Source organism: Durio zibethinus, chromosome 27 (genome assembly GCF_047325235.1).
Source record: "Durio zibethinus cultivar Kanyao isolate XHJ-2024 chromosome 27, ASM4732523v1, whole genome shotgun sequence".
Classification (NCBI taxonomy): Eukaryota; Viridiplantae; Streptophyta; class Magnoliopsida; order Malvales; family Malvaceae; genus Durio; species Durio zibethinus.
In genome coordinates, this window is record NC_143188.1 from 14,273,511 (window position 1) to 14,417,689 (window position 144,179).

Below are 144,179 nucleotides of genomic sequence, written 5' to 3' on the forward strand. Positions count from 1 at the left end.
TGAAATATTCTCAACCCAAACAAACACAAACCCAAACCCTTGTGCACCCTTTCAACATAACCAAACACATACCCATATGCTCCCATACACCATACCTATGTGGACCCTCTCAATCTCTTCTAGTCCACTCACAAACAAACATACACACCCATAAGACGTAGAGTCTCAATATTCCTATGGGGTGTCTATCCCACAAAACCCTACAACTCTCTTACATCTTTTTCTCATACCTAACCCTGTAGAGATTTCACATATTTATAACTATACAAACTTGCCTATTAAGAATCACTCTCCTCTTAGAATTCTTCTCCTATAAGTCAAACTTGCCTATTAAGAATCCCTTTCCTTTTAGAATTCTTCTCTTGCAAGTCAAACTTACCTATTAAGAATCCTTTTTCTCTTGGAATTCTTCTTTTGCAAGTTTTCTTGTCCATCAAGCAATATCTGACAAATCCCAAATAAATCTCTAACAAATCCCAAACAAATCTCTTATGGGATTTGAGTCATTATTCCCAACAGCAGTTTTCTCCTATTACTTGAAAATAAAATGTTTAAGCTTGAATAAAATATAAACAACAGCAAACTAATCTGATCTTTTTTCTTTTTTCTTATCATTATAATTATATTATAAGTTGTTTTTGCAATTAAATTGTATTGAATTAATTAAAGAAAGTTAGAAAAATCAATGAAAACACGTTGAAGAATACTTCTATTTAGATGAGGAATAATCATGTAAAGTGAGTTTCCACATCAACTTTGAGAGAAGAGCAAACATTTACTTCGAAAGTCACATTTCTTTATTATAAAAACTTGTCACATTTCTCTTCCAACAATTTGTTTATCTCTGTTAAAAAATTTTAAAAAAAAGTAACGAAGACCTTGTTACGTCTAAGTTGGGGGGAAGCCAAAATGTAAGAAAAATTAAGTGTAAAGGCATTGGCCAATTTTAGAGCATCAATTACTCAAGGATATTGCATTTGAAAAAGAAAAAAAAATGACAACCAAGTTTCGGTAAGCCAAATTATAGTAATGTTATAGGATCTTGATATTTGATATTCGTGGAGGTAATAATATTTATTAAAATTTAATTTACTAAAATATTTAAAATAATTTATAACAAAATTTAAAAAATTAGATCAAAATATGTCAAGCTAAGATATTATATAAACATTATGTACAAGACAAAAAGAAGTAACAAATTAAAACAAATAAAGAGAAGTGAATTTGTGTATTCATGTTGTATTTATTTTATGTTAAATTTATATAAAAATATAAAAATTATAGTATCAGAATCGTGTTGATACGTAAAATATAAAACATGTATTTTTTTATTTTTTTAAATCCATATATATTTTTTTCAATTTTAAACCATACTATTTTTATATTTTTTCATTATTTTCATATCATATCATTTCAAATATAAAATTATTAGATTTGATGTGTTAATAGCCAATAACATACCTTTAAGCTTATTATTTTTTTATATTTAAAGTTGTTCAATAAAATTAAAAATCTAGGTGTCTTTTTCATTAGAGTCTACTAGGGCCATACTTTCTCCCAACTTTTGAAAACTTTTTTGACATATTATTTTTCAATAATTTTGAGATTTCTTTACAAATAAATTAATTAGGCTTTTTCAAACTTAAATTTATTGTGTTCAAATATATTATTCTTTAATTTAGATTTACTTATTATAAATAATTTTTAATTTAAAATAAATAAGTTAATTATTATTATATTTTCAGAAAGATGTAGATGTAAGTTTAACATATATATATATATATATATATATATATGAGTCTTATAATTATTAAACCAATTAAAAAATATTCAACTGACATCCTTTTCTCTTTTTTTAAATAAAACTTCTTTTTACTATACATTGCATGCTCATTTTTTTGTGAATATGAGCTAAAATAATTAAAATTATTAGTTTAAGTATCTTTTCATTTTTATTAATTTTAAAATTATCATGTAAAAAATTAGATGATTTTATTCACTCGTATCAAAGTCTCTACTCTATTGTTCTAAAATCTATTTTTATTTAAAACTATTTTTCTAACCTTTTTTACTTTAATACTTAAGCATGCTTATTTCCTTTGAAAATTGCTACGAACCAAAATAATTAATATGACTATAACTTAAGTACCTTTTCATAATTTAAAGGTACCATTTAAAAAATTATAAGGTTTCAATTTATTATATTAAAATCTTTACTCTATTGTTTTAAAATCTATCTTTTATTCAAAAAATATAATTTTTTATGATTTTTTATTTTAATATTTAAAATATTAAATATGATAAGATAATATATTAATAATGTAAAAGATATAATTTTTTTTTAATAAAAAATGTTGTTAGTGATTTATATATATATATTTATATATCTTTTTGATACAATGATGAGATTCAAATTCTCACTTTACATTTTTTTAAAGTCTTTTTAATTACTTGATTAAGAAGTGGAAGACATATTTTATATATTAACATATTTATAATTATAAATTTTGTTTTTATATTTACATTAAAATTTTTTTTATTATTAACAAATTTAATATTTTAAAAAATAAAAAATTATTATCGTAAAATATTATTTCAATTCCTCAAAGTTAAACATTAAGATTCATTACTGTTAAACGTTAATATCATGGCCGACATCATCATTTGGAAATTCAAAAAGGAGAAGAAGAAAGAGCAATTCTACGAAACTTACAACGATTAATTGTTCAAAAAAAAGACTTGGAATGAACGAGTGGGCAGCTTTATATAATGGAGCATGAGCCCAAATTGAGTACCAAATCCTCTTTCTACTTCAAGATAATTAGAATCCCAATCGAATCAAGCTGCCATTGGCTTCATCCAAAACTCAGTTTCTCAGCAAACATGCCCTGTAAGATGTCCCTTATCCTTTCTATACTTGTCCTACTATTTTCACTTTCACTACTCTTTCCTCCAACTTCAACCGGAAACACACGCTTGGGTAAGTTATAACTATATATATGAAACATTCTTCTTAATTAATTCCCTTTCTCTATTCTGAGTTTGTCAGGTTTTTTTTGCTAAAATTATTAAAAAAATCTTTAAATAAAAATTCAATAGTCATTTATTTTATTACAATCAATTAGATTTTGAATTTTTTACTTTACATCAATTAAATTTTTAAATATCTATTTTTATCTAAATAAATCTTTAAACATTTTTTTCATCAAATTAACCCATCGATTGGATGAAGATAGTTAATAAATTTTCCTCTAATAACGACTCAATTGATGAAATTACATATTTGAGGAGTTAATTAATTAAAAAAATAATAAAATTTTGAATGATTATTGAATTTTAGTTTAAAATTTTTTTATTTTTTATTTTTTATTGGATTTATTGTAGGAAAGAAGGTAAATGAAGAGATTCAGAGAAATCTAATAGAAGCAAAACCACCACCCAGATTTCAACATGCAGCAAGTGGTTTCCTCTGTCCTCATCGTATAGATGATAGTGACAAGACAGCTGATTGTTGGGCAACCGAGACACGGCCATAATTAATGGTTACAAAAGGCTTACTATATATGTGCCATTGTTCTTCATGTATGCCTTTCTGATTAAGTCTGTACCCTTCATCTTATATACACCAAAGAATGAAGTTGGAAAAATTATCCAAATTTAATATTTTTCGACAAGTAATTAGTTTTAGAATTCGTATTTGATATACTATTTTTAATTCTATAAACATATTAAGAGGCTAACATATATTTTACTTTTTTTAATTAACTTTTTAATATAACTTATAAGGTTCATGTACCTTACCACTATATTACCTCCAACTTCAACAAAAAACACACACTTGTTTGTTACTAATAACTATATATGAAAAATCAACGGAAGGTTGGCTTAAATGATAAAAAAATGTACTTTTTTTCTTGTTGCTTAAGTTCAAATCCATTGAGAGATCATGGGAAAGTAATATCCCATAAATTCGTCTGAGTCGACATAAAAAATCTTGTTTGGACTGGTTGAGAGAAAAGATGTACTGGGTAAAGCCCTGAAATCCTCTACTACTTCGGCAACCAAGGGCTATAACTAATTGCTACAAAACAAACCCTTCCTATATGAGTAAGAATTCTCCGAAATTAAGTAGCAGATATATAAGAAATAAAGAGATAAGTGAGAAGATGCTTTAAGGTGTTGCTTGGTATGAGGTTATTACACTAAAAATTATGATGATTTACACATAATAATTAGATCATTATGTTTAATAAACACTGATAATTCTATGTGGCAGTGATTTTGGATTATTAAAAGTAATTAAATCACTGTCTTGAAGAGTGAACTTTAAAAGAATAAGAAATTTTTATCATTGGAATAAAGTAATATATAAAATTAATAATAATTGATATTATCTATTTAATATGTGGATTCAAAAATTTTTTTCTTTTAAAAGTGTAATTATTTTATGTTATAAATTCTTATATTTTCAAACTAACATTCATTATAACAAGTTCAAAAATAATTTTTATGCCTTTTTCTACTTTTTTAATATTTTATATATAATATATATTTTTTATGATTTTAATAGATTAATTTTATTTTTTAATTTAAATGCTTTTAACATAATTTATATTATAAAACCTATCAATAAATATATTTATTAATTTAAGAACTTAATTATTTTTATCATGAAATAGATAAAATATTATTAATATTTTACACATTATTATCTTTAAATAATTTTAAAATCATTAACTTGTATAAATATTACCATATGTAAGTTATTTTTTTATTTTTAAACAAAATAATATTTGATTTTTAGTAATACCAAATATAGTGATTTTTAATTCTTAAAATAAAATAAAGTGATTCCAATTCAAGAGTGATAATATCTTGGTAATAAGATCAACGCAATGATTAAATTGACATGATGATCTTGAAAATGATACCAAATGTTATCCAAATAATTTCGAGCCAATAATATATTTATGATTATCATCGATATCATAATCATAAATTTTTTTAATTATAAATATAAATAATAGCAATTTCAAACTATTAATCAATTGAATAATATGATAAATAAGTTGAATATTTGGCAAAAGAATGAAAGAAAAAAAGAATTAAATTAAAATAAAAAAGGAAATGAAATGAAATCATAGCAAAAAGACAAGGTACTGGGTCATTTGTCTTACATGCACAAATCAAAATCGGATAGATCTTTACTCGAAGTAGAACATAAACCTAAAAAAAATTAAATAAAAAATGACAAACCCCATTCAAAAACAAAAAAAAAATGATATCCTGATTTGGATTGAATCCCAATAAAGATATATATATTTTATTTGAGACAGTTAGGATTTGAACCTTGATTAATAAAACTAAGAATTTAATACTACATCTACGTAGCACATAACTGTTGGCCTATATGTTATTGTTACCCTTTTAGTGATTCGAAAAAGTGTCAGTTTTGATGTTTTTTCAATGATAGGAGGTTAGATGATTTTTGAATCTGAGTTCAGGTGCCTTTTTTCACCTTTTTGCCGTTCCCTTTTGTTTTTTGCTTTTAACAGGCTAACTGAAGATCATATAGATTCTATCACAAGAATTTTACACGCAGTTTGTGAAGCTGTCTTGGCACATGTTACAGATTTTATAAGGGGTATATGATATATATGTACTAGCGAATGACATCACTAACCTACTGGCCTTGAACATCGATTTAAGGATGATCCTCCGTAACTTGAGAATTTTTTACTTCAACTTAAAGGCCATCAGTGAATGCTTGCTCCTGTCAACTTTCTTTGTCCAAAAGTACGAAGCAACTCATAATCCTGCATATTTCAATACATTAGAAGTTCTGATACAAGCACAACAGATAATTTCCATTTTCAACCTCCTATTGTAATTTGTAAGTATGGACTCATTGCCACCTTTACAAATTAGTAAAAATTCATAACGCTACTAAGTGGCAGGCAGATAATAAACATGAAAGCTGTATAAATAGCAAAGAAGGGGAAAAAGAGAGGGCTGATAGATGAGGTAGGAAGACCTGCTGAAGAGTAGATGATCATAGGAGTTCTTCAATTTCCTATCAAACCTGCAAATGGGGATAATCTACATCACTTAACCAGGGGCAATCATTTAAACTTTTGGTGGGAAAGGTATAAATATATAGACATTGCATTTTAGAAAACCAAAAAAGAACTATCATAGCACTGTAGAAAATAAAGCATCTGCTTATAGGGGAATAGCATACATGTATCACTAAATTCATTTCATCGGTTGAGTGCAGTGAATTTTTTTACTAGCATTTTTTTACATCTAGTTTTGCAAAATAATATATTTTTATTTTATTAAATTCTTATATAATTTTTATTAACATTTTAAACCATATTATTTTTTATATTTTTATATCATATAATTATATTGTGTTTAAAATTATCAAATTTAATTCACTTGCACGACAACATTACTTTGTCAAGTTTAGTGGAGTACGTGAATTATATTTTATCACGAATATTCCTGAGCATGTTTTATATATCTATCCAGCTCCCACTATTAAAAACTGAAAAGAGTTATCTTTAAAAAAAAAGAAAAAGAAAAAATGGATAATCTTTTTAAATGGATTTTTTAAAAAGAAATAAAGAGATAAATGCATCCTTGATTTTAAATATTTTATAATAATTTTATTTGATATTTTATTCAATTTATCTAGTTAAATTAATGTCTTTGACTTATGAAATCAACAATTTTTTATTATAAAAAATAATAAAATAATTTTTTAAAAAATAATATATATTTTTTGAAGAGTAGAGATTTTCATTGATGAGAAACTGAAATACAAAACAATAACAATAATTGCAAACAACTAGTTGCATATCCTGTCAAAAGAAAATTACAACTGAAGAGACTAAACCAACATCTAATTATACCATTCTATAAGGTGTTGGGATCTATTCACTCTTAATTTGACAATGCTATCAGCAACATCATTTGCCTCCCTTGGTATGTGATGGATTTGCCAACTTCTTAGTTGTTTCTTCAAGGTTTCCAAATATAATGTGTGCTTTCTGAACCTCCAAGGAGTAGATTGAGGTGATTTGATCCAAGTGACTGCATGTGAGAAATCACTTTTAATTGCCAATATATGCGTATTTGCCCAAAGGAAAATTATGTAAAGAATAAATGCCTCCTTTATCGCCATCAACTCAGCCTCCTTTGTATTCGCTATTCCTACGGATTTAGAAAATTTCTCTTTCACAGCCCCAAATTCATCCCTAAGTACTCCACCTATGCCCGCATCTCCGTCGATCCATCCACATTAAATTTCAGAGATCCAGACATAGGTTTCAATCATATAATTTTGTTTTTGTTTAACTTGCATGGGAATAGAGTTTCTAGGGGTTTAACAAAATTATAATTTTATTTTTTATTTTTTTTCTTTGTAATTCAAAAAAATATTGATGTAACGAATCAAGTAATATTAATTCAGTAAAATAAATTGGCTAAATTATCAAATAAAATTATCATAGAATATTTAAAATTATGGACTTTTTTTCTCCTTTTTTTTTCTACACAACCTCAGTCATTAAGATCAAGAGGAGTAAAAATAACTTTTTTTTTATAATTTAAAACTTGTCATTTCCTTTAATGTAATAATTTATTCCTATAGCACCAATTAATAAAAATTTGTAATAGACCGGAGCTTTTTCTAATTCTCCCTAAAATATAATTCAGCTACCCCACCAAACTTTAAAAAGTAATGTCACCGAAGCATGAATTACACTGCTAGTATTGCAATCAGTCTCATCAAACTTTGTGAACAAGTAGAAATGCATTTACCAATTTCAGAGCAGCCAATTACAAATGATTTGCAACCAAACCTATAAAAGGAAATTAATATCATACTTATCTTTTTTTTTTCTTTTTTCGAGTGAACATATTAATCTCTCAACTGTTAAGCTGACTAGCTAGCAACCAATTAGGCTTATAAATTTTAAAATAAAAAATAAATTTTTAAATTAGAAATATTCAATAATTTAATAAAGTTAATTGTGACAACTATTTATAAATAGTTTATTTTGTTTAAGTAGATATTAAGTAGATATCAAAGATAATAACTTAAAATGCAGCCGAAGAAGAACAAGATTAAAGATTCTTTCTTCATTTCAATTAAAAAAGTTACCATTACAAATTGTTTAAATTTCATAAATAAACTTTAACTTTTAATGAAAAAAAAGCCTTAATTCAATATTATTTACATAGCTTTTCTTTTTTCACTTCTCAATGAAATTCTAATTATAACATACAAGAAATTAATTAACAACACTTCTAACCTTTAAAGTTATGGTTGACCTTGCAAATCTTAACCATAATTATGGTGAATTACTAATAATTAATGAAATGAAAAGAAAAAGTAAATATCAATCAATCAAAATTATAAATAATATTTTTGAGAGAAAATTTTTAATTTCTTATAAAAATAATTCTAAATTAATAAATGACTTTTAATTAACTTGTTTTTTTCCGTGTGATTTAGTGATTTTTTTGTAAATTTTATGTGATGCAAAAATTCAAATTAAACCCAAAATGAACCGAATGCTAAAAGAAAAGTCTCGAGTTCATGGTTTATGTGTCAAAAACAAGACAATGACAAAGAAAAGTCTCAATTTCAACTCAAGGAGTAATTGTCATAAACCAAGTTTCTCGTTTACATAATCATCAAGTGAGAGAAAATTTAAAAACATAAACATTGTATCATGGATTGTTGACAGTGGATTTGTTTTTGGTTTTATCCCTTTTTTGTTATATTGGATGATTTTCACGTATATTTTGTCTTTTTTATTTTTTTCATGATTTTTTTTACATAGATATCTGCTCGAGAGTCAAAAAATTTTGTAAATACTAAGATTCGAATTTTAAATCTGTTGAATGTCAACTCTTGAGATAATTACATGAATCAATTGAATTAAATTTTGATTTTTTTTATTCCTTGCAGCAGTATCTATTGATTTGCATTTTGTTTAATTGATTGGTTTGGATTTATTATATTATTATTGTTGGTGTTATTGTTATTGTTGTTGTTGTTGTTGAATGGTTTTTGCGTATATCTTTTGGTCTTTATTTATGTTTTTTATGACTAATGTGAGAATTCGTATTTAGAATTGGGTTTGTAAGTGAGAGATGTATGGTTTCACATTTAATTGTTTGATTGGTGGTGATCCGTAAACTCATATTTAAATAATATTTTATAACATACATTTAATAATCTTTTGTTCATATCTTATGTGTAGAAAAAAAAACACGAATTAGAAAAAGGAAGAAAATTGTCATTGACCAAGTTTCTCTATAAATGTGTATAATAGAAATAATACTTCATTTGCCTTAAATTATTACACTTTTCTTAATGTAGTATCTAAATAAAAGAATTTCTAATAAGATACCTAAACAAAAAATATTGTTATTAAATTAAGATATTAAATAATAATTTGATTAATATGATACATAGATATAAATATAAATATAAAATAAATAAACAATTAAAAATATAATTTAATATATATTAAAAGTAAGACAGAATATTATAAATCTGTCTTTGACTCGAGTTTGATTTTTAAAGAAAAACCTCGATTAGATCTCAAATAAAAAACATGTCCATCAAATTCAGAAGAATCGAAACTCATTTAAATAAATATTTGAAAAAATATATTTATATATATGTACACCCGGTACAAGATAGAACATTCTAAATTCACCTTTAATCAGATTTCGATTAAAAAAAAAAAGAAAAACCTTGAATTTATCTAGAATTTCTCAAAATATGGACATATTAGATAGGGGACAATCAAAATCTATGAAAAATGAATTGTTTTGTCATCTTTACTTTTATTAAATTTTTTTCTTGCAAAATATATCTAAAAAAAATCAAAAACATAAAAAAAGGAAATACTAAGAAAAAGAAAAAAGAAAGAAAGGAAAATCGAATAGGAATGACTTGCAGATTTATTAAATAAAGGTATTAACTAATAATTTTATTAATATAATACATATATATAATAATAAAATAAATATTTATATTTATATTTATACATGCTTGAATGGGATAAAATATTTTAAACTCACATCTGATATAATGTTGATTTTTGAAAAAAATCTTGATACAATCTAAAAAACAATGCTACTATTGGATCCAGACGAATTGAAACCAATTGAATATAGGCCTCACACATTAAAAAAATGAAAAAATATATAATTTTAATCAATAATATCAATTGGGTTCATCATTTTAAATTATTTAAAAAACTGGTAAAGTGTTTAAATTTAAAAAAAGAAGAAAGAAAATCCCTTGGAGTGCACATAACACCCTTAGAACATTTGTAACTATGGAAAATTTAAAATATAAACCAAGAAATGACAAAAAAAAAAAAAAGAAAGCACAAGAGGACACGTAGATTTTTTAAATTAAAATATTAAATAATAATTTTATTAATACAATACATATATTTAATTAAATAAATAATAAAACATATTTATATCATGTATTTCCAAAAAAGCAAAAAAAAAGCCCAACAAAAAGAAACAAAATTCAAATCTTAATATAACAACCACACCTCCATATTTTTTTTAAAAAAGTATCAAAATAAAAAATATGTTTTTATTCAAAAATATCAAATGGGTTTCCAATAAAGTTTAAAAATTTTATTAAGTATTAAAAAAAGGAAAAAAAAAAGGAAAAAGAAAATAGACAAAAATTTTTGTAAAAAAGAAAGCAAATGACTTGATTGTGACATACCCTCGATATCAAGTAAGTTAAAAAAAATTCAAAATCTTATTCATTAAATATAAAAAATTTTTGTATCATATTATCATACCGTATTTAAAATTAATAAATCTAATTAAAAATAATAAAATTTAATATCAATATCCCTATCATATTCTAATTTTGCCAAAAACATGTGCATATCCATATGGAGATTGATTGAGATGCTTTTTTCCTTAAACATTCTTACCCCATGTTTGGTTGGATGGAAATGAAATTTCATTCCAACTATTTTCCTTATGCTTTTTTTTTATTCTATCATTTAGTTATTGTTTTAGCAAAGAATAGTAATTCCATAGAATATCAATTTCTTATAAAAAGAGTAATGGCAATTCTTTACTCTTTCCTAAGAATTACAATTCCTACCATGTCGGGAATTGAGATACTATTTATTAGATAATTTTATCTTTATATATTTAATTAATTTGAAATTTATCATTTTAACATTTAATTATTTTTAATTATTATGATTAACAAATATTATTTTATTGTAATTGTTTAAATAATATTAATTATAATATTTAATTTGACGATTAATTAAATTACTTTAATATAATTAAGTAGTATTCAGGATTAAAATATTATTAAGTTAATATTTAATATTGAAATAAAATTAAAATAATATACTATGTTAAAATCTTATTAAATTAAATATTTAACATTAAAAATAATATTAAAATATTATGAAAATAATATAATAGTAAAATATTTCAACTTAATTTTTAATATTAAAATACTATTAAAATATAATTAAAATAATAATTACAATAGTAAATATTAAAATATTGATAAATATATTTAAAATTATTCAATATTAAAATAAAATAAAATAAATATTAATATGAAAATAATATTCTGATAATATAATAGATTAAAATATTTTGAAATTAATATTTAATAATAAAAATATTAGTAAGATAATATGAAAATATTAAAAGAATCTTATATGAATATTTATTTTGATTAAATAATAAAATAATATTAAATTAGTATTTAATAGTATTAAATCTTATTAAAATAATATAATAAAATATTATAAAATTAAAGTTTAATATAAAATATTATAGAAATATTATAAAAATAATATACTATATTATGATATTATTAAATTCAATATTTAAGATGAAAAATATTATGAAAATAATATAATATATTAAATTATTATAAACTAATATTAAATATTAACATAATATGAAATATAATAATTAAATATAAAAATATTATTAAATTAAAATTTTATATTAGTAAATATTAAAATATTATTAAATGAACATTTAATATTAGCATACTATGCAAATAATATTAAATATTTAAATATTATTATATTAAAATTTTATATCATTAAATAATATTTAATATTGTTAAATTAACATTTAATATTATGGAATTAATATTATTTAAATTTTAATATTTAATATTATTAATTTAATATTAATATTTAATTTTTATATTCAATTATTATGAATTTTATTTATTTTTACTAATTTATAATTTTATGATAAATTATAATGCGAAAATGATCTTTTGAGTTTATTCCTTTAATATTCTTTGAATAAACCAAACATATTAATATTAATTATTTCTCTATTTTATTGTAACGAATCAAATTTAATAATACATATTTTATTTTTATTATTTTTATTTTTAATTTTCACAAAATATTAATTCCATTTCCTCTGTATTACGGTAACCAAATGTGCAGTTAGTGCTTTAGTGGGATCAAATGTAGAAAGCTGGGGCGCAAAAGCCAAGATATTTCTTTGAACCTTTTGAGTATACGCCGGGCTATATCTATTTGACATATGCAGCCGGCAAATTCGTCATCGAAGATGGGAGAAATTAAGAGAGAATGGGCGTTTACTTCATCCTGCTACTATGGCTTATTCAAGCAGCTACATCGCAAGAAGTAAACGAGTTTGGTTGTGTAGAAAACTTTGGGCATGTCGTTATTCCATCCCCATTTGGAATAAGAACTGGCTGCTATAAAAATTCCTGGTTTAGAGTAACTTGCAACAAGACCTTTCAAATCGTATTTGATGGGATTCCAATCCAGCGTTGCAGGAACATGAGTCGTATCAATGCTTATGTCGTGGGGAATTCGATACCTGGACCCGATGAGTTAAACATGGGGAATTCGATATCTGGATCCGATGAGTTGAACAAGGAAGGGTCAAAAATGAGAGCAGATGTGCATCTCTTGCTGTTTTCTTGCTTGCCAGAATCAATGATCTCTGTCATGGTTGCAGTATAGGATTTCAGATTTTCAGGAATTATGGCATAGCAGCTTCCTAATTTAGAAGTCAGGTCGCCACATCTTTGTTGTAGGCAGCCTGCGATGGGATCAGTTTGAATATTACGAGAAACAGTGGCCAAATTACAGCATCCTACTGACCCGAATATGTTGGATCTACTTGAGAAGAAAAATGGACTGCCTTTTGGGTTGACAGTAGCAGGAGCAGTGGTGCCATTGTTTCCTTTTTGGCCGCAATTAAGATAAGTTACCGGATTGTTGACGGTGACAGGACCGTCTGACCAGCGCGCACTGACTAGCTCCAGATTGGTGCGACTGATGAAAGGCGAACCGAGTAGCTCCAGATTGATGCGACTGATGAAAGGTTTTCGCCGATTGCCGGTTTCGTTGCAAATTACTCTAAACCACGAATTTTCATAGCAACCAGTTTTTATTCCAAATGGATTTCGATTAATAACACCCCCACTGGTTTCATTACAACCAGACTCGTCTGCTCCTTGCGATGTTGCTGCTTGAATAAGCCATGGTAGCAGGATGAAGTAAAACACCAAGTAAACGCCCATTCTCTCTTAATGTCACCCACCTTTGATTGTTAATTTCTTTCTATCAGGGAAATCAATGAAGATTTAGCTGGGTGCATGTAAGTATAGGCCGGGCGTAAACTCAAAGTTTCAAAGAAATTTCTTAGCTCTTGCACCCCAGTTTTCTACATTTGTCCCCCACCAACGCATTAACCATGTTTAGTGATAAAAAAAAAAATCTCTATTAATCATAAAACCTTTGACATTGGTGCACAGATGTTTTGGCAAAATCGAATTATAATACAAATATAGATATTAAAATTTTATGATATATGAACTTCAAATTTAATTAATTGATTTATACAATTATTTTTAAAAAATAATATCTAATAAATCTAAATTCAAATTTCACCATTTATAACTCCTCTTATTATCAAACTACATATTTCTTTATACTAAAAAATTTATAATTTCTTTCCATTGTGATCTTAACATTTTTTGGTTGATTAGCGGTTTTTTGGTTGATGCATGGGAATTGAGTTTTTTCAGGGGTTTAAAAATATTATATTTATATTTATATTGTTTCTTTGTAATTCAAAAAAACGTTGATGTAACAAATCAAATAATTTCAATCCAGTAAAATAAATTGACTAAAATATCAAATAAAATTGTCATAAAATATTTTTAAAATTAAGGACCCATTAATCTATTTATTTCTTTAAAAAATTATCTATTTAAAAAATAGTATCCATTTTTTTCAGAAAAAAAAACTCTTTTCAATTTTAATAGTGGGAGATGGATTGATATAAGATTGTATGCTCAAGAATCGTGATAAAATGCAGGGGAAATTATATTTTGGTGCAATGCAGTGAGAATAATTATTGAGTACAACCATAAAAATATAATTACTAGAAAGAAAATATCAACTCTTAAAATTTGTTATAAGAAAAATTACTTTTACAATTTTGTCCTTATACTGATTCTCTGAATTTGTTTTTTCTTTTTTTTAATTTTTTTGTATATAAACGACAACAAACTCATCTGATCTTTTTTTTATTATTTTAATTATATTATAAGTTGTTTTTGCAATTAAAATTTTATTGAATTAAGTAAAGAAAGTTAGAAATATCAATGAAAACACGTTGAAGAATACATGTTTTAGATAAGGAATATTCATGTAAAGTGAGTTTCCAAAGCAACTTTGAGAGAAAAGCAAACATGGACTTCGAAAGTCACATTTCTTTTTTATAAAAACTTGTCACATTTCTCTTCAAAGAATTTGTTTCTCTCTGTGAAAACTTAAAAAAAAAAAAGAAAAGTAACAAAGACTTTGTTGCGTCTAAGTTGGGGGAAGCCAAAATGTATGAAATTTAAGTGTAAAGGCATTGACCAATTTTAGAGCATCAATTACTTAAGGATATTGGATTTGAAAACGAAAAAAATAAACGACAACCAAGCTTCGCTAAACCAAATTATAGTAATGCATCTTGATATTTGATTTTGGAGAAGACAATTTTAAAATATATTTATTAAAATTTAATTTTATAAAATATTTAAAATAATTTATGCCAAAATTTAAAAATTCGATCAAAATACGTCAAGTTAAGACAATACAAACATTATATACAAGACAATAAGCAATAAATTAAAAACAAATAAAAAAAAGTGACAATTTGTATATTTATGTCATATTTGTTTCGTGTCAAAGTCATGTAAAAATACAAAAATTATTATATTACAATTCGCGTTAACATGTAAAATATTAAACATATATTTTTTTCTGTTTTTTTAAATCTATATACAATTTTTTTCAGTTTTAAACCGTGCTATTTTTATATTTTTTGTATCATTTTTCATATTGTATCATAGTGTCAAATATAAAATTATCATATTTGGAGTCAATTACATAACTTCAAGCTTTTTTTTATATATTTAAAGTTGTTCAATAAAATTAAACTTCTAACATTATATCTATAGATTAAGCTCACGAGCAGGTAGGGGGAACTCTTCATTAAAGCCTAGTGAGGCCATGCTCTTCCCCAAAATTTGAAAATTTTTTTAGACGTATATTATTTTTTCAATAATTTTGAAATTTCTTTACAAATAAATTATTTAGGCTCCTTCAAACTTAAATGTATTGTGTTCTAATATATTATTCTTTAATTTGGATGTATTATTATAAATTATTTTTAATTTAAAATGAATAAATTAGTTATTACTATATTTTCACAAATACGTAGATTTAAGTTTAACATATATACGAGCATTATAATTATTAAAATCAATTAGCAAATATCCAATCCGCATCCTTTTCTCATTTTTTAATTAATTTTTTTTTTACTATATGATGCACACTCATTTTTTGTAAAAATTGTTATAAGCCAAAATAATTAAAATGATTATTTTAAATATCTTTTCATTTTTAATAATTTTGAAAATACCATGTAAAAATTAGAAGATTTTAATAGCTAGAATCAAAGCTTCTACTCTATCGCTCTAAAATCTATTTTTATATAAAAATATTTTTTCACCTTTTTTACTTTAATACTTAAACATGCTTATTTTCTTTGAAAATTGTTACATACCAAAATAATTAATATGACTATGGCTTAAGATCCTTTTCATAATTTAAAAGTAGCATTTAAAAAACTATAAGGTTCAATTTATTATGTTAAAATCTTTACTCTATTGTTCTAAAATCTATCTTTTGTTCAAAAAAAATATAATTTTTTATGATTTTTTATTTTAATATTTAAAATATTAAATATGATAAGATAATATATTAATATTAAACTGGTAACGTTATTTGAGAAGGAAAGAAAAGTGTATAAATTGAGGACTAGGAAAATATAAGTGAAAATTCATTAAAATAAATTCAAAATATCAAAAACTAAAAAAAAAATTAAATATTAATAAAATGTAACTTCAGAAATGACCACAAACTAATGATGCCGTTTACTTCCATTACTTGAAAATAAAATGTTTAAGCTTGAATAAAATATAAACAACAGCAAATTCATCGGATATTTTTTTATCATTATAATTATATTACAAGTTGTTTTTGCAATTAAAATTGTATTGAATTAATTAAAGAAAGTTAGAAATATCAATGAAAACACGTTGAAGAATACATGTTTTAGATAAGGAATATTCATGTAAAGTGAGTTTCCACATTTTGAGAGAAAAGCAAACATTGACTTTGAAAGTCACATTTCTCTTCCAAGAATTTGTTTATCTATGGAAAAAAAAAAAGAAAAAGTAACGAAGACTTTGTTGCGTCTAAGTTGGGGGGAAGCCAAAATGTATGAAAAATTAAGTGTAAAGGCATTGACCAATTTTAGAGCATCAATTACTTAAGGCTATTGCACTTGAAAAAGAAAAAAAAAAAATGATAACCAAGCTTCGGTAAACCAAATTATAGTAATGTTATATATCTTGATATTTGATTTTCGTGGAGGTAATTTTAAAATATATTTATTAAAATTTAATTTGATAAAATATATAAAATAATTTACACCAAAATTTAAAAAATAGATCAAAATACGTCAAGCTAAGATAGTATATAAACATTATGTACAAGACAAAAGGAAGCAACAAATTAAAAACAAATAAAGAGAAGTGAATTCATGTATTTATATCGTATTTATTTTATGTCAAATTTGTGTAAAAATATAAAAATTATAATATCATAATTCGTGTCAGTATATTAAATATAAAACATTTATTTTTTTATTTTTTTATTTTTTAAACCCATATATGATTTTTTTTTTCAATTTAAAATCATACTATTTTTATATTTTTTTATCATTTTTCATATCGTATAATTTTAAATATAAAATTATTAGATTTGGAGTGTTAATAGCTGATAACATATCTTTAAGCTTATTATTTTTTGATATTTAAAGTTGTTCGATAAAATTAAAAATCTAACATTATATCAATAGATTAAGCTCGCGAACAAGCGCAGTGGCTTTTCATTAGAGTCTAATGGGGCCATGCACTCCCTTAAAATTTGAAAACTTTTTAAACATATATTTTTTTCAAGAAGTTTGAGAATTGTTTTACAAATAAATTAATTAGGCTCTTTCAAACTTAAATTTATTGTGTTCAAATATATTATTCTTTAATTTAGATTTTTTTTTCAATAATTTTGAGATTTCTTTACAAATAAATTAGTTTGGCTCTTTCAAACTTAAATTTATTATGTTCAAATATATTATTCTTTAATTTAGATTTAGTGTTTTATGATATTTCAATGAAAAATATATAAATGTGTTGATTTTGAATTTCATTAGGATTAATATGAAACTTATTTGTTATAAGAGATTTTGTATACTTATTTGTTTTCTCCATTATATCAATTGAAAAAATATTTACTGTTATAACTAATAAGGTGCTAAAAAGTTTCAATACGAGTCTCTTTCTTTTTATTGTCAAACCAGTCAGGTTAGCTACCACTTCTAGTCCAGAACAATTATATGATTTTTTTTGCATCTCAAGAAAGAAACCTTTGAATTTCGAAAACATAGTGGATCTTCCAACAGTATGTTCTCATTCATATCTTTTGGAGCTAGGTTAGATAAAGATCTTACATCAAAATTAAAATAAATTTTAACTTAAATGGTTTTTCTTTTTAATTAGACTTATATTGCAACACAAAATATGACTTTCACATCACATAAAAATACAAATAAAACTTATTAGTGTACATAGCAAAAAGCAATTATATGAAAATTGTTTTTTCTTTTTTATTGTTGTGAAAATAATTGCACATGCACTTTATATTGATAAATAAATTAATTAAAGATAATATAATTAAGTCATTAGAAAATATTTAATTTTTTTATTTTTACTTTTCAACTTTTTGTTTTAATTGATTAGCTAACTATATTTGTATGTAAATGATTTTATTATTTGTATGTTTCATGAGTTAATTATTTGACCATTGATAACATAATTAAATTCTTTTAGTCTCTTGAAATATTTCTTTAAGATATATCATATTCATAATTTAACTTTACCTCTATAATTAATTTTTTTTATATTTTCCTTAAAAGCTTATAATTGTTATTCCCACAAACAAAAACTAATAAAAAATCAAATGCAAATCATTTACACACCTTTCACCAATAATTAGCTCCGTCTGATTTGTTGAACACTTCAATTGGACTTGCAATTTATAGAATTAGATGATTTAGGAAGTGATAGAGCTACCCATAGCTTAGAACTAAATTGTCTTAAGAATTTTTTTACCTTGACTAATTTCTATGTCAAGATGATTTAAACATTCTCAATCGTATTAAATTACTCACTTTTTTATTATCTAGGTGGTTGAACATACTAATGTAAATTATTTTAAATAAAGAATTATCAAGTGAAGTAAGATTAATGTTTTTTGCGAATTCATTCAAGGTGTGACTAAATTTAGTAAAATCATCTTTTGAATGTGTTTATTCCATAAAAATTTATATTGTTAATACTAAAAATGAAATAATTATAAATTATATAGGTGTAATATAATAAATTTATTAGTCTTCAAATTGAAATTTTCTTTAAAAAATATGACAAGTAAAAAGGTTAGAAATTTATTTTTTTAATGTTTAAAATGATGTTTTTTTAATATTTTCTATAATAAAATTTTATATATAATAAAAATTTTTGAATAAAAGAAAATTTAAGCTTTCAATTGGTGGAACATATAATTATATTTAATCAATAGAAATACCAGTGAAAAATTATTCTAAACAAAAAAATGAGACGAAAATTGATTTATTGACTAGTTATACATAACTTTATCTTCATATGATGAATAAAGTTTAGTGTTATATGATATTTAAATGTATTTAATATACAAATGTATTGATTTTAAATTTTTTAAAATTAATGTGAAACTCTTTTATCATTAGAAACATTGTATACTCCTTTATTTCTCCATTATATCAATTGAAGAATATTCACAATTGCATCAAAAATTTTAAGGTTACCATATTATGCAATATTTATTCATTAAGAGAAATTATTTGGTATACTGACAGTAAACTTTTTTTAACTCCACAAGTAAGGCTAAAGATGGTAACACATGTCCCTTAGTGTATATTTAAAATAAATAAATAAATAAATAACTAATTTAAAAAAGTAGGACATATGCTACTATCTTAACCCCATTTGTAGAGTTAAAAAAAAACTCTACTGTCAGTGTATCAAATATTTTTTATTCATTAAATTAATTATCACAATTACATTTAATATAAAAATATTATTATAAATTATAATTTAACTAAACTTAAATGTGATTTATTGGCATTCATTAGCCAAATTTATTTGATAAATCTTTATTTAGTTGTTTATTTAGTATTTTAATTATTTTAAAATTTGACTTTTCATAATTTCGAGTAGAGTTTTAGACTTAGGACCAACAATCGATTAGATTGAGTCAAGTTTTATCATCTACTTCTCATAATATACTAAATTATGCAGTACTTATGCATCTCAACAAATTTGACTCAATCACTAGTGCATACTTTTTTTTATTTAAAAAGTTGGATTCAAATCATCTTACATTCAAATAACAAATAAGTATACTTAATTCCTTATAATTAATTTCACTTCAAGAATATTGTTAAATTATTGTGAAAGATAAAAAAATATATTAGATTCTAATTGTGTTACTATTTCAATTCAAATTTCGATTGTGTTCCATCATTTTAGATTTTAAATAACTATTAAGTTGTTTACTTTTTAAAATTAATTGAAACTAAGTCAAGTTAATTTATTTTTATAAATATGTGTATCGTACTAATTTTTAATTAAATTAAATTTTTAAAATGAGTAAAAATTTTATGTATACTCAATTTGAGTTTTAAATTGTTTCAAGTTTAAATTGATTAATCATATTACTTTTAGTTATACTTTTATGACACTAGCAATAAATTTCAAAATAAAATGAGAACATAACACAATAAAAATTTAAGTGAAAAAGTTACTAAGATACTAATGATAATTGTAGAAGAAAATTCTTATACTCAAATCTTACATAAATTGAAGGATATATCTTTTTTTGAGAATTCTGGAATTCATATTATAGAAATTTTAATCTAGGTCAATGAGTTTATAATTGTTCATTTACTGATCAAGTTGCCACTATATATGTTGAGGGAAAAAACTTAAATATTTCATTTGAAAGAAATATCATAATTAATACTTAGGAAGACAACATAGAATTAATATAATAACTTAGTAGTAAATAATTTATAATATAGTTATAAATGCATAACAATATAGTAGTAAATCAAGGACAACTTATTAAAAAATAAGTGACAACTTAGTAGTTAATTATTAATAACTTACTAATAAATTAATAATAACTTAATAGTTAATTAGTGATAATTTAATAGTAAATCAATTTTAATTTAATAGTAATTAATTGATATATACTGTAAATCATAAATAACTAGCAGTAAATCAATGATAACTTAGTGGTAAATAATTAATGATTTCACTATTAATCAATGAAAACTTAAAAAAAAATAGATAATTTAGTAGTTAATCTTTAAAAACTTAAAAGTAAATCATTATAACTTAATAGTTAATCAATAATAACTTAATAGTAAATTATGGATAATTTAATATAAATTATTGATAATTTGATTCATGGATAATTTGGTAGTAATTGGTAATAAATTTGTAATAAATAATCAAAAATTAAGTAGTAAATCCATAATAACATACAATAAATACAAAATAGTATAATGATAAATCATTTATAATTTAGTAATAAATTAATTATTGATAACTTAGTCATAAATTGATAACTTAATAGTAAATCACTAATAGTACAGTAGTAAATTACTAATAACTTAGTTATAATTCATTAACAATTTAGTAGAAAATTAGTTAATCCTTAATAACTTTATAGTCAATTATCGATAAATTAATAGTAAATTAGTTATAAATTTATAAAAAATTATCAATAACTTAATAATAAATTATCAATAATTTAATAGTAAATCATTCATAATTTAATGACAAATCATTCATAAATTAATACTAAATCATATAAAATAGTAGTAAATCAATGATAACTTAATTGTCATTTATTAATAATTTTTTTATCCTTGAGGTTCCCTAGGATTAAACCCTAGTTACTATAAAAAATGAAAGCAAAACTTTAATCTTGAAGATTAGGATAAACATACCATAAACTATTTAATAATGAATTTTGTAAAAAATTATAAAGTTGAATGAAGTTATAATTTTATTATATAAAAAAAATATCTCATATATTGTTAGTGGAATTTTCAAACTTCATATTTTATAATTGTAAATACAAAACAACATATCAATAAATCAAGGATAGCTTAATAAAAAAAAGTGATAGTTTAGTAGTTAATCATTGATAATTTAATAATAAATTAATAATAACTTAATAATAAATTAGTAATAACTTAATAATAAGTCAATTTTGGTTTAATAGTAATTAATTGATAAACTTAATAGTAAATCAATAATAATTTAGCAGTTAATTGTTAAAACTCAAACATAACTCAATATAATTTAGTAATAAATCATTGATAACTTAATAGTTAATCAATAGTAACTTAATAATAAATTACGGATAATTTAATATAAATTAATAGTGAATAATTGATAATTTAATAACAAATCTATGAAAATTTTGTAGTAAATAATCAGAAATTAAGTAATAAATCAATAATAAGTTATTAAACTAATAACAAAGGTTACCAATTTTTTTTTAAAGATTATCAAACTTTTAACAAAGGTTATCAAAACATGACAAATGCTATCAAAATCAAAATTATATCAAAAGTTATTAAATTTTATTTATATTATATTAAAAATAAAATAAAATTTTTAGTATTTATCTTTATTATCATAGTAACTAAAAAAATGTTCACTAAATTGAATTTTTTGAAATAAAAATTACACGTACATTATGCACATGCCAAAAATTAATAAACATTATGTACAAGACAAAAGGGAGCAACAAACTTAAAATAGATTATCGAAAATGACTCCAAAGTTGTTATAGCCTGACTCAACAAAGTAAGTGAATGCCCATGGAAGTATAATGATTTGCTGAATAGGCTATACAATCTCTTTGTTAGGATTAAGAAAATCATTTTTGTACATGTTTTAAGAGAAATTAATTATTTTGCAAACTTTCTAACTAAGATGGGAGTGCACAGATCTTGCGATTTTGTAGCTTGGCTATAACAACCTCTTTTATATGAATAATATCTTTATTTTAATCTTCAAAAAAAAAAAAACTAAAACTAGATTAAAAGAAGTGATAATTCATGTATTTGTATCATATTTGTTTCATGTCAAACTCATAAAAACATAAATTATTATATCACGATTTGTGACATTTTCTTTAAACCCATATATGATTTTTTTTTCAATTTTAAACTATGCTACTTTATTTTTTTACATAATTTTTCATATCATATTATTATGTCAAATATAAAATTATCGTGTCAAATATAAATTGATAGATAGTAAACTCTTATAATTTCAATAATTATGATTTAATCTGGATAAATTCAAATATCAAATATATAAAGAATCCGAGATTTAACTTGGTTGCTTCATAAAAATAACATTTAATAAATATGAATTTAAATCTTAGTACTTACAATCTTTTTTCAACCTCTAAACCAACGCCTTTCAAAGAAATTTCTTTAAGTGTTGTGCTCCCATTTTGCAATTTCACTCCACTAAGGGAACTAACATTGTTTATAGAAAGAAAAACATATAGAATTAATAAAGATGGAAACTTTAGCACATGCTTTTCAATTTTTAATAATGGATAATATATATAATTGGCAAGCTTGTGATAAAATATTCAGCCCACCAAGCTAAGATAAAACGGAGCAACAAATTAAAAATAAATTAAAAAAGTAATAATTCGTATATTCGTATCATATTTGTTTCATATCAAAATTATAAAAAATATAAAAATTATCGTATCATAATTTATATGGACACATCAAATACAAAATACATTTTTCATTTTTTTAAACTCATATATGATATTTTTTATATCATTTTTTGTACCGTATTATCATGTCAAATACAAAATTATGTATTATCATGTCAAATACAAAATTACCAGATATGGAATTATTATAGTCAACAACATAAATTTAAGCTTATTATTTTTTGGTATTTAAAATTATTCAATAAAATTAAAAATCTAATGTTATATCAATAGATCAAGCTCGCGAACAGGAAGGGGTTCCTCATTAGAACCTAGTGGAGGAATGCCCTCCCCCAAATATTGAAACTTTTTTTAGACATATATTATTTTCTCAATAATTTTGAAATTTCTTTGCAAATAAATTCGTTAGGTTCCTTCAAACTTAAATTTATTGCATTTAAATACATTATTTTTAAATTAGATTTATTTATTATAAATTATTTTTAATTTAAAATGAATAAATTAGTTATTGCTATATTTTTACAAATATGTAGATTTAATTTTAATATACATACAAGTATTATAATTATTAAAACCGATCTACAAATATTCAATTGACATCCTTTTCTCTTTTTTTAATCAAACTATTTTTACTATATATTACCATATATTGCATGCCCATTTTTTGTGAAAATTGGTAGAAACCAAAATAATTACAACAATTAATTTAAGTTTCTTTTCATTTTTCATAATTTTAAAAATATCATATAAAAAATTAGAAGATTTTAACTAATCATATCAAAGTTTTTACTTTATTGCTCTAAAATTTATTTTTATTTAATACTTTTAAAACTTTTTTAATTTAATACTTAAGTATGCCCATTTTTTTAAAAAAATTGTTACATACTAAAATAATTAATATGACTATAGCTTAAGTACCTTTTCGTAATTTAAAAGTACCATTTAAAAAATTGCAAGGTTTCTGTTTATTATATGAAAATCTTTACTTTACCGTTCTAAAATCTATCTTTTATTCAAAAAATATAATATTTTATGATTTTTTACTGTAATATTTAAAATATTAAATATGATAAGATGATATATTAATAATGTAAAAAATAATAATATTTTTTTATAAAATATGTTGCTAGTGATTTTTATATTTTTTATTATATATATTTTTTGCATATTCTTTTTATACAATGAAAAAGTTCGAATTCTCATTTTATATGTTTTTCTAACTCTTTTTAACTCTTTGACTAAAAAGTTGAAGATATATTTTACATATTAACATATTTATAATTGTAAATTTTATTTTTATATTTACATTTAAAATTTTTTATTATTAATAGATTTAATATATTTTAAAAAATAAAAAATTATTATTATAAAATATTATTTCAATCCCCCAAAGTTAAACATTAAGATCCGTTACTGTTAAACGTTAATATCATGGCTGACATTATTTGGAAATTCCAAAAAGAGAAGAAGAGAGAGCAATTGTCCGAAACTTACGACGAGCAATTATTAAAAAAAGACGAAAAAAAAAAAAAGACTTGGGAATGAACGAGTGGGCAGCTCTATATAATGGAGCATGAACCCAATTTGAGTACCAAATCCTCTTTCTGCTCCAAAAAAATTAGAATTCCAATCCAATGCTGCCAAGCCAAAACTCAGTTTCTCAGCAAACATGCCCTCTAAGATGTCCGTTATCCCTTCTATACTTGTGCCACTACCGTCACTTTCTCGAGTCTTGCCTCCAATTTCAACCAGAAATACGCACTTGGGTAAGTTATAACTATATATATGAAACATTCTTCTTAATTAATGCTCTCTTTTTTTGGTAAAACAATAAAAAAAATTTTAAGCAAAAATTCAATAATATATTTTTTATATTTTATTACAATCAAACAAGTTTTTAATATCTTATTTCAAATCAATTGAATTTTTAAATATCTATTTTCAGCTAAACAAGCCTTTAAACATTTCTTTTTATCAAATTAAACCATTGATTGCAAAAAATAATAAAAATTTGAATGATTATTGAATTTTAGTTTAATGATTTTTTTTTAGCGTTTATAGTGGGAAAGAAGGTAAATGAAGAGATTCAGAGAAATCTAAGAGGAGCAAAACCACCACGATCATATCCTCATCCAGGAATTTATGCACCCTGTCCTCCTCGTCCTCCTTACGGAGGAATTCATAGACCCCGTCCTCCTCCTCATGCCTGATGATAGCGAGAAGGAAGATTTTAATTGGGCAACCCGGACCCGGGGCCATAATTAATGGCTTCAAAGTTCTCACTATATATGTGCCATTGTTCTATTCAGTCCGTACCCTTCATCTTATATTATATATACACCAAGAATAAAGTTGAGTTCTCTTGATTTCTTTTGGAAAAATTAGCCAAATTTAATATTTTTCCCATTAGTAATTCGTATTCCATACACTATTTTAATTCTATAAACGAGATATACATATGTTTCGCTTCTTTTTCTAACTTATTTTTTAATATTATTTATAAGGTATATGTACCTTACTATTAATTTCCTTTGTAAAATTTAAAAATTTCATTAGTGAATAAAATAATTTCTCTTAATTTTAATAATTAATTGGTATATATTTTGTTAGAAGTTAGCTTTTGAATCGGTCGATTTTGTTTTTATTATCTAAAAGCTTTCAAAGTATTCACTTATTCTTCCAAGATCTTAAATGTTAAAATTTGAGACTAAACTAGGCCAAGGTTTAGTCTTAAAAAAAAAAACCAACTCTCGCATGTCATAAAAAAAAAGAAGAAAATAGTTGCACTCATAATATAGATGTTGCAACTCAAGACCCTATGGTTCAATATGGAAATTTCCATGGTGCCAACATAGTGAATTCTCCAAAATCATGTATTACGACGACGGTGTATAAAAAACAAACTCTATCTTACTTTGCCTTTATTAGTTAAACTCTTTCTCCACCAAAATCCAATTTGATCGAGCTGCCATTGTCAGCAAAAATCAGTTTTCATAATAACTATATAAGAAACATCAATGATGATCGGCTCAAATAGTGAAAAGAGTGTGTTCTTCTCCTTGTTACTAATTTTGAATTTGTTGAGAGATTATAAAAAAGTAATTTTTTATGAATTTGTTAGTCTTTACATAGAAAAACCTACTTGATTAATATAGGAGGATGATGTATCAGGAAAAGCCTAGTAACTTTTTGTTAGAGATCACTACAGCTTTGATACCAATTGTTAGCCAAAAAACTTTCAATCCAATCACACTAGCGAAAGTAAGACCAAACAATCAACCAATCATATAAAAGACAATAATTTAATGTGGTTCAATACAATCGACCTACATCCACAAATAAGAAAAAAAATCTACTAGTTGTAGAAAATTATAAACACACAAATTATATCAACCTCACTTAACAATCAATACTCATAATACCCTTTCAATTTTCTCTAATCCTACAGAATATTCTCAACCCAAAGAAACACATACCTATATACACTCATGCACTCATACCTATGTAGACCATCTTAGTCTCCTCTAGTCCACTCCAACATACACACTTATAATAACATTAATCTCCACTAGTCCTATAGGGTGTCTATCCCATAAATCCCTATAAATTTCTTACATCTTTTTCTCATACTTAACTTTGTAGAGACTTCACTTATCTATAAGCATACTAACTTACTTATCAAAAATCCTTTTTCTTCTTAGAATTCTTCTTTTGCATGTCAAACTTGCCTATTAAGAATCCATTTTCTCTTAGAATTCTTTTTCTACAAGTTTTCTTATCTATCAAGCAAATATTTAGCCAATCCCAAACAATCTGTTATAGGATTTGAGTCACTATTCCTAATAATCTCCACCTTGACTCAAATTTCATCAGTCATCTATTTTTATGCTAAATATGCTTGGCTCCAACTACAAGAGAAGTCTCACAATCATCTTCTCTTATGTGTCTTTAAACTTCACACAAGCCAATCCTCAATCCTCAAAAATATGAACTCAAACTATTCTTTTGAATTGATCTTCTCTAGATTTGCCTTATCTTATGTCTCAACTGCTTGATACCATTTGTTAGGGATCACCATAGCTTTGATGTCACTTGTTGGGCAAAAAGCCTCCAATCCAATCACATCAGTAAAAGCAGAATCAAATAATCAATCAATCACATAAGAAACAATAATTTAATATGGTTCAATCTAATCAACCTTCGTCCATGAATGAGAAAAAAAAATCCACTAGTTGTAAAAAATTACAAACATACAAATCATATCAACTTCACTTAACAATCAATACTCATAAGACCCACTCAATCTCTTTAAATCCTATAAAGTATTCTCAACCCAAACAAATATATACCTATATACACTCGTGCACCCATACCTATGTAGACTATCTCAGTCTCTTCTAGTCCACTTTAACACATACACCAATAAAGACTTTAATCTCTGCTAGTCCTATAGGGTGTCTATTTCATAAATCCTTAAAACTCTCTAACATCTTTTTCTCATACTTAATGTAGACACCCTAATCGGTTCGAGCCCAAGCCTATTAGGCCTGGTCCAACAAGATTTAGGCCTAAGCCTAGTAGGCCTAATTCAACGAGGCCAAGTAGTTAGGCCTAGGTGTTTGTTATTTTATTTTACGTTATTCTTATTTTTATTTTTGATTTTTGATTATTTATTTTATTTTAGGGTATTAGCAAAAATAAAGAAAAAAAAGGGGAAAAGATAAAATTTTGCCGTGTGAATGCATGTTGGTAGTTTTTTTAAGGGATTGAATTTGTTTAAGGAAAATCCAAAGTTTATGATAATATAAAAATCTTATCAAAGGTTAAGTTAATTAGGGATTCTTCTAAATTTACCTATAAATTGGCACAAAGATTATAGAGAAATCACATAGAGAAGAGAAATCAAAAACGCAGAAATAAAAATAAAAAAATCACAAATAGAAAGCAAATAAAGAAAAGAGAAGCAAAAAAAAAGGGTGTTTAAAAGGTGCAAAAGTGGTCAAATTCTTAGGAATTTTTTAAATTTTTTTGGTGATTTTTTTTTGAAAATTTTTGAAAATTTTTTAGTTTTTGATGAATTTTCTGACACCAGTTGAATTTTTCGATAACTTTTTTAGCACCGTTTGAATTTTTTGGCAAGGAATTCCAGAATCTGGTGAAGATTTCGGTTAAAGTTGAATTTTTGGTGAATTTTCGATGACCCAACCCAAATTCTGACAATGCTTTCTAGAATCTGGTGAAGATTCAATCAGTGTTCATCCGGGTAGAGAGAGAGGGAGAGGAAAGAAGGGGAAGAAAGAGAGGGGAAAGAAGAATTATGCGGGAAATGCTAAAAATTAGCCCTATATACCCATTGAAAACGATGTCGTTTTAGTCTTACTAATCTTAGAGGATCCACACATTTTTAAGTGGGAGAACTGACCCGTAGTGCGACTCGAACCAGTAACCCACGTCTCTGCCTATGTTCCAACCGAGCTGAGCCACAAACCAAGCTACCAAGCTGTACCTCTAAGCTGGTCTTTGTGCCTCAAATCGAGCCATTTTAGCGAAGCCAAGCCGCGCCAAAAGTTCTTTTTTTTTTCCTTTTCCATTTTTTTTCATTTAGTTTTATTATTATTTATTGATTTTTTTTCTTTTATTTATCTAATGACTAAATTAAAATAAGTTATTTATTTAATTAAACATCTTTTAATTTTTAATGATCTCTTTAAAATAAAAATTTTAAAAATATATATTTTTTGAAGGAAAGTTGAAAGTATTAATTTTCTTTGGAAATAAAATTTTTGAAAAAAACATTTTTTGAGGAAAAGTTGGAAGTACCAATTTTCTTTAAAATTAAAATTTGAAAAAAATATTTTTAAAGGAAAAGTTGAAAGTATCAATTTCCCTTGAAAATAAAAACCTAAAAATGCTTTAAGGAAGAGTTGAAAGTATCAATTTTTTTTGTATAAAAGCATGAGTTTCTTTGGTCCTTTTCTTTTATTAAAAAATTTTTTAATGTTAAATCATCCGACGATGGAGCCTCTGCAAGTGAAACAATAGTTTTCTTGTATACTCTTGAGGTGAGGGAATTTTCTTAATTTTTTGCCAAAAGTATTGGAGTCAGTTAAGGATAATTTTCAATAATTAAATACTTGGTAAAATTTTTAAGGCTTAATGGATAACACAAAATTAAGCTGGTACCATTTTTCGATGGGCATATGGGGGTACTATAACCTTCCCTACATGTAATCGACTCCCGAACCCTGTTCTGGTTAGTAAACCCAAACCTATTCTTTTAGGAACCCTTAGTCAAGCTTAGGAGTTTCTTAAAAGGATAGATTTCTTAGATGGCTAATCACAATAAGTAAAAAAGATTGGTGGTGACTCTTTAAGTCCATGTCTAGCGATAAATCCTTAGATCTAAACGTTATGATAGTTTGGCGACTCTACTGGGGACAGCCGAGAGTTAGGTCAACAAATAAATTCGTGTCATCCAAAAAAGCCTAATAAAATTGAATTCTTTGTAAGGATTTTTTTCTTTTTCTTTCTTTTCTATTCATTTTATTTATTTATGTTTCAAATTATATCATTCATATGCATATGCATAACATGAGCTCTATACCCGAGTTTCATCCCTCTAAGAGGGAGTAAAGTACCTATACTTTCGTGAGGCTCTAATGCCTCCGTAGTGGCTAGTGAAATACTCTCACTCAAATTGAATCATTTCCGTTGGTAGCCTATGATGGGTAAAGATCAGATTGCCTTACTATTCTATGATAGATGATGATGTAAGGAATAATTTGGAAACCTTTAGTGGTCAAAATCGCCTAACTCAATATATAGTGTACACTTAAGAGGGCAACCCTAAGATAGAGCCCTTCCCACCCAGTGATAGATATACCCCAAAACTAGGACACAAAAAGGAACAATTTGTGTCTTGCTAACCATTTTAATTGTTTGACTTTGTGCATCATATGTAACAATGTGCATTTGTATCATTTTAATTTCATCCATGAAATGAACCATTTTGTTCGTTTAACTTTGTGCATTTGTATTACCATATCATGTATCATTTTCATTGTCATATGTAACATTCTACATTTGCGTCATTTTTATTTCATCTATAAAAATGTACATTTCATTCATGCATCAACATATCATGCATAAAGCATAACATTTTTTTTATCATAATTGTGGTGCTCAAGGTTCAAGGATAGCTCCACCAAGCAACCTTACTCACTAATATAATACAAGGGCTCGAGCCAAACAGATGAAACAAGAAAATTTCAATCGTCTTGAGAGGGTAGAGAAAGCCCAAGAGAAGTTTGCAGGGGAATTAAACAGAATTCTATAGGCTTTGAATAAGTTAAAGAAGGGGAAGGCAATAAAGGAGAATGCTAGCCAACAAGACCATCCCTCACAAGAAGAGGATGACCCACTGTGCCCTTATGGTTTTAGGCCACATCAAGCCCAACCAGCACAAGGTCCATAATCATAGCAGTTCATCTATCTTGTATGGTACACATACCTTGGAATACCATCAATTTCAAATCTTGTATAGTATCAAAGTTATGTAAATCCTGTAGTTATAAAAAATGTAGTAAAACCAATTCAGGTCCTTGATTTAGACAATCCAAAGGAGAAACAAAAGTCAAAATCAAAAGGGGGTGAGTCATTGAGGGACTTAAAAACTGACCAAAAGAGTAGTATGCTGAAAGAAAGGCTATAACTAGTGGAAAGAGTTGATTTTTATGGTTCAGTAAATGCAACTGGGCTCTATTTAGTCTCGAATGTTATTATTCTTCTAAAGTTCAAAGTGCCAAAGTTTGAAAAATACGATGGTACAAAATATCTGAAGACCCACATTACCATGTACTATTAAAAAATGGCTGCCCATCCTAATAATGAGAAGCTATTAATGCATGTGTTCCAAGACAGCCTCATGAGCTCTGTTGCTAGGTGGTATGTCCAGTTAGACAAGACTCGCATTCATTCTTAAAGTGATCTGGTCCATGCTTTCATTAGTCAGTATCGGCATATTATAGACTTAGCCTAGGATCACCTTTCTTTACAAAATATAGAGAAGAAAGCAACTGAATCATTCAAGGAATGTGCCCAGAGATTAAGGAACATAGCCTCTTAAGTACAGGCTCCATTAACTGAGAAAGAGACCACGATATTGTTTGTTAGCACTTTGAAATCTCCCTATTATGAAAAGATGATAGGGAATGCCATGAAAAATTTCATCGACATGGTAATCTTAGTTGAAATCATTAAGAATGCCATTAAAAATTACAAGTTGAAAAGAGAGGAAACCAAACAACTGCCAGAAAAAAAAGAGAGTGAAGCTCAAGCTGCGAGCCTTAATAGACAGTTCAGGGGATATCAACCTTATCCACCATAAGGTTACGCCCTATACTATCCTGCTATGAACAATATCTCACCTTACCCTTACCAATCATATCCATAACTAGCTTACTTACCAACTTATCAATCAATCTTTCAAATACCTACATATGATTCTCATCATATCACTACATCAATTTCAAAGCCTAACAACCAAGTAAGTGGTTCAAAGAGATCTCAAGATAATCAAGAAAAGGCACATATTGACCCTATCCCCATGACTTATACTAAGTTATTCTTAGAACTGGTCAAGAATAATTTGGTATCTCCAGTTATTCTAGAACCATTAAAGCCACCCTATCCAAAATGGTATGACACTAATACGATGTGCAATTATCATAATAGGAATGTGGGTCATTCTATCAAAACTTACCCTGCTTTCAAACATAAAGTGCAAAGTTTGATCTAGAAAGGCTTAGTGAGTTTCGATGATCAGAGGGCAAGATGTCAATAAAAATTCTTCACCTAATTGCATAAGGGCATGATTCTAGAAAATGATGTTAAGGCTGGTTGAAGCTACTTGTCATTTTAGGATTTCTATTAAAGTAATGTTAGGATTTCTTTTATGCAATAGGATTTCATTTGTTATCATTTTAATAAAAGGCAAGGATAATGCATTTCATTACATTTTCTCTTTCATTTAACCATTTTTTCATGCTTTGTCACCTTTCATAACTTTTCATTTCCATTCCTATTGTTAATGATGAATGTTTAGACAATGATGCTAACAATAATTATGGAATTTAATTTTAAGAACTCATTCACATTGATTTGAAGAGATTATTTGAGTGAAAAAAAATTGCTGACAGATATAAGATGGGTATGTCATGAAGATGTACAGTTTGTTATAAAGATCCATGAGCTTGTTTTTGTGCAATAAATGATCTTCAAAGAAAGCATTCACATTTGAGATGAAAAATGGCCATCTTTCTTTTACCATTCAAAAAACCATTCATTGTTACCCCTTTGAGCCCATTATGATTTCTTTTTCTAAAGAACCCTAACCACGGATCACCCTCTACACCGGGGGCATTTTTTTGGAAAAAAAAAATCTTAAAAGGTCTCAAAGATAGAAAAAAAAGAAAAAAAAAAGCAGAACAAAGAAAAAAGAGAAAAAAAAAGAGATGAATGCCATACATGATTTAAGGTAAAATAAAGGAATCCTTTTGTGAAGAATGAGATCGATGAAAAAGAAAAAAAATAGTGGAATAATGTGGAATGGGGCAAAATACCAAGTTGCATTAAATAATAAATGATCTTTTGTTTATGAAACCTTTAAACACATGTTTTGAGCCTATTTTATCCATTTTTTTATGACCTTCACCATGCCCTACATTACAACCTTGAAAAGTCCAGTTTGATCAAGTGTGAATGCTCAAATTGAATGATCATATGTTGGGCAAAGGCATGCTTATGATGGAATAATTGAATCATGCTATATTGCTTTAGAGATTAATGTGTGAGAGATATTAATAGTGGATGGAAGATGAAAAAAAGAAAAAAGGATGAAAAAAAAGAGAAAAGAGAAAAATGAAAATTGAAAAATGAAAAAAAATGAAAAAAAAAATGAAAAAAATGAAAAAAAAAAGAAAAAAATGAAAAAAAAATGAAAAAAAATGAAAAAAGATGAAAGGAGAAAAAGGAAGACTCAAACTGAAAACTCGAAAGGATGACTTGGGTAGACAAATCTCTAAGCTAAAAGTTGGATGAACAGTTCAAACATATAGAAAATTAAGGCATCTAAAGATTTTCCAAAGCTGGGGTAAAGTTTGATGAGCTCAAAATGATTTTGACAGTCAATGGAATGAGTTTTTGAAAAAGAATCTTGGATTAATGTTCAAAATTGTTAGAATATTCATTTGTCCCAATGACATACATCCAACTTCTTTTTTTCCCCATTTGCTTTTGTATCGGACTCACGTCTCATTGCTTTTCTCCTAGTGCACCTTGTGCTCTTTTATTCTCACATCCCTAGAATGAATCAAGAAAATGTATGATTGTATTGTGTTTGTCAAGATTTAAAATGATAATGAATGAATGAATATGTGCTTAAAAGGTTCTTGCATTCCTTTGAAAAAAAATCTAGGATGATTGAAGGCAAAAATGATGAAGAGATGGTAGAAACTTGAAAAAAGACACATGGGATGGCCAAATGATGAACATGGTGATGGATCACTCAACAAGATGAATAGAGGGCAAAAATCTAAAAAGATGATGTGATCGAGAGAAGAATATGGAGATAGATTGGTTGATATAACCTATGTATTGTGATCAAATAATGAGGATCAATGGACAAAATTCATTCTGGAATTGCTAGTGCTGAGAAGCCTATGAATGGTGATCAAAAGATGAAAATAGTGTGGATTAATGGATAAAATTTGTTTTGAAATAGTCACTACTGAGAAATCTATGAATAGTGATTACGTGATGAAAATAATGAAGATCAGTTGATGAAACTTGTGAAAGGTGAGATGGCCGGGTCTTGAGAACCATATTACCACAAATAATTAGAATTTCATGACATTTATCTATATCACATACATTATATTTGCTTTGTCATTTGAAAAGTACATGTACATGATTTGATGAATATTTAAAGGTTTGTTTTGACATACATCAGCCAACAAACATTAAAATCATGATTGAGGATATGGCATCTACATTATTGTGTGAATTCAAATTATTGCACTTGCATCCTTGATCATGACATATAAAATTTTAAGTCACCTTAAAAAGAAATTGTGAATCTTTTGATAAGAGTCCTGAGTTCTTAAATGAGAATCTTTAAAAAATCTTTAAATGAGAATCTTTAAAAAATCTTCAAATGAAAATCTTTGAGTCTTAAATGAAAATCTTTAAGACGTTTCCAAATGAGAATCTTCTAACTCAAATGAGAATCTTTGAGGCATAAAACCCAAAATTGGTTGAATGTGAATCTTCTAACTTAAATGAGAATCTTTGAATTTCAAAAGAGAATCTTTGAGGTATAAAACCCAAAATTGGTCAAATGTGACTCTTTGAACTCAAGTGAGAATCTTTGAGTTTCAAATGAGAATCTTTGAGATGTGAAACCCTAAATTTCATCAGATGTGAATCTTCGAACTAGAATGAAAAGTTTTGAATTTTTGGATGTGAATCTCCAAAATTCAAACAAAAAGCTTTAAACTTTTTGGATGTGAATCCTAAGTTTAGGTGAACCTTTGAACTTGAGTGAGAAGCTTCGAACTTCTATATGTGAATCTCCAAAATTTGAATGAGAAATGTTAGATGACGGTCTTGCAATTTGCAAATACGAATCTTGAAATTTTGCAAATCAAACTTTTGTGAAACTGAAATTTTGAGAATCAAATTTCAGTGAATTTTTACAAATCTGAACCTTTTGATTTTTGAACTCAAATTGTGAATTTTTGAGTTTCCATTACAAATTTTATTAGATCTGATCTATGACTCCTATGGACATGATTGTTAATGAGTAATTTATTTTTCAAAGTTGTGGTGCCTTTGTTTAGAAGAGCATTTATTTCTTTCAAAAGTTGTAAGCTTCTGTTTAGAGGAATTTTATTTATTTAAAAAAAAGGAAAAAAAAAGAGAAATATTGGTTTGAGCTTTGATTGGGTGTCTACATCTTTGCACAATTCTTGTTTCACAAAAAATATGCAAAGAGGGGTAGCTGTAGATACCCTAATCGATTTGAGCCCAAGCCCATTGGGCCTGGTTTGATAAGATTTAGGCCTAAGCCCCGTAGCCCCGGTTCAATAGGGCCAAGTAGTTAGGCCTAAGTGTTTGTTATTTTATTTTATTTTATTCTTATTTATTTTATTTTAGGTATTAGCAAAGAAAAAAAAAGGGAAAAGATAAAATTTTGCTGTGTAAATGCATGTTTGTAGTTTTTTTAAGGGATTGAATTTGTTTAAGGAAAATTTGAAGTTTCTGATAATATCAAAATCTTATCAAAGGTTGAGTTAATCAGGGATTCTTCTAAATTTTCTTATAAATTAGCACAAAGATTACAGAGAAATCACACAGAGAAGAGAAATAAAAAATACAAAAACAAAAATAAAAAAATCACAAACAAAAAGCAAATAGAGAAAAGAGAAGCAAAAGAAAAAAAAACAATATTTAAAAAGTGCAAAAGTGGTCAAAAAATTATTAGGAATTTTTTGAATTTTTTTGGTGATTTTTTTGTTTGAAAAATTTCTAGAAATTTTCCAGTTTTCAATGAATTTTTTAGTGTCGGTTGAATTTTTTGGCAACTTTTTTGACACCGTTTGAATTTTTCGATAAGGAATTCTAGAATTCGTGAAGATTTCGATGAAAGCTGAATTTTTTGACGAACTTTCGATGACCTAACCTAGATTCTGGTGACACTTTCCAAAATCCGATGAAGATTCAACCGATGTTCATCTGGGTAGAGAGAGAAGGAGAGGAAAGAAGGGGAAGAGAGAGAAGGGAAAAAAGAATTCTGCTGGAAAGGTTGAGAATTAGCCTTATATACCCATTGAAAATGATGCCGTTTTGGCCTTACTAATCCTAAAAGATCTGCGCGTTTTCAAGCGGACAACCCGACCCATAGCACAACCCGAATCGGCAACCCGTGTCTCTACTTGGGTTCCAGCTGAGCAAAGCTGTAAACTGAGCCACCAAGCTGCACTTTTGAGCCAGTCTTTGTGCCTCAAGCCGAGCCATTTCAGCTGAGCTAAACTGCGCCAATGGTTTTTTTTTTCCTTTTTCCATTTTTTTCTTTTTCATTTAGTTTTATTATTTATTTATTGATTTTTTTCTTTTATTTATTTAATGACTAAATTAAAATAAGTTATTTATTTAATTAAACATCCTTTAATTTTTCAATGATCTCTTTAAAATAAAAATTTTAAAAATATATATTTTTTGAAGGAAAGTTGAATGTATCAATTTCTTTTGAACATAAAAATTAAAAAATATATATTTTTAAAGGAAAAGTTGAAAGTATCAATTTTCCTTGGAAATAAAATTTTCAAAAAAAGCATTTCTTGAGGAAAAGTTGGAAGTACCAATTTTCCTTAAAAATAAAATTTGAAAAAAATATTTTTAAAGGAAGAGTTGAAAGTATCAATTTTCTTTGTATAAAAGCATGAGTTCCTTTGGTCCTTTTCTTTTCTTAAAAATTTTTTTAATGTTAAATCATCAGACGATGGAGCCTCTGCAAGTGAAACAATAGTTTTCTTGTATACTCTTGAGGTTAAAGAATTTTCTTAATTTTTTGCCAAAAGTATTGGAGTCAATTAAGGATAATTTCCAATAATTAAATACTTGGTAAAATTTTTAAGGCTTAATGGATAACATGAAATCAAGCTGGCATCATCTTTCGATAGGCATATGGGGGTGTTATAACCTTCCCCACATGTAACTGACTCCTGAACCCTGTTTTGGTTAGTAAACCCAAACCTATTCTTTTAGGGACCTTTGTCAAGCTTAGGAGTTCCTTAAAAGGATAGATTCCCTAGGTGGCCAATTACACCTAGTAAAAAAGATTGGTGGTGACTTCTTAAGTCAATGTCTAGCGATAAATCCCTATATCTAAATATTATGACACTTAACCCTATAGAGACTTCACCTATTTATAAGCATACTAACTTGCCTATCAAGAATCTCTTTTCTCTTAAAATTCTTCTTTTACAAGTTCAACTACCTATTAAGAATCCATTTTCTCTTAAAAATTTTCTTTTGCAAGTCTTTTTATCCATCAAGCAATATTTAGCCAATCACAAATAAATTTATTATGAGATTTAAGTCACTATTCCCAACATTGTTTACTTTTTAGTAAAAAAAAACTATGAAACATTCTTCTTAATTATTTCTCTTTTGAGTTTGTCAAAAAAAAATTATTTTAGGTATTTATTGTAGGAAAGAAAGTCAATAAGAGATTTAGAGAAATCTAATCAAGCAAACCATCGATATCATGTGTTCATGGAGGAAGCGATCCTCAATCAATACACTATCCTCCTCCTCCGGTTGATGGTAGCAAAGAGAAAAAAAATTACTTGGGCCACCAATGGCCACGACGAATTACTACAAAACAAAGCCTTGCTATATGAGTGATAATTCTCTAAAATTAAGTAGTATATATATAAAAAAGTGAGAAGATGCTTTAAGGTGGCATTTGGTAGAGGATGATCACTTTAAAAATTAAGATAATTTACACATAATGATTAGATCATTATATTTGATAACACTCGATAATCCTATTTGATAGTGATTTTAAATCACTGAAAGTGATCAAATCATTGCATTGGAAGGTGATCTAATTCTCATCCAAAAAGATGGGAAACTTTTATCACAAAATAAAATAATATGTAAAATTAACAATAATCAACATTGCCCATTTAATATGTGAATTAAAAACTTATTTCCACTTAAAAGTGTAATTATTTTATATTATAAATTTTTATATTTTCAACGTAACATTCATTGTAACAAGTTCAAAAATAACGTATGCTTTTTTTTTACTTTTTTTTAATATTTTATATATAATATATTTTTTGTTTTTCTTTTTTATGATTTTAATAGAGTAGTTTTATTTTTTAATTCAAATGCTTTTAATATAATTTATATTATAAAAATTAGTTTACCTATCAATAAATATATTTAATTATTTTTATCATGAAATGAATAAAATATTAGTAATATTTTACAAATTATTATCTTTAAGCAATATTAAAATCATTAACATGTATAATTATTACAACATATATGGTTATTTCAAATTTTTAAATAAAATAATATTTGATTTTTAGTAATTCCAAATATAGTGATCTTTAATTCCTAAGAACAAATAAAGTGATTCCAAATCACAAGTGATAAGATTATCTTGATAAAAAGATTGTCATAACATATAGATCTGTAAATTTATAGCTAGACTTAATAAATGAATAGAGTTGCCACCAATCTTTTTTACTAGGTGTGATTGGCCACCTAAGAAATCTATCCTCTTAAGGAGCACCTAAGCTTGACTAAAGTCCCTAAAAGAATAGGTTTGGGTCTATAAACCAAAACAGGGTTTGAGAGTTCGGTTACATGTGGGGAAGGTTATAGCACCCCCACATGCCCATCCAAAGGATTGTACCATATTATTTTAAATTTATCCTTAAGTCTTGAGTCTAATGGTTTCAAATTTTTACGTTGAAATATTGGAAATAATTTATAAGATTCTTTCATCAATCTGGTAGAACTCTTTAAAAATATTTCTTGACTTCAAGAGTATTCAAGGATCCCATTTGATTCATTGAAAAAGCTTTGTCATCGAAAAAAGGGTTAATTATTTTTTTATTATCGAAAATATATCTAATTATTCCACCATTTGGGTCAAATTAAAAATATTTTCTTTTTTGAATTTCTAAATTTTCCACCATTTGGGCCTATTTAGAAATTCTTTTTTTTATTTTTTTATTTTTAAATTTTTCACCATTTGTGTCTATTTAGAAATTTCCTTTTTTCTTTCTTGGAAAGAAAATAATATGACAATTATTTTTATTGAAATTTCATCTAAATTATTCCACCATTTGGGATAAATTTAAAGAAAATTTCTCACTTAGAGATTTTTTAGAAATTTACCATTTGAAATTTCTAAGAATCTCATCCTTGGATAATTATCAAATATTTTCAATCCAAATTTTTATTTGGAAAAGAATCTATTACTTGTATTGAAATTTCATCTAAATTATTCCACCATTTGGACCAAATTTAGAGAAAATTTCTCACCTAGAGATTTCTTAGAAAATTTATCATTTTGAAATTTCTAAGAATCTCTTCCTTGGGTAATTTGTATTTAATTCCAAAATTTATATTTTCCTTTTTTTATATTTTTTTTGTTTGAAAATAAACATTAATTATTGTTATTGAAATTTATCTAAATTATTCCACCATTTGGGACAAATTTAGATAGAATTTCTCACTTAGAAATTTTATAGAAATTTATCATTTGAAATTTCTGTAAATTTCATCATTGGATAATTAATATTTATTCCTAAAATTTATTTTATTTTTTACCTTTTTTTTATTTTTCTCCTTTTTTTCTGAATTTAATCATGCAAAAATACTATAGAATAAACACATAAAATAAATTAAAAAAAAACCCAAAGAAAATACCAAAAATAGCTTGGCTTACGACCACAAAATGGCTCGACTTCATAAATAAAAGGTGGCTCGGAGGTGCAGCTTGGCGGCTCAGTTTGCGACTTGGCTAGAGCTAAAGGCAAGGGCATAGGTTGAAGCAGGTTGAGTGCTTGGGTCAAGTCACCCAGCAGCAAAACGCACATATCCTAGGAAGTTACTTAACGTCAAAATGACATCGTTTTGAGGCCCTATATAAGGCCAAATCTTAACTTTTTTGCTTCAAATCTTCCTTTCCCCTTCTTTCTCTTCTTTTTTCTTTTCTCTCCCTCTCTCTCTAACCAAACTCCGGTTGAACTTCAATCGAATTATGGGGAACATCATCGGAATCTGGGTTGGGTCCCTAAATGATCGTCAAAAAATTCAACTTTCACTAGAATCTTCATCGAATTCTAAAATTCCTTGCCAAAAAATTCAAATGGTGCCGAAAAAGTCACCAAAAATTCAACTAGTGCCGAAAAATTCACTGAAAACTGGAAAATTTCATCGAAATCTAGGAATTTTTCATATTTTTTTTAGAAAAATCTCTTTTTTCGCTAAAAAATTCAACCAGTGCCAAAAAATTCACCGAAAATTAAAAATTTTCATCAAAATCTAGGAATTTTCCATAATTTTTTAGAAAAATCTCTTTTTTCCCCTAAACCAAAAAATCTTCAAAAAAAACTTTTTGATTGATGTGATTCTATGATTTTTCATTTTTTATTTTCTTTGTGTGTGTTGCTTTTTGTGTTTTTTCTGTGATTGGTTTTTGTCTTTCTCAACACTTTTTTGCTTCTATTTTTTTATGATTTTCTTTGTTTCATCCCCTATTCCCATTCTGTGTCCTAGCCCATATTTATAGGTATTGATTAGAACAGTTTCTAATTAATGTTAATTCCTTCTTTGATTGAGATTCAGGATTATCAATCCTTGAGTCCTAATCCAATCCTACCAACCATAATTCACGATAAATTTTCCTCTTCTTCTTTTTTTTTTTTTAATTTTAATTATTATCACCTAAAATAATATTTATAAAAAGATGAATAATTAAAATAAAATTTAGAATAAAAAATAAACTAATAAAAGATTTGAGCCAATTTGCCCCTATTGGACCAGGCCTAATGGCTTAGGTTCAAACCCTGTTGGACCAGGCCCAATAGGCTTGGGCCCATACTAATTAAGATGTCTATAACTGTCCCTTTTTGCACATTTTTCTATGAAACAGGAATTGTGCAAAGACGTAGACACCCAAGTAAGACTCAACTCAACACTTCTCTTATTTTTGTTTTTTTTTATTTTTTTAAATTAAACAAAACTTTTCTAAACAGAGGCACAACAATTTTGAAAAATAAAATGCTCCTCTAAACAGAGGTACCACAACTTTGAAAAATAAATTGCTCCTTTAAACAGACGCACCACGACTTTGAAAAAATAAATTGCTCTTCTAAACAGAGGCACCACGACTTTGGAAAATAAATTGCTCCTTTAAATAGAGACACCACAACTTTGAAAAAATAAAAGGCTCATCGACAATCATGTCTAGAGGAGTCGTAGATAAGATCTAATGAAATTTGTAATGGGAACTCAAAGATTCACAATTTGAGTTTGAAAAACAAAGGTTCAGATTCACAAAAACCTCTCAACTTCACAAGAATTCACTAAAATTTATTTCTCAAAATTTTTACATAATGGTGGTGTTTGCATCTATCGTGGGTCGCTAAATGAATAATTTAGTAGCATTTGTAGCATAAAACACCACTATAAGTAGCAATGCTCTTACCAGTAAATGCCGCTTGTTAAGTGGCATTTTTCTCATAAAAAGGTCACTAAAGCAACGACATTGCTCTCATAAATATGCCACTGAATTAGCAACGACTAAAAGATACAAACGCCACTAATATAGAGGCATTTTCAAATTCAAATGCCTCTAAAGTAGTGATGTTTTTAGTTACAAATGCCACAAAAGCAATGGCGTTTTTCCTCATAAAAATGCTACTAATTTAGCGGCGTCTCAAAGATAGAAACACTACTAAAATGGTAGCGTTTTATATATAAACGCTGCTAATATTAAGACATTTTTTTGAAAACGCCGCTATTTACTGTGACACATGAATAGCCGGCACTCTGCGTGGTATTTTTCACAAACGCTGCAAATCTTTTTGTGGCGTTTATAAACGCTGCAAATCTTTTTGTGGCTTTTATAAACACTGCTAAACGTTGAAAAAAACGTCACTAAAAACCAAAACCCTTATAGTGATACAAGATAAAAAGGAGCAACAAACTAAAAAAAGATTAAAAAAAGTGACAATCTGTGTATTCATATCATATCTATTTTGTGTCAAACTCATAAAAACACAAAAATATTGTATCACAATGTGTGACACATTTTTTTAAACCCATGTATGATTTTTTTCAATTTTAAACTATGCTATTTTATTTATTTACACAACTTTTTGTATCATATTATTGTGTCAAATATAAAATTGTCATATCAAATATAAATTGATAGACTGTAAACTCTTATAATTTCAATAATTATGATTTAATCTTGATAAATTCAATTATCAAATATATAGAGAATCTGAGATTAAACTTGGTTTGTTTATGTAATCATCCATAAATAATAACATTTAATAAGCATGAATTCAAATCTTAATACTTACAATTTTTTTTCAATCCCCAAACCAACGCCTTTCAAAGAAGTTTCTTTAAGTGTTGCGCTCCCATTTTGCAATTTCACTCCACTAAGGGCACTAACATTGTTTATAGAAAAAGAAAAACATATAGAATTAATAAAGATGGAAACTTTAGCACATGCGTTTCAATTTTTAATAGCGAATAATATATATAATTTGCAAGCTTGTGATAAAATATTCAGTCCACCAAGCTAAGACAGTATATAAACATTATATACAAGACAAAAGGAGCAACAAATTAAAAATAAATTAAAAGAAGTGACAATTCATGTATTCGTATCATATTTATTTCATGTTAAGATTATAAAAAATATAAATATAATTATATCATAATTTGTATCAACACGTTAAATATAAAATATAATTTTTATTTTTTTAAATCCATATATGATATTTTTACATCATTTTTTATACCGTATTATCATGTCAAATATAAATTGATAGACTGTAAACTCTTATAATTTCAATAATTATGATTTAATCTTGATAAATTCAATTATCAAATATATAGAGAATCCAAGATTTAACTTGATTGGTTCATATAATCATTCATAAAAAATAACATTTAGTAAGTATGAATTCAAATCTTAATACTTACAATCTTTTTTCAATCCCCATACCAATGCCTTTTAAAGAAATTTCTTTAGGTGTTGCGCTCCCATTTTGCAATTTCACTCCACTAAGGGCACTAACATTGTTTATAGAAAGAAAAACATATTGAATTAATAAAGATGGAAACTTTAGCACGAGCTTTTCAATTTTTAGTAGTGGATAATATATATAATCTGCATACTTGTGATAAAATATTCAACCCACCAAGCTAAGACAGTATATAAACATTATATACAAGACAAAAGGGAGCAACAAATTAAAAAAAAATTAAAAAAGTGATAATTTGTGTATTCGTATTATATTTGTTTTGTATTAAAATCATAAAAAAAATACAAAAATTATTATATCATAATTTGTATCAACACATCAAATATAAAACATATATTTTTTATTTTTTTAAACCCTTATATGATTTTTTTTTTATCACTGCAATCTCCTATATAGCTCATTCTATGAAGCTTCTTTAACCTCCTGTTCAGCTTTATCCTAAAATCAAGGAAAAACATCAAACACAATTATGACAAATTTCAATTAAAGATTGCATTAATTTAACTTGCTTGATAGAAGAATTTTAATACTTTAATTTGAATAAAGTAAAACTCTAAATATAATCAAATAACAGAACTGTAAATAGTTAAATATTTAAATCAAGCATAAAAATGGATCAAAATTGAATTATCCTGAATAAAATTGGGTATCTACATTAATGTGCAATTTACTCATGATAAATTGGTAATGTTATTTAAGAAGGAAATAAAAAAGTGTATAAATTGACTAGTAAAATATATGTGAAAATTTATTAAATATGAATGAATTTGAAATAAATTCAAAATACCAAAACCAAAAAAATAGAATACTAATAAAATGTAACATGAGAAATGACCACATACTACTGATACAATTTACTTCCATTACTTAGAAAATAAAATATTTAAGCTAGAATAAAATAATGATTTTCTCAATTTGTTTTTTTTTTTTTTTGTATATAAACAACAACATTTCTCTTCCAAGAAATTGTTTATCTCTGTGAAAAAAAAAAAAAAAAGTAACGAAGACTTTGTTACGTTTAAGTTGGGAGGAAGCCAAAATGTATGACAAATTAAGTGTTAAGGCATTGGCCAACTTTAGAGCATCAATTACTTAAGGATATTGCATTTGAGAAAGAAAAAAAAATTGACAACCAAGCTTCGGTAAACCAAATTATAGTAATGTTATAGGATCTTGATCTTTGATATTAGTGGAGGTAATTTTAAAATATATTTATTAAAATTTAATTTGATAAAATATTTAAAATAATTTACAACAAAATTTTAAAAATTAGATCAAAATATGTCAAGCTAAGATAGTATATAAAGATTATGTACAAGACAAAAGGGAAGCAACAAATTAAAAATGAATAAAAAGAAGTGAATTCGTGTATTCATTTCGTATTTATTTTATGATAAATTTATATAAAAATATAAAAATTATAATATTACAATTTATATTGGTGCGTTAAATATAAAATATGCATATTTTTTATTTTTTTAAACTGATACAAGTTTTTTTCAATTTTAAACCATATTATTTTTATATTTTTTCATCGTTTTTCATATTGTATCAATTCAAATATAAAATTATTAGATTTGAAGTGTTAGTAGCCAAAAACATACCTTTAAGATTATTATTTTTTGATATTTAAAGTTGTTCAATAAAATTAAAAATGGAACGTTATATAAATAGATTAAGCTTGCGAACAAACACAGCAGTGGGGCCATGCACTCTCTGAAATTTTGAAAAATTTTTAGACGTTATTTTTCAATAATTTTGAGATTTCTTTACAAATAAATTAGTTAGGCTCTTTCAAATTTAAATTTATTGTGTTCAAATATATTATTCTTTAATTTAGATTTATTTATTATAAATAATTTTTAATTTAAAATAAATAAGTTAATTATTATTATATTTTCACAAAGATGCAGATGTAAGTTTAACATATATATGAGTATTATAATTATTAAAACAAATTAACAAATATTCAATTGACCTCCTTTTCTCTTTTTTTTTTTTAATGAAACTTCTTTTTATTATATATTGCATGCTCATTTTTTTGTGAAAATTGTTATAAGCCAAAATAGTTAAAATGATTAGTTTAAGTATTTTTTTTCATTTTTCATAAATTTAAAATTATTATGTAAAAAATTAGATGATTTTATTTAATCATATCAAATTTTCTACTCTATTGCTCTAAAATCTATTTTTATTTAAAAATATTTTTCTAACCTTTTTTACTTTAATACTTAAGCATGCTTATTTTCTTTGAAAATTGTTACATAACAAAATAATAAATATGATTGTAGCTTAAAGTACCTTTTCATAATTTAAAGGTACCATTTAAAAAATTATAAGGTTTCAATTTATTATATTAAAATCTTTACTCTATTGTTTTAAAATGTATCTTTGATTCAAAAAATTATAATTTTTTATGATTTTTTTAATATTTAAAATATTAAATATGATAATATATTAATAATGTAAAAGATATAATATTTTCTTATAAAAAGTGTCTAGTGATTTATATATATTTTTACATTTTTTTTCATACAATGATCAGATTCAAATTCTCACTTTACAATTTTTTAAGTCTTTTTAATTACTTGATTAAGAAGCTGAAGGCATATTTTATACATTAACATACTTATTATTATAAATTTTGTTTTTATATTTATATTTAAAATTTTTTTATTATTAATAAATTTAATATATTTTTAAAAATAAAAAATTATTATCGTAAAATATTATTGCAATTCCTCAAAGTTAAACGTTAAGTTTCATTACTGTTAAACGTTAATATCATGGCCGACATCATCATTTGGAAATTCAAAAAAGAGAAGAAGAAGAAAAATTCTCCTAAACTTACAACGAGTAATTGTTCAAAAAAAAAAACTTGGAGTGAACGAGTGGGAAGCTCTATAAAATGGCGCATGACCCCAAATTGAGTACCAAATCCTCTTTCTGCGCTCCAAAATAGTTAGAATCCCAATCGAATCAAGCTACCATTGGCTTCATCCAGAACGCAGTTTCTCAGCAAACATGCCCTGTAAGATGTCCCTCATCCCTTCTATTCTTGTCCTACTACTCTCACTTTCATTACTCTTTCCTCCAACTTCAACCAGAAACACACACTTGGGTAAGTTATAACTATATATAAGAAACATTCTTCTTAATTAATTATCTTTCTCTATTATGAGTTTGTCAGGTTTTTTTTGTAAAAAGATTAAAAAAATCTTTAAATAAAAATTCAATAGTCATTTCTACTTATGATATTTTATTACAATTAATTAAATTTTGAATTTTTTATTTTACATCAATTAAACCTTTAAATATCTATTTTACCTAAATAGATCTTTAAACATTTTTTTATCAAATTAACCCATCGATTGGATGAAAATAGTTAATAATTTTTCCTCTAACAAGGATTCAGTTGATGAAATTAGATATTTGAGGATTTAATTAATTAAAAAAAATAAAAACTTGAATGCTTATTGAATTTTAGTTCAAAAATTTTTTTATTTTTTTATTTTTTGGATTTATTGTAGGAAAGAAGGTAAATGAAGAGATTCAGAGAAATCTAATAGGAGCAAAACCACCATCCGGAGTTCATCATGCAAGAAGTAGCTCCTACTGTCCTCCTGATATAGATGATTGTTGGGCAACCCAGACACGGTCATAATTAATGGCTACAAAGGGCTTACTATATATGTTCCATTGTTCTTCATGTGTGCCTTTCTGATTAAGTCTGTACCCTTCGTCTTATATATATATTATACATAGAACAAAGAATGAAGTTGGAAAAATTATTCAAATTTAATATTTTTATACAAGTAATTAGTTTTAGAGTTCATATTTGATATATTAATTTTTATTCTATAAATATATTAAGAGGTTAACATATTTTTTACTTTTTATTAATTAATTTTTTAATATAACTTACAAGGTTCATGTACCTTACTACTATATTACCTCCAACTTAAAAAAAAAAAAAAAACACACTTGTTTGTTACTAACAGCTATATACGAAAAATCAACGGAAGGTTGGCTTAAATAATAAAAAAAATGTGCTTTTTTTTTTGTTGCTTAAGTTCAAATTAGTTGAGAGATAATGGGAAAGTAATATCTCATAAATTTATTAGACTCGACATAGAAAAACTTGTTTTGACTGGTTGAGGGAAAAGATGTACTAGGTAAAGCCCTGAAATCGTCTAATGCTTTGTCAATATATATATATATATATATATATATTGTAGACACCTTAATTTTTTTGGGGTTCTACTTGTTTTTGTTAATTAAAAAAATAAATAATAAAAAATGGAAAATCAGGAAAACTTTAAAGAGGTTGTATCTGTTTAGGATTATTTCTTTGGGGTTGTTAAATTTGGGTTAAAATCAGAATTGAAGTTGGAATTGAAAAGGGAATAGAAACTTTATTGATATAGGGTTTTTTGGATCAAACCCCTACTAATATAGACTCTAATCAAGTCTTAACATACAACAAATTAGAGAGAGATAGATCAGAGAGATACACAAAAAAGTAGAGAGGAAAAACACGCCACAAAAGTAGTTAGAAAGTTTGAAAATTTTTTTGGGTTAAAAAGGAGATTTTTTCTGGAAATTTTTCTGGAAAATTCCCAAATTCTAGCAAATTTTTCCATATTTCGATGAATTTTCCTGCAAATGTTTAAATTTTTCGATCGTTTTTCAGAATCCGATTGAAGATTCCAACAAAGATTGAATTTTTAGGTGAACTAATGTAGATTTCGACGAGATTTTCAGAATACGATAAATGATTCAATTGAAGTCCATCAATTCTAGAGAGAGAGAGAGAAAAAAAGGAGGAGAGAGAAAGGGGAAAAAATCTGAAGGAAAAAGACAATTTGATCTTTTATACCATTCCCAAAATGATGTTGTTTTTGAGTTAAACGACACCAAGATCCGCATGTTTTTGTTCAAGTTGACCCGATCCAAGCGCTAAACCCGCCTTCGACCCACGGACCTGTCCTTGGCTCGAGCTAAGCAGAGCCATGAAGCCAAGCCGTCTCAACCACTGTTTCTTTTTGCAGTCAAGCTGAGTTAAGCCTTCTAGCCACTGAGCTGAGCCATTTTCTTGTCTTTTTTTATTATTTTATTATTTTACTTATTTATTTATTTAGTATTTTTGCATAATTAAATTTAATAAAATAAAAATTTTGAAAGTAAATACTAATTATCCAATGATGAAATTTTTAGAAATTTCAAATGGTAAATTTCTATAAAATTCCTAGGTGAGAAATTTTTTTTAAAATTTGTCCCAAATAATGGAATAATTTAGAGAAAGTTTCAATAATAATAATTAATATTTATTTTCAATTTTAAAAATAATAAAAAAATTTTGGTTGAAAATATTTGACAATTATCCAATGATGAGATTCTTAGAAATTTCAAATGGTAAATTTTCTAAGAAATCTCTAGGTGAGAAATTTCTTTAAATTTGTTTCAAATGGTGGAAGAATTTAAATGAAACTTTGAAAAAATAATTATCATATTATTTTCTTTCCAAAGATAAAAGAAAAAATTTTTTCTAAATAGACCCAAATGGTGAAAAATTTAGAAATCAAAATGAAGAATTTTTAAATAGGCCCAAATGGTGAAAAATTTAAAACTTTAAAAGAGAAGATATTTCTAATTAGGCCCTAATGGTGGAATAATTAGATATATTTTTAATAAAAAGAAACCAAAATAAAAATGATTAAACCTTTTTCCGACAACGAAGCCTCTTCAAGAAAATAAATGGGATTCTTGAATACTCTTAAGGTGATGCTATAATTTTTAAGAAATTTATCAGATTGATGGAGAATCTTAAAAGTTATTTTCAATATTTGATGGAGAATCTTAAAAGTTATTTTCAATATTCAACATTAAATTTAAGACCATTAACATCAAGACCTTAAGATAATTTAAAATAAAATGGTACCATCCTTCGGATGGGCATGTGGGGGTACTATAACCTTCTCCATATATAACCGAACTTTCGAACTTTGTTTTAATTAGTAGACCAGACCTATTCTTTTAGGGACTAGGAACTCCTTAAAAGGATAGATTCATTAGGTGGCCAATCACACCTAGTTAAAAAAATTAGTAACGACTCCTCTTGTTAAGTCTAGCTATAGATTTTCGAATCTATATGTTATGACACAAATATATATGAAATATTCTTCTTAATTATTTCTCTTTTGAGTTTGTTAGATTTTTTTGGGGTATTTATTGTAGGTAAGAAGGTCAATGAATAGATTTAGAGAAATCTAATCGAACAAAATCAACTACATCATGCGTGTTCATACAGGAAGCAGTCCTCAACCGTTACACTATCCTTCTCCTCCTGATGCCAGCAGCAAGGTGAAAAAAATTTACTTGGGCAACCAAGGGCCATAACTAATTGCTACAAAACAAAGCCTTGCTATATGAGTAATAATTCTCCAAAATTAAGTAACAGTTATATAAGAAATAAAGAGATAAGTGAGAAGATGCTTTAAGGTGGTATTTGGTATCAGAATATCATGCTAGAAATTATGATGATTTACACATAATAATTAGATCATTATGTTTGATAAGCGTTGATAATCCTACGTGACAGTGATTTTGGATTATCAAGAATGATCAAATCACTATTGTAGAGAGTGATCTTTAAAAGAATAAGAAATTTTTATCATTGGAATAAAGTGATAAATAAAATTAATAATAATTGATATTATCTATTTAATATGTGAATTAAAAAATTTTTTCCTTTTAAAAGTGTAATTGTTTTATATTATAAATCCTTATATTTTCAAACTAACATTCATTATAACAAGTTCAAAAATAATTTTTATTCTTTTTTTTTGCTTTTTAAATATTTTTATATGTAATATATATTTTTTATAATTTTAATAGATTAGTTTTATTTTTAATTTAAATGCTTTTAATATATATTTTATATTATAAAACCTATCAATAAATATATTTATTAATTTAATAGCTTAATTATTTTCATCATGAAATAAATAAAATATTATTAATATTTTACAAATTATTATCTTTAAATAATATTAAAATCATTAAGTTGTATAATTATTACCAAATGTATAGTTATTTTCCTATTTTTAAACAAAATAATATTTGATTTTTAATAATACCAAATATATTAGTTTTTAATTCCTAAAAACAAATAAAATGATTCCAAATCAAGAGTGATAATATCTTGGTAATAAGATCAATGTAGTGATTAAATTGATATAATAATCTTGAAAATGATACCAAACACAACCTAAATATTTTTGAGCTGGTAATATATTTATGATTACCACCTATATCATAATCATAATTGTTTTTAATTATAAATATAAATAATAACGATTTCAAACTATTAATCAATTGAATAATATGGAAAATACTTTGGATATTTGGCAAAAAACATGAAAGAAAAAAGAATTAAATTAAAATAAAAAAAGAAATGAAATCATAGCAAAACGATGCGGTATTGGGTCATTTGTCTTACATGCGCAAATCAAAATCGGGTAGATCTTTTCTCGGAGTAAAGTATAAACCTAAAAAAAATTAAATAAAAAATTGATGAACCCCATTCAAGAACAAGAAAATGATATCGTGATTTGGATCGAATCCCAATGAAAAATACATATATTTTATTTGAGATTGTCAGGATTTGAACTTTGATTAATAAAACTAAGAATCTAACACTACATCTATATACCACATAACTGTTGGCCGATGTGTTATTGTTACCTTTTAGTGATTCGAAAAAGTATCAGTTTTGATGTTTTTTGAGCTTAGATGATTTTTGAGTTTGAGTTCAGGTGCCTTTTTACACCCTTTTGCCATTCCCTTTTGTTTTTTGCTTTAACAGGCTAACTGAAGATCATATAGATTCTATCAAAAGAATTTACATGCAGTTTGTGAAGCTGTCTTTGCACATTTTACAGATTTTATAAGGGGTATATGATATATTTGTACTATCGAAAGACATCACTAACCTACTGGCCTTGAACAATCGATTTGAGGATGATTCTCCGTAACTTGTGAATTTTTTACTTCAACTTAAAGGCCATCAGTGAATGCTTGCTGCTGTCAACTTTCTTTATCCCAAAGTGCAAAGCAACTCATAATCCTGCATATTTCAATACATTAGAAGTTCTGATACAAGCACAACAGATAATTTCCATTTTCACCCTCTTTTTGTAATTTGTAAGTATGGACTCATTGCCACCTTTACAAGACTCTCCAGTCATGGTGTAAAGCAACAGGCTTGGCATCTAAAACAACTAGTAATTTGAACATCATGCGGGAAAAAGGTGAAACTATGCCAGTGCAGTCAGAGCAACATGACAAGAGCAAAAGAATGCAAAAAATACCTGTACAATAGACTGTGCACAAAGCTTCCCTGAGAGAACAGCACCTTCCATCGAAGCTAAATACCTTTGCTTTGTGTAATCACCTGATAGATAGAACCCCTCTATGGAAGATCGTTGCAAGGGGCGGCAGGGTTCACAATTTGGAACAGTTTTATATACAGATCTGAAATGATAATCAGCTTTTACTTTAAGAAGGAATCCAGTGACCTAGGTACGAATGTAAATTGATTTAAGGCCTGCAATCCATTTAAAATAGGTGTACAGTTCCACATATAGATACATGCATTCATGCATCTATGTGCAAACATATGCATGTAATGGTACTGAAATCCTGTCTAGAGATTGTCTGAAAGTTTGTCCAGGATAGCATTAAAAGCTTCCATGAAAAATTTGAAATAAATATTTATGTTACATGTTTCTAGCACAATTATACTCTTTGATGCATCAGTATTGAATATAAGGGGAAGCCATTCCCGGCATGCATTTTTCAGCCACGACATAATACATCAAGCAATGACTAGAACTAGATTTAAAAAAAAGAAAAAAGTATTAACAGAGATTCTAAATGAATGTACTTAGTCTAAACTTGCTGTTTTAACAATATGGTACTTTACGACTTTTGCTTTGCTCTGATCTACAGAAATTTCATCAGGAAAGAGCTTTTCAAGTTCCTTCATTGTAGCATCAATAATTTCTTAGTCACTTCGTGCAATCTATTCTTCTGCAGGGGCAAAAACTAACTCCAACATGGATTGGTTTGGATTGCAATATTCCTGCATAAAACCATAAACCATTAATTAGTAGTCACATGCACGAATGAGGAGACAAGAAGCTAATGCAGTTAGCCTCTTTTTATATAAAAGCAATTGTTAAAAAGGGGGAAAATGGTAATGTCTCTGCACCTATCATTTTATTCTTTTATAATTATCACTTTCTTAAATTTTCCATTTTCTCGATTCTCATGGAAGGTTGAGTCAAAATTGCATTTTTATTTCCAAATATTTTTTGGATTTGAAAGTTCGCAATAATTAATATGTTCCCCTGCCAAGGCTAAGTCAATTTAAATCCATAGCATCTGCCTTTTCACCATATCCCATGTTTCAAGATTTGGAACTTATCATGATATACATCGAAAATTTCTTGGAAGATTGCAATTAATGTCACTGATATCTAAAATGTAGGAAAATGTAGGCAATATGGTGGCCTAAAGAACATGAATTCAATGGCAATAAAAAAGAAAATTTTGAGAATTTTTACCTTACATGTTACAGAGATGTCAGCATATAAACTTAGAAGGGGACTTCTGCAAGCAAACAAGAACAAAAGTGAGGAGAATGTAAAAGAAAGTAGTTGATACGAGAGGGAACTATGTTCATGAGATTCACCCTAGTAAAGCAAAATGAAAAGAGAGAAAGACGCTATTGCAATATAGTTCAATACAAAAGATTTCGCAATGACTTGGCTAGAGAATGAAGGAAAACCACTCTCCGCAACCCTACAATCCCTCATGGGATTATTTCAAGTTATTTGAATCTGGAACAACATTGCTACAAATATTTAATAATGCACCAAATGGTCAACTATGATATATTTGTTGCGCTTGAAGCAATAATCACAACAATACAGAAGCAATAGACAACAATCAATAATAAAAAATGCAGAAAAAATAAAGCACACCAAGATTTACGTGAAAAACCCTCCAGTGTAGAGGGAAAAAATTATGGACCACCAGAAAAATCTTCACTATCAAATAATATATATACAAAGTTCTTCTCTAGCTAAAACTAGAGCTAATCAACAATTAGAGAAACAATTGAAGAAATCTCACCAAATAAGTGACTCAACAAATACACCTTGGATTTGTTCCTAGAGAGCTTCAAACTCGATCTTCATCGTTCAGAATGTAGAACTCTGAATCATAAACCTCCTAACAAGGTTCCAACTCAATCGGACCACGAATCGACTTCCGTTCAACCAACTCTCCCTTCTCTTTTTTCTCTTTGCTTTTTCTGGCTTTTCTTCTTTCTCTACTTGATTTTCGACACCCATTTAAAACAACCCCACCTCTTTTTTATTAAATAGCTAGGGCTCTATGTAAAATGAAAGATCAAGGCCCATAGCCTTTACTTGGTCCAAAACCACTTACATGAGGTTGGACCCCATTTTCCTAACAATCTCCTCCTCCAGCCCCATTAGGAGGAGATTCATCACCATAGCAATTTCATTTGAAACTTACCTTGGCCAGGGAACTCATTCTGGCCAAGTTACTGTAAAGCTGAAGCTTTTTCCTAGGAAGTATCTTAGTCAACATATCTACTACATTCTTATCAATATGGACTTTCTTCAATAGCATCTGCTATTCTTTAATCACTGAACATAACCAATGATATCTAACGTCAATGTGCTTTGTTCTAGCATGGTACATGGTATTCTTACTCAAATCTAAAGCACTCTGGCTATCACAAAATACCACATACTCTTTCTTATTCAACCCCAATTTAAGAAGAAATATTTCATCCAAAGCATTTCTTTACATGCTTTGGTTGCTGCAATATACTCAGTCTCTATAGTTGACAAAGCAGCACACTTTTGTAACTTAGATTGCCAAGATACAGCTCCTCCTGCAAAAGTGAACAAATACCCTAAAGTAGATTTCCTACCATCAAGATCGCTTGCCATGTCAGCATCAGTAAACCCTTCTAGAACTGGTTGTGAAACTCCATAAGTCAAGCACATTTTTGAGGTACCCCTCAAATATCTAAAAATTCATTTCACTGCTTACCAATGAACCTTTCTCGAATTAAAAAGAAATCTACTCACTACACCAACTGCATGAGTAATGTCAGGCCTTGTACAAATCATAAGATACATTAAAAAACTTACTGTAGAAGAATAAGGAATACTAGACATAGCTAGTTGCTCTTCCTTAGATACTGGACAAGATTTCTTACTTAGATAAAAATGGTTGGCAAGTGGACTGCTAATTAATTTAGCATGTTGCATGTTGAATCTACCAAGCACTCGTTCAACATACTTTCCCTGTGACAACCACAGCTTTCCAACTCTCCTATCTCGGATAATGTCCATACCAAGAATCTGCTTTGCTGGACCTAAATCCTTCATATCAAAGGACTTAGACAATTGTTCTTTCAACCTACAAATCATACTAGCATCTTGTCCTACAATCAACATATCATCAACATATAATAATAGGATAATGAAGTTACTATTAGAGAATTGTTTAACATGCACACAAGAATCCGCTGCTGTTATTTTATAGCTGTGACTCACCATAAAAGAATCAAACTTCTTATACCACTATCGCGGAGCTTGTTTCAAGCCATACAAGCTTTTCTTCAATTTGCAAACTAAGTGCTCTTTCCATTTCACTTCAAAACCATCAGGCTGATTCATATAAATGTCCTCTTGTAAATCACCATGCAAAAATGCAGTTTTAACATTAAGTTGCTCAAGCTCAAGATTCAAACTAGCTACTAATCCCAGTACCACTCGAATAGAACTCATCTTTACAACTGGAGCAAAAATCTCATCAAAATCGATGCCTGATTTCTGAGAAAAACTTTTTACTACCAATCAAGCTTTGTACCTCACTAGTTTGTCACCATCAATTTTCAACTTGAACACCCATTTATTCTTTAATGGCCTCTTCCCTGTTGAAAGTTTAACAAGATCATAAGTACCATTCTTTCGCAATAACTCCATCTCTTCTTTCATTGCTTTTAACCAGTGCTCTCTATCCGAAGTAGCCTGCACATTTTGAAAGCTTTCTGGCTCTCCTTCACTGGTAACTAAAATAAAATCTGAACTTGGATACCTGATAAATGGCTTGTGCTCTCTAGTAGATCTCATGGGCTGAGACTCTACATCACTTGATGCCAAAGGTAGCTCCCCCTGCTCAACACTCTCAAGTAGAGAGGATTGCTTTTCCTGCTCAAAACTAATTGCATCTGGCTCATCACCAACTGTGGCTGGCTCATTCATATTCCCAAGTTTTGTTTTTTGCTCATTTCCACCATCTGTGGTTCTTTCCTGTGGAATCCTTGTCGGTGTTGAAACATTACACTCAACAGTAACCTTTGTAGTCTTCTTATTTTTTTCAAGGTCTGTTATGATTTTTTTTTTTCATGAAAGACCACATCTCTACTTCTGACTGTCTTTTTCTTTACTGGATCCCATACCCTGTAATCAAATTCCTCATCACCATATCTTACAAACACACACTATGTGTCTCTATTATCAAGCTTTGATCTCTACTCTTTCGACACATGCATGAATGCTTTACACCCAAAAACTTTCAAGTGAGAGTATGAAGTATCTTTTCCTATCCACACTCTTTCTGAAATATCAAAGCCCAAAGGAACTGATGGTGATCTGTTAAGTAAATAACAAGTCATGTTAACTACTTCACCCTAGAATGGCTTTGGTAATTTTGTCATCCTCAACATACATCTGACTTTTTTCATAATGGTACGATTCATTCTTTCAGCTATATCATTATGCTGTGGTGTTCCAGGTTTTGTCATCTCATGCCTAATCCCATGCTTTGAACAATACTCTTCAAAGCTTTTAGATGTGTGTTCCCCACCATTATTAGTTCGAATACACCTCAAAGGTAACCCTGTCATCCTTTCAATCATGGCATGAAAGTTTTGAAAATACTGTAGTACCTGACTTTTGTATTTCAACATATACACCCAAGTCTTATGTGAAGCATCATCAATAAAAGTAACAAAATATCTGCTACCACCTAATGACTTAACCTCAATGGGACCACATACGTCAAAATAAATTAATTCCAATCTATTTTCTTTTCTCCGAGAACTTTTACGAAAAAAAACTCTATGATGCTTACCAAATAAACAATAATCACATGAATCGAGAGACATACCTTTGGTCAAGGGAATAAGAGACTGCCTTGCCAAAATCTGTAACTCATTTTCACTCATGTGTGCCAGCCTCCTGTGCCACAAGTTTGTTGAAGCATCATTTTCTATGGCATTTACCTAGTTACCGTTCAATTGCATCCATGTCTTATACATTGTGCAACATATTTTTCTCCTTGCAACTACCATAGATCCTTTAAGGAGCTTTCACTATCCATTCTCTTGTCGGCTTTCATACCCCTCCTTATCAAGGACATTAATAGCAAGTAAGTTCATTCTCATATCTGGAATGTGTCTGACATCCCTTAAAGTCAACATACAACCTGTACTAGTTTGTAAACAATATCACCAATCCCAACAATCTGCAACACACTCTTATTTCTCATCTTGGTACAGCCAAAGTCTCCTGCTTTGTAAGTTGTAAACAACTCTCTCTTAGGGACACAATGATATACCGCTCCTGTGTCAACTATCCACTCAATGTCGGGATCACTAACATAATTACAATCACCATGTGTACAAATCAAAGTAACTGAATCACTATCTAAATTCATTATTGTAACATTGCCATCATCTGAACTCTTGTCTTTCTCATATTTTTGCTCTTGCTTCAAGATTTTATAGTTTCAGTTTATATGACCTGTCTTACCACAATAGAAACACTTCACTTTACCTCTAGACTTGGATCTATGTTTAGACTTACCACGGCCTTTTGAGTCCTGACCTCTGTCGATGTTTTTACCCTTGTTCTCTGTGACTAGAGCTTGATTCCCATGGTTTACATCTTTTTGCCTTGCTTCTTCATTAAGCATACTGTCCTTTACCATCTCCAATATCACCTTATAATCAGGAGCTGAATTAAGAACAATCACAACTAGAGTATTCCAGCTATCTAGCAATGAACCCAAAAGAAATAATGCCTTCATTTCATCATCCATCTTAAGCTCCATAGTAGTCATCCAATTACATATATCTTGAAAATCACTCAAGTGCTCTGTAACAGATCGTCCATCCCTGTACTGTAAAGTTGCAAGCTTTTTAACAAGCATAACTTTATTCATAACTGTTTTTCTCTCATACAATGCTGCCAATTTTTCCCAAACAATGTGAGCATCTAACTCCTGCGCTACATGATGGAACATGCTGATATTAACCCATTTTTTTATTGCAGCCAGCGTCTTTCTGCCTAGCTTCTTTCAGCTTTCATCTTTCATATCTGCTAGTTTAGCCAAATCACCCAATACTGGCTCATACAAATCTTTGCATTATAGATGATCCTCCATCATAGGCTTCCAAATTGAATAATTCGATGCTGTCAATTTTATCATGGAACTTGTATCACTCTCCATGTCTTAAATAGAATTTACTTATATCCTGGGTTGCTTCTGTATCGATGTCTCAAAATAACCCTCACTCTGATACCACTTGTTACGCCTGAAGCAATAATCACAATAATACAGAAGCAATAGACAACAATCAATAATAAAAAAACAGAAAAAATAAAGCACACCAAGATTTACGTGGAAAACCCTTTAGTGTAGAGGGAAAAAATCATGGACCACCAGAAAAATCTTCACTATCAAATAATAGGTATACAAAGTTCTTCTCTAGCTAAAATTAGAACTAATCAACAACTAGAAAAACAATTGGAGAAATCTCACCAAATAAGTGACTCAACAAATACACCCTAGATTTGTTCTTAGAGAGCTTCAAACCCGATCTTCACTGTTCAGAATGTAGAACTCTGAATCATAAACCTCCTGACAAGGTTCCAACTCAATCGAACCATGGATCGACTTTCGTTCAACCAACTCTCCCTTCTCCTTTTTCTTTCTACTTTTTCTAGCTTTTCTTCTTTCTCTACTTGGTTTTTGACACCCACTTAAAACAAACCCACCTCTTTTTTATTAAGTAGCTAGGGCTCTGTGTAAAATGAAAGATCAAGACCCATGACCTTTACTTGGTCCAAAACCACTTACATGAGGCTGGACCCCATTTTCTTAACAATATTCAATAGCTTTGATTATGTTGAAAAATAAAACAATGCAACAGATTTGCTTGGCTATCAATAGGCAGAGACCCTAGACTGGTAATAATATCCCTACACTATGGTTTCCACATTCTTACTAGCAAATAACTCTTTTCCTCAAAATTTATTCTAGTTCCATTTCTACATGAATATCCTAAATTCAAAAAGACACTTAGTAAAAATTCATAACACTACTAAGTGGCAGGCAGCTAACAAACTTGAAATTTGTATAAATAGCAAAGAAGGGGAAAAAGAGAGGGCTGATAGATGAGGTAGGTAGACCTGCTGAAGAGTAGATGATCATAGGTGTTCTTCATTTTCCTATCAAACCTGCAAATGGAGATAATCTACATCACTCAACCAGGCAGATAATGCTAATTTTTAAATGAATATTTTTTTAAAGAAATAAATGGATAAACGCATCCTTGATTTTAAATATTTTATAATAATTTTATTTGATATTTTATTCAATTCATCTCGTTAAATTAATGTCTTTGACTTATGATATCAAATTTTATTATAAAAGAAAAAAATAATAATAAACTAATAATATTTTTTAACAAAAATAATATATATATTTTAAAGAGTAGAGATTTTCATTGATGAGAAACTGAGATACAAAATAATAACGAGAATAAGAAACAACTAGTTACATATCTTGTCAAAAGAAAATTACAACTGAAAAGATCAAACCAACATCTAATTATATCATTCTATAAGGTTTTGGATCTATTCACTCCTCATTTGACAATGTTATTAGCAGCATCATTTGCCTCCCTTGGTATATGATGGATTTACCAACTTCTTAGTTGTTTCTGCAAGGTTTCCAAATGTATTATGCGTTTCCTGAACCTCCAAGAAGTAGTTTGGGGGGGTTTGATCCAAGTGACCACATGTAAGAAATCACTTTCAATCACCAATGTATGCGTATTTTCCCAAGGGGAAGTTATGTAAAGAATAAACGCCTCCTTTATTGCCATCAACTCAGCCTTATTTGCATCTGCTATTCCCACGAATTTAGAATATTTCCCTTTGACAGCCCCAAATTCATCCCTAAGTACTCCACCTATACCTGCATCACCATCGATCCATCCACATTAAATTTCAGAGATCCAAACCTAGATTTCAACCATATAACTTTGTTTTTGTTTAACTTGCATTTTCCTACGAACAATCATTTCTTTTGGGGATCTAATTAGCTCATTGACTAAACTTAACTTTCGACTGTTGGCCACTTGGCCTTGAACCACCACACCACTCTCAATTTGATGATATCGACAATATGTGAAAAATCAAACACCTTCCATTGAAGACCAATTCATTTCTACATGGCCAAAGAGACCAGATTATAGCCAAAAACTTCAGTCGCCATACCTTGTTACATTTTCCCTCTGGCATAGTGAATTGCCAAATAATAATTTTTTAAACCATTAGAAGAAATTCTACTCCCATGCATGAGATGAAAAAAGATGCGGAGACTTGAATTGGAAGTATATTTTACAATTCACGTATTTTTGTTTGTTTATTTCATATCTAATAAGTATAAACTATAAAAAATTATTCTATCATAATTTATGTTGACATGATAAATAAAAAACATATTGTTTAGTTTTATCAAACTTATATATGATTTTTATTAAAATTTTAAATCATGTTACTTTTATTTTTATTTATATCATGTTATCATATCATATTTTAAATTGATAAATCTAATTAAAAAATAATAAAATTTTAATATCCATAATCAAATTAAAAAATAATAGAATTTTAATATCCATATCCCTATCGTATTCTAGCTTTGACAAAAACATGTGAACATCCATACGGAGATTAATTGAGATTTTTATTCCCCAAACATTCTTAACCCATGTTTGGTTGGATGGAATTGAGATTTCGTTCCAACTATTTTCCTTATGCTGTTTTTTTTTTTTTTAATTATATTGTTTGGTTCATTTTTTTTAGCAAAGAATAGTAATTCCATGGAATGTCAATTTCTTAGAAACAAGTAATAACAATTCTTTAGTCTTTCCTAAGAATTGCAATTTCTACCTAATCAGGAATTGAGAATACCATTTATTGGATAATTTTATCCTTATATATTTGATTATTTCTAAATTTACCCTTTTAATATTTAAGAAATAAATAGTAATTCCAAGGAATTGTAATACGAATATAGATATTAAAATTTTATAATATTTGAATTTAAAATTTAATTCAATTGATTTATACAATTATTTTTAAGAGATAACATATACTAAATTTATATTCAAATTTTAATATCTATAATTTTTTCTCTTATTTTCAAACTACAAATTCCTTCGTACTAAAAAAATTTAAAATTTCTTTTCATTGACGTCTTAGCACTTTTTTTGGTTGATTTAGCGTTGATGCATGGGAATAGGGTTTTTAGGGGTTTAAAAAAATTATAATTTTATTTTTCATTTTTTTCTTTGTAATTCAAAAAAAAAATTGATGTAATGAATCAAGTAATATTAATTCAGTAAAATAAATTGGCTAAAATATCAAATAAAATTATCATAGAATATTTAAAATTATGGACTTTTTTTTTCTTTTTTTTTCTACACAACCTCAGTCATTAAGATCAAAAAGAGTAAAAATAACTTTTTTTTTTATAAATTTAAAACTTGTCATTTCCTTTAATGTAATAATTTATTCCTATAGCACCAATTAATAAAAATTTGTAATAGACCGGAGCTTTTTCTAATTCTCCCTAAAATATAATTCAGCTACCCCACCAAACTTTAAAAAGTAATGTCACCGAAGCATGAATTACACTGCTAGTATTGCAATCAGTCTCATCAAACTTTGTGAACAAGTGGAAATCCATTTACCAATTTCAGAGCAGCCAATTACAAATGATTTGCAACCAAACCTATAAAAGGAAATTAATATCATATTTATCATATTTTTTTCTTTTTTGGAGTGAACATATTAATCTCTTAACTGTTAAGCTGACTAGCTAGTAACCAATTAGGCTTATAAATTTAAAAATAAAAAATAAATTCTTGAATTAGAAATATTCAATAATTTAATAAAATTAATTGTGACAACTATTTATAAATAGTTTACTTTATTTTTTTTAAGTAGATATTAAGTAGATATCAAAGATAATAACTTAAAATGCAGCCGAAGAAGAACAAGATTAATGATTCTTTCTTCATTTCAATTAAAAAAGTTACCATTACAAATTATTTAAATTTCATAAATAAATTTTAACTTTTAATGAAAAAAAAGCCTTAATTCAATATTTTTTAGATTCAAAATTTTCCATAGCATTTTTTTTTTTTACTTCTCAATGAAATTCTAATTATAACATACAAGAAACTAATTAACACCACTTCCAACTTTTAAAGTTATGGTTGACCCTGCAAATCTTAACCATAATTATGGTGAATTACTAATAATCAATGAAATGAAAATAAAAAGTAAATATCAATCAATCAAAAATTATAAATAATATTTTTGAGAGAAAATTTTTAATTTCTTATAAAAATAATTCTAAATTAATAAATGACTTTTAATTAACTTGTTTTTTTCCCTTTTGATTTAGTGATTTTTTGTAAATTTTATGTGATACAAAAATTCAAATTAAACCCAAAATGAACCGAATGCTAAAAGAAAAGTCTCAAGTTCATGGTTTACGTGTCAAAAACAAGAAAGACAATGACAAAGAAAAGTCTCAATTTCAACTCAAGGAAAAATTGTCATAAACCAAGTTTCTCTTTTACATAATCATCAAGTTAGAGAAAATTTAAAAACATGAACATTGTATCATGGACTGTTGACAGTGGATTTGTTTTTGGTTTTATCCCTTTTTTGTTATATTGGATGATTTTCACGTATATTTTGTCCTTCTTATTTTTTTTCATGATTTTTTTTGTATAGATAGCAACTCGAGAGTCAAAAAATTTTATAAGTACTAAGATTCGAATTTTAAATTTGTTGAATGTCAACTCCTGAGATAATTACATAAATTAATTGAATTAAATTTTGATTTTTTTTATTCCTTGCAGCAGTATTTATTGATTTGTATTTTTTTAATTGATTGGTTTGGATTGATTCTATTATTGTTGTTGTTGCTGGATGGTTTTTACATATATCTTGTGGTCTTTATTTATGTTTTTATGTCTAATGTGAGAATTGGGTTTGTGAGTGAGAGATGTATGGTTTCACATTTAATTGTTTGATTGGTGGTGATCCGTGAACTCATATTTAAATAATATTTTATAACATACATTTAATAGTCTTATGTTCATATCTTATGTGTAGAAAAAAAAAAAACACGAATTAGAAAAGGGAAGAAAATTGTCATTGACCAAATTTCTCTTAGAAATTATACATTTAAGAGTCTCACATTCACATCTTATGTGTGGAAAAAAAAAAACACGAATTAGAAAAGGGAAGAAAATTGTCATTGACCAAATTTCTCTTAGAAATTATACATTTAAGAGTCTCATGTTCACATCTTTTGTGTAGAAAAAAAAAACATGAATTAGAAAAAGGAAGAAAATTTTCATTGACTAATTTTCTCTATAAATGTGTGTAATAGAAATAATACTTCATTTGCCCTTAAATTATTACACTTTTTTTAACGTAGTATCTAAATAAAAGAATTTCTAATAAGGTACCTAAACAAAAAATATTGTTATTAAATTAAGATATTAAATAATAATTTGATAATATAATACATAGATATAAATATAAATATAAAATAATTAATTAATTAAAAATATAATTTAATATATATTAAAAGTAAGATAGAACATTATAAACCTACCTCTCACCCAAGTTTGATTTTAAGGGAAAAATCTCGATTAAATCCCAAACAAAAAACATATCCATAGGATCCAGAAGAATCTAAAATCTTTATATAAATATTTTAAAATATAAATTTATATATATTTATATATATATATATATATATATATATATATATATACTCAGTACAAGACAGAACATTTTAAATTCATCTTTGATCCGACTTCAATTAAAAAAAAAAACCTTGAATTTATCTAGAAAATTTCAAAACATGAACATATTAGATAGTGGGCAATCAAAATCTATGAAAAATGGATTGTTTTGTCATATTTACTTTCATTAAATTTTTTTCTTGCAAAATGCATCTAAACAAAATCAAAAACATAAAAAGAAGTCTTCAATAAGAAAACAACATGAATAAGAAATGGGACAAAAATAATTGAATTCAGAAGAAGGATAAAAATATGAACTAATCATGAAGATATATCACATCGAGTACACACCAAAGGAAGAACGTAATTACAATGTTAAACTACAAATTGTTTATAATTCACACGGTTGAACAAGTAGCAATAGCCCAAGGATCGATTATGTCATCTGTATCAGATTCTTCATCGCCACTTGGTTCAATCTCATTAGCTTCTTCAATCAACTCCAGCTTCATTGCAACTTGTTTCATTGTAGGCCTTTTCTTTCCATTAAGATTCAAGCATCTTTTTGCTAGCTTTGAAACCGTTACAATCTCTTCTTCTGGACCATCATTCATTATGATTGGATCAAAAATGTCAAATAATGAATTCTTCTTCATTAAGAGTAGAAAAAATGCTACCAAGCTTCTCACTTCCTCTGATTGTCTCGAGGTGATGGGTTTTTGTCCCGTCAAAATTTCAACAAGAACAACCCCAAAACTATAAACATCACTCTTCTCTGTGAATTGACTTGATCGAAAATACTCAGGATCTAAGTATCCGAAAGTTCCTTGAACCCGAGTGGTAAGATGAGTTTGTTCAAGTGCAATTGATCTTGAAGTTCTGAAATCCGATACTTTGGCTCTGTTTATCATCCAAAAGTATGTTGCTGGATTTGATGTCTCAATGATAATAGGGACAGAAGCAGCCGAATGCAATAGGATAATGCATTGGCAATTTCTGTAGCAATTCGTAAACGCATTTCCCATGTCATTAGGAGTTCTTCATTTTGATCATGTATAAGTTGAGACAGTGTTCCATTGGGAATGAACTCATACACTAGCAAAGGGACTTTTGTCTCCAGGCAACATCCTAAAAGCTTAACCACATTTCTATGGTTGATCTGTGATAAAATTATCACCTCATTGATGAACTGTTCAAGCTTCTTTCATCAACTTTCTTCTCTTCCATCATTTTAGAATTCTTGATTGCCACAATGCTTCCATCAGTTAACATTCCTTTATAACAGTTCCTTGGCCTCCTTGACCGATGATTCGATTCTCGTTATAGTAATCAGTTGCCTTTTCCAACTCCTTTGAAGTAAACAACCTCATTTTTTCAGCATTACCTTCATTGCTGGACAGTTGTTGTTGCAGTAGTAAACCTCCATTCCTTTTAAAGTGTCTTTGCTTAAGCTTGATGACTTTTCTTCTTTTTAGTACTTTGTACATACCCTATGTACCAAGTAGCAAAAATATTGTTCCAATACTTGTGCTGCAGCCTATATAGGGCACAAATTTTATTAGCGTAAAAGGAAAATTTGAATACAAGTGATAAGAGCGGGGTGAAATTTGAATATAGAAGGTTCCCATCGCACCGAGAGAGTGTACATTTTATAATTGGACTAAATCATAAAACGATTCTTCCAATGTAGTGAGAACCCTTCAATCGAGTTGGCGGAAGTTTGGTTCCGGTGTATAAAAAAAAAAAAGAAGCAAATTTGGCACCTATAATGATTGCCAAGTCTCGTTCTTTTTTGGCTGACAATGTTGGTGAATCAATCGCTATAGGCTCGCATTTATCGCCGACACTTAAAGTATTTATATTTATCAGGGCATTGTACGATTCTTCTATATACGATTCCCACATTTGCCTCTTTCTATCATTTATGAAATGAATAAAATAACTGAAGTTAGAAACACATATAGTTTAATCTTATATATATATATAGTATAACAGAAGACATGAACTAACATGTTACCTTGGCAGACATCAATAGAATAATCATCGTCAAAGTTGAATTGGACACTTGAAAAACATAGATGCGTAGAGCTCATGTTGGACCAACAATATTTGCCATCGGAGCTACAAAAGGTGTTTGAACCTTTTTTCAACTCGCACAGCCCACGTTTTGGTATGCCTCATTGCAGTGTTGTATTAACATGTGTCAGCTACTTATCTCATGGCGGTCAATTTTTATTGTCCAACTGTCATCGAAATAACTGAAGTCACTCACGTAAGCAGATCCACATGATCTGTTACGGCCATTACTAGAGTCAATCTATGTCATGTTGGCAACAAAAGAACTGAGGCCCGGAGGAATCACCACAAGGCTGCCAGCATTAGAAAAAGTCTCAATATTTCCACAACTGGGTTGCAAGCAGCCATCAATAGGATAAATATCAGCTTGATTTCGAAAAATAGTGGCCAAATTGCCGCAACCTGAAGACCAGAATGGGCTGCGAATATTTGAGAAGAAAAATGAGCTGCCTGTGAGGTTAACACTAATCCCATTATCTTCTTTATTGCGACAGTTGAAAGAAGTTATAGGATGGTTGATGAGAACATTGCCTTTGAAAAATGAAAAAGAGAGTAGCTGCAGATTGATGCTACGTATGAAACGCTTTGGCCTATCTTCGGTTTCATTGCAAGTTACTTTAAACCAATCGTTCATGTAGCAGCCGCCTGCTTCTATTCCAAATGGGTATGGAATATCAACATTCCCCCATTGTTCTGTACAGGACTTCTGGCGTACTATGACCATTTCTTGACATAATGAGGCTACTTAGCAAGATGAATTGCACCAAGTTAATACCAATTGAAAATTTTATTTATTAATTTTTTTCGTAAAATTAGATATTTAATATAAAGTTAAGCCAAACATACAGATTTGAACTTGAGATCGTAAATTTTAAACGTCTCTTTGTTGCTATTAAGGTAAGATCACATTAACTTGACTAATGAATACATTTTTTACTTTATATTCAAAATCTGTTTTCAATTTAATATAATTTGAGACATTATTTAGTATTTTTTTTATATAAAACAGGCTATAATCTAAGAATGAGAGAAAGATTTGTAAGTATTGGAATTTGGAATACATATTTGAATTTCATTTAATGACTGCATGAATTAATAGAGTTACATTTATTTATTTAATACTATATGCCATATATATTCTTCAACAATATATTTAATAGTAGTATACAGTAGATGTATTTAACTTGATTCTTTTGATGCATATCGAAATTTATTCTGAAAATATTAAGGAAAAAATAGAACGGAATATATAAATAGGTATGTATATTAATTTAATAAAAAAAATTGAAAATCATAAAGTAATTAAAGTGACAGTGAATGGTGACCTTCCAAATCGCAATCGATAGGATTCCATTCCAGCGTTGCAGCAACATGCGTCGTTTCATTGTTAATGAGATTGGGAAATGTGAAATCTGAATCCGCATTTCTCATCTCAAGCACGAAAGCAGATGAGCATCTATTGCTGTCCCCCTTACCTGGATTAATCTCTGTCACATTTACGGTATAGGAAGTGATATTTTCAGGAATTAGTCCAAAACAAACAGCTTCAGAACTCAGGTCGCCACATCTTGGTTGTATGCAGCTACCGACGGGATGATCAGTTCGGTTACGAGAAATAGTAGCCAAATTACGTCTACCTACTAACCCAAATATGTTGTATTTGTTGGAAAAATCAACACGCACATGCAGCACTCACATACAAAATAGTAAGCTCAAATCAAGAATAAAAACACACAAATATATTTATTTCGACCCAACTCAAAATAACTTATTCTAAACCTAATCTACTAACAAATAAACCTTTACAATTGTGAGATTTTTAGAATGAGAAAAGTCTCAAAAAAACTCCTTACTCGAAACTTAACCTAAAACTAAATTACACCTTTTAATAGCTTACTCACTTAGCTATTCTATGTCTAACTCTCTGGGACTACCAACAAAACCAAAACATCATATTTATAAGGGTGAAACCCCTTATAACTTTACTAAACTCCTGATGTGGGATATAAGACAAACTCAAAACTCTTATAACTTTTAATGTGAGATTTTGAGATTCAAGGCAAATCCCAACAAATCCTCCCTTGACTTTAATCTCCAAACACTTCAACAGTATCTGCAAAGCTAACACGCTTATCTTTCTTTTTTTCTTTCATCACAAGGATCCCAGCAACTGAGCCTCCATCAAGCATGTACAAGTGATTTTTGACCCTATTCCCTTATAGAATCATCCTACCATTCTTGTACACTTTGAACGAATCATTCTATCATAGTATGTGTACCCCCGAGAAGCTAACTCACCTAAAGCAATTAAATTGTAGCTACAACTCGGTATATACCTTACATGACGAAGCATCCTAATAACACAATTGTGAGATATAAGGCAAACACTCCCAATACCTTGAATCTACACATTTTCTTTGTTAGCAACGACAATATCTTCATACTTCTCATTCTCATCCAACTCCACAAAGCAACTCCTATAATTGCAAACATGAACTGTAACAGCTGAATCTAAAACCCAACCTTTATCAACTTTCAAAATCTGAGTCTCATCCACACAAGTTGTCAAAACAACATCATCATCATCAGACACGATGGTAGCAATATCACTCTTTTCTTAATCTGATTTTTTCTCATTATTCACCCTTTAGAAAACAATCATATCCCTTCTTAGCTTCTTGCAACATACTTGGATATGTCCTTTTTCACCATAATAATAACATTCTATGTTAGTGTAATCTCTGTCTCTTAACTTAGATCTCCCTCTTGATCCATCAATTCTCTTTTGAGTCCTCCCTCGATCAAAACCCTTTACAGCTAGTGTACTTCCTCTAGGTGATGAGTTTTGTGCTCCCATAAACCTTTCGTTCTCACACAACAAGGTAGTCATATCATCTAACTTCAAAGTAGATATACCCATCAACACAGTTTGAACTAAAGGCCTATAAGAATTGGGTAAAGATGACAGTAAAATTAAAGCCTTCTCTTCATCTTTTAACTTATCAACAGAAATTGCTAGCAATTAAAAAACTAATCTATTAAACTCATCCAGGTGATTATGAAGACTCATATCTTCTTTCATCTTTAGAGAATATAGATCTATTTTTAAACATAATCTATTAGTCAATGACTTCGAAACATAAATACCCTCAAGCTTATCCCATAAACTCTTCGGAGTACTTTCAGTCAACACATTATACTTTACCTCTGGAGCTAGCACCAATCTAATAGTACTAACAGCTTTCTTTTGAATCATATTCCAATTAGCATCAAACATTTCCTCAGGCTTACTACTCTTTAATGCCTGATCCAACCCTTGTTGTACTAACAGATCTTGAATCGTACTTTACAATAACATAAAATTACTCTTTCCATCAAATAACGGAATCTCAAACTTAGGCATAGGCATACTAAACATAACTTCTTCAAACATCTTCAAACATTGCTTCACGATCTCTTAGGCCCACGAACCTTAAACCTCAAACCTCACTTTGATACCACTTGTTGGAAAAATTAACATGCACACGCAGCACCCACACACAAAATAGTAAGCTCAAATCAAGAATAAGAGCACACAAATATATTTGTTTCAGCCCAACTCAAAATGACCTACTCCAAACCTAATCCACTAACAAATAAACATTTACAACTGTGAGACTTTTAGAATAAGAAAAGTCTCTAAAAAACTCCTTACTCAAAACTCAACCCAAAACTCAATTTCACCCTTTAATAGGCTAATCACTTGGCTATTCTCTTGATGTCTAACTCTCTGGGATTACCAAACCAAAATCAAAACCAAAACATCATATTTATGAGGGTGAAACCCTTTATACCTTTATTAAACCCTCGATGTGGGATATAAGACAAACTCAAAACTCACTTTCGATGTGAGATTTTAAGATTCAAGGCAAATCCCAACAGACACCCTACAATGAAAACCAAAAATTTCATATGATTTTTAACCAAACATTACTCCACCACAATGTGTTTCACCCATCAATATACACACAAGCACACTCTTTGAAAATCCAAAATAAAAAGAATGGAGATAGGAAGCAGATTAAAAAAATGTATTATTAATAGGAATGTAACAAATAAAAAAATCACTTAATATTATTTAGAGTTCACATTTTTATATGTAGATATCAAAGATAATACATGTATTTATCTATAATAAACACACTCATAAAGTACAAATAATTATTAAATAGATGCTTTCATGATAAGAGTACAAATTAATAATCATATACTTAAAGAATATAAAAAAATAATAGAAAATAAACTATAACATTATTGATTCAAATAATATAATAATTGGTTACAAAACTAACAAAGCTTTGATCATTCAACAAAATTCGTACAATTAATCATGTGATTAAAATATTTTTCACTATCAAAATACAAAAAAATTCTAGAGCATTCTTAATTGAAAAAAATAAATTTATATTATTCAAGGGAAAATTATAAAATATATTGATAGTAGAGTTTCTAAATTTCACAATTGAAATTAGTAATGTAACACACATACCCTTTAAGCTTCAAAGTATATTAAAAAAGACTAATTGAAAAAATAAGTGAGTTATATTAAAAAAAAAAACTAATTGAAAAAGTAAGTGAGTGATGTGTTAATTTTTTAACCCACTTGTGGAATTAAAAAAAAAAAACTCAACTAACATTATATCAAATAATTTCTTTTCTTCAAGATTAATGTTTCTTAACAATATTGACTATGGTTTCATAAAAATATCTTAAGTAAAAAAATTTGAAATTAAAAATAAAAAAATAAGGATTGATTGAAATTAAATTGGATGTTATATAAAATCAATCTATAGAAGACAAAATAAAATCTAAGTTTAGTAACAATTCACATATACAGGAGATTATGTTCATAAAGTAAATATTCATTTAGTCATTGTAATGTTAAGATGTGATTGCATAGAGTGATTAGAAATATTATAGTAAAATAAATCAACCATTGCAATCATTAAACATATAAATGTATATTTATCATAAAAAATAAAAAAATTCAAACATACAAACTTACCACAATACATGTATTACTCTTTCTCAATAATATTTTGATAATTTAATTAATAATTTTGTATGAACTTTAATTTTAATTGATCTAAATTAAATAAATAAATAATATAAATATATTTAATGACTCATGATATGTACTATTAAAGAAGATAAAGAGTAAATTAGGTTGTATCTTGAAAAAAAAAAATTTATGTTTTACTTAAGATAAAATTAAATGTTTTTGGGGCATAAACATTATGATATAATAATTTAGACTAAAATAATGACTCATTGAGCAATAGAGGAAAGATTTTATCTATGTTTTGTTCAATATTAAGGACTCATAGTATGCCATAGCCTACAGGATGAGAAATATGTTTTATATGAATTTAATTGAATTATTACTTATGAAATTGAACAAAAAAATCCTACAAAAAAAAAAGATAAGAGTAAATATGGGTTAATTTTAGACAACACATCCAACATATCCCACAAATAAATTTTTAATTTAGTTTAATTTGATATAAATTCTCTTCATAAATTTTTAATTGATTTAAGTTTAAATAACTAATGAATAAAAGGTTATATATTTTATGGCAAATAATCTTTATTAAATAAATAAATAAATAAACAAATGCTAGAAATTTAAAAGTAAATTTGTTACTTTTTAAAATTCATAAGGATATTTATGCTATTCACTTTTAACACTTTTGGATTAATTTAAATAATTAACTAATAAATTATATATATTTAATGGAAAATAATCTTTAATACATAAATAAAAAATGCTACAAATTTAAAGGTCAATTTGTTATTTCTTAAAATTTGTAAGGGTATTTATGTCGTTTATTTTTAATAGTTTTAGAGTTCATACTTTTAGATATAGATGATATGTTTCTCTTAATATGAACATTGTTAGTGCCTTTAGTGGTGTGAAATTGCAAAATGAGAGCACAATACCTAAGAAATTTCTTTGTAAGACATCGATTTGGAGATTGAAAAAAAAATGTAAATATCGAGATTTAAATCTTTACTTGTTAAATGTCACTTTTTATAAATAATTATATAATTTGATTGAGCTAAACCTTGAATTCTCTCTATATATTTGATAATTGAATTTGTGAGGATTAAATCATAATTATTGAAATTATAGGAGTCTAGCGGTCTATCAATTTACTTTCTATTTATTCATCCAGAGGCTAAATCTTCATTTCCTACATCAGGGAAAGAAATTAACAATCGAAAGAGTTAAAAATCAAGACAGATCATGGGTGTTCACTTGGTGTTTCACTTCATCCTGCTGCTATGGCTAATACAAGCAGCAGCATCCCAAGAGACAGACAAGTCCACTTGTACAGAAGTATGTGGGAATGTTACAATTACATCCCTCTTTAGAATAAACGACGGTCGCTATACAAACTCGTGGTTTAGAGTAACTTGCAACAAAACAACTGATGGACAAAAGCCTTTCATCAGTGGGATCAATTTGGAGCTGCTCGGTTTGTTCTCACCAGGCAGCGAGATAGTCGTCAATAATCTAGTAACTTACGTAAATTGTGGCAATAAAGATAATAATGGCATTGCTCGTGCTAGTACTGGCAACTTGACCGACACTCCATTTCTCTTCTTAGTAAATACTATTAGGCCAAAAAGCCTTAATCTAATTACATCAACAGAAGTAAAATCAAATAGTCAATCAATCACACAAGAGACAATAATTTAACGTGGTTCGATCTAACTAACCTACATCCATGGATGAGAAACAAGATCCACTAGTTGTAGAGAATTACAAACATATATCAAAACAATCTCACTCAACAATTAATATCCATAAACCTTCTTAATCTCCTCTAATCTTATGGAGTATTCTTAACCCAAACAATCACATACCCATGTGCACCTTTTCAACACAACCGAATACATACCCATACACCTATATATCATACCTATATGGACCCTCTCAGTCTCCTCTAGTCCACTCACAAACAAAGATACATACCCATAAGATGTAAAGCTCCAGTACTCTTATGAGGTGTCTATCCCACAAAACCCTATAATTCTCTTATATCTTTTTCTCATACCTAACTCTATACAAACTTCACCTATTTATAACCATACAAACTTGCCTATTAAGAATCCCTTTTCTCTTAGAATCTTTTTCTATAAGTCAAACTTACCTATTAAAAATCCTCTTTCTCTTAAAATTCTTCTTTTATAAATCTTCTTGTCCATCAAGCAATATCTAACAAATCCCAAACAAATCTCTAACAAATCTCAAACAAATCTCTTATGGGATTTAAGTCATTATTCCTAACAATCTCCACCTTAACTCAAATTTCATCAATCATTTCTCTTTATGCTAGACATGCTTGGCTTCACTTGCAATGAAAATCTCATAATCATCTTTTCTTGTGTGCCTTTACGCTTCATGCAAACTGATCTTCAAAACATGAACTAGAATTTCTTCCTTGAATCGAACTCCTTTAAGCTTGTCTCTTCCTACATCTTAAACCTTTAACTCTTCCCACATCTTGAACCTTTGGCTCTGATACCACTTGTTAGGCCAAAAATCCTTTATCCAATTATATCAACAGAAGCGAAATCAAATAATCAATCAATCGTACAAGAGACAACAATTTAATGTGGTTTGGTCTAACTGACCTACATCCACAGATGAAAACAAGATCCACTAGTTGTAAAGAATTACAAACATACATCAAAACAATCTCACTCAACAATTAATACCCATAGTCCTTCTCAATTTCTTCTAGTCCTATAGAGTATTCTTAACCCAAATAAACACATACCCATGTGCACTCTTTCAACACAACAAAACAAATACCCATACACCCATGCATCATACCTATGTAGACCCTCTCAGTCTCCTTTAGTCCACTCACAAACAAACATACACACTCATAAGACGTAAAGCCCCAGTACTCTTATGGGGTGTCTATCCCACAAAACCCTACAACTTTCTTACATCTTTTTCTCATGCCTAACCTTATAGAGAGTTCACCTATTTATAACTATACCAACTTGCCTATTAAGAATCCCTTTCATCTTAGAATCTTTTTCTGCAAGTCAAACTTACCTATTAAAAATTCTCTTTCTCTTAGAATTCTTCTTTTATAAGTTTTTTTGTCCATCAAGCAAAATCTAACAAATCCCAAACAAATCTCTTATGGAATTTAAGTCATTATTCCTAACAGTGTCCTCCTTTATGAACCTCTTGGTATGAGCAAGACATTGTTAGCTAGAGCAATAGTAGGTAATAATGATGCTAACTTCTTAAAGGTTAGTATTTTGGTACCTTATGTCTTACCTTTGTGGTTTTCTCTGGCATGCTATCCTGCCCCTGGATGAATGCATTTGCCTTCTCCTTATTTGAATTCAGGTTGTTTCGAGTGTAATAATTGACAAATACATAGGAGAAAGTGCAAGGTTGATACGAGAAATGTTTGGATATGCACGTGATCACCCAGTGATAACTTGGAGTTTAGATCTTTTTTTTCTTTATATCTGTTAATATCATTCTTACATTTGTTTCTTTTTATTCAGCTTTGCATAATCTTTATGGGTGAGATTGATGCCATTGGTGGATGTCGTTTCAGTGAAGGAACAAGTGCTAATCGTGAAATACAGAGAACACTGATGGAGTTACTTAATCATCTTGATTGATTTGATCAACTTGGGAAGGTACATTATTTTGTTCACAAACATAATTCAAGATTGTGATTTGAAGCAAATATTCTTGACTTTCAATTGCATCCCTACATGCCATAGTTAAGTAATTTATACTTTTTCATGGTTTTCCTCACAAAGCATGTGAAGAATGGGGTGATGTTGGTTGGACTTATATTAAAAAAATATAGAACAAAGTATAAATTTTTATTTTTCTCATAATTTGTAGGTTAGACTTATATTAAAAAAATAGAACAAAGTAAACAAATCCTGTAGCAAAGTGCGAGCAAGCTACTAGTTGCAATAATTTTTGTCATTTGTTAGGGCTAATAGAGTAAGAGGAAAGCATTGCATATGATCTTTAATCAAACTTACACAATCAAATTGATAGAATGTCACACAAAGTGCAAGCAAAATCACATGACATGGTATTTTCACCACAACCTAGAAAAATCCCCTCATCATAATAAACCAACAAAAACCATTGTAATAGTTCTTTTTTTTTTTTTTTTTGGTTTATAAAAACAGTTTTCTAGTTCTTCTTCCAGTACAATTAAATCTTCTGCAAAATATTCAGAAATAGCAAATTACCATAGCTCTGACTCTATTTTACGAAAAACGTTAAAATGGAAACCTTAAAGTTTCGCAAAATTTTACTCATATACTGCCAACAGTTTGGATATACCCGAGACAACAATCAATTAAGGCCTAAAGATAATATAATTTGCATCCTATAACATAAGTGGTGAAAATATTTGCCTTATCTAAATACAAAACAATAGCTAAAAACACAAATAATCAAACCATTTATAACCCAAAACCAACAATAGTAGAAGGATTCTTTGAAGCCCTGTAAATTTATCAAACACAGAAGACAAAAGCAAAATTCTAATAAAAAATAAAAATTTCTCATTATTTTCTCATTTTCAAGCTTCTAGCAATCAAATATGGGACAAATTTCATTATTTTTGAATACCCTTTTGCATGAATCTAAACAAAAGATTTATAATTTATTATAATCATATATATGAATTAAAAAAATTTTAGTAACACAAATAAAGCAACAAAAGAAAATAAATGAAAAAGATAAAAGATTTACCTTGCATGAATGATCTTAATTATAAGCAATGGAACCTACAATACCGGTAAGCCACAAATACCCTTTCGTTTGAAACAAAAAAAAAAGAAAAAAAAAAGAAACACAATATTTAAAAAAATAAAAATAAATAAATTGTCAACAGTTATAAGCCTGTAATCAATGACCTATTCCTTCATGGATTCAAACTGGGTCTTAGATTCCGCTATTTTGGAGAGAAAACAAACCTTTTAGACAAAGATAGAGATTAAAGAGATTCAAATTTTGTTTTATTTGATTTTGTGTTGAGAAACTATTTCCTTTTGAGAAAATTTAAAATGGGAAAAAACAAAACGAAAGCTGGGAATGTGAGTGGGAAGTAGCTTGACACTAACCGGAAGGAAAAGAAAATTTTTTTCTTTTTTTTTTTTTTTCTTTCTAACACAAAATCAGTCATTAAGATCAAAAAGAGTAAAAATAACTCTTTTTTTGTTATAAATTTAAAACTTGTCATTTCCTTTAATGTAATAATTTATTCCGATAGCAGCAATTAATAAAAATTTGTAATAGACCGGAGCTTTTCTAATTCTCCCTAAAATATGATTCAGCTACCCCACCAAACTTTAAAAAGTAATGTTCCGTCGAAAGTTTGAATTACACTGCCAGTATTGCAATCAGTCTCATCAAACTTCGTGAAAAAGTGGAACTGACTTATCTTTTTTTTCTTTTTTCGAGTGAAAAAGTTGTTGTTGTTGTTGTTGTTGGATGGTTTTTACGTATATCTTGTGGTCTTTATTTGCACTTTTTATCCCTAAAGTGAGAATTTGTATTCAGAATTGGGTTTGTAAGTGAGAGATGTATGGTTTCACATTTAATTGTTTGATTGGTGGTGATCCGTAAACTCATATTTAAATAATATTCCATAACATACATTTAAGAGTCTCATATTCACATCTTATGTGTAGAAAAAAAAAACACGAATTAAAAAAAAAAAAGAAGAAAATTGTCATTGACCAAATTTCTTTATAAATGTGTATAATAGAAATAATACTTCATTTGCCCCTAAATTATTACATTTTTTCTAATGAGGTATCTAAATAAAAGAATTTCTAATAAGGTACCTAAATAGAAAATATTATTATTAAATTAAGATATTAAATAATAATTTGATTAATATAATACATAGATATAAATATAAAAATAAAACAAATAAATAATTAAAAATATAATTTAATATCAATTGAAAGTAAGACAAAACATTATAAACCCACCTTTGACTCGAGTTTGATTTTTGGGGAAAAACCTCAATTAGATCCCAAACAAAAAACATATCCATAGCATTCAGAAGAGTTGAAACTCATTTATATAAATATTTTAAAATATAAATATATATATACTCGGTACAAGATAAAACATTCTAAATTCACCTTTAATCTGACTTCGATTAGAAAAAAAAAAAAGAAAAACCTTGAATTTATCTAGAATTTTTCAAAACACGGACATATTAGATAGGGAACAATCAAAATCTAAGAAAAATGGATTATTTTGTCATCCTTACTTTTATTAAATTTTTTTCTTGCAAAATGTATTTAAAAAAATTGAAAACATAAAAAGAAGTATTCAATAAAAAAAATAACATGAATAAGGAATAAGACAAAAATTTTTGAATTTAGAAGAAGGATAAAAATATGAACTAATTGTCATAACGTCTAGATCCGGGGATCTATCGCTAGACATTTGACTTTAGGGAGTCGCCACCAATCTTTTTTGTCTAGGTGCGATTGGCCACCTAAGGAATCTGTCCTTTCAGGGAACACCTAAGCTTGAGGGTCCCTAAAAGAATAGGTTCAGGTCTGCTAACCAGAACAAAGTTCGGGAGTTCGGTTACGTGTGAGGAAGGTTGTAGCACCCTCACAACGCCCATCAAAAGATGGTACCAGCTTAAATTTGTGTTATCCAAAAAGCCTTAAAATTTTACCGAGTAATTAATTATTGGAAATCATTCTCAATTGACTCTAATACTTTTAGCAGAAAATTGAGAAAATTCCCTCACCTCAAGAGTATGCAAGAAAAACTACTGTTTCACTTGCAGGGGCTCCGTCGTCGGATTTATTAAAAAAAATACAAAATCATCCAATTAATTATTGAAAATTATTCTCAATTAACTCTAATACTTTTAGCAGAAAATTGAGAAAATTCCCTCACCTCAAGAGTATGCAAGAAAAACTACTGTTTCACTTGCAGAGGCTCCGTCGTCGGATTAATTAAAGAAAAATCAAAATCATCCAATTAATTATTGGAAATTATTCTCAATTAACTCTAATACTTTTAGCAGAAAATTGAGAAAATTCCGTCACCTCAAGAGTATGCAAGAAAAACTACTGTTTCACTTGCAGAGGCTCCGTCGTCGGATTAATTAAAGAAAAAAAAAATCAAAATCAGCCAAGTAATTAATTATCGAAAATTATTCTCAATTGACTCTAATACTTTTAGCAGAAAATTGAGAAAATTCCCTCACCTCAGGAGTATGCAAGAAAAACTACTGTTTTTACTTGTAGAGGCTCCGTCGTCGGATTAATTAAAGAAAAAAGAAAAAAAAATCAAGATCAAAATCAAAGTCAAATAAAAAAAATTCAAAAAAAAAAAAAAAAAAAAAACCTGGAGCGGCTCAGATCGCGGCTCGGCTCGGCTCGGCTCGGCTCGGCTCGGAGGGGCTGAAACGCGCGGGTCAGAAAGCGGGTCGACGCTTCGGGTCGGGTCGGGTTCGGCAAAACGCGCGGATCCTCTTATTAACTTAAAGCCAAAACGGCGTCGTTTTGGGAGGGTATAAAAGGCACCTTCCTCCGTTTTTCAGCAGACCGTTCCTCCCCTCTCTCTCTCTTCTTCCCTTCTTCTCTGCCTTCTCTCTAGAATTTGAAGAACACCGGTGCCGGATTCTGGAAATTTCGCCGGAATCTGGGAATTTCGCCGGAAATTGGCCGGAAGTTGGCCGGATGGTCGCCGGTTTCTGGGATTCTCCGCCGGAAACTGGGTCTGTCGCCGGAAACTTCAAAGTTCGCCGGAATTGTCGTCGGAAAATTCAAAAGTCGCCGGAATTTTCGCCGGAATCTGGAAATTTCCCAGAAATTTCCAGAAAATTTTTTCGCCAAATTTTTCTAAAAAATTTTTCTCACTGCCAGAACACTCCTAAACTTTTCCTTAGCTCTCTAAACACCCCTATTCTCTCAATCAGTAGCTTTTGCTTCTGTTTTCTGTCTCCTTGAACTGTTCCAGGGGGGTCCCTTTTATAGGGATTGATCAGGAGTTCCTGATCAATCCCAATTCCTCCTTGGACGGGAATTCAGTCTTTGAATCCAACTGGACTCTTCTGATTGAATTCCCACTTCCAATGGGATTCTTCAGCCTTCAATCTCAGCCTTCCAAAATCAAAAAAAAAAAAAAATAATAATAATAATAGATAATTAGAAAAGATATAAAACAATAAAATCTGATAATCTGAAGAAAATCAGAACAGATAATTTAGAGAGAAAAAAAATAAATAAAAATAAAATAATAATAATATAATAATAAATATATAACTATATAAATAAAATACATATAAATCTAATCTGAATAAAAATAAATAAATAAATAAAGATATACATAATAATAATAATAATAATAATAATAAAATACATAAAATACAAAAGGAGAGGAAAAAAAAAAGAAAAAAAAAATACAGGATTGAAATGGGCCTTACCCATTTGGGCCAGGCCCAATTGATCTGGGCCCGGACCCAATTGGGTGTCTACACTAATTATGAAGATATATTACATCGAGTACACACCAGAGGAAGAACGTAATTACAATGTTAAACTATAAATTGTTTATAATTGACATGGTTGAACAAGTAGCAATAACCCAAGGATCGATTATGTCATCCGCATCAGATTCTTCATCTCCACTTGATTCAATCGCATTAGCTTCTTCTGACGACATAATCAACTCCAGCTCCATAGCAACTTGTTTCATTGTAGGCCTTTCTTTCCATTAAGATTCAAGCATCTTTTTGCTAACTTTGAAACCGCTACACTCTCTTCTTCTGGACCGTCATTCATTGTGATTGGATCAAAAATGTCAAATAATGAATTCTCCTTCATTAAGAGCAAAAAAAATGGTACCAAGCTTCTCACTTCGTCTGATTGTCTCGAGGTGATGGGTTTTTGTCCTGTCAAAATTTCAACAAGAACAACCCCAAAACTATAAACGTCACTTTTCTCTGTAAATTGACTTGATCGAAAATACTCAGGATCCAAGTATCCGAAAGCTCCTTGTACTCGAGTGGTACGACGAGTTTGTTCAAGTGCAATTGATCTTGATGTTCCGATACTTTGGCTCTGTATTTATCATCCAAAAGTATGTTGCTGGATTTGATGTCTCGATGATAAATGGGGACAGATGCAGCCGAAGGCAAATAGGATAATGCATTGGCAATTTCTATAGCAATTAGTAAACGCATTTCCCATGTCATTGGGAATTCTTCATTTTGATCATGTATGAGTTGAGACAGTGTTCCATTGGAGATGAACTCATACACTAGCAAAGGGACTTTTGTCTCCAGGCAACATCCTAAAAGCTTAACCAAATCTCTATGGTTGATCTGTGATGAAATTATTACCTCATTGATGAACTGTTCGAGCTTCTTTTCATTAACTTTCTTCCTTGATTGCCACAATGCTTCCATCAGTTAACATTCCCTTATAAACAGTTCCTTGGCCTCCTTGACAGAGGATTCGATTGTAGTTATAGTAATCTGTTGCCTTTTCCAACTCCTTCGAAGTAAACAACCTAATTTTTTCTACATTACCTTCATTGCTGGACAATTGTTGTTGCAGTAATAAACCTCCATTCGTTTTAAAGTATCTTTGCTTAAACTTGATGCCTTTTCTTCTTTTCAGTACTTTGTACATACCACATGTACCAAGCAGCAAAAATATTGTTCCAATACTTGTGCTGCAGCCTATAGGGTACAAATTTTATTAATGTAAAAGGTAAATTTGAATACAAGCGATAAGAGTGGGGAGAAATTTGAATATAGATAATAAAGTTTCATCAATTTTGGAGTCTAATAGGAAGGTTGCCATCGCACCGACGGAGGGTACATTTTATAATTGGACTAAATTATAAAACGAATCTTCCAATGCAGTGAGAACCCTTCGATTGAGTTGTCGGAGGTTTGGTTCTGCTGTTTTAAAAAAAAAAAAAAAAGAAAGCAAATTTGACAGGCATCTATAATGATTGCCAAGTCTGGTTCTTTTTGGGCTGACAACGTTGGTGAATCAATCACTATGGGCTCGCATCTATCGTCGACACTTAAGTATTTATATTTATCAGGGCATTGCGACGAACAATAGTTGCCAGGAGTATTCAGACAAAGCATACGACAATTCTTATATGTAAGATTCCCACATTTGCCTGTTTCTGTCATTTACGAAATGAATAAAATAATTAAAGTTAGAAACACATATAGTTTAATCTTATATATATAGTTTAATCATCCTTATTGCTGCAATTTACGTAAGTTACTGGATTATTGACGACTACCTCGCTGCCTGGCGAGAACAAACGGAGCAGCTCCAGATTGATCCGACAGATGAAAGGTTTCTGTCCATCAGCTGTTTTGTTGCAAGTTACTCTAAACCACGAGTTTGTATAGCAGCGGTCTTTTATTCAAAATGGGGATGTAACATTCCCACATACTTCTGTACAAGTGGACTTGTCTGTCTCTTGGGATGCTGCTGCTTGTATTAGCCATAGCAGCAGGATGAAGTGAAACACCAAGTGAACACCCATGATCTGTCTTGATTTTTTAACTCCTTCGATTGTTAAGTTCTTTCCCTGCTGCAGGAAATGAAGATTTAGCTTCTGGATGAATAAATAGAAAGTAAATTGATAGACCGCTAAACTCCTGTAATTTCAATAATTATGATTTAATCCTCACAATTCAATTATCAAATATATAGAGAATTCAAGGTTTAGTTCGATTAGATTATGTAATTATTCATAAAAAGTGACATTTAATAAGTAAAGATTTAAATCTTAATATTTATAAGTTTTTTTCAATCCCCATATCGGTGCCTTACAAAGAAATTTCTTAGGTGTAGCACTCTCATTTTGTAATTTCACACCACTAAAGGCACTAACAATGTTCAAATTAAGAGAAACTTATAGAACTAATAAAAATGGAAACTTTAGCACATGCTTTTCAATTTTTAATAGTGGATAAAATATGTAATTTGCATGCTTGTGATAAAACTTTCAGCCCACCAATCTTGAACAGTTACAAGTAATGTTGCTATATGTTATTGCCCTTAATTTACTATGTGTTTGGTAAAAGGAAATTAAAAAAAAAAAAAGAGGTGTAATACTAGAACAATCCGTGGAGATAAAAAGTGCATGATGACACAAGGCTCAAACAGGCAAAGATACTGCTAATATTGCAACGAGTCTCACATGTGTCTGATTCTATATATAGCTAGCTTAGTAGCAAGTTAAATTGCAAAAGAGATTATGAACTGACATTGGTTTCAATGATAAGATAGTTTGTTCTTTTCTTAATTGTTTGAATTTGTTGAAAGATTATAAAATATAAATTATCATAAATTTACCAATCTCAACATATATAAACCTGTTGAACCGGTATTTATTATGATATATTGTTAGAATATATGAATGAAACTATTGTGTCTATTTTGTTTGAAGTATCGTGTGACAAATTTTGTTCATATTTTAGCATAGTATTGACAGATTGATGGATTTGAAACAAATTGAAAACATCACAAATGAAAATTTTGAGCTTTTTATAGTGCAAATAAAAATAAAACATTAAGAAAATATTAAATTGATGACTAATGCAATTTACTCATGGTAAATTAGTAATGTTATTTGAGAAGGAAAGAAAAAAGTGTATAAATTGAGGACCAGGAAAAGATGTGTGAAAATTGATTAAATATGAAAGAATTTGAAGTAAATTCAAAATATTAAAAACTAAAAAAATTAAATACTAATAAAATGTAACTTGAGAAATTACCACATACCAATGATGCAATTTACTCCCATTACTTGAAAATAAAATGTTTAAGCTTGAATTTTGTTTTTATTTTTTATTTTTTTGTATATAAACAACAACAAACTCATCTAATCTCTTCTTCTTCTTTTTTTTCATTCTAATTATATTACAAGTTGTTTTTGCAATTAAAACTTTATTAAACTAATTAAAGAAAGTTAAAAAAATCAACGAAAGCACGTTGAAAATTCATGTAAAGTGAGTTTAGATAAGGAAAATTCGTGCAAAGTAAGTTTCCACAGCAACTTCTAGAGAAAAGCAAACATTGAATTTGTTTATCTCTGAAAAAAAAAAAAGAAGTAACAAAGACTTTGTTACGTCTAAGTTGGGGGAAACCAAAATGTATGAAAAATTAAGCAAATGCATTGACTAATTTTAAGAGCTTCAATTACTTAAGGATATTGCTTTTGAAAAAGAAAAAGAAAATGACAACCAGACCCGTCTGCTCCTTGCGATGTTGCTGGTTGAACAAGCCAATGTAGGCGGCTGATGTAAAACACCAAGTAAACGTCCGTTTCCTCTTAATTTCACCCACATTTGATTGTTAATTTCTTTCTATCAGGGAAGTCAATGAAAATTTAGCTGGGTGCAAGTAATAGGCGGAGAGTAAACTCAAAAATTTCAAAGAAATTTCTTAGCTCTGGCACCCCAATTTCCTATACTTGACCCCCACCAAAGCACTAACCAAGTTTAGGGAAAAAATGGCATAAAACCTTTGACATTGATGCACTGATGTTTTGGCAAACTTCTGAATTATAATATGAATATAGATATTAAAATTTTATGATAACTGAATTTCAAATTCAGTTAATTTATATAATTATTTTAAAAAAATAACATTTAAATTTAAATTTTAGTATCTGTAACTCTTCTTACCTTCATACTTTTTCAAGCTAAAAAATTTATAACTTCTTTCCATTAAGGTCTTAGTGTTTTTTTGGTTGATTAGCGATTTTCTGGGTGATGCATAGGAATAGAGTTTTTTTAGGGGTTTAAAAATATTATAATTTTATTTTTTTCTTTGTAATTCAAAAAAAATTTTTGATGTAACAAATCAAGTAATGTCAATCCAGTAAAATAAATTGACCAAAATGTCAAATAAAATTATCATAAAATATTTAAAATTAAGGAGGCATTAATCTATTTATTTCTTTAAAAAAACTATCCATTTAAAAAATAAAAAAAAAGGTATCCATTTTATTTTTAGTAACAAAACTTTTTCAACTTTAATAGTGGGAGATAGATTGATAAGGGGAAAGACTTAAACGAAATTAATATTTAATTTATAATATTATAATAAATTATAAAAAAAGATGGTTGAAACAAAATTAATATTTATTTTTATATTAAATTATTATGAATTTTTATTCATTTTATTAATTTGTAATATTATAATAAATTATAAAAGTAAATAATTTTTTGAACTTATTCCTTTCATATTCTTTGAATTAACCAAAAATATTAATATTAATAATACATTCTAATCAATCAAACTAATAATACATATTCCATTCCTCTTATCTTATATTCTCCCAAAATATAAAGTCCATTTTTCCTATATTACATTCTGCGAACCGAAGGTATGGTTAAGCTTTGGTCAAATGTAGAAAACTGGGCCGTAAATGCAAAAAAATTTCTTTAAACCTTTGAATATAGGCCGGGCTTTATCTACTTGACTTAAGCAGCCAGCAAAATCTTCATCAATTTCCCTGATAGAAAGAAATTAACAATCGAGGGTGGGAGAAATTAAGAGAAAATGGGCGTTTATTTCATCCTGCTACTGTGGCTTATTCAAGCAGCAACATCGCAAGATAATGGTTGTGAAGAAAACTGTGGACATGTTTTAATTCCATACCCATTTGGAATAAGCGCTGGTTGCTATAGAAATTCGTGGTTTAGAGTAACTTGCAACAAAACCGCTAATGGGCTAAAGCCTTTCATCAGTCGCATCAATCTGGAGCTTCTCGGTTCCTTTTGGTCAGATGGCGGCGTCGCCGTCAACAATCCGGTAACTTATCTCAATTGCGGCAATAAAGGAAACAATACTGATCGTGCTAGTGTCAATCTAGAAGGCAGTCCATTTTTCTTCTCAAGTAGATTCAACATATTCGGGTCAGTAGGTTGCGGCAATATGGCCACTGTTTCTCGTGAAATTCAATCTGATCCTCTCGCTAGCTGCGTACAACAGCGATGTGACGGCCTGACTTCTGAATTGGGTGGCTGCTATGCCATAATTCCTGAAAATCTCACTTCCTACACTGCAACCATGACAGAGATCATTAATCCTGGGAAGCAAGAATACAGCAACAGATGCACATCTGCTTTCATGTTTGACTTAACCACGTTTAACTCATGGGATCCAGATGTCCAATTTCCCAGCAGCATAAGCATTGATACGACGCATGTTCCTGCAACACTTGAGTGGAAACCCGTCAAATGCGATTTGGAAGGTTGGCACTAACCGTGATCACTTTACTATTGATTTCTTATTTTATTAAATTAATGTGAGAAATAATTAGAAAAATTTTTTTAGTGCTGTTGTTGGCATCTTAGTTTCTTCTCAATACACTCTAAAATTTTAATTTTTAATAAAATTATTTAAATACTCATTTATCAATTATTTTTTAATTTTTCAATTTTTTTAAAAAATTTATTTTCAAAAACTCTTAAAAATTTTCAAAAATTCTTAAAAACTTTTGAACATCCATTTTCGGAAATTTTAAGAGTTTTCAAAAATTCATTTTCGAAAGTTCCGTATGCATCCAAACATTTCAACATAAAATTTTATAACACTAAGTACAAAATCAAACAAAAAAAAGAAAAAAAACAAACAATTTGCTTTTGATTTTATGCTTTGAGTTTGGCTTGATTGGGGCTTAAAATCCTTTAGGTTTTCAGTTGGAAAGAGAAAGAAAAATGAGCTGTGAGGAGATGAAGTGTTTAGATTTTTGGTAAAATTGTATTTTGAGTTTGGGAAGTATTAAATAAAAAAATTAAGTATTAATAATAGTAAAGTGTGAAGAGAGAAAGTTGAGGTATCAATAGCACCATTCTTTTTTTTTTTTTTGGGTAAATCCTATATACATCATAGGTGATTTGCTACTTTTCTATTTACAGTGTTTGTGGAAATTTTTTACTTATAATTTTGGGGTTGATTTTATTATCAGAAAAAGATAACAATATCAAAAATAAAAATAAGGATAATTTTGAAATTTTATTAAAATTATATTGATTTTTTTTTATTTTTATGTCCATTTTAACAATGAAAATAAATTTCAAAATTATAAATAAAAAATATAAATGAGAAAGTCGCACGTCACAAAAAATGTAAGTGAGACAAACCACAAGAGATACATGTAGGGTTTACCCAAATTTTTTTTTTTTAACCATATCAGCTTTAGCCTTGTGAAAAAAAAAAAAAGAAAAAAAAAAGAGACTACTAAGAAACAGAGACCAACCACACCCACTTCCCTCTCCTCCAACTCCATGTTCGGTTTTTATTCTCTTTCGTTTTTAAATTCTTCTCTTTAATTTTCAATATATTTTTAAATTTTAAGCACAATATAAATCATTTTATGAATAAAGCTGCTTTTAGATTTAACAGGGGTGCCATTGCAAAGGAAGATTGTGCTAATTACGTTGTAGAGTGTGAAAATTTTTGGTTTTTAATTGGACAGTGTCGTTGATGTCAATTTTTCACTGGCCGTTGTTGGTCTAATATTTTATTGGAGATTTATTTGTTTTTTCTTTTTTTTCAACTTAACATAAAAATACCCTACAATTTTATTCTTTTCTTTGTTATTTTTTCTTTTATTTTTTTTAAAAAATTTTGAAATAATTTTTTTAATTTAATATAAAAAAATATTATTTGATATATTATTACTTGTAATTTTTAATTATTTATTGACAAAATCATTATTTGTTGTAAAAATAATTTAATAAAATTTAATTATTTATTAATTTACTAATATTAAATTTTTTAAAATTTTTATAATATATATTTTTTAATCTAATACCATTATAATGATCATTTTATTTTTTTATTATAATATTATCTTACTGTTGCTATTAATTTTGTATTCAAATACATATTCGTTGATTTTAATATTATTATTATGGTAACTAATTTCATCGTTATTTTTATTTTTTATTTTATTAAAATCAATCTCATCACTTATCTAAATGAACCCTAAATAAATGTAATTCATATTTGATTTATATCAAAGAAAAAAATAACTACCCTAAATAAGTAAATATGTAAAATATTTGAACAAACTATTATTATTATTATTATTATTAATTGGTGCTTCTGTTCATGGAAGCAGCCGCACTTTGCCAAGAACTAGTAGAGCCAGTTGGCCCAGTACCTGTACTTCTCAACCATGACTGTATTGAAAGATGTGGGAATGTTAATATTACATACCCATTTGGAATTAAAGTCGGGTGTTACATGAATGACTGGTTCAGAGTAAACTGCAAAGAAACCGGTAATGGGCCTAAGCCTTTCATAATTAGCATCAACATGCAACTATTCAATGTTTCATTTTCCCTAGGCGGAGTTGTCATCAACAATTCAGCAACTTATTTCAATTGCCGCAATAAAAGTGAAGAGAATAATGGGGTCAGTGTCAACTTAACGGGCAGCCCCTTTTTCTTCTCACATATCTTCAACAGATTCGTGTCTGTAGGTTGCGGTGGCTTGGCTACCATTCTTCGTAATCCAACTGATTATCCTGTTGGTGGCTGCCTGCAACGTCGTTGTAGTAATATTGTGACCTCCAATGAGAGCTGCCTTGCGAAAATTCCTCCGGGTCTCAGTTCCTTTGCTGCGAACATGACAGAGATTTATCCAAGTAATGGCAGCAAGAAATCATGTGGATCTGCTTTCGTGGTGGACGTAAGTTTCTTGGATTCACCTGGAACAATAATTGCAAACCGCGACGTTCCCAGAACACTGGAATTTGGACTCATTCCTAAAACGCTGCACTGGGACTGGGATTCACCAAAAGATGGACACGTTCCTGCAGCACTGCAATGGGGCACACCATACCGTGGGCTGTGTTATTTGACTGGTTTGGATACCTTTTGTAGCTCCAGTGGTCAATATTGTTGGGAAAGCTTGAGCGCCAGCCATCTATGTGTTTGCAGCGTGGATGTCAATTCTGACAATGGTTATTATTATCGTGATCTATGCCAAGGTATCGTAATACAAGTCTTGCTACGTTGCAAAATTATATGTATATATATGCAAGGATTCGGATATTGAAAATTTACACGGAAAATGAAATTTTATTTGTTTTGGCATTTCTTAATTAACATATTTTTATATGAACTTAACTTTATTTATTTATAAATGACAGGAATAGGCAAATGCGATCTTAAACATAGGTATTGTCATATGCTTTGTTTGAATGCTCCCGAAAATTATTGTTTGTCCCAATGCCCTGACACATATGAATACTCAAGTGACGAAGCTAGATGCTATCCCTCATTTAGTTTTCCAGGACGCCGGATGGAGAAGCCTACAAAGTCTCGGAATTTGGCGATCATTATAGGTATGCATTAAATTCATTTTTTAAAGTTAATATTACAAATGATTTTTAAATTATAATAAAATATTTAATATAATATTTAAAAAATTTTTAATACGATATTTAAATTATGAATTTTTTAATTAATATAATACTTAGAGAACTATTTATTCATCATGTGTTATTATTTATAATTAATTATATTAAAAATGAGTATCATATTAATTCATAGATTCATAAATCATGTACTTAATTAAAAATTTTTTAAAATCAAATACCATGACATTAAATATTTTATTATAGTGAAAAGACTGTTCTTAACATTTTATTTTTTAATTTTTCTTTGAGCTGGAAGTACTACGTCTTCGTTGAACAAAAGATCTATACTAAAATTGCAGTACCCTCTTACCACTAGAATTAAAGCTCAAGTGCTGATAAATTCACTTTCTTAAAGATAGAAAATATGAATCATGTTGAATTGCATGTGGTTTTTCTTAATATATATTAATTTGCAAATTTACCTTTTGCATAATAAATTATGTTTTCTATACAGGTTGCAGCACTAGTATTGGGACAATACTTGTGCTACTTGGCACATGGCATCTGTACAAAGTACTAAAAAGGAGAAAAACCATCAAGATGAAGCAAAAATACTTTAAGAGGAATGGAGGTTTACTTCTGCAACAACAATTGTCCTGCAATGAAGGTAATGTTGAAAAAATAAGGTTGCTTACATCAAAGGAGTTGGAAAAGGCGACAGATTACTATAACGAGAATCGAATCCTCGGTCAAGTTGGCCAAGGAACTGTTTATAAAGGAATGTTAACTGATGGAAGCATTGTGGCAATCAAGAAGTCTAAAATGGTGGACGAGAAGAAAGTTGATGAAAAGAAGCTTGAACAGTTCATCAATGAGGTGATACTTTTATCACAGATTAACCATAGAAATGTGGTTAGGCTTTTAGGATGCTGTCTGGAGACAAAGGTTCCTTTACTAGTGTATGAGTTCATCCCCAATGGAACACTCTCTCAACTCATACATGACCAAAATGAAGAATTCCCACTGACATGGGAAATGCGTTTACGAATTGCAATTGAAATTGCCAATGCTTTATCCTATTTGCATTCAGCTGCTTCTGTCCCTATTTATCATCGAGACATCAAATCTAGCAACATACTTTTGGACGATAAACACAGAGCAAAAGTGTCAGATTTTGGAATTTCAAGATCAATTGCACTTGAGCAAACTCATCTAACCACTCAAGTACAAGGAACATTCGGATACTTGGATCCGGAGTGTTTTCGGTCGAGTCAATTTACAGAGAAGAGTGATGTTTATAGTTTTGGGGTTGTTCTTGTTGAACTTCTGACCGGACAAAAACCCATCTCCTCGATACAATCAGAGGAAGTTAGAAGCTTGGTAAACTTTTTTCTGCTTACAATGAAGAATGATTCCCTATTTGACATTCTTGACCCAACGGTAAGGAATGATGGTACAGAAGAAGAGATTATAGCAGTTGCAAAGCTAGCGAAGAGAAGCTTGAATCTTAATGGAAAGAAAAGGCCCACGATGAAACAAGTTGCAATCGAGCTGGAGAGGATTAGAGCATCGGAAGAAGCTAATGCTATTGAACAAAGTGTGGCTGAAGATTCTGATACAGATGACATAATCGAAGCTTCGGCTATTTCTTCTTGTTCAACGTCTAGGTCAATCATAAACGATAGTGTAACTCTACCATTGGATACATACTCCTAGTTGGTTTCCAACAGTACTTGTTAAATTTTCTTCCTTTGGTGTCTTTTCTTTGTAATATATCTGCCTGTGTGGTTCGGCTTATCCTTGTTTTAATTTCTACCTCTTTTTGTTTCATTTTTTCTTCCTCTCGTTAGTTTCTGCTCACCCCTTATGGAAGGTCTCAAATGCATGTCTAAGACCATCTCCTTTTCAAGTGTCATGATTGATTAGAATAATCTTTTGACGATGGTTAAACATAATATGAAAAAAAAATTTCTAGTATTGTTGACATCTACCTGTTGATCTTGGTATACGTACATGTGAAGACGAAGTTTATATTATTTCATACATGTAAAAGAAGATACCATGCAACTTCTTTTTTACTTATTTCTTTCCATTGATTTTTAGGTGGAATAGTGCCGAGTGACGATAATTGTTGAGATCTAACATATGCCATCACTGCCATCATTTTGAAATTTCAGAAAGTGAACGAGAAAAATGAGGCCGCCAAGCGTCCTAGAGGAATTATCAAAAAGGAAAAAGAAGACTTTAGAATGAATACCTAATGGACAAGACTCCATCATAGAACAACTAAATATGGTAACCTCGGACCTAATATAAAAATTATATGGTTTAAAATTTTGATAAAAATCATGAGTTTGAGAAAATAAAAAATTATAATTTATATTTTTATATTGACACGAATTATAATATAATAATTTTAGTATTTTATATATGTTTGATATAAAATAAATATAATACAAATACGAATTATCACGTTTATGAAGCATGAACCCAAATATTCTTATTTTATATGCAGTTGTTTATCACGGGTAAGAATATATTCATTCCCTTTCAGCAAGAAAATTGACTATCAAATTCCTCTTTCTCCTCCAAAATATCACAACCCAATCCGATATAGCTGCCATTAGTTTCAACCAGAACCCAGTTTTTTTTTTTTTTTGCAAACATGTCCTGTAAGATTTCCCCTGTTCTTTTTATACTTGTCCTGCAATCCGATATCCCCTGTTCACTACTCTTGCTTCCAATTTCAACCAGAAGCAGTCACTTTGGTAATTGTCACCTATGTAATGTTAGTTATAACCAAAAGGGGCAAAAAAAAGAGAAAAAACAACATCAACAACAACTATCATTGAAGTGTAGCGTTCTTCTAAGTTTTGGATTCTATCTATTGTTCAGTACCTCGTTTTTTGTTTTCTGGATTATTGTAGGAAAGAGGGTCAATGAAGAGATTCAGAGAAATCTAATAGAAGGGAAAGGACCAATTTGTCGTGTTCATTTAGGAAGCGGTTATCTCCCGATGGAGTGTCTTTCTCTGCATGCCAATAGCGACAAGAAAAAATTTACTCGGGTAACGAGGGACCATAACTAGTTGTTACAAAACAAAGCCTTGCTATGTGAGTAATAATTCTCTAAAATTAAGTAGCAGATATACAAGAATTAAAGAGATTAAGTGAGGATGTACTATAAGTGTTCCTAAATAAATAGCCTGAAACATAACTCTATCCCTACTCTATATGTTCTTCTCTCACCTGTCGAATTAAACACTAGTAAAAATATTTTTTGTTTGTCCTTTTCCCCTTCCATACTCGCACTTTAATCTTTCTACAAAAGGGAAGCCTCAATTTCTAAATTACAGGTTACCACTCAATCTAGTGGGGTTGCAATGTCAATGAACTCAGTCTTTCTATCTTAATTTGTTGACTTAAAGATGAATAATGCATTCTACAGCATAATTGTGATTATGATTATTTATGATGACGATTCCTCAAAAACTTAGAAGTTGCTAGAATGAGGAAGATTATACAGATTCCCTTTCTTTTTCTTTCTTTTTCTTTTAACAGGCTAATTGAAGATCATATAGATTCCATCAAAAGAATTTTACACGCAGTTTGTGATGCTGTCTTTGCACATGTTACAGATTTTATAGGGGTATATGATATATATATGTGTGTGTGTGTGTGTGTGTGTACTGCTGAGAGACCACTAACCTACTCGCCTTGAACAATCGAACTTGTGAATTTTTGCCTTCAACATAAAAGTCATCAGTGAATGTTTGCTCCTGTCAACTTTCTTTGTCCCAAAGTAAGAAGCAACTTGTAATCCTGCATATTTCGATACATTAGAAGTGCTGAAACAAGCACAACAGATAATTTCATTTCATCGTCCTATTGTATGGACTTATTGCCACCTTTACAAGACTCTCCTGGCATAGTATATAGTAACAGGTTTGGCATCTAAGACAACTAGTAATTGAACTTTATGTGGGGAAAAAGTGAAACTTATGCCGGTTCAGTTACAGCGACATGGCAGAGCAAAATAATGCAAAAAATACCTGTACAATAGACTGTGCACAAAGCTTCCCTGAGAGAACAGCACCTTCCATTGAAGCTAAATACTTTTGCTTTGTGTAATCACCTGCTAGATAGAACCCCTCTATCGGAGATCTCTGCAAGGGGCGGTAGGGTTCACAATTTGGAACAGTTTTATATAAAGATCTGAAATGATAATTAGCTTTTAGTTTCAGTAGGAATCTAGTGACCAAGGTACAAATGTAAATTGATTTAAGGCCTGCAATCCATTTAATATAAGTGTACAGTTCCACATATAGATAAATGCATTCATGCATGCATGTGCAAACATATGTATGAAATGCTACTGAAATCCTGTTTAGAGATCGAATGAAAGTTTGTCCAAGATAGCATTAAAAGCTTCCATGAAAAATTTGAAATAAATATTTCTCACATGTTTCTAGCACGATTATACTCTTTGATGCATCACTATATGAATATAAGGGGAAGCCATCACCAGCCATGTATTTTTCAGCCATGGCATAACATTTCAAGAAATGGCTTGGATTTGATTTTTAAAAAAAGTACTAATAAAGATTCTGAAAGAATGCACTCAATCTAACCTTGGTGTTATAACAATATGATACTTTATGACGTTTGCTTTGCTCTGATCTGCAGAAATTTCATCAGGAAAGGGCTTTGCAAGTTCCTTCATTGTGGCATCAATAATTTCTGAGTCACTCTGTGCAATCCATTCTTCTGCAGGGGCAAAAACTAACTCCAGCATGGATTGGTTTGGATTGTAATATTCCTGCATAAAACAATAAATCATTAAGTAGTGGTTGCATGCATGAATGGGGAGACAAAAAGCTAATTCAGTTAACCTCTTTTATATAACGAAAAAAATTATTAAAAGGGGGAGTAACAGTAATGTCTCTGCACCTATCATTTTATTCTTTTATAATTATTACTTTCTCAAACTTTCCTTTTTCTCAATTCTCATGAAAGGTTGAGTTAAAATTACACTTCTATATCCAACCGTTCTTTGGATTTGACAGTTGCCAATAATTAATAGGTTCCCCTTCCAAGGCTAAGTCAATTTTTGTACGTAATTTTCCCATGTTCATCAATACCAGTGACTTCATTAGGTTGCTTACCTTCTGCCTTAGATTGGGAAACAGGAGTTTGATGACTATTGGACACCTGATTACCGCCATTTGTTTCAGGCATTGCTTGGCTATCAATAGGCAGAGACCATAGACTGGAAGTAATAATATCCCTACATTCTGGTTTCCACATTCTTATAAGCAAATAACTTTCTTCCTCAAAATTTATTCTAGTTCCATTTCTACATGAATATCATGAATTTAGAAAGACGTTTAGCAAAAATTCATAAAGCTACGATGGGGCAGGCAGATAACAAGCATGAGAGCTGAATATAGCAAAGAGGGGGAAAATTAAAGGGCTGATAGATTAAGGAGGAAGACCTGCTGAAGAGTAGATGATCATAGGTGTTCCTCAATTTCCTATCAAACCTGCAAATGGAGATAATCTATATCACTCAACCATGGGCTCTCATATTAAATTTTGGTGGGAAAGGTATAAATATATACATATTGCAGTCTTGAAACGCAAAAAAGATCTGAATATCATAGCACTATAGATAATAATGCATCTGTTTATAAGGGAATAGCACACATGTATTACTAAATTCATTTCATCAGTGAAGTGCAGTGAATTAATAAGAAATTAGGGACAAAAATGCTTGCTACAATAACTCTGAACAAAAATAATGCTGCATTCTGATGGGAGATCAGTGAACGGTGTTGGGGACAATGTAAAACCTAAAGGTTTTAACATTGGTCTAAACTTGTGATGCATGAATCCTTCATTTTTCTGACTGCTCGTTGAAGTAGGAAACAGCTCCCAGCCATCTCCACTGAACAATTACCCCTTGCATGTGAATTTCGTCCATATTGGGCTTTGAGTTTAGCTCCACTCTGCTTATGAGCACTGAAAAGTACTCCACAATTTTGCCCTCTCATTGTGACTCTGCACAGCATTGGCCACAATATAACCTCAAATGAACTACCCCTTTTCTGTATAACCTCAAATAAATCACCCTTTGTTTGTCCCCTTTTCAATGGGAAAATAAGAGAAAACCATGGGATATTCAACCAAAAGCCCAAAGCTTATTAATACAGTTTAAAGATGCTGACATGAAAATAATAAAATTGCACCACATAACAACAATTGGAAACACATGCATGCTCTTCTAAACTACTCTTAAAAGTCTATGCAACCTAGAGAGTCATAGTGTCACGGACCTAAGGAACAGTCCTGAATCCCACATCGAACATAATAGGAGGGTCACTGGGGTATATAAGGGTTCACACCACCTCCGCCTTGTGAGGCATCTTTTGTAGGACAAAACCGTGAGGCCAGGGGGGCCAGAGCGGACAATACCTCACAAGGGTGTGAACCATGGCGGTTAGGTTAATTTGGGATGTCGGATGAGTGGATGCCCAGGTCCCGGAGCCCCGCGGGTTCGGAGCTTAAGTCTCGACCCGTGACAAGTGGTATCAGAGCCAGCCCTAAACCATTCGATCCACGTCAAGCGCCTCAATGGAGGTAGGCAGGGTGGCCAACCTCCGTGACGAGGGCGTCACAAGGTTGGGTGGGGGAGAATGTCACGGACCTAACGAAGAGTCCTGAATCTCACATCGAGCATAATAGGAGGGTCACTGGGGTATATAAGGGTTCACACTACCTCCGTCTTGTGAGGCACCTTTTGTAGGACAAAACCGTGAGGCCAGGGGGGCCAGAGCGGATAATACCTCAAAAGGGTGTGAACTGTGGCGGTCAGGCTGATCTGGGACGCCAGATGAGTGGATGCCCGGGTCTCGGAGCCGCGCGGGTTCAGAGCTTAAGTTTCGACCTGTGACAAGAGCACATGCCCAACACTCTTGCTTTTTGCTTAGAAGGCATTTCAAATGAAGGACATAATGTAAATGATGAGCAATATCTTTTGTGAAGGGCTGAAAAACATATACCAGTCCTTCATTTCTCCAGCACTGTTCTGATGTGGGACTCTATACCCTAGGTGCTCTCAACTGGATTATAATATGCTGCATCAGCACTCAACCATTCAGCTCATGGTCAAGATCAATACCCATATATTATAGTTTCTTCCCCTAACACTTATTTTAAGTTTATATGTTAAATCAATTGAAAAGATATCAATAGAAGTCAACAGGATGTACTTACTTCAAACAACATCTTTATGAAGTGCAAAGATTTAGAAAAGGTTTGGGGGAATGAGACAGACCAATAACAATACCAATGAATTGTTTGAATAAACAATAGAATTTGTTACTAACTATGGAAAAACTAAGAAATTAAACTGTGTGAAAACAAAGAGAAAAAACTGAATGTATATTAAAAAACTGCTCATAAAGAATTATACAAGAACCTTAGGTTTAGATACAACTAACTAGGGGTTAAACTAGGAAACTAAATTTACTTAAAAAATTGATCTTATAATTGAGGGATTATCTATCCTAATTTTTTATCCTTAAATCTAGGGATACAAATACTTAATTTTAGAGATACAAATATAAATATACAGATTACAATATTAAAACCAGCTGTAAATAAGGGTTTTCCCATACTCCTCCTAAAGCTGGTGAATAGGTGTTTTCCATTCCTAGCTTGAAAATAATTTCTTGAAATATTGCATTGCTGAGACCTTTAGTCAACACATCTATAAGTTGACCCTTAGTTGATACATAAGGTGTACAATCAACCCACTGTCTAATTTCTCCTTTATGAAATGCCAATCTACTTCAATGTGTTTTGTTTTGTCATGTTGCACAGAATTGTGTGCAATGCTTATTGCAAACTTGTTATCACAGTAGAGTCTCATTGGTCCATCCCACTTTATCTTCAAGTCTTCTAGGATAATCTTTAACTATAGTAGTTCATAAATTCCTTAAGCCATTGCTCTGAACTCTACTTCAGCACTTGATCTTGCTACTACATTCTGTTTTTTACTCCTCCAAGTCACAAGATTATCACCTAAAAAAGTGCAATAGCCTGAGGTGAATCTTCTATCAGTTATTGAACCTGCATAATCAGCATATATATATGCTTCTAGAACTAACCTGAATTTCTTTTGAATAAGATACCTTTCCTAGGATTAGCCTTCAAATAGTGCAGTATACGGTAGACAGCCTATAGGTGCACTTCTTTAGGACTATGCATAAATTGACTTACCACACTCATAGCATATGCTATATCAAGTCTAGTATGTGAGAGATAAATGAGTCTTCCAACTAACCTTTGGTACATCTCTCTATCTACAACAGCATCTTTATTAGCTTTTTTAATTTTATGATTAGGATCTATCGGGGTATTTGCAGCTTTATATGCGAGCTTCCTAGTTTCCTTCAAATGATACATTATATATTTCTGTTGTGAGATGAAAATACCATGCCGTGAGTGAGCTACTTCAATTCTTAGGAAGTACTTCAATCTCTCTAACTCTTTTATCTCAAATTCTCTAGCCAAACACTATTTTAGAGATTCTCTCTCTTTTTCATCATCCCCAATTACAATTTATATCATCAACATACACTAATAGAACTATGACTCTCCCTGAATTAGAGTGTTTGATAAACAATGTGTGATCTCCTTGACTCTGTTTATATCCTATTGCTAGCATCACTTTGGTAAATCTCCTGAACCAAGCCCTAGGAGACTATTTAAGGCCATATAAAGCCTTTTTCATCTTGCATACTTTGTTTGCTTCTAGATGACCTCCAAATCTGGTGAAACCTTTATATATATTTCTTCTTCCAAATCACCATGTAGAAAAGCATTCTTTACATGAAATTGTTGAAGCTACCAATTGTAATTTACAACCAATGATAATGAAATCCTAATTGCATTTATCTTGACAACTAGAGCAAAGGTTTCTTGATAATCCACTCCATAGGTTTGAGTGTAGCCCTTAGCCACTAACCTAGCTTTATACCTTTCAACAGTACCATCTGCTTTGTATTTTATAGTGAAAATCCATTTACAACCTAGTAGATTTTTTTCTTTAGGTAACTCTACCAGTTCCTATGTCTTATTTTTCTCTAAGGCCTCCATTTCTATTTTCATGGCTTGCTTCCATTTCTCACTGAATAATGCCTTGAATAAAGTAGTTGGAACATAAATAGTATTTAGGCTCAAAAGAAAATTTTGTGGGATGGTGAGAATTTTTCAAATGACACAAAATTAGAGATTGGGTATAGTAGATGCTTAATACATTCTCTAGTTCCTTTCCTAATGGTAATAGATAGATCATAATCATTAGTTATAGTTTTAGGAGATTCATGCTCATTTTGAGAAACAGCGTCAAAAACTGTAGTTACCTTATTTCCAGAGTTAGAATCAGGTTCTTGTGTCACGGGTCAAGACTTAAGCTCCGAACCCGCGCGGTTTCGAGATCCGGGCATCCACTCATTCGATGTCTCAGATCAGCCTACCTGCCACGGTTCACACCCTTGTGAGGTATTGTCCGCTCTGACCCCCTAGCCTCACGATTTTATCCTACAAAAGGCGTCTCATAAGAAAGAGGTGGTGTGAATCCTTTTATACCCTAGTGACCCTCCTATTATGTTCGATGTGGGATTCAAGACTCTTCCTTAGGTCCGTGACATTCTCCCCCACCCAACCTCGTGACGCCCTCGTCATGAAAGCTAGCCATCCTGCCTACCTCCCTTGAAGCGCTTGGCGTGGATCGAACGGTTTAGGGCTGGCTCTGATACCACTTGTCATGGTTCAAGACTTAAGCTCCAAACCCACGCGGCTCCAGAACCTGGGCATCCACTCATCCGACATCCCAGATCGATCTACCTGCCACGGTTCACACCCTTGTGAGGTATTGTCCGCTCTGGCCCCTTTGCCTCACGATTTTATCCTACAAAAGGTACCTTACAAGAAAGAGGTGGTGTGAACCCTTTCATACCTCAGTGACCCTTCTATTATGTTCGATGTGAGATTTAGGACTCTTCCTTAGGTCCGTGACACTTGGACTAGCATTGGTTTAGGATTTGGAACTTTTCTTCTTGAGTACACTTGTAATTCCTTCATAGAATCAAGAACAATGTCATAACGTCTAGATCCGGGGATCTATCGCCAGACATTGACTTTAGGGAGTCGCCACCAATCTTTTTTATCTAGGTGCGATTGGCCACCTAAGGAATCTGTCCTTTCAGGGAACACCTAAGCTTGAGGGTCCCTAAAAGAATAGGTTCAGGTCTGCTAACCAGAACAAAGTTCGGGAGTTCGGTTACGTGTGAGGAAGGTTGTAGCACCCTCACAACGCCCATCAAAAGATGGTACCAGCTTAAATTTGTGTTATCCAAAAGCCTTAAAATTTTACCAAGTAATTAGTTGTTGGAAATGATTCTCAATTGACTCTAATACTTTTAGCAGAAAATTGAGAAAATTCCCTCACCTCAGGAGTATGCAAGAAAAACTACTGTTTCACTTGCAGAGGCTCCGTCGTCGGATTAATTAAAGAAAAATCAAAATCATCCAATTAATTATTGGAAATTATTCTCAATTAACTCTAATACTTTTAGCAGAAAATTGAGAAAATTCCCTCACCTCAAGAGTATGCAAGAAAAACTATTGTTTCACTTGCAGAGGCTCCGTCGTCGGATTAATTAAAGAAAAAAAAATCAAAATCAGCCAAGTAATTAATTATCGAAAATTATTCTCAATTGACTCTAATACTTTTAGCAGAAAATTGAGAAAATTCCCTCACCTCAGGAGTATGCAAGAAAAACTACTGTTTTTACTTGTAGAGGCTCCGTCGTCGGATTAATTAAAGAAAAAAAGAAAAAAAAAATCAAGATCAAAATCAAAGTCAAATAAAAAAAATTCAAAAATTCAAAAAAAAAAAAAAAAAAAAAACCTTTAGCGGCTCGGATCGCGGCTCGGCTTGGTTCGGCTCGGCTCGGCTCGGCTCGGCTCGGAGGGGCTGAAACGCGCGGGTCGACGCTTCGGGTCGGGTCGGGTTCGACAAAACGCGCGGATCCTCTTATTAACTTAAAGCCAAAACGACGTCGTTTTGGGAGGGTATAAAAGGCACCTTCCTCCGTTTTTCAGCAGACCGTTCCTCCCCTCTCTCTCTCTTCTTCCCTTCTTCTCTGCCTTCTTTCTAGAATTTGAAGAACGCCGGTGCCGGATTCTGGAAATTTCGCCGGAATCTGGGAATTTCACCGGAAATTGGCCGGAAGTTGGCCGAATGGTCGCCGGTTTCTGGGATTCTCCGCCGAAAACTGGGTCTGTCGCCGGAAACTTCAAAGTTCACCGGAATTGTCGCCGGAAAATTCAAAAGTCGCCGGAATTTTTGCCGGAATCTGGAAATTTCCCAGAAATTTTCAGAAAATTTTTTTCGCCAAATTTTTCTAAAAAATTTTTCTCACTGCCAGAACACTCCTAAACTTTTCCTTAGCTCTCTAAACACCCCTATTCTCTCAATCAGTAGCTTTTGCTTCTGTTTTCTGTGTGTTTCATTCTGTTCCAGGAGGTGCTTTATATAGGGATTGATCAGGAGTTTCTGATCAATCCCAACTCCTCCTTGGACGGGGATTCAGTCTTTGAATCCAATTGGACTCTTTAGATTGAATCCCCACTCCCAGTAGGATTCTTCAGCTTCAATCTCAACCTTCCAAAAAAAATCAAATAAATATAAAAAAATAATAGATAATTAGAACAGATAAATTAAAAAAATAGATATATTATAGGATAAATAAAAAAATAACAGATATATAATTAGATAAATAAAAATACAAAAATAAATAAAATAAAAATAATAATAATAATATAATAATAAATATATAACTATATACATATAAATCTATTCTAAATAAAAAAAATAAATAAATACATATATACATATATTAATACATAATAATAATAAATATAAAAATACATAAAATATAAAAGAAAGAAAAAGAAAAGAAAAAAAAAAATACAGGATTGAAATGGGCCTTACCCATTTGGGCCAGGCCCAATTGATCTGGGCCCGGACCCAATTGGGTGTCTACAGCTGCCCCTCTTTGCACATTTTCTGTGAAACAGAAATTGCGCAAAGACGTAGACACCCAATCAAGACTCAACTCAACATTTTTATTTTTTTTTTTTTTGTTTTTATTTTTTTGATTTTTTTTTATTTTTTTTGATTTTTTTTTGTTTTTGTTTTTTTTTATTTTTTTGGTTTTTTTGATTTTTTTTATTTGTTTTTTTTGTTTTGTTTTGTTTTTTTTTTTTTTTTTTTTTTTTTTTTGTCGAAGCTCCTCTAAACAGAGGCTCAACGACTTTGAAAAATAAATTGCTCCCCTAAACAGAGGCAACGAAACTTTGAAAAGTAAATTGCTCCTCTCAACAGAGGTACCACGACTTTGGAAAAGTAAATTGCTCCTCTAAACAGAGGCACCACGACTTTGAAAAATAAATTGCTCCTCTCAACAGAGGCACCACGACTTTGGAAAGTAAATTGCTCCTCTCAACAGAGGCACCACGACTTTGAAAAAATAAATTGCTCCTCTCAACAGAGGTACCACGACTTTGGAAAGTAAATTGCTCCTCTCAACAGAGGCACCACGACTTTGGAAAAATAAATTGCTCCTCTCAACAGAGGCAACGAACTTTGAAAAAGTAAATACTCCTAGACAATCATGTCCGAAGGAGTTGAAAGTTGTGTTTGAAGGGATTTCAGGAGATTATGCCCAAAGGTCTTATAAATCAACCCTGATACCAAGAGACATCCTATTTCGAGGATTAGGAACTTACCTGACAAGTTTCTTCTCAAACTTGCAAAGTCTTTTTATATCTGTCTTTTTCATGTGGGATGTTGGAACACCCCTGCTTCTTGAATTTGTACACTATACTTTCCTGAAAGTAGTGTATGCTATGCAAATGCATATGAATTTCAATGCATGCTATGCAAATGTTGACCAATTAATTCATGTTCAATGTATGGTACTCAAGTTTCTCAAGCTCTTTTCTTCTTGGGTGTCAAGCCCTTTGATTCTTCAAGGATCCAATTGCACTGCTCTTCTAAGATCGAACCAGTGTAGCTCTCAATTTGTCTTTTCCACTCACATTCTTCCTTGTTCAGTTTCTCAATACCTTGGAATAAGCCTCATCAATCGATCATCACTTGACCATCATTCAATGAATTTCTCAACACTAGCAAATTTCAAAACAAGTTTCATCCACCATCACTGGGTCCTTGTCTCAGCATTGACCACTTCAAAATAAACTTTGTCCACTGATTGTTCTGATCATTCAATCATAATTTGCAATTCATATCGACCAATTCATCCTTGTACTCATCACTTGGTTATACCACTTTTCAAAATTTACCCCATCATATTCTCCATTTGGTCACATCATACATCCTTTCAAATAATCTCTTTTAGGTTTCTACCACCATCATCCTAGATTTCTTTTCAAATAAATGCCAGACTCTTTTAAGCACATATTCATTCATTCATTATCATTTCAAATCTTGACAAATATAATGCAATCAAACATTTTCTCAATTCATTCTAGGGGTGTAACGATAAGAGAACACCATTATGGTGAAGATAATCAATGAAGATCTGTTTTAGTACAAAGCAAATGGGAAAGGAAATGAATTGGATACATGTCATTGGGGTGGATAGTATGTCCAAATGATGAATATTCAAACAATTCTTAACATTAATTTAGGATTCTTTTTCAAAAACTCAATCCATTTACTGTTGAAGTCAACTTGAGCTTGGCGAACTTTGCCCCAGTCTTTGAGGGATCTTCAGATGTCTTTGATCTTCCATTCATGTGAGCCATTTGACCTGGATCTTTTTTTTTTTTTTTTTTTTACCAAGGTCACCCTTTCAGGTTTTCAATTTGAATCTCTTTTTTTTTTTTTTTCTCATTTTTTCCTTTTTTTTCTTTTTTTTTTTTCTTTTTTTCTTTTTTCATCATCTTCTTTTTTTTCTCATTTTTCATCCATTGTTGATATCTTTCATACATCCAACTAATGTAGCATGATTCCATTGCTTCATCATGAGTATACCTTCGCTCGACATATGATCATTCAAGTTGAGTATTCACACTTGATCCAAATGGACTTTTCAAGGTTGTAACGTAGGCCAAGGTGAGGGGTCACAAAAAAATGGATATAATAGGCTCAAAATATGTATTAAAAAAAGGTTCAAGACCAAAGGATCATTTGATGCAACTTGGCATTTTGCCCCACATCATTTCACTGCTTTTTCTTTCCTCACACTAAGGATCTCATTACTTTGCCCCAAATCATGTGTGGCATTTATTTTTCTTTTGCTTTTTTTTTCTTTCCATCTTTGAGACCTTTCGTGGTGTTTTTTTTTTTTTTTTTTTTTTTTTTTCAAAATTTACCCTCCAGTGTAGAGGGTGATCCTTGGTTGGGGTTCTTCAAGAAAAAAAAAATCATGATTGGCTCAAAGGGGTAGCAATAAATGGTTTTTCCAATGGTAAAAGAAAGATGGCCATTTTTTATCTCAATTGTGAATACCTTTCTTGAACATCATCTATTGAACAAAGCTCATGAATCTGTATAAAAGATTACACATCTTCAAGACATATCTCTTTCACCTCCGGTAACAGCCTATTTTTGCTCAAATCGTCTCTTCATATTAGCATGGATGAGTTCTCAAAATTAAATCCCAGAATTATTGTTATCATTATCTAAATATTCATCATCTGAAATTTAAGAATGGGAATGTGAAGTTATGAAGGGTAGCAGGGTATGGAATAATGGTCAAGTGAAAGAGAAAAATGTAATGAAATGCATTGACTTGCTTTTATTAAAATGATAACAAGTAAAGTCATATTGCAAAAAGAAATCCAACATTACTTGAAAAGAAATCTTAAAGTGACAAAAAAAACCTTCAACCCGCCTTATCTCCATTAAAAATTAGCCCCCTATATGATCAGGTGAAGAAATCCCCATTGACATCTTGCCCCTCAATTCATTGTGACTCTCCGGACCCTTTCTGTTCTTGACTTTCACTCAGGGCGCTAACATTGGATGTTGTTGCTTTTCCTTGATCAAAACTTACCATCCCATCATTGATCAACCGTTGCACCTTATACTTTAAAGCAGTGCAATTTTCAGTAGAATGGCCAGTAATTCCATAGTGATAGTCGCAGTGGGCTGTAGGATCATACCACTTTGGATAGGGTGGTTTAAGCGGTTCCACATGGCTGGGGGCAATCAAGTGGCTATTATAGAGTTCTCGATATAACTCTGTATAAGTCATAGGGATTGGATCAAATACAGGTTTTTCTCGAGTAGTCCGTTGTTCTCGTGAGCCACTTGTTGGGTTGGTAGGGCGGATTTGGGTTCTTGCAGGAGCTTGAATGTTAAGGCGGTAAGTGGATGAATAAGATGGTTGTGGAGCTAGCTGGTATGGGTAGGATGAGGCATTATTCACAGCGGGATAGTATGGAGAGTAGCCTTGGGATGGGTAGGGTTGATAACCCCTGAATTGTTGTCTATCACAGCTCACAGCTTGAGCTTCAGCTTCTTTCTTTTCTGATGCCTTCTTGGTTTCTTCTCCTTTCAACTTGCCATTTTTTATGGCACTTTCAATAATTTCTCCAGAGATCACCATGTCAGCAAAATTCTTTGTTGCATTCCCTATCATCTTTTCATAATAGGGAGGTTTCAAAGTGCTAACAAACAGCACTGTGGTCTCTTTTTCTGTCAGAGGAGGTTGTACCTGTGAAGCTATATCTCTCCATCTCTGGGCGTATTCTTTAAAAGACTCGTTTGACTTTTTCTCCAGGTTCTGCAAAGACAAACGATCTGGGGCCAAATCGATGATATGTCGATATTGACTGATAAAGGCATGTGCCATATCGCTCCAAGAACGAATGTGGGCCCTATCCAATTGAACATACCATCTGGCCGCAGAGCCAGTAAGACTATCTTGGAAAACATGCATCAGAAGTTTTTCATCATGAGCATGAGCTGCCATCTTTCTGCAATACATGGTGATGTGGGTCTTGGGGCACTTGGTACCATCATATTTTTCAAATTTTGGTACTTTAAACTTATAGGGAATAACCACATCAGGGACTAGGCAGAGCCCAGCAGCATCTACTGACCCATAAAAGCTAAATCCTTCCACAGCCCTTAACCTCTGCTCTAGCATACTAATCTTGAAACTTTCTTCAGCTTCTGCTTTCATCTTTTCTTTCTCCTTCTCTTTTAGGTCATCTAGATCAGGAATTAGTTCTGCTACCTTTTCGGTGAAGACAGGATTTATATAACTGTTATACTGCCCTGGGTTGAAGGATGATGGCATTCCAGGATATACAAAGTGTTGTGGTGGGACCTCTTGAGCAGACTGGGCCTGAGGTGGGCCAAAACCTGGAGGGTACAAAGGGTCAGCCACATCTTGCTGGCTTGTATTTCCTTCAACTCCTTTTCCTTTGTTCATGTTATTAAGAGCCTCCAGAATTTTGCTTAGTTCACTTTCAATCTTCTCCTGAGCTTTTTCTAACTTTTCAAATCTATGAGAACTTTCTTCCTCCATTTGCCTTGCTCTGGATCTTGTGTTGTATGGATGAGCAGGGTTCTCGCTAGACGGAGCTATCCTTGGATCTTGAGTACCATACTTATGATTAGAAATGTTATGCTGTGCCTTATGTATGATGCTTTGATACACAAATGAAATGTACATTTTTTTGAATGAAATCTAGTTGAAATGAATGCAAATGATTGTGTTAAAACATGGTCATGAAAGTAATGCGGATGCATACAATCAGACAAACAACATAGTTAGTTTCATGAATGAAATGAAAGTGATGCATAGTGTTACAAAAAATAATACACAAAGTTAAGCAATCAAAATGATTAGATAAACAACCTTTTTGTGTCCTAATTTCAGGGTATATCTATTATTGGGTAGAAAGGGCTCTATCCTAGGTGTAGGCACTCTTAAAGTTCACTACATGCGGTTTTAAGGTCAGAGTCTAAAGGTCCTCAAATTGTTCCTTACATCCTTGTCCATCACAGACTAGTAAGGCACCCTAATCCTCACCCATTACAGGCTACAAGCGGAAAAGGTTCAATTTGAGTGGGAGTATTTCGCTAGCCACTGCGGAGGCATTAGACCTCACGAAAGCAATAGGTACTTTACTCCCTCCTAGAGGGACAGAGCTCGGGTGTAGAGCTCATGTTATGCATATGCACATGAATGACATAATTAACAGGGTAAATATACATGAATGAATAACAACACATATATACAACAAGGTTCAATTTTATTAAGCTTTTGGATAACACAAATTATTTGCTGGCCTGACTCTCAAGGTCCCCAGTGGAGTCGTCAAGCTGTCATAACGTCTAGATCCGGGGATCTATCGTCAGACATTGACTTTAGGGAGTCGCCACCAATCTTTTTTATCTAGGTGCGATTGGCCACCTAAGGAATCTGTCCTTTCAGGGAACACCTAAGCTTGAGGGTCCCTAAAAGAATAGGTTCAGGTCTGCTAACCAGAACAAAGTTCGGGAGTTCGGTTACGTGTGAGGAAGGTTGTAGCACCCTCACAACGCCCATCAAAAGATGGTACCAGCTTAAATTTGTGTTATCCAAAAGCCTTAAAATTTTACCAAGTAATTAGTTGTTGGAAATGATTCTCAATTGACTCTAATACTTTTAGCAGAAAATTGAGAAAATTCCCTCACCTCAGGAGTATGCAAGAAAAACTACTGTTTCACTTGCAGAGGCTCCGTCGTCGGATTAATTAAAGAAAAATCAAAATCATCCAATTAATTATTGGAAATTATTCTCAATTAACTCTAATACTTTTAGCAGAAAATTGAGAAAATTCCCTCACCTCAAGAGTATGCAAGAAAAACTATTGTTTCACTTGCAGAGGCTCCGTCGTCGGATTAATTAAAGAAAAAAAAATCAAAATCAGCCAAGTAATTAATTATCGAAAATTATTCTCAATTGACTCTAATACTTTTAGCAGAAAATTGAGAAAATTCCCTCACCTCAGGAGTATGCAAGAAAAACTACTGTTTTTACTTGTAGAGGCTCCGTCGTCGGATTAATTAAAGAAAAAAAGAAAAAAAAAATCAAGATCAAAATCAAAGTCAAATAAAAAAAATTCAAAAATTCAAAAAAAAAAAAAAAAAAAAAACCTTTAGCGGCTCGGATCGCGGCTCGGCTTGGTTCGGCTCGGCTCGGCTCGGCTCGGCTCGGAGGGGCTGAAACGCGCGGGTCGACGCTTCGGGTCGGGTCGGGTTCGACAAAACGCGCGGATCCTCTTATTAACTTAAAGCCAAAACGACGTCGTTTTGGGAGGGTATAAAAGGCACCTTCCTCCGTTTTTCAGCAGACCGTTCCTCCCCTCTCTCTCTCTTCTTCCCTTCTTCTCTGCCTTCTCTCTAGAATTTGAAGAACGCCGGTGCCGGATTCTGGAAATTTCGCCGGAATCTGGGAATTTCGCCGAAAATTGGCCGGAAGTTGGCCGGATGGTCGCCGGTTTCTGGGATTCTCCGCCGGAAACTGGGTCTGTCGCCGGAAACTTCAAAGTTCGCCGGAATTGTCGCCGGAAAATTCAAAAGTCGCCGGAATTTTCGCCGGAATCTGGAAATTTCCCAGAAATTTTCAGAAAATTTTTTTCGCCAAATTTTTCTAAAAAATTTTTCTCACTGCCAGAACACTCCTAAACTTTTCCTTAGCTCTCTAAACACCCCTATTCTCTCAATCAGTAGCTTTTGCTTCTGTTTTCTGTGTGTTTCATTCTGTTCCAGGAGGTGCTTTATATAGGGATTGATCAGGAGTTTCTGATCAATCCCAACTCCTCCTTGGACGGGGATTCAGTCTTTGAATCCAATTGGACTCTTTAGATTGAATCCCCACTCCCAGTAGGATTCTTCAGCTTCAATCTCAACCTTCCAAAAAAAAATCAAATAAATATAAAAAAATAATAGATAATTAGAACAGATAAATAAAAAAAATAGATATATTATAGGATAAATAAAAAAATAACAGATATATAATTAGATAAATAAAAATACAAAAATAAATAAAATAAAAATAATAATAATAATATAATAATAAATATATAACTATATACATATAAATCTATTCTAAATAAAAAAAATAAATAAATACATATATACATATATTAATACATAATAATAATAAATATAAAAATACATAAAATATAAAAGAAAGAAAAAGAAAAGAAAAAAAAAATACAGGATTGAAATGGGCCTTACCCATTTGGGCCAGGCCCAATTGATCTGGGCCCGGACCCAATTGGGTGTCTACAAACAATATTATCTTTTGTTACATCTTCTGTATTTGGAATGAGTTCAAACTCAAATTCAATGTTTGACTTGGGCTTAGCAAAAACAGGTTTTGACTCAAAAGAATTAATGGGTGAAAACGTTCAAGAAAAGGACAAATCAAGCAAAAAGAAGTCTTTATCCTTATCTTCCATGAATGAAGTCTCCCCTTGAAGATAAGGTTGAGTAAAAAATGGTTTACTTTCTTCAAAAGTGACATCTGTAGACACATAAAATTTTTTGGTAAAAGGATGATAACACTTATACCCTTTTTGAGTTGATGAATACCTCATAAAGATACATTTAATCACTCTTGGGTCCAACTTTCCCCTATTATGACTCTGAACATGAACAAATGACGTACAACCAAATATCCTAGGTGTGAGGTTATTTGTGGTATTAAGGTTGGGATAGAATTGTGAGAGTAATTCCATAGGAGTTTTAAATCCCAAAACCCTTGAAGGTAACCTATTTATAATGTGTGTGGCAGTGAAAACAGCTTTCCCCCAGTAAGATTTGGGTACATTTGCTTGAAAAAGGAAGGCTCGAATTGTGGTTAGTAAATGGCTATTTTTTCTCTCTGCCACTCCATTCTATTGTGGAGTATTAACATATGATGACTCATGGATAATCCCTTCCTTTTGGAAATAGGTAGATAGACTTTGGTTGAAATAATCTCTTGCATTATTAGACCTAAATCTCTTGATTCTCACTCCAAATTGATTTTGGATCATGTTTTGGAAGTTTAAAAACACACTATTCACATCTGATTTGGATTTAAGTAAAAAAATCCAAGAGACTCTGGTATAATCATCTATGAATGAAACAAACCATCTTGCACTAGAAATATTAGAAATTGTAGAAGAACCCCAAATGTCATGTGAATCAAGTAAAAGGGAGTAGAACTTCTTTTATTACAAATTGGAAAAGACACACGTCTGTGCATTGCAAGTTCACAAACATCACAATGAAAATCTTCAACACTTAATCCTTTGAGCAAAGAAGGAAACTTGTTTCTCAAAGTTCCAAAAGAAGGATGTCTAAGATGAAAATGATAAAGCTAGATTTTATCTTTATTAAAAGATTTTTCAGAAAGAAATGACAAAGGTAAATTGTTCTTGATATTACTTGTGTTATTTGATATCTCAAGATAGGATAATCTATCTTTCTCTTTAGCAAGTCCAATCCTCTTCCCTGGACTCCGGTCCTGAAATTCACAATAAGAGGGATAAAAAGTCACTTTGCAATTCATATCTCTGGTAAGTTTTGTATAGATATCAGATTAGTAGACAATCCAGGAACATGAAGAATATTTTTGAGAACAAATGAAGGATTAACTTCAACATCTCCTAATCTTACGACTGTAGTAAGTGAACCATCTGCAACAATAATTTTTTTATTACTAGGACACAGGGTATATGTACTAAACTTCTGTAAGAAATGTGTCATATGGTCTGTGGCTCATGAGTCAATGACCCAAGAATTCGTAATAGGCTTAACCGCAACATTTAATCTATGAGAACCAGAAGCTTTACTTGAACTAGAGACCTTACCCAAGAAACATACCACAGTAGGCTTTTCAATGGTTTTCAATAGGTTTCTCAGCTTTTCAATCTCTTCTCTGTCGAATTTTTCTTGTTTCTGAGACATCTGTAGTACTCCGGTGATTTTTTCAGTTGACATTTCTTCAAATTAGGTGGTAGTGATATCTTTTTTTGAACTGAAACAAGTCTTAAGATATAACCAAAAATGACTCTTAGCAATGAAGGCTAAAGAAGGGAAAAATAGAATGGCTATGGAGGCCTTAACAAGGTTTGACAATGAAGGCCTAAATAGGATTCGACAATGAAGGCCTAAAATAGAAGTCAACAATGAAGGCTGAAAATTTTGCTTCCTAAGAAGAGCCGAAAACTCTGATATCATGTGGAAAAACTAAGAAATTAAAATGTGTGAAATACTAAGAGAAAAAACTGAATGTATATTGAAAAATTGCTCATAAAAAATTATACAAGAAACTTAAGTTTATATACAACTAACTAGGGGCTAAATTAGAAAACTAAATCTTCTTAAAAAACTGATCCTATAATTGAGGGATTGTCTATCCTAATTTTTTATCCTTAATTCTAGGGATACAAATGCTTAATTTTAGAGATACAAATATAAATATACAGATTACAATATTACAATCAGCTATAAATAAGTGTTTTCTCACACTAACCATATTTGAACATTGATAACTGGAACTCCAACTAATTTATCTAATTTCTTGAAGTATGAAATCTCTCTCCAATCTTCAGGCAAAAGTGGCTTGAGGATATCAACTGACAAGTTCTACATCCATCAGCTATTATTAGAGAAGCTGGTAATCTAGTAAAGCTAAATAGTACTATTCAATAGGAAACAGAGTATATCTGGAGTTGCAATTACGTAAGCATCTCCTTCAATTGTATTGCCATTATTTAGAAGAAAACTCTTCACAGTTCCATCATCATTGAGCTCTATTTTCTTTATTCATGAATTAAGCCGGACCTCACCACCCGGTGATTCAATATGATTAACAATAGGCACGCAAAGCCTCTTAGTAGGGTTTCCATCCAAGAATGCCATCTTTGATCCATTTTTCTCCTGTTGTTGGATTTTCATATATTCTTAGCAAGCTAGTGTAATGTTGTAACAGCTTGTTTTCCTTCTATTTTGTATAACCTTGACTGTATAAAAATGAATGAACATGACTATCCAACAAATGTATATTCAATGAACCTTATTTGCAGTACAAATTACAAAAGCATCACCACCTGTAGATGCTTCTAGATTCTAGAATATCAGAGTACACGAAAACATGCAATCTCAAAGTGATTGGAGAACATCCAGTGCACCAAAATTAAAATTACCTGTCTGTTAATCTAATAATGATGTATTAATCGAGGTGTCCAAGTTTCATATTTATAGATCTTTGTGACACAATAATGTCACTACCATAGACATATGGCATAAGTTTTCTGTTTCAAGTAAAATTCAACCATGGATCATTTAATGATTTTGTTGCTGATTCTGTATCCAACATAATCAAGTTATAAATATAAAACCAGTGGGGCAGGCAAACAAGGGAACTATACCTGAAGAAATCGACTCAAAGCAATCAATATACATTGCATTGAAAGTTCATCGGGGTTAATGAAGTTCAGTGCCTTTGACATGGCAATAAACACCTCATCAGTCACACGATCAGGTATGCCCTGAAATAGAAAATGATGAAACCAGTTTTCTTTACTTTTAATCATTTAACAATTTTTTGCTACTTAAAGCAATTCATACCAGATTCATTGACAATGACACATGGGCATTCTTTAAATGAATGTGCATGGGCATTGTTTAAATGAATGTGGAGGGTAATGCATACATTAACTGATAGACTTTGCATCACCTACAAAAGTTCATTCTACTAAATATAACTCCGCACAAGGCAACTTGGTTTCTAAAGTTTCTTTTCTTACACAATTTCATAAATTCACACCTCTCCCTTTCCCTCTCCCTCTTCCTTTTTCCATTTTCTTAGAAGCCTTCGGCAATACTTTTCTCCCATCTAAAAGTTTAGCATCATGATATTTCATGTTTCACTCATATAAAATGAAGCACCAGCACTAAAATCAATGGACAGTCATGCACACATTTAATACTATGAATATAGTACAGAAATGAGACTCCTAAGGGAACCCGAGTGACTTCAAACAAATCCAGGCGTAAGGATTGTTACTCTATTATACTTATACTCTTATGCACCTTTCTCAAGCAAGAAAAGTATCATGTATTTGGTAAAGGCTTAAAACTCTGTACCAGACCCATACATGCATGCAACCACAGGACAGCAAATTAATTGCGCCATTATATGAGCAAAACTTAACGTTGACGAGGCTCTTTTTGGGAAGTTTTTTTATCAGGATGAACTAAGCTCACCACTCAGACACCAGCCAAACTTGCAGCTATACCATTTATGTATGTGCTAATAGCCTCGAAAGGAGAATTTTGTCAAAAAAATAACCGGCATACCTGCTTTTTCATCCACTCTTTTAACAGTTAAACCATCTTGGGCTTCAACATAAGGTTGTCCACCAAGCATTGCTGGTAAGAGTCCTATTGCAAACTTTACTTTCTCAGGCCAAGTCAGCATTTCATTGTTCTTCAAAATGGCCCATATCCCTTTCAGTTTACATTGATAGGAGATATAAGCAAAGTAGATGCAAATTGTAATTTTTTACTTTCATAGGTGTTAGTCCTGGCATTCAGCGTCTGTAGAAAAAATTCCACAAATTTAAATGATAAGGGCAAAACAAAGTTTCCCAATCACCCCAATGGGTCCAACAGTAATATGGATCAGACACATTCTAAAAGAGGAATGTAATTCAGCCCCCAATAAGGCATGGCTTCCTACATACATGGACAAGGCAAAAATAAATAAATAATAACAAAAGCTGAGATCTATTCCTAGATCAAAACCCTACAGAACGAAAATTCAAGCAAACAATCTAGGGATTTGTATCAATCACACCAGAAAAAAAGATTAAAGAATTGAAACAGGGAACAAGCAAACATAGAGAAATAACAGATGAAGAGCTTTTGCGAATTTCCTACCATGGCCACAACGAGAAGAAAACCCACCGTTGAAAGATCAAGAAATTATAATTGGTCATCCTCCCAAAACTCTTACACCAAACCGTTATGAGCTGTTCTCATTCACATGCTCATTGGCAGACTTAGAAACACCGAAAGACTCATTTCCTATATGAAGAGTCCGGAAAGTTCATACGCAAAAGAGTGAGTTCATTAGAATCCCTTTTGGATTGAATATGCTGAAACAGAGCCAATTTGATAAATGAAAACTTGATAAACCGAGAAAGTCAACATTCTGCCACAAGCTAGTGTAGTTCCAAAAGTGGCCCAACTCTCAGAGTTCAAGATTTCAAGAAAGCAAAACAATAATCTTCAATTAAAAGGCATACAACTTAAAATCAATTAGCAATAAGTGGAGAAACCTGTCTTGAATATGAGGTTGGTCCTAAGAAGCCCCAAATTAAACAATCTTGGATTACCAGGACCTAATGAGGACAACTAATGCTTCAGTCTTATATTTTCTACTATGACAAACAATTAAAGGAAACTAAGGGAAAGGCGATGAGCAATTTGGGTGACTGACAATAAATACACATAAATGGAAAGAACAAACATCAATAGCAAACTGGTATATATTGACTAACCTATAAGATAGAATGGCGACAAGAGCGAAGAACTTGTTCCAACTATTAATTAATCATTTAGAACAAGGTGTTGTATACCAAATATTAATTAATCATTTAGAACAAGGTGTTGTCTACAGCCAACCAATTAAATCAAAACAGGTACACAAACAGGCAGTTCTATTTTCCTACTGTTTGTAAAAGCAAAAACACATTTTCATAGATTTGTGCAAACATATACAAACTTTAGTTACCATGTATTTAAGTTGTTTACCATTTATGGGTGCAGGTAGAGCTTCTGGAAAATCAAATCAGCTGAACTCTCCAGGTTTATTTGGCATTGCAATATCATAGAATGCTCCTTCCATTGCAGCCGATCATTGATGCCAAGTTCTCCAAACAAGTTTTGCACATTTGGGTAAGCTCCGACTTGCCAAAAAGAAAGGAAAAAATAAATAAAAGAGATGTTGAAATGTATCAGATAGTTCGGCACAATAAAACAGTCAGGAGATGAAGAAGAAAACAATAGGTGGAAATATTGTCCAAAATTTCCACAAACCTATGTATTTACAACTTTCAAGTACTAAAAAGGAGGATGATAAAATAAAATAAAATAAAGAATCAAATCAATTACTGAACATGAAATTTCAAATACAAAGGTAGATCCTTCAAAAATGTAAAGAGAAAGACCAGATGGGGAAGGCTGAGAAAACAAAAAAATGTATCTATACTAACAGAATATATGTAGGCCTGTCTCATACCAATCTCCATCATCATCTCTCCATGCAGCCACCTGTTTAAAATAAGACCAAAACTCTAATCACTCACAGAAGACAAGGATAAGGGAAAAGAATACCTTAAACCACATACGTATGCATGCCATGGGAAAAGCTTAAAATTTTTACAAGAAGCCATTTAAAGGTATTTTAGTTGATAAAAAAATCAACAATTTATTTTAAACCAAAAGTTTTTTTTTTCTTTTGCATGTGACTGGAGGCTTGAGAAAGGACATTATCCACAGAAACTCAAGTTAGTCATTAATGCAGTTTAGTTTCACATGGTAAACATTATTTAATTTATTCTGCATGCCATAATTCAGAAAATAACTAAAGCTTCCTTGAATAAATCTTGCAGTTAAAATTGTGTTGTCTTCATCAAAGATGAAGTGTAAGATATCTCCTCATATTATGCACAATAAGATTTTAGAAATGAGAAGATGATACAATAATATAATAGGTGTCAATTTCTATGAAACATAGTGCCAAAACCTTCCCACCTAGAACATCTCTTGCTTCTAATAACAGAGGTTTGTGACTTGCATCCACTAAATACTTTGCAGTTGACAAACCAGCCAAACCTGCAAAAATTCAAAAGTGGCAAGTCTAGTCTTGTGGCAAAAACAAGCTCAAGTGATGTATCATACATTAAATCTAGAACCTTGTAATGATCTAAGATGTCATTCATAAGACTAATTCCCAAAAAGAAATACATGGCAAAGGCATGCAGAAAACACAAAAGGAACAAAATTTTAGGTATTACACCAATATCAACCCAAGGCCAAAGGGCTATATTTACATTCTAGCAATAGCTTTTAAGCAAGCAGACTCTTCTTTATCTATCAAACAAAAGCATATTCATACTTGAAAGTTAACCCTTGGAATCAGTAAAGAGAAACAAACAACATGTTTACATTCACAGACTCCTATGACAGAAGAATACCAAATTATTACCTAATTATTCTTGCATGCAAACCATCCAATTCTTATAAAGCACAGGGCCCTAAATTGGCACAGCCTTCTAATAAAACTAGATATGGTCACATCAGCAAATAAAATGTAAAATAGGAACATTTTGAACACAAAGTCACAATCCAATGACAGAGTATGAGACTCTCGACTGGAAAAATGTTAATAAATTTAGCTAAAAACCAAGGCAGAATGAAGTCTAGGCAAAAATAACCAGTAGTGTTGTTGGGGGGAGATTGTTGGCAGATTGGAGGTTGGTCGCGTCCATCAACTTCATGTACTTGAACGCCAATATTAAAAAGGTTCGACTTGGATATAGCGAATATATGATAATATGCAAAAGCAGAACACCCAAGTGGGCAATGTGTTGAGTCAACCTGACCAGTAATGTTGTTGAAGGGAGATTGTTGGAAGATCAGAGGTTGGCCGTGTCTATTAATTTGATGTACTTGAACACCGGTATGCCAATATTAAAAAGGTTAGACTTGGATATAGCGAATATATGATAATATACAGAATCAGAATATCTAAGTGGGCAATGTGTTGAGTCAACCTGACCAGTAATGTTGTTGGAGGGAGATTGTTGGTAGATCAGAGGTTGGCCGTGTCCATTAATTTCATGTACTTGAACACCGGTATTAAAGGAGATTGTTGGTAGATCGGAGGTTAGCAGCATCCATCAACTCCATGTGCTCGAGACAACCTAGGTTGGTAGATCAGAGGTTAGCTGCATCCATCAACTCCATGTGCTCGAGACAACCTAGGTGCAAGGTTGAGTGCTGTGGCTTCGCCCAAAAGTGCACTAAAGATGTGAGGTTGCTTGGCCCAAATGAGGTCTTGATAAGACTTACTCGCATGGGGGAGTTGAGATGGAACTGGATCATAACTCAAGATTGTTGGGATATGATTCACATGTGAGTAAGGAATCCCACATCATTAGAAATTTTGAATGAGATAGTCCTATATATGCATGAAGGACCCAAGAACCTAATAGCTTAAGCTTTTGGGCTTAAGTACTGTCCAACATTTATGTATGGGCTCTTTGGTGTGCTCCCATGGGTCCAAACCCATGTAATTAGTTTTGGACCAATCAAAGGTCATGGGCTTTGGTCTTTCTTTCTACATAATGCTTTAGCTACTTAATAAAATGAGGTGGTTTTGGACCAATCAAAGGTCATGGGCTTTGGTCTTTCTTTCTACACAATGCCTTAGCTACTTAATAAAATGAGGTGGGGTTGTTTTAAGGTGATGTTGCAAACCAAGAAGCAAAAGAAGAAAAGCTAGGAAAAGTAGAGAGAAAAAAAAGAAAGGAGAGTTAGTTGAACGAAAGTCATCTGTGGTCTGATTGAGCTAAAACTTTGTTAGCATGTTTATGATTCAAAGTTTTACATTTTGAACGGTAAAGATCGGGTTTGAAGCTCTCTAAAAATAAATCCAGTGTGTATTTATCGAATCACCTATTTAGTAAGATTTCTCCAATTGTCTTTCTAATTATTGATTAGCTCTAGTTTTAGCTAGAGAAGAACTTTATATACATATTATTTGATAGTGGAGATTTTTTTGGTGGTCCATGGTTTTTTCCTCTACACTAGAGGGTTTTCTACGTAAATGTTGGTATGCTTTATTTTTCTTGTGTTGTTGATTATTGATTGTTATCTATTAATATGAGTTTATTGCGATATATTGCTTCAGCATTATTGTGTTTATTGCTTTAGGCTCAATAGGAATGACTTGCCTTTTGGACCAGGCATGGAGAAGATCAAAAGTTCGAAATTATCCAAAGGACATGTAAGTTCTTTGTACAGCTGTAGAAAAATTAAAATGTCACAACAGGCGGTGTTAAAGTGCAGCCATATGCTGAAAAGGAAATGCTGCCCCCTCTCCCCCCCCCCCCCCCCCCTTTTTTGAGGCTTTTCGAACGATCAACTTTCAAAACAACTCATAAGATCCAAAAGATTGCCACATATTGAGTACAGCACATCAAGCTATTGAATGAAGTAGATGCATGCCATTGAAAAGCATTTGCGGCATAGGTCAATTGACTCTAATTTTCTTCAAGATTAATTTCTTAAAAACACATCGAACAAAATTCACTATTCCTACACTCAGGGCATCAGCATGGCTGGAGATGACAACTTATTTATGTCCAGTCAGATCCCCAGGTTGCCCCAACCTCAATTCAGATAGGTTTCTTTACAAGAGCAAGAAGAGAAAGAAGTGAAATCAGGCACCTGAAGTTTTTACGTGTTACTCCTTCCATCCCATTTTGTTTATCCTTGTTAACTTTTTTGATAAGAAAAACTCAACTTTGACCCTTTTTTTTTAAAATATGTTGAATTAAAAATTTTTATAAATGTTTTGAAATTTTTGAAATTCAAAATTTGTAAATCTTATTTTTAAAAAATTTATTAAAATTTTATGATTTTACAAAAAATAATGATCAAACTTGAGTTAGTTTGACATAAATAATAGGACGGATGGAGTAATAGATTCTAGGAGTGATCCAAGGACAGAAGGAAATGAAAGAAAAAAAGGAGGGGGGGGGGGGGGAGAAGAAAATGGAAAGCTAAGGAAAGAGATTTATCAGAGTGCTTAACTACTTTTCCTTCTAATCCATGAATTTTGCAAAGACACAAGAAATTATGTATGGCTTATATGCAAGGTACAACGTTCCATATGATAATTGTTCCACTAAAACTATGAATTTTGCAAAAGGTCCAGCATTTTGGTATTACCTTGATTGATCCCTTTTGAGGAAGGTAGTAAACCTCCTCACATGTACCACAAAACAAACGTTGTGGTTGTGTAGAGATGTACTTCATGTACCGCAAACATTTACCACATTTACTAAGAGCACGTCCGGGTCAGATAGTGGGGAGAATTGCGCTTCAAACAAGGCATCCATGTTCTAAATCTGGAAAAAGAAGGGCGAGTTGAGTGATAAACAAATAATTCCAAGCTATAATATCTAAAAGAAATCATAAAAACAAGTCAAATCTTCATCCATGAAATGTATACCCATGAGCATCCACAAAAGTGAGTATGTGGTAACAACAGCAACAATAAAACTTACTACAATTGCGCTGTATTTAGAACCATCTATTGGGTAAGACTACTAGAAATAAGTTCTATGGTTAGCAACCCAAATCAAATGACCACAATCGTTCTATGCTTTTCATGTACTTTACCCAAGATGCTATTTAAGCATGCAAGTACAACATATAGTTCTCTCACCTGCTGAATAAAATAACTGAATTTTTGCTTGAATTGCTGTAGTACATGCTGCACAACACGAGAATGATTTGCCTGACCCTTAGCAACCAAAGTAATCTGATGCTCAATGAAACTGCAAATGTCTGGCAAAAGATCTGGATCAATGCATTGATAGCCTCGTATCAGTGTTATGCCTAAAGTAGTTGGAACCAACTTCCTACCAACTTGTACCTGCATTTTAAGAATGAAATATCCATCTCATACAAAGATAAGTTAAAATTTTGCATAGAAAAGCTAAATATCACAAGGATAAACTTAAATTTTTTGCATAAGAATTTATTAACCTGCACATAGTTCCGCTCACATATGTTGTTTATATGCACAGGTATTGATGCATCTGTGCCTATTCCGTTCCTCTCCATCAGAGAAATGAGCTCACTCTCACTGAGATAATCAGGGGGTGAAATCTCACCCTAAAGAATTTAGAAAATCAGGCATCAGTAACAATATTTGGACACTTGATGATTCATTAAATGGAGGTGAATATTTATTTACCTCGTATAACTCCACTTTTGAAACTTCAATTTTCTCCCCTTTCGTAAACTGAGGAAGAATTTTCTCATTTATGGCCAACCATGGCATAATATATGTAAATCCTTGTGTCGTGACGTGCTGCCCAATATAATGGAAGAATTGTCCACCAACTGAAAATTCTACTTTTGTCCTGAAATACACACCAATAATAAATATTATAAAAAAAAAGAGAAAATACTAATGCTTAATTAACCAATAATATAGAATCTAAAATCAAAAAGTTTCACTTAGCAAATAACAAGTAAGAGAATCATGGCAAAATAACAGCAACAAACACACCTTTTTCCACCAGGTGAGATCAGAATCATAGATCACATTGCACTATGGTGCTGTATTTAGAACCATACCTTCAAGAAGCTCAATAAAAACAAGGCCCTTCTCAGTAGCCTGCCCACCGACCCACACCTTCCCAACCCGCTGACCACCCAAGTCTTTTTTGGTCTTGCCCCCTTTTGACATGATCCATTAAGTAACAACCTATGCATTCTATATTGAAGTTCACTTATGTTAAATTTCTCTATTTTATTCTATTATTCTTTTTTTTTATTTTCACAAAATATAAATTCCATTTCCCCTGTATTACGGTAACCAAATATGCGGTTAGTGCATTAGTGGGATCAAATGTAAAAAATAGGGGCGCAAAAGCCAAGAAATTTCTTTGAACCTTTTGAATATACTCCGAGCTATATCTATTTGACATATGCAGCCAGCAAATTCGTCATCAATTTCCCTGATAGAAAGAAATCAACAATCGAAGGTAGGAGAAATTAAGAGAGAATGGGCGTTACTTCATCCTGCTACTATGGCTTATTCAAGCAGCAAAATCGCAAGAAGTAAACGAGTTTGGTTGTGAAGAAATATGTGGGCATGTTGTTATTCCATCCCCAAATGGAATAAGAACTGGTTGCTATAAAAATTCCTGGTTTAGAGTAACTTGCAACAAGACCTTTCAAATCGCATTTGATGGGATTCCACTCCACCGTTGCAATGCTTATATCGTGGGGAATTCGATATCTGGACCCGATGAGTTAACCATGGGAAATTCAATATCTGGATCCGATGACTTAAACATGGAAGGGTCAAAAATGAAAGCAGATGTGCATCTCTTGTTGTATTCTTGCTTCCCAGAATCAATGATTTCTGTCATGGTTGCAGTAGCCTCCTAATTTAGAAGTCCGGTCGCCACATCTTTGTTGCAGGCAGCCTGCGATGGGATCAGTTTGAATATTACTAGAAACAGTAGCCAAATTGCCGCAACCTACTGACCGAATTTGTTGAATCTACTTGAGAAGAAAAATGGACTGCCTTTTAGGTTGACAGTAGCAGGAGCAGTGTTGCCATTGTTTCCCTTGTTGCCGCAATTGAGATAAGTTACCGGATTGTTGACGCTGACAGATCGTCAAACGTAAACGGACCGAGTAGCTCCAGATTGATGCGACTGATGAAAGGCTTTAGCCCGTTACTGGTTTTGTTGCAAGTCACTCTAAACCACGAATTTTTATAGCAACCAGCTTTTGTTCAAAATGGGGGTCGAATAAGAACATCCCCACAGATTGCATGACAATCAGACTTGACTGCTCCTTGCGATGTTGCTGGTTGAATAAGCCATAGTAGCAGGCTGAAGTAAAACACCAAGTAAACGCCCATTCTCTCTTAATTTCACCCACCTTTGATTGTTAATTTCTTTCGATCGGGGAAATCAATCAAGATTTAGTCGGGTGTATGTAAATATAGACCGGGCGTAAACTCAAAAGTTTCAAAGAAATTTCTTAGCTCTTGCGCCCCAGTTCCTATGCTTGACCGCACCAAAGCACTAACCATCTTTAGGGAAAAAAGAAAAATCTCTAGCAAATTCTTTGCTATAAAAATCCCGTCATCATAATAAACCAACAAAAACCATTCTAATAGTTCAAATTCTTTTTTGATTTATAAAAACAGTTTTCTAGTTCTTCTTCCAGTACAATTAAATCTTCTGCAAAATATTCAGAAATAGCAAATTACCATAACTCTGACTGTATTGTACGAAAAATGTTAAAATGGAAAACCTTAAAGTTTCGCAAAATTTTTCTCATATACTTTCAACAGTTTGGATATATCCGAGACAACAATCAATTGAGGTCTAAAGATAGTATAATTTGCATCCTATAACATAGGTGGTGAAAAAATTTGCCTTTTCTAATAGAAAACAATAGCTAAAAACGCAAATAATCAAACCATTTATAACCCAAAACCAACGGAAATAGAAGGATTCTTTGAAGACAAAAGCAAAATTCTAATAAAAAAATAAAAATTTCACATTATTTTCTCATTTTCAAGTTTTTAGCAATCAAATATGGCACAAATTTCATTATTTTTGAATACCCTTTTGCATGAATCTAAATGAAAGATTTATAATTTATTATAATCATATATGAGTAAAAAAAATTAGTAACACAAATAAAGCAACAAAAGAGACATAAATGAAAAAGATAAAAGATTTACCTTGCATGGATGATCTTAATGTTGGTTTTCATGTTAGGTTGAGATTAATTATATGCAATGGAACCTACAACACCGCTAAGCCACAAATACCCTTTTGTTTGAAACAAAAAAAAAAAAAAAAAAAGAAACACACAATTTTTTTTTAAAAAAAATAAATTATCAACAGTTATAAGCTTGTAATCAATGACCTGCTCCTTCATGGATTCAAACTTGGTCTTAGATTCCGCTATTTTGGAGAGAAAACAAACCTTTTAGACAAAGATAGGAATTAAAGAGATCCAATTTTAGTTTTATTTGAGTTTGTGTTGAGAAACTATTTCCTTTGAGAAAATTTAAAATGGGAAAGGACAAAAGGAAAGCTGGGAATGTGAGTGGGAAGTAGCTTGACACTAACCGCAAGGAAAATAAAATTTTCTTCTTTTTTGTTTTTTTTCCTAACACAAACTCAGTAATTAAGATCAAAAAGAGTAAAAATAACTTTCTTTCTTTCTTTTTTATAAATTTAAAACTTGTCATTTCCTTTAATGTAATAATTTATTCCGATAGCACCAATTAATAAAAATTTGTAATAGACGGGAGCTTTTTCTAATTCTCCCTAAAATATAATTCAGCTACCCCACCAAACTTTAAAAAGTAATGTTCCGTCAAAAGTTTGAATTACACTGCTAGTATTGCAATCAGTCTCATCAAACTTTGTGAAAAAGTGGAAATGAATTATCTTTTTTTTTTCTTTTTTCGAGTGAACATATTAATCTCTTAACTGTTAAGCTGATTGGCTAGTAACCAATTAGGCCTATTTCTTTTGCTTTTTTTTTTTTTGCTTTTTATTATTTATAAAAAAATTATTCTTCTAAATTGTGAGTAGAAAATATCGAAAAATTCATTTTACCTAATATTAGAACTAAATTCAGTTTCTAAAACTATATACATAAATAAAAAGTTTTTTTTCACTCTTAAGAAATAATAAAATAAATAATTAGATCAGATAATAATAAATTTTAAAATAAAAAATAAATTCTTAAATTAGAAATATTCAATAATTTAATTAAATTAAGTGTGACAACTATTTATAAATAGTTTACTTTATTTTGTTTTAAGTGGATATTAAGTAGATATCAAAGATAATAACTTAAAATGCAGCCAAAGAAGAACAAGATTAAAGATTCTTTCTTCACTTCAATTAAAAAAGTCACCATTACAAATTATTTAAATTTCATAAATAATCTTTAACTTTTAATGAAAAAAAAAAGCCTTAAATTCAATATTATTTATATTCAAAATTTTAAATAGTTATTTTTTTTTTTACTTCTGAATGAAATTGTAATTATAATATAGAAGAAAATAATTAACACCACTTCTAACCTTTAAAGTTATGGTTGACCTTGCAAATCTTAACCATAATTATGGTGAATTACTAATAATCAATGAAATGAAAATAAAAAATAAAAATCAATCAATCAAAAATTATAAATAATATTTTTGAGGGAAAATTTTAATTTCTTATATAAAATAATTCTAAACTAAAAAATGAATTTTAATTAACTTGTTTTTTTCCCTTGTGATTTAGTGATTTTTTGTAAATTTTATGTAATACAAAAAATTCAAAATAAACCCAAAATGAACAGAATGTTAAAAGAAAAGTCTCGAGTTCATGGTTTACGTGTTAAAAACAAAAAAGACAGGCAAAGAAAAGTCTCAACATCAACTCAAAAAGAAATTGTCATAAACCATTTTAATCTTTGACGTAATCATCAAGTTAGAGAAAATTTAAAAACATGAACATTGTATCATGGATTGTTGATGGTGGATTTGTTGTTGGTTAATATTTAAAATATTAAATATGATAAGATAATATATTAATAATGTAAAAAATATAATATTTTGTTTGTATAAAAAATGTTACTTGATTGAGAATCTACAAGTGAACTTAAATGAAATAAGTAATATACAATGAGTAGAATATCATTTTCACGAAGATTGTAAATAGAGTGAATCAAATACTAAAATTATCTCACCTTATCATATTTAGAGGAATCAGAATAAGAATGAATTACTATGAAAACTAATAAAAGGCAAAACTTAAATAATGTAATTAAACTTCAAAACATGTAAAACAATAAAGTGAGATGAAATTAAATTTAAATTAATGCAAATAGCAAGTAACTAATTGAATTAAGATGCAACCAACTTAAATTAATCTAACCAAAACTTAAATTATGTAAGAACCTAAAATTAAAACCAAAGTGTACAAGATTACTTAAATTGAATGCAAACAACAATGTATTATAAAAACCAAATCATGCAAAAGTAACTTAAACATATAATCATGCAAAAACACTCTAAAACCCAAAGATAAATTCTATATGTTTTGAATTGAATTAAAACTGAAACTAATCTAAACAACCTAAGCAACATGCAATTTAAACAAATTAGCTTAGTTAAACCTTAACCAAATTCAATGAAACCTAAAAACATGCATTCTAACCAAATTAATACTAACTTAGATAATAGCAAATTAGATCAATACCAAAGCAGTAATATAGAAACTAAACTAAAATAGATTAATTAAAATATGTAAACATCAAATTAAAGAGAAACAGTAAGCAAATCACATACATTTAAAATTGATTTTAATTGAAAAAGCAAAAACTTAAACTTAAACTTGAAATAGAACTTGATTTGCCTTGAAAACTAAAAAAAAATATGAACAAACTAAATTGTAGTAAAGAAAAGTTTTAAGAACAATAAAAAATTAAAAGAAAACAAGAAGAAAGATAATAAACAAAAGATTGGTCTATCACCCCATCCATAATTTTTCCTAATGCCTAAGCCAACTATTTATAGAATAAGAATACAAAGAATTTTAAAATTAGAAGGATAGGTAGATGGTGGCTATGCATAGTAATTACTTTTAAACCCTTGATAGCCTTCTTGAATAAAAACTCTAACCTGAACTAGGCTTTAGCTTGAATTTGGCTTAAATCTTAAAATCAATTGGTCTTATATTAGATTCTTAGATCTTGGACTTATGCTTTTAGTTGAAGAGTTCTTGGAGAAGATAAAAGTAAAATTCTAAGTTATGTTCTCCTCATGTGCTACCTCTTTTTAATAGTACTCTTTTATCTTCATGCGAATCCTACCCTTAGAAAGAATACCCATCCAAACTAGAATTTCCTAGTCAAAGTAAGAAAATATTCTTGAAATAGGAAAATTAAGGGCTATTTGGACTTTTTCAAGAATGGACAAAACTTTCAAGTCATAATGCCACATAAGTCTCCAAATCATCTTTATTGGCTAATAAAAAAAGACTCGCTGCAATGTCATCCATTAATAATCCCTTGCATGTGCACTATATAAGCTATCATGGACTTGCTTTTAACTTGAATTTACATATCTATCCATAATCACAGCCAAACATCCATTACATAATTCATGCATGAATTTTCTAATATTTTCAACTAGATTCATCAATTCTAATTCCAATAGATTCGGCAAAGCAAATCTTGTAGAATTTCATCAGTCCAACTTCAAGATTTTCAAGAATCAACCTGAACACATCAAGAATAGTGCAAGATTGCTCTAAATGTATCAAGAATCATCCATGATTGATCAAGAAACTCTAAGATTCTTCAAGATTCACCAAGATTCAATCTTTTCTTTGAGATTTCCTACAAAACAGCAAATTAAGCATATTAGGAGTAAAAAAAAATTATTTTAGTAAAAACAAAGCAAAGTTAAGTCATTTAAACACTAAAAATAACTTTATTTAATAGAGTTATCAAACCCTCAAACTTGAACTTTTGCTTGTCCTCAAGCAAAATGAACTTTACTATATTAAAATAGACATGCTTGAAATCATATAAACTTCCTATGGTCAAATCTTCATAAGTTCCTTAAAAATTATATGATGAATATAATATAACTTACAAAAAATCTTAGACACAATTTAAAAACCAAGACTCATTTAAGAGTTAGTTCCTTTTAAAATGTAATTTTCATATGCGTGTGTGAATAGTCTATCTCATATCACTGCAAGTCATTCAATTAAAGTTACGTAGATATCAAATTAATATATCACCTCAAAACATGCACTAATTTCATAAGTTTGACTATCACATCTCTTTCCACTAATGTAGCCACACTTAAATCAAGGATTAATTTGTCTTTATTAAGCTTGTAATGTAAAGTTAGGGTTAAGGTAGGATAAAGAAAAATTTAAGCTGATAATCCCTACACATGCATTACTTAGGATTTTTTTATTTGATGAGAAATCTTTCAAAAGAATTATATACCTTGAAACTTAGATTTTTCTTTCTTTTTTTTTTTTTTTTGACTTTTCTCTAAATAGTATGCATTATCACTTAAGCATTCTTTTTCTTTTTGTTTGAAATTGTTTTTCAGCCTCTTCATACTTTGCATCCTCTTTCCATTTTCTTTCTTTTTTTTTTTTTAAGTTCACCCTTCATATCCAAATGTAGCATAGCTCTCATATTTTGATTGATTGATCCATATGCACATAGGGTAAGGTAGAAAGATAAAGATAATAAATTAAAAGATGGTTATTTCATATAGTTAAAAACAAGGAAATGACTATATATAAAGGCTTAAAAGGGGTGAATAAGGATAAAGAAATAGATGTTAGCTTGAAGGGCTGAAACAATCCAAAGATGGCCTAAAAAGATGCTTAAACAAATTCTAAAATAAACATATAACTTTAAATATCAATGTCGCTTCACACCTACATAAACCTTAACTAAACAAGCATACATCTCAAATAGTTAAGACGAAGTGCTAAAAAAAAGTGGAAATATCACAATTATAAATAAACTAATTCAAGAACTTATCTCATGCTTTCACTACATTCATTTTTTTTCTAAAAGCTATAATCAAAGTTAATCAATGTTAGTATCATTGGATTATGAGAAAATAAACAAATGAGGTAATTTATTGATTTTAAACATGATAATTTAAGCTCAAAAATAAAAATTTAAAAAGTTTTGAAAAAAAATTTACACAAATTTTTTATCCCTTCAACTTCATCAACATATTGTCCTGAATGTGTAAAAATAGAACAATAAAGCACAAAAGTAAGAAAGATACTCCCCTAATTCACTAAGATTGAATCTAGAATTGTAGGAATTATCCATGTACCACACATCTCTTAGGCTTTATGATCCTTGTACCTACAAAAGCAGAAAATAACAAACCAAAGGCATTACCTATTCCTAACAAAAAGAAATATAAAACTAGTCCTAAGTATGCAAAATTGAAATTTAAAACTTAGGTTACCTCATACAAAGCACTAGTTATAGTCAAGCTTGACTATTTTAAAAAATCCTTATCCTTGTAAATTTACCACACCCTTTTTTGTAGAATAATTCATCTATTTAACCATCTTCTTTTTCATAAGAATCTCTTTAGGATGGTGTTTTAAAGCATTGGTGTGTACCGTTCCATTAACATGACTTTTTCTTTCCTTTTCTTCACTTCGGATGACTTTGATTTCACTTCTTTCTTTACTAATTTCTCATCTTTTTTAGCATATATCATCCTATTTTTCCTCTTAGTTAGGTTTAATTAAATTAGCTCATTCATAACATTCCTTTCATTATCATCTTTCTTCACAACATTCATAAAAAACTTATTCTTTTTTAAGGTGCTAAAGGTGCCTAACTTAAATACAATCTCCTTATCTTTGAACCTTATAATAAGCTCCCCTTTGTGAACATCAATTAAAGACCTAGATATAGCTAAGAATGGTCTTCCTAAAATAATAGGGATCTCTTTATCATTAGCTATGTCCATCACAACAAAATCCACTAGGAATGCATACTTATTAATTTCCACCATTCCTAAAATATGCTTAATGGATCTATTAGTCAATTGCTCATATGTTCTTGAAAGCTTCAAGTCTCTAATACATAATTTTTTAAAAATATACAAAGGCATTAATTGATAATTGAACCAAGATCACATAAAATCTTTTCAAAATAAATAGAACCAATAGAACAAGAAATAGAAAAACTTTCTAGATCATTAAGCTTTTGTGGTAAATTCCTTTGAAGCATGACTCTACCCTGATCAATAAGTGTAACATTCTTCAATTTAACTAGTAGTTCATCCAAGTTAGGCTTTTTAACTTTTTGTGCAAGAGTGAATTGCTACCTACATTAAGTAGATATCCTTGAAGTAAGCCTATTTTGATCTTCATCTTTCCTTGCCTTATCTTAAATTTTGATTTTTTCCTTACCCCTTTCTTCCACAACTTTAACAGTTTAGCCTCCACTAATGGTCCTTCTTCAATTAATTTCTCAACCATATCATCATGAATCATTTCATCATCCAATAGCTCTTCCTTTCTCGATTCTTTTTCCATAGCCATGCCTTCTAGCTTAAGTGCATCTTCACTTAGATCTTCCTTAATTTCATCTTCACATGATTTTTCTTTAATGTTTTCCATTTTTTTTTCTTTCACAAGCTTAACAAAACTTGGCATATTTACCAAAACAGGTTTCCTCTTCTCAAACTTATCATCATAATCAACTTCCTCCATACCTCTATTCAACTTTTCATCTTTTTGGGTGATGATGGAATTACATTGCTCCTTACGTCATCTTTTTGGGTTTTGCTTGGTATTACTAGGTAAGGTTCTTTAGGGGCAACTTGTGAGGGCGCTAACAAGTTAACCTATTTAAACGTTAAGGTTTTTTATGAAAGTTGCTTGGTTTTGAGTGAGGGCACTAACAAGTTAACCTATTTGAACGTCAAGATTTTTATGGAAGTTGCTTGGTTTTGTAGGATTTGGATGATCATCTTTTCCATGAAATGTTTCTTTTCTTAAGATATGGGAGATGGATGGTATTGGGGTTGTTGTGGTTAATGAAAACCAAGTGGGTGTATGGGTTTAGAATGGTAAGTGGATATTTGCCCCTAGTTATTACCCTAAAAAAAGTTTGGAAAGTGTTTCCAACCTTGGTTATAGATGTTTGAGTATGGGTTAAATTGTTGTTTTGGTTGAGCAACAAATTAGACAGATTCAGCTCTAATAAAACACAAATCTTGAAAATGGTTCCTCCTACAAATAGCACACAAGGCAAAAGGACTTTGTATGGTTTGATCATGGTTTGGTGTAGAGTTAGTTCCTAAATAATCAAATTTCTTAGCTAAGGTAGCAGCTTAGGAAGTAAAAACGGTTAAGGCATCAAGTTCATATACCCCAGCTATTTTCTTCATAATGACCTTTCATTAGACCATTCATAATTGTTCATGGCTATCTTCTCTATCAATTTATATGGCTCATCATCAATTGACTTGCTTATCAAAGCTCAACCAACAACAACAACATTTATGGTTGTTCGAGCTTGCACCATTAGCCCATTATAGAATATTTAGGCTTGTAACTACTTGGGTAAACCATGATGTGGGCATCTCCTAAATAATTCCTTGTATTTTTCTCACGCATTAAACAAGGATTCAACCTTAAATTGTTGGAATGTAGTGATGTCATTCTTTATCTTAGTGATTTTGACCTGTAGGAAGAATTTTACTACAAACTTTTGAACAAGGTCATTCCATGTAGTGATGGAACCCGATGAAAGAGAAGTCAGCTAGCTCTTTGTCTTGTCCCTAAGAGAAAAAAGAAAAAGTCTTAGTCTAATGGTATTATCAGTAACACCATTATGCCTAAAAGTGTCACAAATTTTCAAAAACTTAAAACAATGCAAATTGGGGTCATCACTATGTAACCCACTAAATTGGATAAGTTTTGAATCATGTTTATAATAGATAACTTCAATTCAAAATATTAGCCTTAATGGTTAGCTTCCAAATATTAAGTTGGAAGCCATCTAATTATGGGAGAACATAGTCCCTCAGTGTTTTTTGATTCCCTCAATGTTCTTTGATTCTCTTGTTGTTCAATCATTAGTTGCTCGTGAATTGGTTGTTTTTTACCCTTTTTTTCTTAATTTCTTTATCAAAGGGCAATGACTAAAACTATTAGCTCTATACATGCAACATAAGAATAATCTAACAAATTAAACAAGAAAAGTAAACTCCAAACTACAAGCAAGATGTTTAGTATCAATATTGAACCAACTGCAACAATCCTTGGCAACAATAGCAATCACTTGATTGAGAATTTGTAAGTGTTCATAATTGGAACAAGTAATATAGAATAAGTAGATATCGTTCCCACAGAGATTGTAAATAGAGTGAATCAAGTATTGAAATTGTCTCACATTGTCTTATATTTGAAGGCATCAAACTAAAGATTGTAATTACTTTTAAACCCTTAACAGCCTTTTGGAATAAAAACTTCAATTTAGACTAGGATTTAGCATTTATTTAACCATTATTGAATTAAGCTTGAATCTTGATATCAATTGGTCTTAGATTAGATTCTTAGATCTTGGATTTGTGCTTCTAGTAGAAGAGTTCTTGGAGAAGAAAGAAATAAAATTTTGAGTCGCGTTCTCCTCATGTGCTACCCACTTTTAATAATGTTCTTCTATCTTCATGCAAATCTTACCCTTAGAAGGAAAACAAATTCAAATTAGGATTTCCTTGTCAAAGTAGGAAAACTTTCTTGAAATAGGAAAACCAAGGGCTATTTGGACTATTTCAAGTATAGATAAAACTTCCAAGTCATCATGCCGCATAAGCCTCCAAATCATCTCTCTTGGCCAATGAAATAAGACTTGTTGTCATGTCATCCATTAGTAATTCTATGCATGTGGATTATATAAGCTACCATGGACTTGCAGTTAACTTGAAATTACACATCTATCCCTAATCATAGCCAAACATCCTTTACACAATTCTTGAATTTTTTGATATTTTCAACAAAATTCATCAATTCTAACTCCAATAGATTCAACAAAGTAAATCTTGCAAAAATTCATCAATCTAATTTCAAGATTTTCAAGAATCAACAAGAACACATCAATAACAGTCCAAGATTATTCCAAATATACCGAGAATCATCCAAGATTGATCAAGAAACTCCAAGATTCTTCAAAATTCACCAAGATTCAATCTTTTCTTTAGGATTTCCTACAATGCAACAAAATAGGCACATTAGAAGTTAAAAAAAAATATTTTACCAAAAACAAAGGAAAAGTAACTAATTTAAGCACTAAAAATAACTTTATTTAATAGAATTATCATTGCTAGTGATTTATATATATTTTCACATATCTTTTTGACACATTGATGGGATTCGAACTCTCATTTGACATGTTTGTATAAGTCTTCTTAACTACAGGATCAAGAAGCTGAAAACATATTTTACATATTAACATACTTACAATTATAAGCTTGGTTCTTATATTTACATTAAAATTCTTCTTTTATATTATTAATAAATTTAATATAATTAAAAAAAATTATTATCGTAAAATATTATTTCAATCCCTCAAAGTTAAACATTAAGATTTGTTACTCTTAAAAGTTAATATCATGGCCGACATCATCATTTGGAAATTCGAAAAAGAGAAGAAAACAGAGCAATTCTCCGAAACTTACAATGAGCAATTGTCAAAAAAAAAAAAAAAAAAAAGGCAAAAAAGGGACTTGACTACCAAATCCTCCTTCTGCTTCAAAATAATTAGAATCCCAATCCAATCAAGCTGCTATCGGCTTCATCCAGAACTTAGTTTCTCAACAAACATGCTCTGTAAGATGTCTCTTATCCTTTCTATTACTTGGATTTTGGACTTTTAAACTCACATAATCTAATTTTAAATCAACTAAATTAAATTGGATTAAACTTTGACTCATGTAATCTAATTTCAAATCAACTAAATTAAATTAGATTGGACTTTGACTCATGTAAAATAATCCAAAAATGATTAATTTAACATAAAATTCATTCACAAATTTGATTAAAACACTTAAATTGACTCAACTCAAAATATTCAAATCAAATATAAAAATAGATCAAAATTAAATCATCCCATATAAAATTAGGGGTCTAAGCTAATATGCAATTTACTCATGGTAAATTGGAAATGTTATTTGAGAAGGAAAGAAAAGTATATAAATTGACGACTAGGAAAATATAAGTGAAGATTCATTAAAAAAATTTTCAAAAATAAAAAACTAAAAAGAAAAAATACTAAGAAATGTAACTTGAGAAATGACCACAGACTAATGATGCAGTTTACTTCCATTAATTGAAAATAAAATGTTTAAGCTTGAATAAAATACCGATTCTCCCAATTTTTTTTTTTTTTTATATATAAACAACAGCAAACTCTTCTGAACCTTTTTTTTTTCATTATAATTATATTATAAGTTGTTTTTGCAATAAAAATTGTATTGAATTAATTAAAGAAAGCTAGAAAAATCAATGAAAACACGTTGAAGAATACTTTTATTTAGATAAGGAATATTCATGTAAAGCGAGTCTCCACATCAACTTTGAAAGAAAAGCAAACATTGACTTCGAAAGTTACATTTCTATATTATAAAAACTTGCCACATTTCTCTTCCAAGAATTTGTTTCTCTCTGTGAAACTTAAAAAAAAAAAAAAAGTAACAAAGACTTTGTTGCGTCTAAGTTGGGGGAAGCCAAAATGTATGAAAAATTAAGTGTAAAGGCATTGGCCAATTTTAAAGCATCAATTACTTAATGATATTGCATTTGAAAAAGAAAAAAAAAAAAGTAAACGACAACCAAGCTTCACTAAACCAAATTATAGTAATGTATCTTGATATTTGATTGGAGGAGATAATTTTAAAATTTATTTATTAAAATTTAATTCGATAAAATATTTAAAATAATTTAGGCCTAATTTTAAAAAATTAGATCAAAATACGTCAAGCTAAGATTGTATATAAACATTATGTACAAGACAAAAGGGAGCAATAAATCAAAAACAATTAAAGGAAAGTGACAATTTGTGTATTTATGTCATATTTGTATCATGTCAAATTCGTGTAAAAATATAAAAATTATTATATTATAATTTGTATCAACACGTCAATTATAAAGCATATTTTTTTTATTTTTTAAATTCATATATGATTTTTTTTCAAATTTAAACCATGTTATTTCTATATTATTTTTTCATCATTTTTCATATTGTATCATTTCAAATATAAAATTATTAGATTTGAAGTGTTAAGAGCCAATAATAACTTACCTTTAAGCTTATTATTTTTTTATATTTAAAATTGTTCAATAAAATTAAAAATTTAACATTATATCAACAAATTAAGCTCACAAACAAGCACGACGACTTTTCATTAGAGTCTAATGGGGCCATGGACTCTCCCAAAATTTGAAAACTTTTTTAGACATATATTATTTTCCAATAATTTTGAGATTTCTTGACAAATAAATTATTTAGGCTCTTTCAAACTTAAATTTATTGTGTTCAAATATATTATTCTTTAATTTAGATTTACTTATTATAAAACGAATAAGTTAATTATTATTATATTTTCACAAAGATGTAGATGTAAGTTTAGCATATATATGAGTATTATAATTATTAAAACCAATTAACAAATATTCAATTGACATCTTTTTCTCTTTTTTTTTTTTTTAAATCAAAGTTCTTTTTGACACAATGATGAGATTCAAATTCTCACTCTACATTTTTTTAAGTCTTTTTAATTACTTGGTTAAGAACTTGAAGGCATATTTTATATATTAACATACTTATAATTAGAAATTTGGTTTTTATATTTATATTTAAAATTTTTTTATTATTAACAAATTTAATATATTTTAAAAAATAAAAAATTATTATCGTAAAATATTATTTCAATTCCTCAAAGTTAAACATTAAGATTCATTACTGTTAAACGTTAATATCATGGCCGACATCATCATTTGGAAATTCAAAAAAGAGAAAAAGAAAGAGCAATTCTCCAAAACGTACAACGAGCAATTGTCAAAAAAAAAACAAAGGACTTGACTGCTAGATCCTCTTTCTGCCCCAAAATAATTAGAATTCCAATCCAATCAAGGACTTGACTACTAAATCCTCTTTCTGCTCCAAAATAATTAGAATTCCAATCCAATCAAGCTGCAATCGGCTTCATCCAGCACTCAGTTTCTGAACAAAGATGCCCTGTAAGGCGTCTTTTATCCTTTCTATTACTTGGACTTTGAACTTTTAAACTCGCATAATCTAATTTTAAATCAATTAATTAAATTGCAATAGATTTGACTCATGTAAAATAATCCAAAAAAAATTTTAATATAGAATAAATAGATATCGTTCCCACAGAGATTGTAAATAGAGTGAATCAAGTATTGAAATTATCTCACATTGTCTTATATTTGAAGGCATCAAACTAAAGATTGTACTTACTTTTAAACCCTTAACAGCCTTTTGGAATAAAAACTTTAATTTGGACTAGGATTTAGCATTTATTTAACCGTTATTGAATTGAGCTTGAATCTTGATATCAATTGTTCTTATATTAGATTCTTAGATCTTGGATTTGTGCTTCTAGTTGAAGAGTTCTTGGAGAAGAAAGAAATAAAATTCTGAGTTGCGTTCTTCTCATGTGCTACCCACTTTTAATAGTGTTCTTCTATCTTCATGCAAATCTTACCCTTAGAAGGAATACAAATTCAAATTAAGATTTCCTTGTCAAAGTAGGAAAACCTTCTTGAAATAGGAAAACTAAGGGCTATTTGGACTATTTCAAGTATAGACAAAACTTTCAAGTCATCATGCTGCATAAGCCTCCAAATCATCTCTCTTGACTAATGAAATAAGACTTGTTGTTATGTCATCTATTAGTAATTCTATGCATGTGGATTATATAAGCTACCATGGACTTGTAATTAACTTGAAATTACACATCTATCCCTAATCATAGCCAAACATCCTTTACACAATTCTTGAATTTTTTGATATTTTCAACAAAATTCATCAATTCTAACTCCAATAAATTCGGCAAAGTAAATCTTGCAAAAATTCATCAATCTAATTTCAAGATTTCCAAGAATCAACAAGAACACATCAATAACAGTCCAAGATTATTCCAAATATACCAAGAATTATCCAAGATTGATCAAGAAACTCCAAGATTCTTCAAAATTCACCAAGATTCAATCTTTTCTTTAGGATTTCCTACAATGCAGCAACTTAGGCACATTAGAAGTTTAAAAAAAATTATTTTACTAAAAACAAAGGAAAAGTAACTAATTTAAGCACTAAAAATAACTTTATTTCATAGAATTATCATTGCTAATGATTTATATATTTTTTCACATATCTTTTTAATACAATGATGGGATTCGAACTCTCATTTGACAGGTTTGTATAAGTCTTCTTAACTACAGGATCAAGAAGCTGAAAACATATTTTACATATTAACATACTTACAATTATAAGTTTTGTCCTTATATTTACATTAAAATTCTTCTTTTATATTATTAATAAATTTAATATAATTTTAAAAAATTATTATCGTAAAATATTATTTCAATCCCTCAAAGTTAAACATTAAGATTTGTTACTCTTAAAAGTTAATATCATGGCCGACATCATCATTTGGAAATTCAAAAAAGAGAAAAAGAAAGAGCAATTCTCCAAAACGTACAACGAGCAATTATCAAAAAAAAAAAAAGGACTTGACTACTAGATCCTCTTTCTGCTCCAAAATAATTAGAATATCATGGCCGACATCATCATTTGGAAATTCAAAAAAGAGAAAAAGAAAGAGCAATTCTCCAAAACGTACAACGAGCAATTGTCAAAAAAAAAAAAAAGGACTTGACTACTAGATCCTCTTTTTGCTCCAAAATAATTAGAATATCATGGCCGACATCATTATTTGGAAATTCAAAAAAGAGAAAAAGAAAGAGCAATTCTCCAAAACGTACAACGAGCAATTGTCAAAAAAAAAACAAAGGACTTGACTGCTAGATCCTCTTTCTGCTCCAAAATAATTAGAATTCCAATCCAATCATGGACTTGACTACTAAATCCTCTTTCTGCTCCAAAATAATTAGAATTCCAATCCAATCAAGCTGCAATCGGCTTCATCCAGAACTCAGTTTCTGAACAAAGATGCCCTGTAAGGCGTCTTTTATCCTTTCTATTACTTGGACTTTGAACTTTTAAACTCGCATAATCTAATTTTAAATCAATTAATTAAATTGCAATAGACTTGACTCATGTAAAATAATTCAAAAAAAAAATTAATCTGACAAAATTCATTCACAAATTTGATTAAACCTCTTAAACTGATCGAAATCAAAATATTCAAATCAAATATAAAAATAAATCAAAATCAAATCGTCCCATATAAAATTGGGGGTCTAAGCTAATATGCTATTTGCTCATGGTAATCTGGTAATGTTATTTGAGAATGAAAGAAAAGTGTATAAATTGAGGATTAGGAAAATATAAGTGAAAATTCATTAAAATAATTTCAAAATAACAAAAACTAAAAAAAAAAATTAAATACTAATAAAATGTAACTTCAGAAATGACCACAAACTAATGATGCAGTTTTCTCCCATTACTTGAAAATAAAATGTTTAAGCTTGAATAAAATATAAACAACAGCAAACTCATCTGATCTTTTTTTTTCTTTTTCTTATCATTATAATTATATTATAAGTTGTTTTTGCAATTAAATTGTATTGAATTAATTAAAGAAAGTTAGAAAAATCAATGAAAACACGTTGAAGAATACTTCTATTTAGATAAGGAATAATCATGTAACGTGAGTTTCCACATCAACTTTGAGAGAAGAGCAAACATTGACTTCGAAAGTCACATTTCTTTATTATAAAAACTTGTCACATTTCTCTTCCAACAATTTGTTTATCTCTGTTAAAAAATTAAAAAAAAAAGTAACGAAGACCTTGTTACGTCTAAGTTGGGGGGAGGCCAAAATGTAAGAAAAATTAGGTGTAAAGGCATTGGCCAATTTTGGAGCATCAATTACTCAAGGATATTGCATTTGAAAAAAAAAAAAAATGACAACCAAGCTTGGGTAAGCCAAATTATAGTAATGTTATAGGATCTTGATATTTGATATTCGTGGAGGTAATTTTAAAATATATTTATTAAAATTTAATTTACAACAAAATTTAAAAAATTAGATCAAAATATGTCAAGCTAAGATAGTATATAAACATTACGTACAAGACAAAAAGAAATAACAAATTAAAAACAAATAAAGAGAAGTAAATTTGTGTATTCATGTTGTATTTATTTTATGTTAAATTTATGTAAAAATATAAAAATTATAATATCACAATTCGTGTTGGTACATAAAATATAAAACATGTATATTTTTTTATTTTTTAAAACCCATATACTATTTTGTTTCAATTTTAAACTATACTATTTTTATATTTTTTCATTATTCTTCATATCGTATCATTTCAAATATAAAATTATTAGATTTGAAGTGTTATTAGCCAATAATATACCTTTAAGCTTATTAGTTTTTGATATTTAAAGTTGCTCAATAAAATTAAAAATCTTGGCGTCTTTTCATTAGAGTCTACTAGGGTCATATGTCATGAACTCCGACCTTAGACTCAGAATGCGTGCAACCTTAGGCTTGGAATCTCCTCGTTAGTGCCTAAGTCAGCTTAAAACATAAGCGTACAAGCAATAGAACAAAGGGAAGGGCTGATTATGCAAGTTTGAGAAAGACAGGGTAACAAGATAGATTGCTAGAATATGCTCTGTATTACTAAAACAAAAGTGTGTATGATGATGTACAAATGAGGGTGGAGCAGCCCTCTATTTATAGTTGAGGTTCCAGCTACACTTAATGGCAATATCTTTAGAATCAAGGCTAAAATCAAGGAATTACAAAGATTACAATCAAGATTCTAACTCCTGAATTCTAAGGTCAACCAAATCTACCAGGAGACTCCCTGCTGATCCTGAAGGCTTCTAGAAGATCTCCTTCTATATCTCCCCTCTTGGGCCCCTCTAGATGTGGTGCGGGCATCATGCAGGCCAGGGCTTGGCCTCACGGGCTGGCCTGCAGGCTGTGCGAGTGTTTTAGCCTTGTCTCTTAGGCCTTGCATGCAAACACCCACCAGTGCTCCTGGTGCGCGGGCCTCAACCTCTGGCTCACATGTTGGTGCGCTTGATGTGCCTGGTGCACCTGTCCGGGGCATGACATTCTCCCCAAACTGATTGCGCAACGCCCTCGTTACGTCCTCTACATGGTACTGCCTGATCTTGTCCCTAAACTGCCATAAGTCCTCTACTGGTTCCCTACTCGTCTCACTATCTGAAAGTCCCTTCCAGCCCACCAAGTACTCTTGTCTTGGCTAGTAGTTCTTCTGTTTCACTTTTTGATCAGCTATGATGTTGTGGACCTCTTTCTCATATGAGGCCCTTACTCCCAATGGTGCACATTTCGACTCTGCCCGTCCTGGATCTCCCTCATCCTCATGGAAAGGCTTGAGCATGCTTACATGGAACATCGGGCGTACCTTCATCTTGGGTGGCATATCCAGCTTGTAGGCAACTTTGCCTACCCTCTTGACTACTCGAAAAGACCCCTCATACCTTCAGACTAGGCCTTTGTGCAGCCTCTTGTGGTGCAAAATAGGATGCAGCTTCACCAAAACTAAGTCTCTAACCTGAAACTATACGTCCTGCCTATTCTGGTCTACCCACTATGTCGACCTCTTTACCGTCTTGTGTAGATAGACTTTGGCCAAGTCAGCTTGCTCTTGCCAAGCCTTGGCAAACTTGTATGCTGCTGGATTTGGCCCTGTGTAACCTATAGTAATTGAACCTGGTGTTAGTGGTTGTTGACCTGTCACAACCTCAAATGGGCTCTGGTTCATTACCTCGCTCTTTTGTAAGTTGTAAGAAAACTGGGCAACATCTAACAGCTTTGTCCAGTCCCTTTGTGTGGCACTCACATAGTGCCTGAGGTAGACCTCTAATAGTCCATTCACACGTTCAGTCTGCCTATCAATCTGTGGATGCATAATGGTGGAAAAGTTCAAGTCTGACCTTAACAGCTTAAACAACTCAGTCCAGAACCTACCTGTAAAATGCCTATCCCGATCACTAACAATAGTCCTCGGCACTCCCCAGTACTTAACCATATTCATCAAAAACAATCGAGTTGCTTTCTCGGCTGGGCACTCCTTGGTTGCTGGAATGAAAATTCCATACTTGGAAAACCTGTCCACCATTACCATGATACTTTCGAACCCTTTTGTCTTAGGTAGACCGACTATAAAGTCTAGAGAAACACTCTCCCATGGTCATTCTGGCACTGGCAATGGCTCCAAGAGATCGCCTGGTTTCTTGAGCTCCACCTTGTCCTATTAGCACACAAGATAAGTCTTCACATAGGCCTTCATATCATCCTTCATGTGTGGCCAGTAGTATCGATCCTCTAGTAATGCCAAGGTACGACTCACTTCTGGGTATCCAACCTACCTTGAGTCATGACACTCTTGTAAAACTTCCCTATAGAGCTTCCCATGCTGCGGCACAAACAGTCTACTGTCCCTGGTGTACAACAAATATCTTGCACCCAAAATTACCTAGTCTTACCTTACCGGGTGTACTCCATAAGAGCTTTGACCGTAGGATCATGTGCACATCCCTCCTTGATGCGCAGCACTAGTGACCCCTTTGGTTGGCTAATGGCAGCAAGGTTAGCCTTCCTGTTCAGGGCATCTACCACTAGGTTTACCTGCCCTGGCTTGTACTCTATCTAGAAATCGAATTCTATAAGAAAATCTTATCATCTCGTCTACTTGGGGGATAACTTTTTCTATGTTTAGAAAACCACATTGTCCATCCTAACCACAAACCTCAACCCCAACAGGTAATGGTGTCAAGTGCGTAAGTAGTGCACCATTGTAGTCATCTTTTTCTCTTAGATCGTGTATTTGTGCTCAGTCTCGTTCAGCTTCTTACTCTCTAACGTGACTAGATGTCCTTCTTGCATCAATACACCCCTTATGGCAAAGTCTGATGCATCTGTATGCACTTCATATGGCTTGGCATGGTTTGGCAAGGCCAAGACTGGCTCCTCGATCATAGCTTGCTTCAATCGATCAAAGGCTTCCTGGCACCCTGCGCTCCACTCTCATACTCTCTTTTTCTTGAGCAAGTCAATCAATGGCATGGCTATTGCTGAGTGGCCTTTGATAAAGCGTCTGTAATAGTTGACCAGCCCAAGGAATGACCTCAACTCAATGACCTTGGTTGGCGGTTCCCACTCTAGGATGGCATGCACCTTACTTTCATCCATGCATATCCTACCACCTCGCACTATGTGGCCAAGGAATGAGATCTCCTGCTGGGTAAATGAGTAATTCTCTCTCTTTACAAACAGCTTGTGTGCCCGCAGCACCTCAAACACCTACCTCAAGTGGTCTACATGCTCTCCTAACGTCTAGTTGTAGATCACAATGTCATCCAAATAAACCACAACAAACTTATCAAGGAACAACTGAAGTACCTTGTTCATAAGGGTCCAAAATGTTATTGGAATTCATGAGTCTGAATGGCATGACCAAGAACTCATACGAACCATACTGAGTGACACATACTGTCTTAGGCTCATCTCCCTTCGCGATCCTGACTTGGTAGTAGCCCGACCTTAAATTCAGCTTGGTGAACCACATTGCGCTCCTAAGTTGGTCGAACAAGTCCACAATGAGTGGGATAGGATACTTTTTCTTAACGATCAGCTTGTTCAAAGCTCAGTAGTCTATGTACAGCCATAATGACCCACCATGCTTATGTTGGAATAGAATCGATGCACCATATGGTGCCTTTGATGGCCCGATAAAGTAGCACCAACTAACTTTTTGAGCTACTTCCTTAACTTCTCTAACTCTGGTAGGGACATTCGGTAAGGGGCTCTAGCTGGTGGTTTGGCCTCTGGCACCAGCTCGATCTTTTGGTTCACCTCCCTCTTAGGTGGTAGCTTGCTAGGTAGCTTTGTGAGCATCACATCACTAAAGGTCTCCAGCACTTTTAGCACCTCTAAGGGTGACTCGATCTCTTTCTCCCTTGGCTCATCATACTTCAAAGCTGCCAAGAAGGTTTTCTCATCTCTACTTATCACCTTGGCAAATTGGATGGCTGACACCACCCTCGACCCAACTTCGGACCCTTTTCTCAATGATACTAGGCATTAGCACCGTGTATTCAAGATGCAAATATAATTGGCAAAAAGCACAATGAGGGTGTTAATCTAAATAAAGAAATCCAACCCAATCACAAAGTCATAATCATCAAGGGGTATTACCTCAATGGTCTCCTTGCCCTTCCAGTCTCCAAGCTGTAACTCCACTCTTCGCACTACTCGAATGGTTAGGACCTCCTTAGAGTTCATCGTTTTAATGGTACCAGTCCCTTTCTACACCTTCTGTCCAAGCTTTTGGGCTCCATCTCTTGAAATAAAAAGATGTGAAGCACCTGTGTCCACTAGTGCGTGTCATAACGTCTAGATCCGGGGATCTATCGCTAAACATTGACTTTTAGGGAGTCACAACCAATCTTTTTTATCTAGGTGCGATTGGCCACCTATGGAATCTGTCTTTTCAGGGAACCCCTAAGTTTAAGGATCCTTAAAAGAATAGGTTCAGGTCTACTAACCAGAACAGGGTTCGGGAGTTCGGTTACGTGTGAGAAAGGTTATAGCACCCTCACAACGCCTATCATGAGATGGTACCAGCTTAAATTTGTATTATCCAAAAAGCCTTAAAATTTTACCAAGTAATTAATTGTTGGAAATTATTCTCAATTGACTCTAATACTTTTAGTAGAAAATTGAAAAAATCCCCTCACCTCAAGAGTATGCAAGAAAAACTACTGTTTCACTTGCAGAGGCTCCATCGTCGGATTAGTTAAAGAAAAATCAAAATCAAAATCAAAATAGAAAGAAAGGAAATAATGATTGTTCTTGTGTAGGGAAAATTGATACTTTCAACTTTTCTCCAAAAATATTTTTTGGAAATTTATTTTTAAGGAAAATTGATACTTTCAACTTTTCCTCAAAAATTCTTTTTTGAAAATTTATTTTTAAAGAAAATTGATACTTTTTTAAAGAAAATTGATACTTTCAACTTTTCCTCAAAAATCCTTTTTTTGAAAATTTATTTTTAAGGAAAATTGATACTTTCAACTTTTTCCTAAAAATATTTTTCGAAAATTTTGATTTTCAAGGTAAATTGATACTTTCAACTTTTTCCCAAAAATATTTTTTTGAAAATTTATTTTTAAGAAAAATTGATACTTTCAACTTTTTCTCAAAAATATTTTTTTGAAAATTTATTTTTAAGGAAAATTGATACTTTCAACTTTTCCTCAAAAATATTTTTTTTTTAAAACTTTGATTTCCAAGGAAAATTGATACTTTCAACTTTTCCTCAAAAATCCTTTTTTGAAAATTTATTTTTAAGGAAAATTGATACTTTCAACTTTTCCCTAAAAATATTTTTTTGATTTTTATTCAAAGAAAATAGAACAAAATAAAAGTGAAAATAAATAAAGATAAAAAATAAAGAAAAGTAAAACAAAAATAAAAATAAGATAAAGATAAAAAATATTAAATAAATCTAACCTAATAAATAAATAAATAAATAAAACAAATAAAAAAATTCCAAAAAAAAAAACCTGGAGCGGCTCGGCTATCGGCTCGGCTCGGCTCAAGGAAGAGAAACGGCTCGGGTTGGCGGCTTGGGAAGCTCGGCTCGGCTCGGAGGGGGGTAGACACGCGCGGGTCAGGAAGCGGGTCGACGCTCTGGTCGGGTCAGATCTCGACAAAACGCGCGGATCCTCTGGGTCACTTAAGGCCAAAACAACGTCGTTTTGGGAGGGTATATAAGGTCCTTCCCTCTATTTTTCAGCAGAAAGCTCTTCCCCTCTCTATTTCTTCTTCCCTTTTTCTCTCCCTTCTCTCTAAAAACTGAAGAACTCCGGTTGAATGTTCGTCGGATTCTGGAAAATGTCACCGAAATCTGGAAAATTTCATCGAAAGTTCATCGGAAGTTGGCCAGAAGATCATCGGTTTCTGGGATTCTTTGTCGAAAACTGGGCAGGTCACTGAAAACTTCAAGGTTGGCCGAAATTTTCGTCGAAAAATTCAAGTTTCGTCACAAAATTCAACCGAAAACTGGAAATTTCCAGAAATTCTCAGAAAAAAATCACCAAAAATTCTCAAAAAAATTCTGCTAACTCTCATAGCACTCCTAAACCTTTCCTTAGCTTTCTATACGCCTCCTTTTCTCTCAAATCAGTAGCTTTGCTCAATGTTTTCTGTGTGTCCAGTATCTGTTCCAGGAGGTCCCTTTTATAGGGATTGATCAGGAGTTCCTGATCAATTCCAATTCCTCCTTGGACGGGGATTCAATCTTTGAATCCAATCTGAACTCTTTTGATTGAATTCCCCTCCACAGTGGGATTCTTCAACTTTCAATCCCAGCCCTCAAAAAATAATAATAATAATAATCAGATAATAAAAAAAAACGAGATAAATGAATAAAATAAAATTGACAGATAATTAAAAAAAATAAAATAAAATAAGATAAATCCAAAAATATTACAAAATAATAATAATAATAAATATATAACTATATAAATAAAATACATATAAATATTAACAGAAAAGAAAGAAAAAAAGAAAAAAAAAAGATAAAGATATATATATTAATACATAATAATAATAATAATAAATAATAAAATACATAAAATATAAAAGAAAGAAAAGATAAAAAATACAAGATAAAAATTGAATTGGGCTTACCCATTTGGGCCAGGCCCAATTGATCTGGGCCTGGACCCAATTGGGTGTCTACAGCTGCCCCTTTTTTCATATTTTTTGTGAAACAGAAATTGCGCAAAGACGTAGACACCCAATCAAGACTCAACTCAACATTGTCATTTTTTTGTTTTTTTTTGTGTTTTTTTTTTGTTTTTTTTTTTTGTTTTTGACCAAAGCTCCTCTAAACAGAGGCTCAATGACTTTGAAAAACATAAATTGCTCCTCTAAACAGAGGCACCACGACTTTGAAAAAGTAAATTGCTCCTCTAAACAGAGGCACCACGACTTTGGAAAGTAAATTGCTCCTTGACAATCATGTCCAAAGGAGTTGAAAGTTGTGTTTGAAGGAATTTCAGGAGATTATGCCCAAAGGTCTTATAAATCAACCCTGATACCAAAAGACATCCTATTTCAAGGATTAGGAACTTACCTGACAAGCTTTTTCTTTTTTAATTTTACAAAATATCTTCATATCTGTCTTCTCCATGTGGGATGTTAGAACACCCTTGCTTCTTGAATTCATACACTATACTTTCTTGAAAGTAGTGTATGCTATGCGAATGCATATGAATTTCAATGCATGCTATGCAAATGTTGGCCAATTAATTCCTGTTCAAAGTATGGTACTTAAGTTTCTCAAGCTCTTTTCTTAGGCATCAAGCCCTTTGATTCTTCAGAGATCCAATTACACTGCTCTTCTAAGATCGAACCAATGTAGCTCTCAATTGTCTTTTCCACTCACGTTCTTCCCTGTTCAGTTTCTCAATACTTTGGAATAAGCTTCATCAATCGATCATCATTTGACCATCATTCCATGAATTTCTCATGCACTAACAAATCTCAAAACAAGTTTCATCCACCATCACTGGGTCATTACTCATAGGTGTCTCAGCATTAACCATTCCAAAACAAACTCTGTCCACTGATTGTCTTCATCATTCAATCATAACTTGCAAGTCATATCGATCAATTCATCATTTTTCAAGATTTGCCCCATTATATTCTTCATTTAATCACATTATATATCTTTTCAAATCATCTCCTTTAGGTTTCTACCATTTTTTCATCATCTTAGATTTCTTTTCAAATGAATGTAAGATTCTTTTAAACACATATTCATTCATTCATTATTATTTCAAATCTTGGCAAATACAATGCAATCAAACATTTTCTCAATTCATTCTATGGGTGTAACAATAAGAGAACACAAGGTGAATTATGGTCAAGATAATCAATGAAGATCTATTTTTGTACAAAGCAAATGAAAAAGGAAATAAATTGGATACATGTCATTGGGATGGATGGTATGTCCAAATGATGAATATTCAAACAATTCTCAACATTAATCTAGGATTATTTTTCAAAAACTCATTCCATTTACTGTTGAAGTTAACTTGAGCTTGGCGAACTCTGCCCCAGTCTTTGAGGGGTCTTCAGATGTCTTCCATTCATGTGAGCCATTTGACCTGGATCTTTTTTTTTTTTACCAAAATCACCCTTTCAGGTTTTCAATTTGAATCTCTTTTTTCCATTTTCTCATTTTCCCTTTTTTTCTTTTTTCTCTTTTTTTTTCATCATCTTT

The 144,179-nt window shown here is 30.3% G+C and overlaps 4 protein-coding genes, 1 non-coding gene and 4 pseudogenes across 11 annotated transcripts; 2 read left to right on the forward strand and 7 right to left on the reverse strand.

The window, feature by feature from the left end:
* Positions 1–5,756: 5,756 nt before the first annotated feature.
* Positions 5,757–117,378, reverse strand: LOC111279460 (15-cis-phytoene desaturase, chloroplastic/chromoplastic-like; annotated as a pseudogene).
* LOC149510994 (uncharacterized) lies at positions 12,678–13,632 on the reverse strand. Its single transcript, XM_089756054.1, has 2 exons — positions 12,966–13,632; positions 12,678–12,909 (listed from the first exon to the last, which is right to left on the reverse strand). Exons 1-2 carry the CDS (start codon positions 13,616–13,618, stop codon positions 12,678–12,680), a joined length of 885 nt encoding a protein of 294 aa, XP_089612180.1. The 5' UTR covers positions 13,619–13,632.
* LOC111279725 (wall-associated receptor kinase-like 1) lies at positions 64,026–65,131 on the reverse strand (annotated as a pseudogene).
* LOC149510995 (wall-associated receptor kinase-like 8) lies at positions 65,135–66,444 on the reverse strand (annotated as a pseudogene).
* Positions 79,354–80,386, reverse strand: LOC149510996 (wall-associated receptor kinase-like 2 pseudogene; annotated as a pseudogene).
* LOC111279474 (wall-associated receptor kinase-like 1) lies at positions 84,360–90,154 on the forward strand. Its single transcript, XM_089756055.1, has 4 exons — positions 84,360–85,053; positions 86,929–87,801; positions 87,964–88,158; positions 88,640–90,154. Exons 1-4 carry the CDS (start codon positions 84,360–84,362, stop codon positions 89,887–89,889), a joined length of 3,012 nt encoding a protein of 1,003 aa, XP_089612181.1. The 3' UTR covers positions 89,890–90,154.
* On the reverse strand, positions 87,602–94,610 carry LOC149510997 (15-cis-phytoene desaturase, chloroplastic/chromoplastic-like). Of its 6 annotated transcripts, XR_016334581.1 has the most exons (7): positions 93,668–94,610; positions 93,338–93,466; positions 92,804–92,991; positions 92,225–92,387; positions 91,881–91,994; positions 91,072–91,204; positions 90,797–90,952 (listed from the first exon to the last, which is right to left on the reverse strand). XR_016334581.1 is itself a non-coding variant. In XM_089756165.1 (5 exons), the coding sequence occupies exons 2-5, from the start codon at positions 93,395–93,397 to the stop codon at positions 91,935–91,937; spliced, it is 471 nt and encodes a 156-aa protein (XP_089612291.1). In that variant the 5' UTR covers positions 93,398–93,466; positions 93,668–94,608; the 3' UTR covers positions 91,224–91,934. The 6 variants fall into 6 exon arrangements, 2 of the variants coding, with proteins under 2 accessions (XP_089612291.1, XP_089612292.1); XR_016334582.1 differs by lacking the exons at positions 90,797–90,952; positions 91,072–91,204 and adding an exon at positions 87,602–87,737; XR_016334580.1 differs by lacking the exons at positions 90,797–90,952; positions 91,072–91,204 and adding an exon at positions 87,628–87,765 and having other exon boundaries at positions 93,668–94,609.
* LOC149510998 (DNA topoisomerase 3-beta-like) lies at positions 116,471–121,026 on the reverse strand. Of its 2 annotated transcripts, none has more exons than XM_089756164.1 (5): positions 120,845–121,026; positions 118,325–118,493; positions 118,114–118,242; positions 117,791–117,924; positions 116,471–117,470 (listed from the first exon to the last, which is right to left on the reverse strand). In XM_089756164.1, exons 1-5 carry the CDS (start codon positions 120,874–120,876, stop codon positions 117,404–117,406), a joined length of 531 nt encoding a protein of 176 aa, XP_089612290.1. In that variant the 5' UTR covers positions 120,877–121,026; the 3' UTR covers positions 116,471–117,403. The 2 variants fall into 2 exon arrangements, with proteins under 2 accessions (XP_089612290.1, XP_022722483.2); XM_022866748.2 differs by having other exon boundaries at positions 117,791–118,000; positions 120,845–121,024.
* Positions 121,027–128,254: 7,228 nt separating this feature from the next.
* LOC149510999 (small nucleolar RNA R71) lies at positions 128,255–128,361 on the forward strand. The gene has a single exon (XR_016334895.1). It is a non-coding gene; the product is annotated as a small nucleolar RNA R71 (small nucleolar RNA).
* The last annotated feature ends 15,818 nt before the right edge of the window (positions 128,362–144,179 follow it).

Excerpts from the sequence above, each read along its gene's own strand:
- LOC149510994 (XM_089756054.1), bottom strand. The coding sequence starts at position 13,618 with ATGGGCGTTTACTTGGTGTTTTACTTCATCCTGCTACCATGGCTTATT. Across the intron at positions 12,910-12,965 it reads CTCATTTTTGACCCTTCCTT|GTATCGAATTCCCCACGACA; the intron begins GTTCAACTCATC and ends CATCGGGTCCAG.
- LOC111279474 (XM_089756055.1), top strand. The coding sequence starts at position 84,360 with ATGGGCGTTTATTTCATCCTGCTACTGTGGCTTATTCAAGCAGCAACA. Across the intron at positions 87,802-87,963 it reads TTATCGTGATCTATGCCAAG|GAATAGGCAAATGCGATCTT; the intron begins GTATCGTAATAC and ends TATAAATGACAG. Across the intron at positions 88,159-88,639 it reads GAATTTGGCGATCATTATAG|TAATTTGCAAATTTACCTTT; the intron begins GTATGCATTAAA and ends CTTAATATATAT.
- LOC149510997 (XM_089756165.1), bottom strand. The coding sequence starts at position 93,397 with ATGGCGGTAATCAGGTGTCCAATAGTCATCAAACTCCTGTTTCCCAAT. Across the intron at positions 92,992-93,337 it reads TTCCCAATCTAAGGCAGAAG|GAATATTACAATCCAAACCA; the intron begins GTAAGCAACCTA and ends TGTTTTATGCAG. Across the intron at positions 91,995-92,224 it reads GTGCACAGTCTATTGTACAG|GATTACAAGTTGCTTCTTAC; the intron begins GTATTTTTTGCA and ends CGAAATATGCAG.
- LOC149510998 (XM_022866748.2), bottom strand. The coding sequence starts at position 120,876 with ATGAAAACCAACATTAAGATCATCCATGCAAG. Across the intron at positions 118,494-120,844 it reads ATTAAGATCATCCATGCAAG|GACAAAAGTAGAATTTTCAG; the intron begins GTAAATCTTTTA and ends TGTGTATTTCAG. Across the intron at positions 118,243-118,324 it reads CAAAAGTGGAGTTATACGAG|GGTGAGATTTCACCCCCTGA; the intron begins GTAAATAAATAT and ends TAAATTCTTTAG.